Raw genomic sequence first — 121,896 nt, forward strand, 5'->3', positions numbered from 1 at the left:
TTAAAGAGGTAGTTCAGACTAGTGACTTTATACCAGACTTCTGTAGTTGTTGGAGATTAACCCACGTTTTTAGGGTTGTTAAGTAGTTAAAACTGATCTACAGTTCGGCACTGTTCTGCTTGATTTCTGTCCACACGTCTCCGGAGCACAGCCTACTCTACAGACTACAGTGGCAGCGGTCGCCGATCGCCGGTGCTATCCCTAAATCCTCTGTTAAATATAGAGATTTCCCTGGTAGTTGTTGGAGATTAACCCACGTTTTTAGGATTGTTAAGTAATTTTAACTGATCTACAGTTCGCGTTGTTCAGCTTGATTTGTGTTGGACGTCTCTTCCTGTGACGGTTATCTGGCCAGTCAGTGGCCGGCAGTCTGACCAATCATCACATATTTACCTACTCAGCACTCAGCTTTTGGAACCTTGCCAGAGCAGGTATTAAAAAGAGTACCTGGTACCAGATACTATGCTAGTGGAAATGCTACTTAAACCGTGGCGAGGCGAGGCGAGTAGAGCTGGTGGAAATATGCCATAGGTATATCAGCAGCTCCTGTGTACCCACAACCTAAAACAACTGATTTTCTCCATGGAATTTGGTGTGAGAGTGTAAGCTCTGTCAGCAGAGGCTTTTTTATCTGGTAGAAATACCATTAAATATAAGATGTTGTACAAAAAGCATGGTTTTTGGTGTCCCCCGTTGTTTTCACTAAGCACGTCTGTCTCCAGCTCTATGTAAAATGTCTAATAATAAGTACATCATGCAGCCATGCTTAAAAAAAACCTGAATGATCCCTTTAAGTTGTGTTTGTCCTTGAACAGGAAATCAGTCACGACACAAAGAAACTGCGGTTTGGCCTTCCATCTGAAGCTCATGTCCTTGGACTTCCAGTCGGTACTGAAACTCTTCTCCCTTCTCTTTGCTCTTCCGTTTCTGTCTTATGATCTTGGATCGAGTACAATTTTAGTTTATTTATTTATTGACATGTTTTTATGTGAATGTAAATGACATTACTTCTATATTTCATTAGTTACATATGACTTTTTTGGAAACTTGAAAGTGTAAACTCTCCATCAAAGTCCATGGAGAAAATCCGAGATTTTAGCTCTCGGTGACACAGGAGCAGCTGGTCGACTACTGCCCCCTTTGGTTAGTTTGTGTCACTGAGATAAATCAGAATGAAGAATTTCAAACTCTGAACTCACAAAATAACACATTTGAATTCACTGATGGAGGCAGAAGTGGATCAACTACTTTCGCTTGCTGTGATTTAAAATCGCAGATTCAGGCTGTGCGTGGTTTTTACAAAGAAACACAAATTCATGAGTTCCCAGCCAGACAAGGCTGTGATAAAATGGGGAACATACGTTTAAAGTACTAAACTAGCGTAGACTTGGTTGACTGGGGGGTGCAAGTTCGACTCCACCCCTGGTGGATTGTACTCAATTCCACTGTAAGTCGCTTTGGATAAAAGCGTCTGCTAAATGACATGTAATGTAATGTTGACTGAACTCCTTTTATGCCATGTTTTCAGTGAGAGAGAGCGCCTCCTTGTGTCAGTTGTCAACTTTGACAATGTGTCCAGATCTCATACAACCACACAAATAAACTCAAAACTGACCAATCCCTTTCCTATTGTCCACAGGTCAGCATGTGTACCTATCAGCAAAGGTAAATGGCAGCCTGGTGGTCAGAGCCTATACTCCAGTCTCCAGTGATGAGGACCAAGGATATGTTGACCTTGTGGTGAAGGTAAATAAAGTGGGTTAAATAAAGTGGACCAACTGGATGTTGTTTTACTTCCTGTCAAAAACAACTAATGGCAGTTTTGAGGATTTTAAATAAAATAATGTTATATTCTGTTGTAGTAAATAATAGTAGCACTCTGCACATATATAGATTAAATCAGGTTTCTGATATAGATCACGTGGCAAGATGGCTACCCAACTCATACTGGATGTGCAAAGTCCGGCTACATCCTGTCCAAACTATTTATGGTGGTTTCAGGGATTTAGCATGGACCAAATTGGGTTTCTGGTGCGGATCGGGTAGTGACAGCCTTCAGAGACTCTTGAAAGGCCCTTAACTACAATTTTCTTCTCAGGTTTACTTCAAGAACTGTCATCCCTCCTTTCCAGAGGGAGGGAAAATGTCTCAGTACCTGAACAACATGACAATCGGAGACACTATTGATTTCAGAGGACCTAATGGACTGCTGGTGTATAATGGAAAAGGTCTGTGATGTGTGTTGTTCTTCTTCAAATCAGTTGTATACAGTGCATTGGCAGTCCTTATAGTCGCCAGCAGATGTTGCTGTGGCACTGTCATTCTGAGCTTCTTTGGTTGCTCTTATTACAGTAGGTTGACACTTCCCTCTCTCTTCTGCTCAGGTCAGTTTTCCATCAGACCAGACAAAAAGTCAGAGGCCAAACTTCGGAAGTTCAAGCACGTTGGAATGATCGCAGGAGGAACAGGTTTATATACATTTCTTTGCTTTATTTGCCACTGTTAGACAGCCTTTTCTGACTGGAAGGTTTTTATAGTTGTGTTTTCCTTGTGTTGTTCTTGTGTAGCACTACCTCATACAACCATCATTTTTAGGATAATTTGATGATATTTTGTGTACATTCCCACATAAAAGGGCTCCATTTAAACTCTCCTCTCCTTCTGCTAGTTTGATATGAATCACCCTCTGAGACCAACTTCATTCTTCTTTCATCACAGGTATCACTCCTATGCTGCAGTTCATTCGTAGGATCACAGCCGACCCCACAGACAACACCAGCTGCTCCCTCATATTTGCCAACCAGGTCAGATCAGTGCAGTATATTGATTTGGGAAATCTTAGTGTTACTGAACATAAATGAAAAATGCCCTTGATAATCTCTCTTTCACTCTCTATTGCTCAGACTGAGAAGGATATCCTCCTGAGGGAGGAACTGGAGGAGGTGAAGAAGAATCATCCTGACAAAGTCAAGGTCTGGTTCACACTGGACAAACCTCCACAAGGTAAGGTTTTCTTCATTTGTGGACAGGACAACAAGGCGTCTGATTGACTTCATAACTGTCTATGTACCGCCAATTCCTGTTTTTAAATAACCCATCTATCCATCCATCCATCCATCAATTCACCCATCCTCAAACCGCTTATTCAAGATTGGTCGTGGGGAAGCAGCTCTAACAGGGGGCACCAGACTTCTCTTTTCCTGGCCACATTGTTCAACTCTGACTGTGGGATCCCGAGGCACTCCCAGGCCAGTGAGGGGATATAATCTCTCCACCTAGTCCTTGGTCTGCCCCAAGGTCATCTCCCAGATTCCTTCTGGCATCCTTACCAGGATCCCGAAGCCGCCACTACTTTGCATGGAAAGTAGCCAGTTACAGTGGCTCTACTCTGAGTCCCTCACAGATGGCTGAGCTTCTCACCTGCTTGTACCCACGATCTTGTTGTTTCAGCCATGACCTGATCACTGATGGCCATAGGTGAGGGTAGAAATGAAGATTGACCAGTAGAATAAGAGTGTTGCCTTTTGGCTCAGCTCTCTTTTCGTCACTACGTTGCGGAGTTTGGGTCATGGGGGTAACAGCTCTAGCAGGGGGCACCAGACTTCCCTTTTCCTGGCCACATCGTCCAACTCTGACTGTGGGGACCCCAGGCACTCCCAGGCCAGTGAGGAGATATAATCTCTCCTCCTAGTCCTTGGTCTGCCCCAAGATCTTCTCCCAGATGGATGTGCCAGAAGCATCCTTACCAAGAGCCTGAACCACTGCAACTGACTCCTTTCCACGCAAAGGAGCGGCGGCTCTACTTTGAGTCCCTCGGTCCTGACCTTATGTTGACCATGCTTGACCATAGGTCAGGGTAGAAATGAAGATCGAGCGGTAAATTGAGAGCTTTGCCTTTTGGCTCAGCTCCCTTTTTTCGTCACAAAGGTGCCGCAGAGCGAACGCAATACTGCACTGGTACTTTATTTCAGTAATGTTTCTGACTGGAAACAAACTTGTAAATAGCTTTCTCTACTTTTGAGCACACAGGGACACAGGAGTGGCTGGTGTACTGCTGCTAAACTTTTTACTTTGAGACATGTAGGCCACATTACCACTCATAATGTGGGATCTCTTGAAAATATTTCCATGTTACCATACAGGATATATACAAATATGTATATAAATATGCAGAACATGTGGGTATTAGTGCCAGGCTGCAGGAAGCTGAATGAAGCTTAAGGCCCCGTCATCTGGTTTCAAACAAGAAGAAAATCCTCACAGGCTGAGAAGGGAGATACTGTAGCTCCAGCTGGGTGTTTAAGGAAAAGAAGCAAAACACTCGTGCCTATTTGCATAATCCTGGAAGTGAGCAGAAATGAACCTTGTTACATCATTTTCTTCCTTTGAAGGCCTTGATCAGAATATGTATTCTGTCTCACTGCATCTTCACTACTTCCATTCATTTCAATCTTTTCATTTGAAGAAATGTCTGGATGCCACAGCTACTGAACATTTCTAGTGCAGTGTTCAGTCTTATTCTATGTTTTAATTGTGTATGAAAAAGAAAATTCCACTACTCATTTTATATGTCACCTCAATAGTTGTGCTTACTTTAGCTGCAGTCTGTTCTGGGCTTTTGCGTTGCATTAACAAAACAGGAGTCAGTTCATGTCCAACTTTATGCTAGCTTACCTCAACTGTGGTAGTTTGGCTAACTTTAGCCAAGTCTTCTGACTTTTGTGTTTTATTAGCAAAGTAGTGATTAGTTCACAGTCCATCTATGTGCTAGCTTATGTCTCTAGCAAGAGTTTGGCTAACTTTGGCTCCAGTCGTAACAAAGCAGGGGTTGGTATGTCTATTCTCATGCTAGTGTGGTAGTTTGACAAAGTGAGGCTGAAATCTTTTTATTTATTTATTTGATTTTGACGTTTATGTTTCATTAATAGAGCAGTGGTTGGTTCACGTCATCATGCTTGCTTACCACATAGATAGACGATAGTTTGGCTAACTTTAGGCACAGTTGTGACCTAATTTAAATGAGCCAAACACCCGTTTCTTTTAGCTGCCTGATGAATTGTACATTTTTACTGCAGAATCCTTTTTGAGGGAAAATGAATGAGCTTCCCTCTTCTGCATTTGCTCCTTGTGGTATTTATTAAAAGTTAATGGTAAGAGATAAAAAATGTTAACGGTGTTACTGAGAGGCCAGTGTATGGACCAATAAGAGACAGGTTAGCAATATGCAAGATATAGTGTGAACGCAGAAAAAAGTAAGAGTCTCTTCATAAATTTGAGTGAATGAATACATTTGGGGATATGTTTCATTTGTAGAATTAAACATCGCAGAAACCTATGTCCAAACCTCCACTCACTGTTATACTCTGGATTTTCAGTCATTTTTTTAGTCATTTTTTCATCAAAGTGTTGAAAATAATTTGCTTTTCTGATTCCACCATTTGTCTTTTTTTGACAGGCTGGAGCTACAGCTCAGGGTTTGTCAACTACGACATGATCAAGGACCACCTCCCTGCTCCATCTGCAGATGTCCTCATTGTCTTGTGTGGTCCTCCACCAATGATACAGTATGCCTGTCTCCCAAATCTGGAGAAACTGGGACACAAAACAGAAAACATCTTTTCTTACTGATGACCTACAGGGCAGCTTTAGTCACTGTTTGGTCACAAATCACTTCTATGAACACAGCTGATTTTATACAAAGTGGTGCGTGTGTACCATTTATACCTGTTGCTGGTTATTGCTGTGTTTGTCTTCTAAGATTTTTACTGTCAAACTGAGATTTTAGGCCTTAATAAAATGCTTTTTATGAAAGAGTAAAGATGTAAAAACAACAGTATAGATTGTTGCTGATTTTTCCTTCAATAATAATAATGATAATGATAATGATAATGATAATAATAGTAATTATCTCTTACTTTATCTTGATCATTTCACTATATCATATATATATGCATATATACCCATATATATGTATATATATACATACATATATATATAACTATATATACTACCGGAAATACCAAAATAATTTAATGTTTTGTTAATTAGTCAATTTTTAGATTTAATATATATGACAACAACAAATATGTGTTAATGTGGAACAATGTTACCTTAAAAAATCCAAAACACTTTTTTAAAACATTGTTCAAAACAAGTTCAATGTGGCAAAATATTGTGTGTGCGAGTGTGTTTTGCTGCGTTCACGGTCCGCAATCGATATTTCCGACCTCCAGTGAAAGCGTCACCAAACAAGTGGGCGTGTCCTCCCTTCACACCAACATGTCGTCGTAGGACTTTCCCATCCAAACTTTACGGTAAAGATTGAACGTTAACGACGGTTGTTTTTAGTGGAGGAATGAAACATGGTGTTCCGGAGCAGCGCGGACTCCCTCAGACCCGGGAAGAGCCGTGTGCTCCGCGCGCTCGTGCTTTTACTCGCGTGTACGAGCTTAATAAACTTGGCGTTATGTGAACGTGAAAGAATCGCCCCGGAGAGATGTCTCATCTGGGGTCCAGGTCTGAACCCGGACACGGTGGTACCGGTCCGCTTCTTCACCATCCAGGCGGTCGGCTCCCAGGGAAAAAACCTCACCTCGTCGCCGGGTAATTAAAACACTCGTGTTTGTGTAACATTTGAGATGGATAACTGTGCTACCCATTAGTGTGTTTGTATAAGTTTATAATAGCTTCAAAACCCAAACAAGTTCGGTTTCGTAGCGTATTTTAGGTAAGGGTCTTGCTTTGTTGAAGCCACCATTTTGTTTCTACGGTAGCCTGGACTGTCAAAGCAGTTAGCCCAAGTTTTTGTGTCTTAAAATGTTCTAAATACTTTTTAAGTAAATCAAACATGGGCTCCAATCAAGTTGAAGTGTTATTTGTTGTTGTTTTCACTTTGGAACTTTATCATGCAAATAACTATATTTCTTAACCTCTGTGGACATTTAAAACAGTTTAGAAACAGTTCCAAAAGGCAAAAAAGTACAGTCATGCGACTCTTGTCGTCTCCTGCATCTATGGTAATATCTCAGAAACTAAGTATGGTAAGGTGATGAAATCAATCAGGTGTATTGGAGCAGGGAAACATCTAAAATGTGCAGGACAGGGGTCCCCAAGGACCAGCAGGATTGGAGAATGCTGTTCTAAAATGCTCTGAAATAATGTTCCTTTCACTTTATTTGTGTTTTTCTTGTGTATTCTTATATATACTATTTTCAGGGGAAGGAACCATACATGGTACCTTCATGGACCTTGATTTTTTTACATCAGTATAACACAATTTGAAGAAAAAAAAACCCTCCAACAATCCAATCCTCCACATTTTTAATTAAAAAGTAAATAAAAAGTATTTGAATGTGCTCTGTAGATGGTTAAGTACAACATATAACATGTAATTATGGGCTGCAACTCATGCTTCTTTTCATAATCAATTTATATGGCGAATCAATTACTTTCTCAATCAACTGAGTCAAAATTTTGATCACTGTTTTCCCCAAAACCTCGAAATGATGAAGTTCTCAAATGTCTTGTTTTTGTCCACAAACTTTCCATACATTTAAGAAGCCGAAAAATCACAGTACTTGTTTTAATTCTTCAGAAATAGCAGACAATTAACTAAGCAATTGATCAATTGAGAATTGTTTCAGCCCAAAAAATTAAAAAAAGAAAGTCAAACTTTTTGTCCTGTAAAGACCACTATAGTTCCTCAACGCTCTTGATAAAATTAAACTATATGTTGCAATGTGCAGTCTCATTGTTGGATGTTTCGAAACATCACCTGTTTCTAAATGTGTTGGGATGGAGGAGGACTACAGACCTGGCAACCCAGTTGATGTAATGTAGACTTTATCAGATTTTGCGATTTAAAATTTTTAAATCTCGATTAATTGTTCAGCCCTAACGTGAACGTCACAATCAGAAAAAAGTTTAATTATCAACAAGTAGTCCCGGTTATTTGTTTTGCTGTGAACATTGTCACTGAAACACTTGATTTAATGTGGTGTTCAGGCCAAGAAACTTTCAAAGTGAAGATCAGCTCCCTGGACAAGAAGGAGCACATCCGCATCCACGTCCCTCCGCCTCTGGACCGAGGAGACGGTTCCTTCCTGATGAGGTACCGCCTCTACGGCACGGCGCTCAAGGGTCTGAAGGTCGAGGTCCTCCACCAGGATGCTGCTGTGGCCGGGTCCCCTTACATCTTGCCAGGTTTGTGTCATGGCACACTTTAAAGCTCACAGCTCAGGTTTATTTTCAGTACGACTACACGTCCTTAAATGAGCTCTCGACAGCAGCCATTTTGACATGTTTTGGCAGGAGGTCAAAATCCTGTATTTGATTATTTAAAACCTGTCATTTTCCTACAACAAAATGGCTGCTGTGCAAAGTGACTGTTGGGACATGGTTGTAATGCAAAACAACAGACACACACACACACACACACACACACACACACACTGTCGACTGAATGACCAAATATATGCAAAGTGAGCGTTGGTCCTTCAGCAGAGCCTCTGTGAGCCTGTTGGGATTGTTTTTACACAAGATAAAGGGATATTACATGTTTTTTTTAAAAATGTGGCTACTTTTTAGGTTTTCCACAGGTCCTTTAAGTCCTTAAAAAGTTGAATTGAATTTAAATGTTTTTCCAAGACCCTTGAAAGTTTTTGAAAATCACCCTTAATAGACTTGGGTCATTGAAAGTGCTTGGAATTCCAGCACGACTTGGCTCGGCTCGACTCTTCTCAGTTTGGCATCGTTTTAGCTGTGTCGGCACATTCTGTTCTTGAATTTGAAGGAATTGGACCTGGAAAGTCATTAAAAAGTCCTTGATTTTGGTGTCAACCAAGTTATGGGAACCCTGTATTTACCCAATAAAATACCCAGTGCAAGTATCTTTATATAACAATATTTTCCACTGTATTGCTCCGGCACCAAAGTCTGAAGTGAGTCTTGTAATTTTGTTCCCCCACGAACACAGGAAGTGTTGGTCTACCACTACCTTGTTTCATATTTATGCTTGTGTCACAGTGGTGAATCTGAACATAGAACGTCAAACACCACCACAGTCAGAAAAACAACATATTTGAACTTATTGACTGAGGCAGCAGTGGATCATTAACTCCTCTGAGCTGTGATGTAAAATTGCTCATTTAATCTGTGGTGTTACAAACTCACCCAAACTGAAGATAAAGTGGCAAACCTATCCCTAAAATGCAAAGTTTTTTGTGAATATGCACAATATGCCCCTTGTGGCACTTCAAAATAAAAAACTATGACTGTGTGTTGACAAACTACACAGCATTTTCAAGTGGTAATGTGTCAAATTAAGACAGAAACTGAAATATTCTGCTGTTTTGGAGCCCCCTGGTGGCCAATGACACTGTTTCCACGGAAACTAAGAAGTTCACTGAGAGCTCTGCCGCCCACGGCGTATCTGAACATCCAGTCTTAAGTGATTTTATTAGCTAATTTGTAGTTTTAAGTTGCTAAAATCTGTTTTTCAAGCATGTTCGCACACAGGGGGCGCTCACGGTTAGGTAGCACTGACTCTACATACAACCACTCTTTAAAAATCCCTGAACAATCCCTTAAATATTGCCTCTCTCTTTAAAATGTGACTCAGGTCCAGTCTACCATGAGTACTGCGACTGTCCGGAACCCGACGCCTCCCTGTGGCAGAGTGTCATGCAGTGTCCCGCTGAGGAGCCTCAGATCCTGGCCGACTTCAAAGCCTTTCCCAGTGTGGACCTGCAGCGTCTCAGACAGGAAGTGCCCCTCAGATTCTCAAACAGAGGAGGACTCGTCCACTACGCCATCATCGACAACCGGCTGTATCGACGCACCCTGGGGAAGTACACCGACTTCAAGATGTTCTCCGATGAAATGTTGCACTCGCTAATGAGAAAGGTAAGCTTGTGTGTGTGTGTGTGTGTGTGTGTGTGCACTCGTTTATTTGAATTTCTGCACATGAAATGACGCGACGGCGAATCTCTGTTTCCTTCCTGTCTTGAAGGTGAAGGTGCCCGATGTGGAGTTCTTCATCAACGTCGGGGACTGGCCGTTAGAGACGAGCAGGACGGACCCTTTTCCAGTCTTGTCGTGGTGTGGCTCCACAGACACTCGGGACATCGTCCTCCCCACCTACGAGGTCACACACTCCACCCTGGAGACCATGAGAGGCGTCACCAATGACCTGCTGTCTGTCCAGGGAAACGCAGGTACCCCCCACACACACACACACACACACAGTCTTAATGTCACCGGATTTTAGGTTTGTCTAAATCCAGAATGTTGACAGTTCTGGTAAATTAATTAATTAATTAATTAATTAATTAATTAATCAATTAATTATTAACTGCAGAAAAGACACATTTTAGCCATTGAAGTTGCACCAAATCCCATTGAGAAAAACACAGCTCACAGGATTAGTCTGCCATCATCAGTGTGTTCTTTTGTGACTTCGGGGTTTGAAATGCTCCATTCAGATTTACCTCAGTGACCCAAACCTACCACACGAGGCAGCAGTAGACCAGCAGCTCTTGTGTACACATGAGCTTAAAAACACTGATTTTCTCTATGGACGTTGGTTTATTAAACCTCAGTTTCCAGTGGGAGATTTTGAGGTTGTCTGAGTACGAGATAAAGCGGCAGATATGTTCTTAAGTTTTTCGTAGACTTGAGCAGGTGTATGTTTCATTTTGTTTTTCCGTGGCAAAAATCCAAGATGCTTTTGTGTCTCAGTCTGGTTCAGATAACACTGAGAATGTGTCAAAGAAAACTGAACTATCCCTTTAATGAAGAACTTGAAGCTCTGTATATGTATGTGAAGCCAAAGCTTTTTCTTTAAACTATTTATACAGCTTTTTAACTGGGTTCACTACAGTACAAACCCAACCACACCTGTATTTGCAGTCTTCATGTGGGTTTTAACTTTATTAGGATCAAACTAAACAACCACCCTCACCTGAGGCATCTTGTGTCCTCATGGTTGAAAGTTAAAAAAACAACAACCTCAAAACAAGTTTAGCACTTTTTTTAGGTCTACCTTCCCTTCCTCTGAGGTCTCTGTCCCCGTCGCCACATTCACCGGTAATAGTCCGATCACCTTCCTTCAGGGCCTCCGTGGGCGAACAAAACAGCGCGGGCGTTTTTCCGTGGCCGGGACAGTCGTGAGGAGCGTCTCCAGCTCGTCTCTATGTCCAAGAAACACCCCGAGCTGCTGGACGCAGGCATCACGGGCTGGTTCTTTTTCAGAGACAGGGAGAAAGACGTTGGCAAAGCGCCGCTCATTGGATTCTTCGACTTCTTTAAGGTGAGGAGACATCTCCGTGGAGACCGTCTTTCAACGTCCGTGGCTAAAAACAAAACGTCTCGTGATAAACACTTTTTGTTTCTCATTTTAGTACAAGTACCAGGTGAACGTGGACGGAACTGTGGCGGCGTACCGCTTTCCGTACCTGATGCTCGGGAACAGTCTGGTCCTGAAGCAGGACTCGCAGTACTACGAATATTTCTACAGCCAATTAAAAGCGGGGACTCACTACGTCCCCGTGAAGAGGAACCTGTCGGATCTTTTGGAGAAAGTCCAGTGGGCCAAGGAGAACGACGCCGAGGCACGGGAGATGGCTCGCGTGGGTCAGGCGGCGGCCAGAGAGCTGCTGCAGCCCAGCAGACTGTACTGCTACTACTACAGTGTACTGCACATGTACTCGGAGAGACAGAGCGGTCAGCCGCTACAGCACGCAGACATGGAGCTGGTGCCGCAGCCGGACGACCACGCCGCCGCCTGCACGTGTGGACGTCAAAGTCTCAAAGATGAACTATGAACTGTCGTGAGTCCAGTTTATTACCAGTCATTTTCCCTCTCTGAATCATATCCGCGGTACAAGAAAATGTGCACAATTACAGTGAAACATTCCGATTTAGAATTTTTGCTTTTATTTTGGAAAGCAAAGGAATACGTAGGACAGCGTTTAAAGAAGAAATGAGAAAAAATATATAGTTTTGTACCTGTTTTTGTAAAGCTTTTGTTTGTCATGTGTAGAGATCATAACTGTTTTATATTTGTACTCCAAACCATCCTTAAATAAACCTCTCTTTAAATCATTATAATAACTATATTTACATTACACTGAGCTGTTTTATGACATGGCTGCCAGTGAGGACATCAGGAAAACAACTATTTTAGCTTCTGGATAAAAAGCTCAACTCATACAATCTGGGCCAGATGCAGTTTATGGCATCTTAAGAACATGTTTATTGCTTCACCTCACTGCTAAGGATCTTTCTGTGACGGGAAAAGTAAGTTTCTCTCTCTCTCACGCCAAAGTCCATAGAGAAAATCAACATTTTTAACTCGCAGTGCAGCTGCTGGTCCGCTGCTGCCTCATGTGGCAAGATTGTGTCTTTTAGGAATGTCTGACTGAAGTATTTTAAATACTGAAATCAAGAAGAAGACATTTGATCTTAGTGATGGCCACAGTGGATCAACAACTCCCATGTGCTGTGATGTAAAATCGCTGATTTTCTCTATGGACTTTGGTGTGGGAAGTAAACTATCAGAGAAGAAGCTGAAATTATTAAATGGGGGATGGGCATTTCTAGAAAAAAAAAATATTTGGGGGTTCACAGCATGTTGAGCCAACATGAGGAGTAAAAGTGTTTTTTTAAAATACAATCAGCAAAGAAAATGAGTAACTGACCTACACTGACTAAATTTTCCTGCATTATTTGCTTCTTAATGACGGAGAAATCATGGAAACTGAAGAAAACTTCCACATTTTCTCACATTTTGTGGAGCAAACAACTCATCGATGATGAAAGTCCTCACGGGCAGCCGTGTATTCAGAGTGTGTGCCTGTCTTACTGCTGCAGACCTCCGTCAGCACTGACATGTCCGTTGTACAATCCCACAAAAACCCTCAACATCCACTTTGTTGCAAACATTTGTTTAACTTAATGACTCTTGACAAATGTTGACTTTTACTTCTAAAAACGGTAAACAAACATTTCAGAGACAATAAGTAATACCTTTTATTGCCTGTTATTAATATATATATTTTAACTACATATTTGTGTGAAATGAAATGACAAGTTTGTCCCTTCTTAAACTTTTCTTTTCCCTTTGCTATTGCACATAAAACTACCTGCACTATGAAGTCAGTCCTTACAGATACCACAGCCTTCATTTGAAGAAAATCCCCAGAAAAACACCCTCTTATTATGCTTAAAAAATGCTTAAAACTATCAGTGGAATATTTAAGGCCTTCTCCAAGTTTAAAACACCGTACGCAAAATGTTTAAGCTTCAGATTTCTGTTTAACCTGTTTAACATCAGTGAAACAGGTTATGAAGAAGAACGCGGTTCTGTGTTTTCTACACGGCAACAAAATGGGTAAAAATATATAAATAACTATATAAATGAGTGGTGTGGAAACTGATAGTTCACATAAGGCCCTGATGTTAGTGTTTATACGTGACTTATTTGTTTTTACTCTGTTTGCAACTATGCTAATAATTCCAACAGGTATATTCAGCTAGCAGCTCATCACTAGGTAATGAGCAAACACGTGTTATACGATTAACAGACAGACTTTGTTTACATTAATAGATAGAATTGTGACCTCGGAATACAAGGCTTTGGTCTCGTTTCATGGTTTTGTCCCTTTTGATTCAGCTGAATTTAATCATGAGGGTGAGAGGATCCTCCTCTTTCTTGGTGACGATAGACTGCATCATTCCTGGAGGTGTGTGGAGATACCGTGAACCTTTGAAGAAATTCTCAATAAATGGTCTGTCAATCTTGACACACTTCCCGATTGCTGCCTCAAAATTGTTGCTGAGGACACCGTAGATGTTTCCCTTATCATTTTTCTTGCCGAAGAACAAGAAGAGGGCGTAGCAGTCCTTGCCGACGGAGGTGCAGAAGTCCACTAACTTCTCGTGCATGTTCTTGTTGCTGGACTCCTTCTGGGCCATCTGGAGGGACTCGCTTAAGATCTCTGGGGGGACACCATTTTCCTCTGAATCCTCTTTATCCGGCAGGTGTAGGACCTGCACAGCGATCTGGATCCGAGGGTTCTTGGTGGGCTTCTCCAGCAAGGCCCAGACCCAGTCAGCCCCGAGTAGGATGCGCTGCTGGGGAGTCATGGCTGTGCAGTTGAAGGTGTCCGTCATGTTGAGGCAAACACTCTGGGATATGTAGGTCATCAGGAAGACCTGGAGCAAGAGAACAGACATCAGACAAGAGGTTGACGCAGCCATGCTGTTAAAAAAATAGTTCAGGTAGTTTAGATTAGTTATTCCCAAATACTCGCTTGGACATTTCTGAATATTTTCTTACCCTACCGGTTCCTCATCCAAACAAGTTGGCACAGCACTCACTGGTGCCCTGAGTAAGTCATCTACCAACAGTGATCAGCCATCTGACAAGGCGGTCTTTAATCTAGCCTGAGGACAGATTGTGTTCCTGCAGCTCAGGCACATGTGACAAATGTGTCCTCAAACCACTTCTGAATGGGGTTTCTGTGATCTCATGTTTAGGACACTATCACCTCAGTGAGACAAGCTTAATTTATATAGTCAGCAGTAGCCTAACTAATGCCAGACTGCATCTTAATCTCATTTGAGATTGAGTAGGGTGCAGTCATCTCCCGCTTCCTAAAGTTGTGACCAACAGACATGGATCAAAATGCCTCCATAGGAAACTGAATAGACCTACAAGCAGCCAGGACTAATGATCCGGATTATGTACGCAGAGCAACGGAACTATGTGGAGCAGCTGGTCTTTGGTGGCCGCCATGTTGGACGTATACAAAAGCTACCAGACGTTGCTTCTCTGTCATCGCATCAAGCCTTCCTCATACAACACCCCACCACCACCACCATTACTTTTATCATCAGGGTATCACTACCTGAGTGAGCACCTCAGGGCTCGGGCGGAACTTGTCCTCCGGGTCTTTGAAGAGCATGTACTCCTGGACTCTGGACGAGGCAGCAGAGATGCAGTCATTGAACAGAGGTATGAAATCATTGGGCTTGGCAACGGGAAATCTCCTCAGCGTGGCGAAGATGCTCTGTGGTCGTGGCGGGGCGGGTGAGTTTTCGTCGGAGGCTGTTCTCTTGTAGGAGTTCTTGAACGTGGGAAAGGCGTTTGAGTTCTGAAAGGGGTTCGGCAAGGGTTTGCCGACGTTCTGGCCCATGGTGGACTGACGGTGGAGAGCAGGAGATCAGAGGGTTGTTTCCCTGATACACTACAAACAGAATTTGCACAATGAGACGTTATCAGAAGTGAACATATGGTTGGTAAAACAAGAGATTACTGTTGGCTGCGTAGAAAACAGTGTTGTCCCACCATATGGTACCAATGTTTCTTTTATTTACCAGCAAATAAATGATTATTTGTCAGTGCTGCACATCAAAACTTCAATCCACTGATGCATACATACAGAAATATGGGGCAGTTTTAGTGCAATGACAATAATAACATTTGTAACTAAGCTCAGAAATTGAGCACATCTACTCACCAGGATGGGTCTGGAAGTTTCTGCAGTCCCAAGTCCTCTACCTGCCCGCTGCTCCTGACCCCTGCCCTGCTGAGATACACACAGTAGCAGCTCAGTCTTCGGTGTCCTGATGTGTGCAGAACCTTCAGCCCAATGAAGAAGGATCTGTTTTCTCTCCCAGGTGTCAAAGGGAGGAGGGGGACTGTGTTAGTGCGGGGTGTGGTGTTTGGAACCTGTGAAATTTTATTTAAGTCAACAGAAGACTCATCTTACCTGTTAACCGTCAGCAAGCAGTTCGAGGACCAGGGTTGGCCCTGAAGGGTTTGGTGGGTAAACAAAGTGCTTAACTCGTGGCTTTGTCCCATTTCAGAAAGAAACGAAAATGTGGGAATGTAGGTTAGTAAAGAAGGATTTAGGTTTTTGGTGCGGTGTTGTCGCACAACAGCAAAGTTTCACTTTACATTGGTGGTGGAGGAAGGCAGCTAGCTCGAATACTGCAGTCTGCAGCCGACTGATACAGGTTTTCCTACGGTCGCTTTTTTTTAGCCCCAATTTTAAAATCGTAGCGATTTTAACAAAACAATTTGAGCAATGGGAATCCACAAGCAACGGATTCTATTTAACTAGCTTGAATATCTTATTTGTTGAAGGTTTTCTTCTTCTTATCAAGTTTTTGAGGGCTTACCCATGCCCCAAAACTCAGGAATTTTTGTGACCTCATCAATCCTGGTGTAAATTTACATTTGAAAGTTTCTCCACGAAAAAACGTAGAGGATTGTAAGTGGGAGGGGCTAACGAAAATGAAAAAAAACGCTTTTATTAGGTGATTAAAAAAAAATGTTCACGTACATGAACGAAAATTGGTACACGCGTTAATCATGTCACGACGGTCCAACAAGTAAATGAGGACTTTGCCGTAACGCCTACAGGAAAGCCGCCATCTTGGGTTGAACAGTCATTTTTTGGCTTTTTTAAAAAATTAATTTAGTTTTACACGATTTTATGATCAGATAGTTGAAGGGAGTTAGTGTTTCGGGAATAATGTTCACTGTGGCTGTTTTCATACTCACTGAACAGCTACCACACGAGGCAGCAGTGGACCTGCAGCTTCTGTGTCAATGGTGATTCAAAAACCTACTTTTCCAATCAATGAGGTGAAGTAAAGCAACAATCATGTGTTTCTCTTGTCCCTGTCAGCAACCGTGTTCTCAATTAGAGCCAGCATATCTGTTTTATGCTGGTTCTTGATGCAAGAGGCCAGAAGGGGGCACCGTGAGCCCACTTCAAGACACCTTAACTATTACTGTCGTGAAAAATATTTCACGGACAGCAGTTTTAATCTCACCGAGTTCATAGGTTAGAGATTGTAGATGTAGAACTTTGCCTGGAACAACAGAGCAAGGAGAACCACGGCTGCCTGACAACAGCACGTCATTTAAGCCACGGGAAGCCGGTTTCACACCAGCAGTCACAGCATCACTTTCTAATTTCCATCACAGATCTTTTGCTAATGCCCTAATGATGTTTTTCCCCTCAGAGTTTCTTCATCTGAGCAACTAAAGCTTCTGTGACGACTGACGACGAGTGTTTAGCTTTGTGGGCGACTCTGCGGCAGGAGTCATTAACCAGCAGCGTGTGTGTGTCTGTGTGTGTGTGTGTGTGTCTGTGTGTGTGTGTGTGTGTGTGTGTGATGGTGCTTACTGTGAGGTTGTTGATGCTTTCAGAAACAGCTTCTATTTGCAACACGGTGCCCTCTGTGAGTGCCATCTGCAACACACACACAAACACACACACACAAACATCTCGCAAACACATTACAAATTACAATTAGAGACACACTTACAGTGATAGTTGAGGTTTTTCCGAGTGTGTTTGTGTGAGAAGCTCGTTCTTGTTAAAAGCATGGCTGGCACCAGGCTCTCGTGATCAAGTCTACACCAGATTAAAGTCTATAATATCTTAATAATGTAGTTTATTAGTATATTTAGTAGTAATATATCATATATATAGTCTTCTCTGAGTGGAAACTGCAGTTTGTCTACTGCTGCCCTGTGTGGTCACTTTGTGTCATTTTGGTAAATCCAAACAAAGGATTTCAAACCCCCAAAGTCACAAAATAAGATTTGAATTTAGTGATGGAGGCAGCAGTGGATCAACAGCAGTGTGCTGTGATGTTAAAATCGCTGATTTTCTCTATGGGGTTTGGAGTGGTAGTTTACAAAGTGACACAAACGTCATTCTCCACTTGGAAAAGCTTGTCCAACAGTGAGATTAAGAAAGTTCGCTTAATATATTGCAGATTTTATTAGTTTAGTCAGTGTTTATAAACCAAAAGAGAGAGAATTTCCTTATTATTATAGCTGATTCTGAAGTACCGCTTAATAGCTTAATTAACGCGTCTGTAGAGGCTGCCATGGCCATCGACTATAGTACTTTGATATTTTCTAAATTAATATATTTTTTATGCCTGACTTTTTTTATTTATTTTTTTTGCCTGCTTTTTTCCCTTGTGTTGTTTTTTTTTTGGCCCTAATACTCCTTCGTACATTTTATCCATCATTTTTCTCGGAGAAATACTTTCATCTACTCTGTATTCTTATAAAATTAAATACACAAAACCAAAGAAACTCTTACATAGCACCACTTCCTTTCAACCTGCCTTTCAAAATAAGAGCCACAGACTTCGGCTTTTTAATACTTTTGCTTAAAACTGTAATGTAATTGTAAAATAAAAAAAGTTTTTATGTAATCTTTCGTATTTGCAAACTCTTTAATTTATGCGATATACTCACACGACAGCTCTAGTGAGAGTGAGCACTTTGCACCATCTAGTGGACTGAATTGACAGTTGATTTTTTTTTTCTTTTTTATGTTAATACACAAAAGGTTTAATGTTAATGTGTAAAACATCAGTAAAACAAGAATCAGTGATTTATTTAATAAACCAGGAAGTTAAGTCATTGAGATTGAAATCTCTTTTCGATCTCGAACTATTGATCAAAACAAAAAACTTTTACTTTTACAAACACTTTTACTTTGAAAAGGGCGTGGAATATCATCCTGGATTATATTTTAAATTTAAATTTAGTTCATTCTATCATTATTATCATTATTATTATTATTATTGTTATTATCATTATTATCATTATTATTATTATTATTGTTATTATCATTATTATTATTACTTTTTTCACTTTGACAAGTGCCCCGCCCCCGTCCTGACCAGCACTGGCTCCCCCAGGTCATTTTGAGTTTGAGGCCCCTGTGTTTGGCTCAAGAAGAAGCAGTAATTCTTAAAATTAAAATGACGCATAACAAATACTAACAGTACGTGTCTCGCATGCATTTTGTCTTCGTAAACAAGACAACTTCTACATTGCTGTTCGTTTAAGGCGGCAAACATGGGTTTTTAAAGGCACTTTTGCCTGATGAAGACTACACCGACAAATCGGGTTGTTGTGGCGGCGAGGCGAGAACAGCTGATGTGAATCTGTAACTCTGAAAAACCTGAACTATCCCTTTAACAGTGGAACAATGAGACGCTTTAGTGCAAAGAGATGAATAAACGTGAACGTGTGAGGGTTGTACCTGCAGCTTAGCGGTTACCGTGGTGATGGTCAGTAGCCATGTGATGATGATGATGATGAAGCAGTGGTTAGTGGTTGATTCAGTATAAAAACACAGAGTTAACACACGTATATTTCTGTTTATTAAACGATTTCGTCATTATTTACACGAGCACATGTATGCTGTCGTTGAACGGAGCAGGATTTTCTTTTGCTATAAAAATACTATTACAGACAAATGTGAAAATATCAGTACAAAATAATAATAATCACCACCTCAGGTTTTAAACAACACACATGCTGTTCCATGATTAAATCTGCAGTAACATATAAATATATTAAATTATACCCTCCGTTATGCAAATATTGCACATGTACATTTTTCAGCCATGTGACACACCTGTGTTAACGCAGCGGTCTCAAACTCAGATCAATTTTGTATCATAAATAATTTTATATTGTCAGCTATTTATTGTTCCATATCAAAACGAACACTTTTATTTTGAAATTATGTCAAATATCAGCATAAATTATTATTATTATTATTTTCCACTTTTTTCTTCACTCGACCGGTCCCTTACTGACCAAATTAGATACTCAGTGGTCCCTAGGTCATTGGAGTGACCCCCCCCCCCTCCCCCCCACCCGGGTTTAAAGAGAGAGTTCAGGTTTTTTTTTTCAAGTCTGGTTGTATGAGGTAATTGTTTGCTTTGTGTGCTGAAAAGGAACGTCAGGAATGATTTTAGCCACTAACAAGAGGCTCACCTTACAAAAGCCGAGTCAGGTTAAGTGTACACAATCTTAATATAATATTTGCTGCTTTTTTACAGTCTTTTCCTGACAAGATATTAAAGTTTGTTAACAGATCGTCTCCCTGAACCAAAGTCCATAGAGAAAATCAGAGTTTTTTACACCAAGGCAATCAGTCGTTCTCAGGTCACTGCTGCCCCTAACACAGAGTTTAAATGCATTATTTTACGACTTCAGCCTTTGAAATCCCTAGTTCAGATTTACCTTAGCGACAAAAATGTACCGAGCGAGGCAACAGTTGACCAGCAGCTCCTATGTTCCTGCAAGCTTAAATCGCTGATTTTCTCTATGGACTTTGGTGTGAGGGACCAAGCTGATTACAAACTGCCAGAAAATGCATTATTTCAGATGTTAAAAACTCCGCTGTCACAGGGAGCGTGCAGAGTCTCGTCAGCTGTATTTAAGAATCCTCACACAACCACATTTAAAAAAGAAAAAAACAAACATCCCAAACTGTCACTTTAATACTGTACAACAATGGTCTGCATGTGTGGGTTACAGAGTCCAGAGAGAGGCGTCCTCTCCTGATGAGTTCCATCATGGCACAGGTTTGAGGCTGAGGTCGGGGGTTAGTGAGACATCTGAGTGGGAATGAAGTCATCAGAAAACTTAAAAAAAGGGTTTAGGGGGTCAGTGACCGCTCACGTCCAGCAGCTGAGACTGTGAAGCCGTCACAGGATAAGGCACAGGGCTCAGAGTGAGGGGGTGGGGTTTAGAGGGGGAGGGGCGTGGCATGGGCTGAGGTATTACGGGCCGCAAGCGCAAAGGAAGCAGAGTAGTAGCCGTTTGACTGAAAGTGTGACAACACTGTCGTCCATGTTGGCGTCACAGGTGTCGTCGTCATGGAGACGGGTCTGCCCTGCCATCGCCGAGGCCCACCTGCTCCCCGCACGGGTCGGGCTCTCTGTCCAGGATGGGGCTGAGGCCCCTGAGGGCGGCGTAGGGACGCATCTCGGCCCCGTTCACCGCAGCCTGCCCTGCCTCGATGGGACAGACGTAATCCGTGGACTCGTCCTGACGTCTTCTCCTGAGGTGAGTCGCCAAGTTGGAGAAGCCCAACTTCTTTGGCTGCAGGGGAATGAGAACACGAGGAAAAGCAGGTTTTAATTCTCACCGCATTAAATGTACGACCGCCTAATCTGCAATATCATTGAACCTTCATCTCGTTCTTAGACGACCTTTCCCTAAAGGAAACTTAAGTTTGTGTAAACCACTCACTCCCCCTGCACCAAACTCCACAGAGAAAATCACCAAAGTTTCCATCACAGCACACAGAGTTGTGAATCCACCGCTGCCTCTATTAGACCGTTCAGATGTGTTATTTTGTGACTTCTGTGTTTGAAATTCTTCCATCGGACTAACCCCAGGCTAACTCCACGGCACAAACTTGCCACACGAGGCAGCAGTGGACCAGCAGCTACTGTGTTTATATGAAGCTAAAAGCGCTGAATTTGTCGATGGGCTTTGGTGTGGGAGAGCAGAACAATAAAAAAGTATGTTTAACAGTGAGATAAAGCAGCAAACACAGACTTTCTTCACACAATACAGAACACAGCAGACCCGGGTTTAGTCTGGGTTTAACAAGACTGAAGGGCTCTGAGATTAAGCTGAACCACGAGGTAATACTGTGGATTAACATGCTAACTGTGTGTTTACCCTCTGTAATCTCTTCTATCCGCCGCTCGTCCACGCCCGTGTTTTTGTTTTTCTTACCTTGACTTTAGCCGTGATGCTGAGCGGGGCGTAGCCCGCCGCCTCGGTGTACTCCCTCTTCTCCTGCTGGGCCTGTGCTCCCACCAGACTGTCAAAGTTGGTGGTCAGGTGGCGTCTCAGCAGGGTCTTCTGAGGAGGGATGTTCAGCAGCATGGCCAGCGAGTCCGAGTTAAAGCGAGGCTCCAGGATCTACCAGAGCAGGAATGAGATGATTTCAAGTGGGGTTGTAGCAGGTTCTTATACAAAGTAGAGCTGTTTGAATGATTATCTTCTTTATATTTAAAAGTACAACAGCACCACTCACAAATCTACGTTATCTTCATCGACACAAACTTACATTTCAGTCAGGATAAAGCAGCAAATGCCTTCTGCCCACTCTGTCAGTGCCTCACACAATTATCACGTTAAGGGCAGAAAACGTCACCTTCCCAAAAAATGGCTGTAAAAATATTATATTTTTTGTTTTGTTTATCTTTTATTAATCTTTTAAAACTACTTCAGCCTGAATAAATATATAATATTTTTGACAGTAGTTTTTGTGAAGGGGACATTTTTTTGCCACTGGGAAAAAATGTGTGAGTTTAAAAACATAAAAATGAAAGTTTTCTCAAAGGACTTTGGTGCAGTGGAATAAGTGGCAACACAAACATCAGTTTCCAGTTAAAATATCACAGACTTAATCGTGTGAGCTAAAAAAAATTTACATTTTTTTTTTTGCGACCACCTCTGGATCTTTCTCTGTGCAGTATACTGTGTTATGATCACATCATAGTTTCATGTACTCACGATCAGGCCTCCGTGCACGCCGCTGCCCCTCAGGTTTGGTGCGTACTCTGCCAGGTCCACAGACCTCAGCCACTCCATGACCCGGTGGTTGGACCACTGGACCACTTCACTGGGAGAAAACTGGCCCTGAGACCAAAAAAAAAACCCAGGACACGTTTAACAGATCCTTACCTTTAGAACACACACAGAAGTGGATCAGCGACAGGATAAACTAGAATTAGAGTCCTGAGGTTATTTGTGGATTTGCGTTTGACAACCATGTCTGTCCTGACTTTTATACTTTCTGTGGGAAACTTTTCCACTCTACAGTTCCAGCACAAAATTAGCTCCAACATTTTGACTAATTTTAAAATAGAGTGGCGTAAAAATGTATTTGTGCACTATTTGATTTACTGAAACATGAAATTGGGTGGATTGAGAGATGAGGCGACATTGTTTTTTCCGTATGCCACATCATGCTCTGACCAAAACCACCTGCACTCACATGCTTTTTGATATTTCTCTAAGTACCACAAGAGGGAGCTTGCGTACCACTGGTGGCACATGTACCACACTTTGAGAACTACATTTTCCAGCCAATTTAAAATCCCGAAAAAAACTGATTTAGCCACTTCATGTTACCTCAGTGCCGGGCCGGCGTTTGAGGCAGTACGGGTTGAACTTGTTGACGTGGAGGACGTGAATGGCACATTTGATGCTGAGGTGGTGGAGCTGACTCGTCACTTTGAGGAATAATAAGTCGATCTGGAACAAGAGGAAGAACAAGGGACAGAAGCAGAGTCAGACATATGTCCATGGACTTGTCGTGTTTTGGTAGTTCGGGGTACATAAACATATGGGCAGCGTGTAACATATTATAGCTGTGCTCCCTCTGCTCAGGACAAGTCAAGAAAAGCAGGTACAATCTTAACTGCGTGCGGGGAAACGAGGAACTAAAGTAACTAAAGGTTTGCTCCGTAAAATCAACATCAGCTGATGTGAACTCCATTTTTAGAATATTATCTGCTGCTTTATTTCCCCTTTATTTACACAGCATTTTCTGCCTGGACACTGAGGTTTGTGTTGACTCTCCTCCACACCAAATCCCATAGACCATATCATCAATTTCACATCTCGGCGCAAACGGAGTTGTTGATCCACCGCTGCCTCCGTCACAGAGTTCTAATGTGTTATTTTGTGACGTCAGTGTTTAAAATCATTTTGTTCCAAGTGACATCAGTGACAAAAACCGGCCACACGGGGCAGCAGAAGACACTAAATCACCTTTTCTCCATGGACTTTGGTGCGGGAGAGTGAGCATTTACAAACTGGGGCAAACTTCACTTTCCAGTCAAAAAAAAACACCGTCTAATGTCAAGAAAATGTGGGGAACATATTCCTGAGAGGTGAGATGTTTGAGTGGCTAAAATATGACGTTTACAGGACGTTTATGACCCTCGTGGTTAAGTGTTTTGTGAAACTCACCACAGTGAGGTACTGCAGCATCTGTCCGTCCACTCTTCCTTCGTTGAACTGGTCTTTGTACTGAGGCAGACCAATGTCGTCGAGCCAACCTGGTGCATAAACACAGACATTTAAAGGTTACACATCAGCGCGGTTTATGTTTGACTGTTAAAGATATTTTTGGACTCACGAGTGACCCAGATGTAATCGAGCTCTGCCGACTTCACGGGCTGTTTGCTGCTAAACGTCTTTGTGGCTAACTGCAGCTTCTTCCTGTGGAGCGGGTTCTTCATCAACAGCTCCTGTGGAAACAGGAAAACCCTTTTTTTTTTAGAAAGCTAATTGTGAAATCAAAATGACTGCAGTGAGACACGGGAACGTCAGGTTGGACGGTGTTGATGGCGAAACTAAAGTGGACGAGCGTTGCGAAACCACGGGCAGACAGGTGGAACTGACGAGCATGCGACAGGACGGAGGAAAGATTAATCTGTCAGGTAAATGAGTCGGACACATGCTTCATATCGAGCAGAGACAGATTAAACGTGTGGGTGTGTCTGTACCTTCTCTAGGTCGTGAGAACTCGCCGACAGTAGAGTCTGACCGCTGGTGACCCAGTGGCGAGCAGAGATGGAGTACTGGCCCAAACCGACGTCTTCCAGCCAGTCACACACCTGCTCCGTGCTCCACTTGGAAAACGGCATCTTCAGCTCTCTGACGTGGTGAGATGAAGACATTTCTTTTTTTTAATGGAATGTCTCTTTGTGCTGAGAATTGGTATCAGACTGTTCATCTACAATAATTACCATTAAAATACATTTGAAGGAGAATTTCATTATAATTATTATTAGGCCTTGAGATGGTTCAATGAGAGGCAGAAACATTTATTTAAATAAATTGTTATTTTTTGCAGTGTCAGATTTAAAATATATATATATATATATATATATATATATATATATATATATGTATAATTGTTCCTAGTGGCAGAAAATGTCACTTTCCCAAAAACTGCTGTAAAAAATACTATATATTATATATTTTATCATTATATATTTATTCAGGGAGTTGAAGTAGTTTTAAAAGATTAATAAAAGATGAATAAAACAAAAGATATAATATTTTTACAGCAGTTTTTGAGAAGGTGACATTTTCTGCCCTTAGGGACAAATTTGTCAAGATATTAAAAGGATCTCTTAAAGATTAAAGTGATAGTTGTGTGAGGCACTGACAGTGGGCAGAAGACTTTTCTGCTGCTTTATCTTGTCATTAGACAGCCTTTTCCAGCTGGAATTGTGAGTTTGTGTCACCACACCAAAGTCCATAGAGAAAATAAAAGCGATGATTTTTTTTCGAAATCTGTGCTTGAAATTCTTCATTTAGATTAACCTCAGTGACACAAACTGACCACATGAGGCAGTGGTAGACCAGCAGCTCGTGAGACCCTGCTAAAAATGCAGATTTTCTCTATGGAGTTTGGTGCAGGAGAACTTTAGTTTTTAGCCGATAAATACTGTATAACAGATGTATAACAGATGTATAACAGATGTGTAACAAAGGTAAATCAGCAGTCATATCTGCAGGTGTAGATTTTATGAGATAAGTCCTCACTTGCAGCCATGTTTTTAGCATTTTCAACCCTTGACAAATCACTTTAAATGAGATTCCTCGACAAACACATATAAATTTGTGAACCTCATGTTTCCTGAACGGGCCAGTCGAGGTCCAGCTGTGGCTCTGAAACCTCCCCTCTTAAACTCTCCCAGCTCTGAGTCGTGGACCTGGACGGGACTGCCCGACTGGCTGCGACGTATCCTGCAGACGACACAAACGCTGTAATCTCAAAGTCACAGAGCATGTGGACACGTGTACCTGTGTCTCCAGTTACGTACTTCCCCCAGAGTTTCCTAATGCCCCTGTGGCTCTTCCTGTTCTCGGGTGAGACGGGCGACTGTTGTCCCGAGTCCACTCCAGAGGACAGAGGGGACTGGTCCGAGAGGATGTACTCATCCAGCTTCTCTGGATGCCCTGAAGAGATAAACACAGCATGAGAGTTAATCATTTTATTAAATATCCGAGATCTAATAAGGACTATTAAATCAAATTTTTAACCACGCCTAATAAAAGCTTAAGTCTTTATTACCTTAGGAATATGTTTGTCAATTTTATCTTAATGTAAACTCAAGTTTGTAGATCCTGCACATTTTCTCTATAGACTTTGGTGTGGTGACACAAACTCACATTTCCAGCTGGAAAAGGCTGTCTAATGGCAGGATAAAGCCCACTCTGTCAGTGCCTCACACAACTATCACTTTAACCTTTAAGAGATCCTTTTAATATCCTGACAAATTTGTCCCCAAGGGCAGAAAATGTCACCTTCCCAAAAACGGCTGTAAAAATATTATATATTTTGTTTTATTTATCTTTTATTAATCTTTTAAAACTACTTCAGCCTGAATAAATATATAATATTTTTTACAGCAGTTTTTGGTAAGGTGACATTTTGTGACAAATGTGAGTTTAAAAAAATATTACACTGCAAAAAATAACAATGCATTAAAGTAAATGTTTCTGCCAATCGTTGACCCATCTCAGGGCCTAAAAATAAAAAATTCTGGCCTTAAAAGGGTTAAAATCCCCAAACAAATGATCAATATTTGATATATATATATAACCGCTAACAGCCCTACACACCAGCTCCGAGCACGTTATACCCACCAACATCACAGAGGTCATGTTTCCCAGGAGATCCTGAGGCAGTGTGAGGTTTAGCAAAGCGACAGCAGAGTAAGTGGACAGAAATCAGAAACCAGGATTAGGATTAGTCACACCCTCTGTGTCCACATACAGTATGTGTTTATGTTTACATGTTAAAAGAAACACAGAACAAACCCCAGCAGCAAATGCAAATGTCCGCGCCTCAGGCTGATGCCTGGAAAAACTGTGTGTGACTCCACGCCACTAGGTGGCAGTATGCCGCCTTTCAGCTTGTCAGACTTCTTACATGTTTACATCTTTTTTAAGTCTGTTTTTAGTCAGACTAACATGTTTACATGTATTTAAAGTCCGGTTTTAGTCGGACTAACATGTATACATGTATTTTAAGTCTGTTTTTAGTCGGACTAACATGTATACATGTATTTTAAGTCTGTTTTTAGTCGGACTAACATGTATACATGTATTTTAAGTCTGTTTTTAGTCGGACTAACATGTATACATGTATTTTAAGTCTGTTTTTAGTCGGACTAACATGTATACATGTATTTTAAGTCTGGTGTTAGTTGGACTAACATGTTTACATGTATTTTAAGTCTGGTGTTAGTTGGACTAACATGTTTACATGTATTTTAAGTCTGTTTTTAGTCGGACTAACATGTTTACATGTATTTTAAGTCTTAAGTATTTTTAAGGGTTAGATTATTTTTGTAACATGCTGTAAACATACTAATTTCTATCTGAGGCTAAAGAAAGTTTACTGTGTGCTGTGGAATTTAAGTTATATTTGTTGATATGTAATATTTGTTTGTTTACTTATTGTTTTTGACGTGCTGCTGTCAGAGACGGGCTAAGCTGGATGAGGCAGCAAAAAATGGAGGATGTCAGGTTATGTCGCTGTTTGTTTACTTTGTAATCCAACTGAAAGTGCTCACACATCCTGAAGCTTTCACCCTCTCACACCTCTCTGTGCTTAGACGGCTGCTTTAAGCCGAGGCGCTGCGTCGTGAGTTTGTGCGCCTGTTAACGGTTTTAATGTGAGAGAGCTGAGCATTATCGTCAACAGCTCTGGGAGTTATGAGGCAGGAAGTCCTGATAATCCTGACGGAGATCCTCCGTGAAAACCGTCGCTCACCGTGACGATGGATTAAGTTTTTAACTTGTGTTTGTCTGTGTGACTGTGAGTGTTCAGTACCTAAAGCTGGAGCACTGGCACTCCTGCAGCGGACTGTCACCAGAGAGAGCAGCAACAGCAGTGAGGAGAGGAAACAAGGAGGCAGAGAGGAGGAGGCGGCAAGGAGACAGAGAGCAAAACAAGAGGGCAGCAACAGCAGTGAGGAGAGGAAACAAGGAGGCAGAGAGGAGGAGGCAGCAAGGAGACAGAGAGCAAAACAAGAGGGCAGCAACAGCAGTGAGGAGAGGACACAAGGAGGCAGAGAGGAGGAGGCGGCAAGGAGACAGAGAGCAAAACAAGAGGGCAGCAACAGCAGTGAGGAGAGGAGACAAGGAGACGGGGAAGAAACAAGGCAAAAGAGATGATAAGATGAGGAAACAGAGAGGAGGAAAAAGGGATACAATGAGGAGGCGGCAAGGAGATGGAGATGAAGAGACAGAGGAGGAGGCCAGGAAACAGAGAGGAGGAGGTAAGGAGACGGGAGGAGGCCAGGAAACAGAGAGGAGGAGGTAAGGAGACGGGAGAAGATGAGGATACAAAGAGAAGGAGGCAAGGAGACAGAGAGGAGAAGACGAGGAGACAGAGAGAAGGAGGCAAGGATACGATGAGGAAACACAGAGTAGGAGATGGAGAGAAGGAGGCAAGCATACAATGAGGAAGAGGCGAGGAAATGGAGAGGAGGAGACAATGAGACAGAGAGGAGGTGAGGAAAGGAAACAGAGGAAAGAGAGGAGGGGAGGAAACAGAAAGAAAAAAGCAGTTGGATCAAAGTTAGTCGACAGAGTTAAAGTTTACACTCTGTGAGTTTGTGTTATTATTCACTTCTGTTCTTCCACATGATACAATCCTGTCAATCCAGTCAGATTAAGGATTATGGAGCATCAGAAACTCACTCAGTCTGTGCTCGTGAACAGGAGACAAATATTCCGAGTCTCCGTTCAGCTGCAGCTTCCTCTCCTCACTCTTTTTACTCAGTTTCCCAGGAAGAGTCTGGTATTTGTTCAACTCCAGGTGACAATTCTGCAACAAACAAAAACTTTATTCAAAACAATCACATTAACAAATCATGCTGCAAGATTTAAAGGAGCAGTGTGTAACATTTAGCAGGGGTTAATGGCAGAAACTACTAATAAGTATGTTTGTGTAAATGTGTAAATGTCTTTTTAGTGTGAGGCTGTGTGTGCGTGTGCATGTGTGTGTGTGTGTGTGTGTGTGTGTAAAGCAGTGGGTTAGCTGGAGGTCAGCTGATGTGAGGTCATGCAGCAGTTCAGTACCTCTGGCTCTACATCTGATTCACTGTCAGCAGCCTGGATCTCTACAGTCTGTAGCACACACACACACACACACACAGAGCAGAAAGAAACACACACACACACACACACACACACACACACACACAGAGCAGAAAGAAACACACACACACACACACACACAGAGCAGAAAGACACACATACAAACGCACACAGTTAGCAGGTTAGCGAGCACAAAAGCAGATTAAAAGAACAATAATTGTTATTTTAGAAAGAAAGGTATTAGTGCAGATTATTAAACAGATTAATAAGCAGTCAAATGTCAACAATCAACAGTCAAATTTAATTTGTTTAGTTTTTACAGTCAAGTACGAGACGTGCAGTGTTTTAATAACCCTAAAACAGAAGAACAAACCTTTTTTAAAGATCCACTCTGTAACTCCTCAAGACTGCTGGACAGTAACCTGCGCTGATGCCTGAGGACAAAAAACACACTCATTAAACATGAAAAGACATCACAATGTCTCACACACACACGAGTGACACCGTGGACTCACCACGACCCGTTAAAGAAGCTCATATCTGTCATGGACGCCAGAGACACGTCCATGGAGTTTTGGCTGCTGCAACAAAACCAGATACAAATTGTAATTTTCAAACAATTCAAATGCAATTCAAAGATTAATTTGCAAACAACAAGCCTTCCTTTGAAAAAGGTAAATAAAATAAATATAATTATGAATTAAAGCTAATATTTTAGTGGTATAAAAAAATTATGGTGTATTATACAATGCAAAATAAATGTAAAGTTAAATCTAGTTGTAGTAAATTTTAGTGAGACAAAACAAAGTGAAATTAAAATGATAAAAGACAAAATAAATACCAAGATATATATAAAAAAATGTAATCTAGACTAGACTAGACTCTATACTAGAATAGTGAAAGATTAAGTCTTCAAAACTAAATGACATAGAAAAGTGATGTTTACTGCTTTATAAACACAAATACAAGAAAAGTTAATAAATACATACAAACTTCAAGTTTAACAGAGAAAATAATGAAATAAAATAAAATACTTCATTAAAAAAATGTAAATAAATGATACAATTATAAACCACAACATAAAAGCCAGACTTAAAAAATCCCAAAACATTTGAAACAAAATTAAAAAAATTCTGAGATTAGAGACATAATTATGACTTTAATCTAATTTTTGAAATTGTGAGAATTGTCAGAATTGTGAGGGAAAAAAATCTGAGATTAGAGTCAGAATTCTGAGAAGAAATATTCTAAGATTAAAGTCAGAGAGAAAACTAATTCTGATTAAAGTAAATATTTCTGAGATTGGAAAAAAATCATTCTGAGATTTTACAAAGTTAGAATTCTGAGAAAAATAAAAATTCATGCTGTTTATTTGCTTTAAAAAAAAAATTATATATATTTTGTTTCCAAATGTTTTTTTTTTTTTTTTTTTTTTTTTTTTACATGTGGCCCTAATCCTAATCCTGTTCTGCACAGACTAAATGACTAAAGACTGATGCGTGTGTGTGTGTGTGTGTTACCTTATGTCTACATCCCTCTGATAAGGAGAAGAAGACAACAAGAGTGGAGGTCCTCGAGAAAACTTCTACACAGAGACAAAACAAAAACAACTGTCTGTGTCTACTTGTATTTTGACTTAACTTGCAACTTTAAAGGACTTTTTCAGGGTTAAGACCTGGTTTTAGGGTTAAGGGGCTAGTGAGTGAGTGAGTGAGTGTGTGTGTGTGTGTGTGTGTGTGTGTGTCTCTGACCTCTGAGCGTGGCAGAATATCAGAATGTGCTTTGTGTGCGATGGCTCTGAGTTTCAAACTGCTGCTCAGCTCCTCCTCACTGCTTCCTGCAAGATAACATTTTTTTAAAAATAATTGGGATTATGAGATTTCATACTTGACTTCACTGCGAAAAAAACCCTTTGCCACCTTAAAACTACCTTCATTTAAAACAACAACAATTGTAATAAGCGATTTATTAATTTGTTTGCGTGTTTTTTAAAATAATTTTGTGGTTTTTCAGCTTCTTAAAGGTGAATATTTTCTGGTGTCTTTGCTCCGTATAACAAAATGTAATTAAGACTGAATCATTTTGGGTTTATAGACTAAAGAAGACATTTGAAAAACATCATTATTTCAAAATTTGGGAACCAATAATCAATATAATTTTTAACATTTTGTGAAACAAACAACTTATCGACCGATTAATCGTTAGTTGCAGCCCTAAAAATAACTTATAATACCTTGAATTATTACTTAAAGTGTGTTTTTAAAAAATAAAATAAAAACAAGTTCTTTGACTTTATTTTGAGGACGTTGTGATGTTTTATGGACCAAACAACAAATCAATCAATCGAGACAATAACTGACAGATTCATTTATAATTATTTACCTTAATTCTATCATTTCCTGGCAGACTGTGTACATACCCTGTGTGAGAGCCATGACCTCCCTCAGCTGCCTGTACTGACCGAGCAGGATGGTCAACTCCTCGATACGACGGTCCTGTCAGTCGGCAAATAAATCAATCAATAAATAACAATTAAAAAGTATGTAAATGAAGAAACAAACCAGCTCTGACCCTGGACAGGCTAACTTCCTGTCTGTTGGCTAAAAGTTAGCAAAAGAAGACACCACTGACATCAGCTTTAGCTTTTTTCCACACACGTTTCCTGTAATTTAATTAATTAAATGTGAATTACAAAATTTGTATTACAGCGAATGAGTGTGGGAAAACTAAATCAGCGATGTAAACTTCCTGTGTGTTGCTGGCATTAGCTAAAGGTTAGCCAAAATGTGACACCTCTGATAGCGCCTTTTGTTTGTTTTTCCCTGTAATTTAAATATTTTAATGTCAATGAATTACACATTTTTGAGAGTTTGGGAAAACAAAATCTTTTGGCTACAATTTTAGCTAACTTCCTGTCTGTATTTGGTCACTCACTACTGCTGGCTATCGCTGAGTCATGCTAACACACAGTCTGTTAGCATTCCTGCCCTCGCAGACACACAGATGAAGCTGATTATTAGCACAGGAAAAATAAGGGAGATACCAGAGAAAGATTTCTATCTATTTAAAAAAATATTAAGTCTTTTGTTAAGTGTTTTTTCTGTTTGTGCGGAAAATAGATCGTCAAACTACCTGCTAGTCTGCGAGAGTTTTGAGATTTTTTAGGCAGGTTATTAAGACATTTTTGTTTCACCAACATTGTGTCTCTAAATATCTCAAAATCTATTCGTGTTTTTCGTGTTTTGGTGAAGTGTAAGGGTTTTTTGTCCTGAAATATAATTTACAAAATTATTTAACAAACTTTTACAAATTTACAACATCAAAAATCAGCAATTTCACCAAAGAACAATGAGAAACACTAGTAAAACAAAGGCCATTAACATCATTCCCATTGCTGTAATGTGGCGTTTTCTTTATAGCTCACTAAACAATTCAGAAGAAAATCTGGATCTGTGCTAAACACATTCCCACTGATGGAAAACCTGGGATTAAACTGTTTTTTTTTTTGTTTTTTTTAACCAGCAGGGGCAGTGTACGGGCTGTAAGTTTTTACATTTATGTACATATTTCCATTTTTGTGTGCTTAAAATCTAATTTACCTTTTCATCATTTGACGCCAGCAGAGACTCCATCCCCGCTTTGAGCCTCTGGTATTCCTGGTCTAACGGATGAGAAGGAGAACAGCAGAGCCGTGTTAAAGCGTTAAAACTCTAAAACTGTTACTAACTGCGTGTCGTCTGATCAGAGACCGACGTTAGACGCTGGAAACGGACACGACAGCTTTCACGACATGAGACGAACAAGCAAAACACAGAGTGACGGCGTGACGACAGCGCGACACAAACACTGCAGCTGCTCAATGATGGAACAGGTTCTGAACATGGATTATAAATAAAGCAAGGATTGAAATGTCCAGTGTGTAACATTAAAGCACAGAGGAGTCCTGTTTGTCACAGTTTCACCATTAGGTGGCACTAAATCTTACACACTGGACCTTTAAAAGTCTAAATTGTATTGGCAACAACTACAGAAGCGTATGGCATTCATCTAGAGAGGGTTTTTTTTCAGGGTCTGTTTTTACAAGATTCTATTTTTCAGTTGCTTTCAGCCAACCGGAGCCTTGATACATCTTATTACTTATTTACAGTCTCTATGGCAACAACACACAGCGTTACAACACAAAAACGACAAAAACCTTTCAAAAATATCCTTTCAAATAGATCAAAACCTTATTTTTTCACAGATACATTTTTGTCGTAATTTTTCCTTAGAAGATTCCAAATTTCATTCATTTTTGACTAGAATTCCTCTTAAAATGATGTGACTCTGGTTTATCACGCCTGGTTCACACTGAGCCGACAGAAAATGTCATGTGATTTTGGTTTACTCGGAGACACTGCTCAGCTGATAAAATAGTTATTCATGTTTTTCATGCATTCACATTCAGCCTCGACACTAACACTTCATTGAGAGGTGTCAGTGTTATGTTATCATGCTGGTAAAACGTCAATATCACGATCAACAGATGACAGAATGCAGCAGGAGCGCACATACGACGCGTCAGGTGTGAACCAGGACCTAATGTGAAAGGATCTGGATCTGATTTCAAAGCAAACACACGACATGACCACAAGGTTACATTTAAAGAGGCCACAGACGCACTCACAAACAGCACAGCAGGCCTTACATTTGTTAATCAGCTGCTTGATATACACCTCCTCTACAGCAGAGGGCAGCAGAGAGGAGAGAGAGAGGGACACGCGTTGGTTAGTTGTTGTTGTGCAGGTTGTGCGTTGTTGTAGAGGTCGTACTTACCTCTCTCTGCGTTGTCGTTGGCTGAGCCGTCTCTGACCAACAGCTGTGTCTGCAAACACTCGATCTCGGCGTCTTTGGAGGCGAGGAGCTGCTGCAGACCTGAGATTTCCGTCTGTGGACGAAAACCAGAGTCGTGTCAGTGAACGGTGTCGCTCTCTCATGTGAGTTCAGATCACGACAAAAAGAAAGAAAGGGACACGAGGAAAAATCTACTTTACAAAAGCATCACTTAATAAAACCAGCACCACTTTACTACTACAATATCTACAGATTATGTTGAATTGTTGCTTAATCTCAGCGTTAAACGTCCTCGTCCTCCCACACCAGAGTCCACTGAGAAAATGAGTCATTTTACATAACAGCGTTGAGAGTTGTTGGCAGGCTGTGGATCCACTGCTGCCTCCATCAGTGACTTCAAATGTGTTGTTCTGTGTTTGAAACGGTTTGTTTGGATTTACCTCAGTGACACAAAGTGACCACACGAGGCAGCAGTGAAGCCAAACACTGATTTTCTCTGTGGAGTTTGGTGCAGGTTTCAGGTAGCCCGTTATTTTTGTCTTTCCTATCTTTGAATGTAGTTTACTGCGTGTGCAAGTGTGTGAGATTTCAGTTTAAGTTCAACATTACGGTGGCCTGGAAGTGCAAACCATTATTATAAAACATGAAACACTTTTTCCAAATCCCAAAAACAAATGAACAACATTGTTAACAAATTTACAAATGCAAAAACCTTTTCTAGAATTGTCTATATAATCTTATATATAGCACCACTTCCTTTCTACCTGGCTTTCAAAATAAGAGCCACTGACTTTATCTTTTTACTCAAACTTTTGCCATAACGTTCACTGTATTAGTTAATTCTACAAAACAAAAATAAATATTTTAATGTCAGTCTTGTTTGTTTGTTAAATATAATTTGTTTCATTGTCAAAAAAAAAAAGACTTGACCGCTCACTTTATCAATTCTGGGTCATTTGCAGGATTTGGTAAATGCTATGTGCTTCCAGGCCACCGTACAAAATGGATCAGACTGATTTCCTCCCGAGTCTTTTCCTTTTTTTCAAATGTGTTATTTAAAACAAAAGTTTAACGATCACAAGACTGACAAAAAAGCAGGATCGAGAGGAAGGAGGAGGAGCTACAGGTGCAAAACAAGCAGAGAGGAAGAGGAGGAGAGGAGTGGTGGTAGAGATGAAGGAGTGATGCAGAGGAGTCAGGATTAATCAGAGCAGGAGGAAGAGGAAGAGGAGAGGGAGGAAGAGGAGGAGGCACCTGTGCGCCGCGCCAGCGCTCCTCCCACTGCTGCTTCTCCAGCTGCGTGTGCTCCACAGTCAGCTTCAGGCTGGACCGCTGAGTCATGAGCGACTGGTAACACACATGGAGAGAGTAAGAGATAGAGAGCTGGAGACAGAGAGAGACAGAGAGACAGGGGGAGAGACAGAGAGAGGGTGATGACAGGGTGAGGTTTTAGCGATGTGGAGAGAGAGAGAGAGAAGAGAGGGAGTCGCAGAGAGAAAGAGAGAGGGGTTAACAGATGAGAGGAGGAGGCAGTGTGAGCTCAGAGGAAAAAAAAAAGCAAAGGCACTTTGACCTTTGACCTCCTTCAAAATCAACTGGCACTAATACAAAAGCAGAGAGATGATGATTAGGTGATAAAAAGACATAAATCTCTACAGTCACAGCGGAGTTTGATAAGCAGTCATTTATTTAGTTGTTGTTCCAGGTGTGTTTGTCACACGTAAAACAAAAAAGGTTTGTTTAGTCTTATAAAGTCTTGTTTAAATGTATTCTTCTGTGATTAGTGCATTATTCACACTGTGTTTGCTAAGAGCTTCTCTTCATCTCTCAACTGTCTGGTATTTCATATTTTGTAAATGTGTTTTCAAAAATGTAAATTTGTTTAAAATGTGTTAATTTGTTTGGGATTTTTTTTTTAGTTTTTAAATGTTTGTAAAATTCAAAAATGTAAATTTGTGTCAAATTTTGTAAATTATTTTTGGGATTTTTTCAAAAAGTATTTTATTTTTTTTGTAAATTTGTATTCAAAAAAGTATTTAAAAAAAAAATGTGTTAATTTGTATCTGGATTTTTTAAAAATTTTCTGTAAAACAAATTTATATATACAATGATTTCTTGTGTTGTATCGTCTTCTTTCCTCTGTGATCCTTTCTCGCTCTCTGACTGTAACCCTTACTCTGACAGTATTTTGCCTGGACTGAACACAAATGGCAAAATAAAGACTCTTGAAAATAAGTTGCCGTTCCAGTTCACACGAGCTGGTTTTAACAGATGTAAAATGTGTTACCTTGGTTGCTCTCAGTTTCCTCTCATATCGGCTCTTCTCTCCTTCCAGCTCGTCCACTTTGCTCTTCAGCTGCTTCACTTCCTGCGACAAATCCTGCGGGGAAAAAGAAAACAAACCACAAACACAAAACCTTTTAATTGCATTTCATTTGTTTCCACATGTTGCACGACATGAGGACAGGGGTCATTCAAACATCAGTCTCCAGTCCAGTGGTTAATGTGTGGGGAACACGATCCTCCTGAAACAAGACACCACAGCGTGCAGTTATCAGCGACCAGGGAGGGAAGGGAAAAACCATCCAGGCAGCACAGGTGACCACTGACCACAGGTAACGCTAAACAATCCCAAAACATGACATGAACCCGTCCACCTGGTCAGTGCAGGAGGAAACGCACAGGTGGAATAAACTCTGTTAGTAGAGGGAGGAGGAGCCACCACCATGCAGACCAAACTACGACATCAAATCACACACAAAAAAGACACTGACCTGATCAAAAACCCACGTTAGACAATATTTTTACAAACACTTCACAAACATGAGGAGTTAGCAAAGAGGTAGATACTGCATATATGTATACGTACAGTATATTTATGTATATTAAGTGAAGTTGTATATCTTTTAAATGTGGTTAAAGAGGAAAAGATAAGAAATTATTGGACTAAACTATGACGTTTTTGACCGATTTTGGACGACATACTATACTATGACGTTTTTGACCGATTTTGGACGACATACTATACTATGACGTTTTGGACCGATTTTGGACGACATACTATACTATGACGTTTTTGACCGATTTTGTACGACATACTATGACGTTTTTGACCGATTTTGGACGACATACTATACTATGACGTTTTTGACCGATTTTGGACGACATACTATACTATGACGTTTTTGACCGATTTTGGACGACATACTATACTATGACGTTTTGGACCGATTTTGTACGGCATACTATACTATGACGTTTTTGACCGATTTTGGACGACATACTATACTATGACGTTTTTGACCGATTTTGGACGACATACTATACTATGACGTTTTGGACCGATTTTGGACGACATACTATACTATGACGTTTTTGACCGATTTTGGACGACATACTATACTATGACGTTTTTGACCGATTTTTGACGACATACTATACTATGACGTTTTGGACCGATTTTGGACGACATACTATACTATGACGTTTTGGACCGATTTTGGACGACATACTATACTATGACGTTTTGGACCGATTTTGGACGACATACTATACTATGACGTTTTTGACGGATTTTTGACGACATACTATACTATGACGTTTTTGACGGATTTTTGACGACATACTATACTATGACGTTTTTGACCGATTTTGGACGACATACTATACTATGACGTTTTTGACCGATTTTTGACGACATACTATACTATGACGTTTTTGACCGATTTTGGACGACATACTATACTATGACGTTTTGGACCGATTTTGGACGACATACTATACTATGACGTTTTTGACCGATTTTGTACGACATACTATGACGTTTTTGACCGATTTTGGACGACATACTATACTATGACGTTTTTGACCGATTTTGGACGACATACTATACTATGACGTTTTTGACCGATTTTGGACGACATACTATACTATGACGTTTTGGACCGATTTTGTACGGCATACTATACTATGACGTTTTTGACCGATTTTGGACGACATACTATACTATGACGTTTTTGACCGATTTTGGACGACATACTATACTATGACGTTTTGGACCGATTTTGGACGACATACTATACTATGACGTTTTTGACCGATTTTGGACGACATACTATACTATGACGTTTTTGACCGATTTTTGACGACATACTATACTATGACGTTTTGGACCGATTTTGGACGACATACTATACTATGACGTTTTGGACCGATTTTGGACGACATACTATACTATGACGTTTTGGACCGATTTTGGACGACATACTATACTATGACGTTTTTGACGGATTTTTGACGACATACTATACTATGACGTTTTTGACGGATTTTTGACGACATACTATACTATGACGTTTTTGACCGATTTTGGACGACATACTATACTATGACGTTTTTGACCGATTTTTGACGACATACTATACTATGACGTTTTTGACCGATTTTGGACGACATACTATACTATGACGTTTTGGACCGATTTTGGACGGCATACTATACTATGCGTTTTGAACGATTTTGGACGGCATACTATACTATGACGTTTTTGAACGATTTTGGACGACATACTATACTATGACGTTTTTGACCGATTTTGGACGACATACTATACTATGACGTTTTTGACCGATTTTGGACGACATACTATACTATGACGTTTTGGACCGATTTTGGACGACATACTATACTATGACGTTTTTGACCGATTTTGTACGACATACTATGACGTTTTTGACCGACTCTGGACGACATACTATACTATGACGTTTTTGACCGATTTTTGACGACATACTATACTATGACGTTTTTGACCGATTTTGGACGACATACTATACTATGACGTTTTTGACCGATTTTTGACGACATACTATACTATGACGTTTTTGACCGATTTTGGACGGCATACTTTACTATGACGTTTTGGACCGATTTTGGACGACATACTATACTATGACGTTTTGGACCGATTTTGGACGACATACTATACTATGACGTTTTGGACCGATTTTGGACGACATACTATACTATGACGTTTTTGACCGATTTTGGACGGCATACTATACTATGACGTTTTTGACCGATTTTGGACGGCATACTATACTATGACGTTTTTGACCGATTTTGGACAACATACTATACTATGACGTTTTTGATCGATTTTGGACGACATACTATACTATGACTTTTTTGATAAATTTTGGACGACATACTATACTATGACGTTTTTGACGGATTTTGGACGACATACTATACTATGACGTTTTGGACCGATTTTGGACGACATACTATACTATGACGTTTTGGACCGATTTTGTACGGCATACTATACTATGACGTTTTTGACCGATTTTGGACGACATACTATACTATGACGTTTTTGACAGATTTTGGACGACATACTATAGTATGACGTTTTGGACCGATTTTGGACGACATACTATACTATGACGTTTTGGACCGATTTTGGACGACATACTATACTATGACGTTTTTGACCGATTTTGGACGACATACTATACTATGACGTTTTTGACCGATTTTTGACGACATACTATACTATGACGTTTTGGACCGATTTTGGACGACATACTATACTATGACGTTTTGGACCGATTTTGGACGACATACTATACTATGACGTTTTGGACCAATTTTGGACGACATACTATACTATGACGTTTTTGACCGATTTTGTACGACATACTATGACGTTTTTGACCGATTTTGGACGACATACTATACTATGACGTTTTTGACCGATTTTTGACGACATACTATACTATGACGTTTTTGACCGATTTTGGACGACATACTATACTATGATGTTTTGGACCGATTTTGGACGGCATACTATACTATGCGTTTTGAACGATTTTGGACGACATACTATACTATGACGTTTTTGACCGATTTTGGACGACATACTATACTATGACGTTTTGGACCGATTTTGGACGACATACTATACTATGACGTTTTTGACCGATTTTGTACGACATACTATGACGTTTTTGACCGATTTTGGACGACATACTATACTATGACGTTTTTGACCGATTTTGGACGACATACTATACTATGACGTTTTTGACCGATTTTGGACGACATACTATACTATGACGTTTTGGACCGATTTTGTACGGCATACTATACTATGACGTTTTTGACCGATTTTGGACGACATACTATACTATGACGTTTTTGACCGATTTTGGACGACATACTATACTATGACGTTTTGGACCGATTTTGGACGACATACTATACTATGACGTTTTTGACCGATTTTGGACGACATACTATACTATGACGTTTTTGACCGATTTTTGACGACATACTATACTATGACGTTTTGGACCGATTTTGGACGACATACTATACTATGACGTTTTGGACCGATTTTGGACGACATACTATACTATGACGTTTTGGACCGATTTTGGACGACATACTATACTATGACGTTTTTGACGGATTTTTGACGACATACTATACTATGACGTTTTTGACGGATTTTTGACGACATACTATACTATGACGTTTTTGACCGATTTTGGACGACATACTATACTATGACGTTTTTGACCGATTTTTGACGACATACTATACTATGACGTTTTTGACCGATTTTGGACGACATACTATACTATGACGTTTTGGACCGATTTTGGACGGCATACTATACTATGCGTTTTGAACGATTTTGGACGGCATACTATACTATGACGTTTTTGAACGATTTTGGACGACATACTATACTATGACGTTTTTGACCGATTTTGGACGACATACTATACTATGACGTTTTTGACCGATTTTGGACGACATACTATACTATGACGTTTTGGACCGATTTTGGACGACATACTATACTATGACGTTTTTGACCGATTTTGTACGACATACTATGACGTTTTTGACCGACTCTGGACGACATACTATACTATGACGTTTTTGACCGATTTTTGACGACATACTATACTATGACGTTTTTGACCGATTTTGGACGACATACTATACTATGACGTTTTTGACCGATTTTTGACGACATACTATACTATGACGTTTTTGACCGATTTTGGACGACATACTATACTATGATGTTTTTGATCGATTTTGGACGACATACTATACTATGACTTTTTTGATAAATTTTGGACGACATACTATACTATGACATTTTTGACGGATTTTGGACGACATACTATACTATGACGTTTTTGACCGATTTTGGACGACATACTATACTATGACGTTTTTGACCGATTTTGGACGACATACTATACTATGACGTTTTTGACCGATTTTGGACGACATACTATACTATGACGTTTTTGACCGATTTTGGACGACATACTATAGTATGACGTTTTTGACCGATTTTGGACGGCATACTTTACTATGACGTTTTGGACCGATTTTGGACGACATACTATACTATGACGTTTTGGACCGATTTTGGACGACATACTATACTATGACGTTTTGGACCGATTTTGGACGACATACTATACTATGACGTTTTTGACCGATTTTGGACGGCATACTATACTATGACGTTTTTGACCGATTTTGGACGGCATACTATACTATGACGTTTTTGACCGATTTTGGACAACATACTATACTATGACGTTTTTGATCGATTTTGGACGACATACTATACTATGACTTTTTTGATAAATTTTGGACGACATACTATACTATGACGTTTTTGACGGATTTTGGACGACATACTATACTATGACGTTTTGGACCGATTTTGGACGACATACTATACTATGACGTTTTGGACCGATTTTGTACGGCATACTATACTATGACGTTTTTGACCGATTTTGGACGACATACTATACTATGACGTTTTTGACAGATTTTGGACGACATACTATAGTATGACGTTTTGGACCGATTTTGGACGACATACTATACTATGACGTTTTGGACCGATTTTGGACGACATACTATACTATGACGTTTTTGACCGATTTTGGACGACATACTATACTATGACGTTTTTGACCGATTTTTGACGACATACTATACTATGACGTTTTGGACCGATTTTGGACGACATACTATACTATGACGTTTTGGACCGATTTTGGACGACATACTATACTATGACGTTTTGGACCAATTTTGGACGACATACTATACTATGACGTTTTTGACCGATTTTGTACGACATACTATGACGTTTTTGACCGATTTTGGACGACATACTATACTATGACGTTTTTGACCGATTTTTGACGACATACTATACTATGACGTTTTTGACCGATTTTGGACGACATACTATACTATGATGTTTTGGACCGATTTTGGACGGCATACTATACTATGCGTTTTGAACGATTTTGGACGACATACTATACTATGACGTTTTTGAACGATTTTGGACGACATACTATACTATGACGTTTTTGACCGATTTTGGACGACATACTATACTATGACGTTTTTGAACGATTTTGGACGACATACTATACTATGACGTTTTTGACCAATTTTGGACGACATACTATACTATGACGTTTTTGACCGATTTTGGACGACATACTATACTATGACGTTTTGGACCGATTTTGGACGACATACTATACTATGACGTTTTTGACCGATTTTGTACGACATACTATACTATGACGTTTTTGACCGATTTTGGACGACATACTATACTATGACGTTTTTGACCGATTTTTGACGACATACTATACTATGACGTTTTGGACCGATTTTGGCCGGCATACTATACTATGACGTTTTGGACCGATTTTGGACGACATACTATACTATGACGTTTTGGACCGATTTTGGACGGCATACTATACTATGACGTTTTTGACCGATTTTGGACGACATACTATACTATGACTTTTTTGATAAATTTTGGACGACATACTATACTATGACGTTTTTGACGGATTTTGGACGACATACTATACTATGGCGTTTTTGACCGATTTTTGACGACATACTATACTATGACGTTTTTGACCGATTTTGGACGACATACTATACTATGACGTTTTTGACCGATTTTTGACGACATACTATACTATGACGTTTTTGACCGATTTTGGACGACATACTATACTATGATGTTTTTGATCGATTTTGGACGACATACTATACTATGACTTTTTTGATAAATTTTGGACGACATACTATACTATGACATTTTTGACGGATTTTGGACGACATACTATACTATGACGTTTTTGACCGATTTTGGACGACATACTATACTATGACGTTTTTGACCGATTTTGGACGACATACTATACTATGACGTTTTTGACCGATTTTGGACGACATACTATACTATGACGTTTTTGACCGATTTTGGACGACATACTATAGTATGACGTTTTTGACCGATTTTGGACGGCATACTTTACTATGACGTTTTGGACCGATTTTGGACGACATACTATACTATGACGTTTTGGACCGATTTTGGACGACATACTATACTATGACGTTTTGGACCGATTTTGGACGACATACTATACTATGACGTTTTTGACCGATTTTGGACGGCATACTATACTATGACGTTTTTGACCGATTTTGGACGGCATACTATACTATGACGTTTTTGACCGATTTTTGACGACATACTATACTATGACGTTTTTGACCGATTTTGGACGACATACTATACTATGATGTTTTGGACCGATTTTGGACGGCATACTATACTATGCGTTTTGAACGATTTTGGACGACATACTATACTATGACGTTTTTGAACGATTTTGGACGACATACTATACTATGACGTTTTTGACCGATTTTGGACGACATACTATACTATGACGTTTTTGAACGATTTTGGACGACATACTATACTATGACGTTTTTGACCAATTTTGGACGACATACTATACTATGACGTTTTTGACCGATTTTGGACGACATACTATACTATGACGTTTTGGACCGATTTTGGACGACATACTATACTATGACGTTTTTGACCGATTTTGTACGACATACTATACTATGACGTTTTTGACCGATTTTGGACGACATACTATACTATGACGTTTTTGACCGATTTTTGACGACATACTATACTATGACGTTTTGGACCGATTTTGGCCGGCATACTATACTATGACGTTTTGGACCGATTTTGGACGACATACTATACTATGACGTTTTGGACCGATTTTGGACGGCATACTATACTATGACGTTTTTGACCGATTTTGGACGACATACTATACTATGACTTTTTTGATAAATTTTGGACGACATACTATACTATGACGTTTTTGACGGATTTTGGACGACATACTATACTATGACGTTTTTGATCTATTTTGGACGACATACTATACTATGACGTTTTGGACCGATTTTGGATGGCATACTATACTATGACGTTTTTGACCGATTTTGGACGGCATACTATACTATGACGTTTTTGACCGATTTTGGACGGCATACTATACTATGACGTTTTTGATCGATTTTGGACGACATACTATACTATGACTTTTTTGATAAATTTTGGACGACATACTATACTATGACGTTTTTGACGGAATTTGGACGACATACTATACTATGACGTTTTTGATCGATTTTGGACGACATACTATACTATGACGTTTTGGACCGATTTTGGATGGCATACTATACTATGACGTTTTTGACGGATTTTGGACGACATACTATACTATGACGTTTTTGACCGATTTTGGACGACATACTATACTATGACGTTTTGGACCGATTTTGGACGGCATACTATACTATGACGTTTTTGACCGATTTTGGACGACATACTATACTATGACGTTTTTGACCGATTTTGTACGACATACTATACTATGACGTTTTTGACCGATTTTGGACGACATACTATACTATGACGTTTTTGACCGATTTTTGACGACATACTATACTATGACGTTTTTGACGGATTTTGGACGACATACTATACTATGACGTTTTTGACCGATTTTGGACGACATACTATACTATGACGTTTTGGACCGATTTTGGACGGCATACTATACTATGACGTTTTTGACCGATTTTGGACGACATACTATACTATGACGTTTTTGACCGATTTTGTACGACATACTATACTATGACGTTTTTGACCGATTTTTGACGACATACTATACTATGACGTTTTTGACCGATTTTGGACGACATACTATACTATGATGTTTTTGACCGATTTTTGACGACATACTATACTATGACGTTTTTGACCGATTTTGGACGACATACTATACTATGACGTTTTTGACCAATTTTGGACGACATAGAATACTATGACGTTTTGGACCGATTTTGGAAGACATACTATACTATGACGTTTTTGATCGATTTTGGACGACATAGAATACTATGACGTTTTTGACCGATTTTGGACGACATACTATACTATGACGTTTTTGACCGATTTTGTACGACATACTATACTATGACGTTTTTGACCGATTTTTGACGACATACTATACTATGACGTTTTTGACCGATTTTGGACGACATACTATACTATGATGTTTTTGACCGATTTTTGACGACATACTATACTATGACGTTTTTGACCGATTTTGGACGACATACTATACTATGACGTTTTTGACCAATTTTGGACGACATAGAATACTATGACGTTTTGGACCGATTTTGGAAGACATACTATACTATGACGTTTTTGATCGATTTTGGACGACATACTATACTATGACGTTTTTGACCGATTTTTGACGACATACTATACTATGACGTTTTTGACCGATTTTGGACGACATACTATACTATGACTTTTTTGATAAATTTTGGACGACATACTATACTATGACGTTTTTGATCGACATACTATACTATGACGTTTTGGACCGATTTTGGACGACATACTATACTATGACGTTTTGGACCGATTTTGGACGACATACTATACTATGACGTTTTGGACCGATTTTGGACGACATACTATACTATGACGTTTTTGACCGATTTTGGACGACATACTATACTATGACGTTTTTGACCGATTTTGGACGACATACTATACTATGACGTTTTTGATCGATTTTGGACGACATACTAACCTATGACTTTTTTGTCAAATTTTGGACGACATACTTCTTGGTCACATTTCAAACATCTACAGGAACTACACCCCAGGTGGGATGTGAACCCACAAACCTTGGTTTACAAGACCAGTGCCTTAGCCATACAGCCACTTGGCCGATTGATGCCAGGCTGTCGACATTCTGACCTATAACTTTTACGTTGCTTCTTCGATGACATTAACCTATGACTTTGAATGTCAATCGTGGACGACACACGATAGGATGATGATGTGACAACAACTAGAACATCAAGATTGGTGTAGTGGTTATCACTCATGCCTTTGATTCAGAAGATCCGGGTTCAAGACCTGGTTTGAACAAGGAAACTCTGCAATCCTCCATCCCAGGACTTTTATTCTGGACAACATACTATGACGTTTTGGACGACATACTATACGATGACGACATACTATACTATGACTTTTTGACTGTTTTTGGACGACATACTATACTATGATTTTTTTGATCAATTTTGGACGACATACTATACTATGACGTTTTTGACGGATTTTGGACGACATACTATACTATGATGTTTTTGATCGATTTTGGACGACATACTATACTATGACGTTTTGGACCGATTTTGGACGGCATACTATACTATGACGTTTTGGACCGATTTTGGACGACATACTATACTATGACGTTTTAGATCGATTTTGGACGACATACTATACTATGACTTTTTTGATAAATTTTGGACGACATACTATACTATGACGTTTTTGACCGATTTTGGACAACATACTATACTATGACGTTTTGGACCGATTTTGGACGGCATACTATACTATGACTTTTTTGATAAATTTTGGACAGCATACTATACTATGACGTTTTTGACCGATTTTGGACGACATACTATACTATGACGTTTTTGATCGATTTTGGACGACATACTATACTATGACTTTTTTGATAAATTTTGGACGACATACTATACTATGACGTTTTTGACCGATTTTGGACGACATACTATACTATGACGTTTTGGACCGATTTTGGACGGCATACTATACTATGACTTTTTTGATAAATCTTGGACAGCATACTATACTATGACGTTTTTGACCGATTTTGGACGACATACTATACTATGACGTTGTTGACGGTTTTTGGACGACATACTATACTATGACATTTTTGATCAATTTTGGACGACATACTATACTATGACGTTTTTGAGTGTTTTTGGACGACATACTATACTATGACGTTTTTGATCAATTTTTGAAGACATACTATACTATGACGTTTTTGACCGATTTTGGACGACATACTATACTATGATGTTTTGGACCGATTTTGGACGACATACTATACTATGACGTTTTGGACCGATTTTGGACGACATACTATACTATGACATTTTTGATCAATTTCGGACGACATACTATACTATGACGTTTTTGAGTGTTTTTGGACGACATACTATACTATGACGTTTTTGATCAATTTTTGAAGACATACTATACTATGACGTTTTGACCGATTTTGGACGACATACTATACTATGACGTTTTTGACCGATTTTGGACTACATACTATACTATGACGTTTTTGACCGATTTTGGACGACATACTATACTATGACGTTTTTGAGTGTTTTTGGACGGCATACTATACTATGACGTTTTGGACCGATTTTGGACGGCATACTATACTATGACGTTTTTGACCAATTTTGGACGACATACTATACTATGACGTTTTGGACCGATTTTGGAAGACATACTATACTATGACGTTTTTGATCGATTTTGGACGACATACTATACTATGACGTTTTTGACCGATTTTTGACGACATACTATACTATGACGTTTTTGACCGATTTTGGACGACATACTATACTATGACGTTTTTGATCGATTTTGGACGACATACTATACTATGACTTTTTTGATAAATTTTGGACGACATACTATACTATGACGTTTTTGATCGATTTTGGACGACATACTATACTATGACGTTTTGGACCGATTTTGGACGACATACTATACTATGACGTTTTGGACCGATTTTGGACGACATACTATACTATGACGTTTTTGACCGATTTTGGACGACATACTATACTATGACGTTTTTGACCGATTTTGGACGACATACTATACTATGACGTTTTTGACCGATTTTGGACGACATACTATACTATGACGTTTTTGATCGATTTTGGACGACATACTAACCTATGACTTTTTTGTCAAATTTTGGACGACATACTTCTTGGTCACATTTCAAACATCTACAGGAACTACACCCCAGGTGGGATGTGAACCCACAAACCTTGGTTTACAAGACCAGTGCCTTAGCCATACAGCCACTTGGCCAATTGATGCCAGGCTGTCGACATTCTGACCTATAACTTTTACGTTGCTTCTTCGATGACATTAACCTATGACTTTGAATGTCAATCGTGGACGACACACGATAGGATGATGATGTGACAACAACTAGAACATCAAGATTGGTGTAGTGGTTATCACTCATGCCTTTGATTCAGAAGATCCGGGTTCAAGACCTGGTTTGAACAAGGAAACTCTGCAATCCTCCGTCCCAGGACTTTTATTCTGGACAACATACTATGACGTTTTGGACGACATACTATACTATGACGTTTTGGACCGATTTTGGACGGCATACTATACTATGACGTTTTTGACCGATTTTGGACGACATACTATACTATGACGTTTTTGATCGATTTTGGACGACATACTATACTATGACTTTTTTGATAAATTTTGGACGACATACTATACTATGACGTTTTTGACCGATTTTGGACGACATACTATACTATGACGTTTTGGACCGATTTTGGACGGCATACTATACTATGACTTTTTTGATAAATTTTGGACAGCATACTATACTATGACGTTTTTGACCGATTTTGGACGACATACTATACTATGACGTTTTTGATCGATTTTGGACGACATACTATACTATGACGTTTTGGACCGATTTTGGACGGCATACTATACTATGACTTTTTTGATAAATTTTGGACAGCATACTATACTATGACGTTTTTGACCGATTTTGGACGACATACTATACTATGACGTTGTTGACGGTTTTTGGACGACATACTATACTATGACATTTTTGATCAATTTTGGACGACATACTATACTATGACGTTTTTGAGTGTTTTTGGACGACATACTATACTATGACGTTTTTGATCAATTTTTGAAGACATACTATACTATGACGTTTTTGACCGATTTTGGACGACATACTATACTATGAAGTTTTTGACCGATTTTGGACGACATACTATACTATGACGTTTTTGACCGATTTTGGACGACATACTATACTATGACGTTTTGGACCGATTTTGGACGGCATACTATACTATGACGTTTTTGACCGATTTTGGACGACATACTATACTATGACGTTTTTGATCGATTTTGGACGACATACTATACTATGACTTTTTTGATAAATTTTGGACGAAATACTATACTATGACGTTTTTGACCGATTTTGGACGACATACTATACTATGACGTTTTGGACCAATTTTGGACGGCATACTATACTATGACTTTTTTGATAAATTTTGGACAGCATACTATACTATGACGTTTTTGACCGATTTTGGACGACATACTATACTATGACGTTGTTGACGGTTTTTGGACGACATACTATACTATGACATTTTTGATCAATTTTGGACGACATACTATACTATGACGTTTTTGATCGATTTTGGACGACATACTATACTATGACTTTTTTGATAAATTTTGGACGACATACTATACTATGACGTTTTTGACCGATTTTGGACCACATACTATACTATGACGTTTTGGACCGATTTTGGACGGCATACTATACTATGACTTTTTTGATAAATTTTGGACAGCATACTATACTATGACGTTTTTGACCGATTTTGGACGACATACTATACTATGACGTTTTTGATCGATTTTGGACGACATACTATACTATGACTTTTTTGATAAATTTTGGACGACATACTATACTATGACGTTTTTGACCGATTTTGGACGACATACTATACTATGACGTTTTGGACCGATTTTGGACGGCATACTATACTATGACTTTTTTGATAAATTTTGGACAGCATACTATACTATGACGTTTTTGACCGATTTTGGACGACATACTATACTATGACGTTGTTGACAGTTTTTGGACGACATACTATACTATGACATTTTTGATCAATTTTGGACGACATACTATACTATGACGTTTTTGAGTGTTTTTGGACGACATACTATACTATGACGTTTTTGATCAATTTTTGAAGACATACTATACTATGACGTTTTTGACCGATTTTGGACGACATACTATACTATGAAGTTTTTGACCGATTTTGGACGACAAACTATACTATGACGTTTTTGACCGATTTTGGACGACATACTATACTATGACGTTTTGGACCGATTTTGGACGGCATACTATACTATGACGTTTTTGACCGATTTTGGACGACATACTATACTATGACGTTTTTGATCTATTTTGGACGACATACTATACTATGACTTTTTTGATAAATTTTGGACGAAATACTATACTATGACGTTTTTGACCGATTTTGGACGACATACTATACTATGACGTTTTGGACCAATTTTGGACGGCATACTATACTATGACTTTTTTGATAAATTTTGGACAGCATACTATACTATGACGTTTTTGACCGATTTTGGACGACATACTATACTATGACGTTGTTGACGGTTTTTGGACGACATACTATACTATGACATTTTTGATCAATTTTGGACGACATACTATACTATGACGTTTTTGAGTGTTTTTGGACGACATACTATACTATGACGTTTTTGATCAATTTTTGAAGACATACTATACTATGACGTTTTTGATCAATTTTTGAAGACATACTATACTATGACGTTTTTGACCGATTTTGGACGACATACTATACTATGGCGTTTTTGACCGATTTTGGACGACATACTATACTATGACGTTTTTGTCAAATTTTGGACGACATACTAACCTATGTCGTTTTTGACCGATTTTTGACGACATACTATACTATGACTTTTTTGATAAATTTTGGACGAAATACTATACTATGACGTTTTTGACCGATTTTGGACGACATACTATACTATGACGTTTTGGACCAATTTTGGACGGCATACTATACTATGACTTTTTTGATAAATTTTGGACAGCATACTATACTATGACGTTTTTGACCGATTTTGGACGACATACTATACTATGACGTTGTTGACGGTTTTTGGACGACATACTATACTATGACATTTTTGATCAATTTTGGACGACATACTATACTATGACGTTTTTGAGTGTTTTTGGACGACATACTATACTATGACGTTTTTGATCAATTTTTGAAGACATACTATACTATGACGTTTTTGATCAATTTTTGAAGACATACTATACTATGACGTTTTTGACCGATTTTGGACGACATACTATACTATGGCGTTTTTGACCGATTTTGGACGACATACTATACTATGACGTTTTTGTCAAATTTTGGACGACATACTAACCTATGTCGTTTTTGACCGATTTTTGACGACATACTATACTATGACGTTTTTGATAAATTTTGGACGACATACTATACTATGACGTTTTTGACCGACATACTATACTATGACGTTTTTGATTAATTTTGGACTGCATACTTTACTATTACATTTTTGATCAATTTTGGACGACATACTATACTATGACGTTTTTGACCGATTTTGGACGACATACTATACTATGATGTTTTTGACCGTTTTTGGACGACATACTATACTATGACATTTTTGATAAATTTTGGACGACATACTATACTATGACGTTTTTGAGTGTTTTTGGACGACATACTATACTATGACGTTTTTGATCAATTTTTGAAGACATACTATACTATGACGTTTTTGACCGATTTTGGACGACATACTATACTATGATGTTTTGGACCGATTTTGGACGACATACTATACTATGACGTTTTGGACCGATTTTGGACGACATACTATACTATGACATTTTTGATCAATTTCGGACGACATACTATACTATGACGTTTTTGAGTGTTTTTGGACGACATACTATACTATGACGTTTTTGATCAATTTTTGAAGACATACTATACTATGACGTTTTGACCGATTTTGGACGACATACTATACTATGACGTTTTTGACCGATTTTGGACTACATACTATACTATGACGTTTTGACCGATTTTGGACGACATACTATACTATGACGTTTTGAGTGTTTTTGGACGGCATACTATACTATGACGTTTTGGACCGATTTTGGACGGCATACTATACTATGACGTTTTTGACCAATTTTGGACGACATACTATACTATGACGTTTTGGACCGATTTTGGAAGACATACTATACTATGACGTTTTTGATCGATTTTGGACGACATACTATACTATGACGTTTTTGACCGATTTTTGACGACATACTATACTATGACGTTTTTGACCGATTTTGGACGACATACTATACTATGACGTTTTTGATCGATTTTGGACGACATACTATACTATGACTTTTTTGATAAATTTTGGACGACATACTATACTATGACGTTTTTGATCGATTTTGGACGACATACTATACTATGACGTTTTGGACCGATTTTGGACGACATACTATACTATGACGTTTTGGACCGATTTTGAGACATACTATACTATGACGTTTTTGACCGATTTTGGACGACATACTATACTATGACGTTTTTGATCGATTTTGGACGACATACTATACTATGACGTTTTTGACCGATTTTGGACGACATACTATACTATGACGTTTTTGATCGATTTTGGACGACATACTAACCTATGACTTTTTTGTCAAATTTTGGACGACATACTTCTTGGTCACATTTCAAACATCTACAGGAACTATACCCCAGGTGGGATGTGAACCCACAAACCTTGGTTTACAAGACCAGTGCCTTAGCCATACAGCCACTTGGCCAATTGATGCCAGGCTGTCGACATTCTGACCTATAACTTTTACGTTGCTTCTTCGATGACATTAACCTATGACTTTGAATGTCAATCGTGGACGACACACGATAAGATGATGATGTGACAACTACTAGAACATCAAGATTGGTGTAGTGGTTATCACTCATGCCTTTGATTCAGAAGATCCGGGTTCAAGACCTGGTTTGAACAAGGAAACTCTGCAATCCTCCGTCCCAGGACTTTTATTCTGGACAACATACTATGACGTTTTGGACGACATACTATACGATGACGACATACTATACTATGACTTTTTGACTGTTTTTGGACGACATACTATACTATGATTTTTTTGATCAATTTTGGACGACATACTATACTATGACGTTTTTGACGGATTTTGGACGACATACTATACTATGACGTTTTGGACCGATTTTGGACGGCATACTATACTATGACGTTTTTGACCGATTTTGGACGACATACTATACTATGACGTTTTTGATCGATTTTGGACGACATACTATACTATGACTTTTTTGATAAATTTTGGACGACATACTATACTATGACGTTTTTGACCGATTTTGGACGACATACTATACTATGACGTTTTGGACCGATTTTGGACGGCATACTATACTATGACTTTTTTGATAAATTTTGGACAGCATACTATACTATGACGTTTTTGACCGATTTTGGACGACATACTATACTATGACGTTGTTGACGGTTTTTGGACGACATACTATACTATGACATTTTTAATCAATTTTGGACAACATACTATACTATGACGTTTTTGAGTGTTTTTGGACGACATACTATACTATGACGTTTTTGATCAATTTTTGAAGACATACTATACTATGACGTTTTTGACCGATTTTGGACGACATACTATACTATGAAGTTTTTGACCGATTTTGGACGGCATACTATACTATGACGTTTTTGACCGATTTTGGACGACATACTATACTATGACGTTTTTGACCGATTTTGGACAACATACTATACTATGACGTTTTGGACCGATTTTGGAAGGCATACTATACTATGACGTTTTGGACCGATTTTGGACGGCATACTATACTATGACGTTTTTGACCGATTTTGGACGACATACTATACTATGACGTTTTTGAGTGTTTTTGGACGACATACTATACTATGACGTTTTTGATCAATTTTTGAAGACATACTATACTATGACGTTTTTGACCGATTTTGGACGACATACTATACTATGAAGTTTTTGACCGATTTTGGACGGCATACTATACTATGACGTTTTGACCGATTTTGGACGACATACTATACTATGACGTTTTGGACCGATTTTGGACGGCATACTATACTATGACGTTTTTGACCGATTTTGGACGACATACTATACTATGACGTTTTTGATCGATTTTGGACGACATACTATACTATGACGTTTTTGACGGATTTTGGACGACATACTATACTATGACGTTTTTGATCGATTTTGGACGACATACTATACTATGACTTTTTTGATAAATTTTGGACGACATACTATACTATGACGTTTTGGACCGATTTTGGACGGCATACTATACTATGACTTTTTTGATAAATTTTGGACAGCATACTATACTATGACGTTTTTGACCGATTTTGGACGACATACTATACTATGACGTTGTTGACGGTTTTTGGACGACATACTATACTATGACATTTTTGATCAATTTTGGACAACATACTATACTATGACGTTTTTGAGTGTTTTTGGACGACATACTATACTATGACGTTTTTGATCAATTTTTGAAGACATACTATACTATGACGTTTTTGACCGATTTTGGACGACATACTATACTATGAAGTTTTTGACCGATTTTGGACGGCATACTATACTATGAGGTTTTGACCGATTTTGGACGGCATACTATACTATGACGTTTTTGACCGATTTTGGACGGCATACTATACTATGACGTTTTTGACCGATTTTGGACGACATACTATACTATGACGTTTTTGACCGATTTTGGACGACATACTATACTATGACGTTTTGGACCGATTTTGGACGGCATACTATACTATGACGTTTTTGACCGATTTTGGACGACATACTATACTATGACGTTTTTGATCGATTTTGGACGACATACTATACTATGACGTTTTTGACGGATTTTGGACGACATACTATACTATGAAGTTCTTGACCGATTTTGGACGACATACTATACTATGACATTTTTGATCAATTTTTGAAGACATACTATACTATGACGTTTTGGACCGATTTTGGACGACATACTATACTATGACGTTTTTGACCGATTTTGGACGACATACTATACTGTGACGTTTTTGACCGATTTTGGACGACATACTATACTATGACGTTTTGGACCGATTTTGGACGACATACTATACTATGACATTTTTGATCAATTTTTGAAGACATACTATACTATGACGTTTTTGATAAATTTTTGAAGACATACTATACTATGACGTTTTTGACCGATTTTGGACGACATACTATACTATGACGTTTTTGATCGATTTTGGACGACATACTATACTATGACTTTTTTGATAAATTTTGGACGACATACTATACGATGACGTTTTTGACGGATTTTGGACGACATACTATACTATGACATTTTTGATCAATTTTTGAAGACATACTATACTATGACGTTGTTGACGGTTTTTGGACGACATACTATACTATGACATTTTTGATAAATTTTTGAAGACATACTATACTATGACGTTTTTGACCGATTTTGGACGACATACTATACTATGACGTTTTGGACCGATTTTGGACGACATACTATACTATGACGTTTTTGATCGATTTTGGACGACATACTATACTATGACGTTTTTGACGGATTTTGGACGACATACTATACTATGACGTTTTTGACCGATTTTGGACGACATACTATACTATGACGTTTTTGACCGATTTTTGACGACATACCATACTATGACGTTTTTGACCGATTTTGTACGGCATACTATACTATGACGTTTTTGACCGATTTTGGACGACATACTATACTATGACGTTTTGGACCGATTTTGGACGGCATACTATACTATGACGTTTTTGAACGATTTTGGACGACATACTATACTATGACGTTTTTGAACGATTTTGGACGACATACTATACTATGACGTTTTTGACCGATTTTGGACGACATACTATACTATGACGTTTTTGACCGATTTTGGACGACATACTATACTATGACGTTTTTGACCGATTTTGGACGACATACTATACTATGACTTTTTTGATAAATTTTGGACGGCATACTATACTATGACGTTTTTGACCGATTTTGGACGACATACTATACTATGACGTTTTTGACCGATTTTGGACGACATACTATACTATGACGTTTTTGAACGATTTTGACGACATACTATACTATGACGTTTTTGACCGATTTTGGACGACATACTATACTATGACGTTTTGGACGGCATACTATACTATGACGTTTTTGACCGATTTTGGACGACATACTATACTATGACGTTTTTGATCAATTTTGGACGACATACTATACTATGACTTTTTTGACCGATTTTGGACGACATACTATACTATGACGTTTTGGACCGATTTTGGACGACATACTATACTATGACGTTTTGGACCGATTTTGGACGACATACTATACTATGACGTTTTTGACCGATTTTGGACGGCATACTATACTATGACGTTTTGGACCGATTTTGGACGACATACTATACTATGACGTTTTTGACCGATTTTGGACGACATACTATACTATGACGTTTTGGACCGATTTTGGACGGCATACTATACTATGACGTTTTTGAACGATTTTGGACGACATACTATACTATGACGTTTTTGAACGATTTTGGACGACATACTATACTATGACGTTTTTGAACGATTTTGGACGACATACTATACTATGACGTTTTTGACCGATTTTGGACGACATACTATACTATGACGTTTTTGATCGATTTTGGACGACATACTATACTATGACTTTTTTGATAAATTTTGGACGACATACTATACTATGACGTTTTTGACGGATTTTGGACGACATACTATACTATGACGTTTTTGACCGATTTTGGACGACATACTATACTATGACGTTTTTGACCGATTTTTGATCAATTTTGGACGACATACTATACTATGACTTTTTTGACCGATTTTGGACGGCATACTATACTATGACTTTTTTGACCGATTTTGGACGACATACTATACTATGACGTTTTTGACCGATTTTGGACGACATACTATACTATGACGTTTTGGACCGATTTTGGAAGACATACTATACTATGACGTTTTTGATCGATTTTGGACGACATACTATACTATGACGTTTTTGACAGATTTTGGACGACATACTATACTATGACGTTTTTGATCGATTTTGGACGACATACTATACTATGACGTTTTGGACCGATTTTGGACGACATACTATACTATGACGTTTTGGACCGATTTTGGACGACATACTATACTATGACGTTTTTGACCGATTTTGGACGACATACTATACTATGACGTTTTGGACCGATTTTGGAAGACATACTATACTATGACGTTTTTGATCGATTTTGGACGACATACTATACTATGACGTTTTTGACCGATTTTTGACGACATACTATACTATGACGTTTTTGACCGATTTTGGACGACATACTATACTATGACGTTTTTGATAAATTTTGGACGACATACTATACTATGACATTTTTGATCGACATACTATACTATGACGTTTTTGAGTGTTTTTGGACGACATACTATACTATGACGTTTTTGATCAATTTTTGAAGACATACTATACTATGACGTTTTTGACCGATTTTGGACGACATACTATACTATGACGTTTTTGATCGATTTTGGACGACATACTATACTATGACGTTTTTGACCGATTTTGGACGACATACTATACTATGACGTTTTTGATCGATTTTGGACGACATACTAACCTATGACTTTTTTGTCAAATTTTGGACGACATACTTCTTGGTCACATTTCAAACATCTACAGGAACTATACCCCAGGTGGGATGTGAACCCACAAACCTTGGTTTACAAGACCAGTGCCTTAGCCATACAGCCACTTGGCCAATTGATGCCAGGCTGTCGACATTCTGACCTATAACTTTTACGTTGCTTCTTCGATGACATTAACCTATGACTTTGAATGTCAATCGTGGACGACACACGATAAGATGATGATGTGACAACTACTAGAACATCAAGATTGGTGTAGTGGTTATCACTCATGCCTTTGATTCAGAAGATCCGGGTTCAAGACCTGGTTTGAACAAGGAAACTCTGCAATCCTCCGTCCCAGGACTTTTATTCTGGACAACATACTATGACGTTTTGGACGACATACTATACGATGACGACATACTATACTATGACTTTTTGACTGTTTTTGGACGACATACTATACTATGATTTTTTTGATCAATTTTGGACGACATACTATACTATGACGCTTTTGACGGATTTTGGACGACATACTATACTATGACGTTTTGGACCGATTTTGGACGGCATACTATACTATGACGTTTTTGACCGATTTTGGACGACATACTATACTATGACGTTTTTGATCGATTTTGGACGACATACTATACTATGACTTTTTTGATAAATTTTGGACGACATACTATACTATGACGTTTTTGACCGATTTTGGACGACATACTATACTATGACGTTTTGGACCGATTTTGGACGGCATACTATACTATGACTTTTTTGATAAATTTTGGACAGCATACTATACTATGACGTTTTTGACCGATTTTGGACGACATACTATACTATGACGTTGTTGACGGTTTTTGGACGACATACTATACTATGACATTTTTAATCAATTTTGGACAACATACTATACTATGACGTTTTTGAGTGTTTTTGGACGACATACTATACTATGACGTTTTTGATCAATTTTTGAAGACATACTATACTATGACGTTTTTGACCGATTTTGGACGACATACTATACTATGAAGTTTTTGACCGATTTTGGACGGCATACTATACTATGACGTTTTTGACCGATTTTGGACGACATACTATACTATGACGTTTTTGACCGATTTTGGACAACATACTATACTATGACGTTTTGGACCGATTTTGGAAGGCATACTATACTATGACGTTTTGGACCGATTTTGGACGGCATACTATACTATGACGTTTTTGACCGATTTTGGACGACATACTATACTATGACGTTTTTGAGTGTTTTTGGACGACATACTATACTATGACGTTTTTGATCAATTTTTGAAGACATACTATACTATGACGTTTTTGACCGATTTTGGACGACATACTATACTATGAAGTTTTTGACCGATTTTGGACGGCATACTATACTATGACGTTTTGACCGATTTTGGACGACATACTATACTATGACGTTTTGGACCGATTTTGGACGGCATACTATACTATGACGTTTTTGACCGATTTTGGACGACATACTATACTATGACGTTTTTGATCGATTTTGGACGACATACTATACTATGACGTTTTTGACGGATTTTGGACGACATACTATACTATGACGTTTTTGATCGATTTTGGACGACATACTATACTATGACTTTTTTGATAAATTTTGGACGACATACTATACTATGACGTTTTGGACCGATTTTGGACGGCATACTATACTATGACTTTTTTGATAAATTTTGGACAGCATACTATACTATGACGTTTTTGACCGATTTTGGACGACATACTATACTATGACGTTGTTGACGGTTTTTGGACGACATACTATACTATGACATTTTTGATCAATTTTGGACAACATACTATACTATGACGTTTTTGAGTGTTTTTGGACGACATACTATACTATGACGTTTTTGATCAATTTTTGAAGACATACTATACTATGACGTTTTTGACCGATTTTGGACGACATACTATACTATGAAGTTTTTGACCGATTTTGGACGGCATACTATACTATGACGTTTTTGACCGATTTTGGACGGCATACTATACTATGACGTTTTTGACCGATTTTGGACGGCATACTATACTATGACGTTTTTGACCGATTTTGGACGACATACTATACTATGACGTTTTTGACCGATTTTGGACGACATACTATACTATGACGTTTTGGACCGATTTTGGACGGCATACTATACTATGACGTTTTTGACCGATTTTGGACGACATACTATACTATGACGTTTTTGATCGATTTTGGACGACATACTATACTATGACGTTTTTGACGGATTTTGGACGACATACTATACTATGAAGTTTTTGACCGATTTTGGACGGCATACTATACTATGACGTTTTTGACCGATTTTGGACGACATACTATACTATGACGTTTTGGACCGATTTTGGACGGCATACTATACTATGACGTTTTTGACCGATTTTGGACGACATACTATACTATGACGTTTTTGATCGATTTTGGACGACATACTATACTATGACGTTTTTGACGGATTTTGGACGACATACTATACTATGACGTTTTTGATCGATTTTGGACGACATACTATACTATGACTTTTTTGATAAATTTTGGACGACATACTATACTATGACGTTTTTGACAGATTTTGGACGACATACTATACTATGACGTTTTGGACCGATTTTGGACGGCATACTATACTATGACTTTTTTGATAAATTTTGGACAGCATACTATACTATGACGTTTTTGACCGATTTTGGACGACATACTATACTATGACGTTTTTGAGTGTTTTTGGACGACATACTATACTATGACGTTTTTGATCAATTTTTGAAGACATACTATACTATGACGTTTTTGACCGATTTTGGACGACATACTATACTATGACGTTTTTGACCGATTTTGGACGACATACTATACTATGACGTTTTGGACCGATTTTGGACGGCATACTATACTATGACTTTTTTGACCGATTTTGGACGACATACTATACTATGAAGTTTTTGACCGATTTTGGACGGCATACTATACTATGACGTTTTTGACCGATTTTGGACGACATACTATACTATGACGTTTTGGACCGATTTTGGACGGCATACTATACTATGACGTTTTTGACCGATTTTGGACGACATACTATACTATGACGTTTTTGATCGATTTTGGACGACATACTATACTATGACGTTTTTGACGGATTTTGGACGACATACTATACTATGACGTTTTTGATCGATTTTGGACGACATACTATACTATGACTTTTTTGATAAATTTTGGACGACATACTATACTATGACGTTTTTGACCGATTTTGGACGACATACTATACTATGACGTTTTTGACCGATTTTGGACGACATACTATACTATGACGTTTTTGATCGATTTTGGACGACATACTAACCTATGACTTTTTTGTCAAATTTTGGACGACATACTTCTTGGTCACATTTCAAACATCTACAGGAACTATACCCCAGGTGGGATGTGAACCCACAAACCTTGGTTTACAAGACCAGTGCCTTAGCCATACAGCCACTTGGCCAATTGATGCCAGGCTGTCGACATTCTGACCTATAACTTTTACGTTGCTTCTTCGATGACATTAACCTATGACTTTGAATGTCAATCGTGGACGACACACGATAAGATGATGATGTGACAACTACTAGAACATCAAGATTGGTGTAGTGGTTATCACTCATGCCTTTGATTCAGAAGATCCGGGTTCAAGACCTGGTTTGAACAAGGAAACTCTGCAATCCTCCGTCCCAGGACTTTTATTCTGGACAACATACTATGACGTTTTGGACGACATACTATACGATGACGACATACTATACTATGACTTTTTGACTGTTTTTGGACGACATACTATACTATGATTTTTTTGATCAATTTTGGACGACATACTATACTATGACGTTTTTGACGGATTTTGGACGACATACTATACTATGACGTTTTGGACCGATTTTGGACGGCATACTATACTATGACGTTTTTGACCGATTTTGGACGACATACTATACTATGACGTTTTGGACCGATTTTGGACGGCATACTATACTATGACTTTTTTGATAAATTTTGGACAGCATACTATACTATGACATTTTTGATCAATTTTGGACAACATACTATACTATGACGTTTTTGAGTGTTTTTGGACGACATACTATACTATGACGTTTTTGATCAATTTTTGAAGACATACTATACTATGACGTTTTTGACCGATTTTGGACGACATACTATACTATGAAGTTTTTGACCGATTTTGGACGGCATACTATACTATGACGTTTTTGACCGATTTTGGACGGCATACTATACTATGACGTTTTTGACCGATTTTGGACGACATACTATACTATGACGTTTTGGACCGATTTTGGACGGCATACTATACTATGACGTTTTTGACCGATTTTGGACGACATACTATACTATGACGTTTTTGACCGATTTTGGACGACATACTATACTATGACGTTTTTGATCGATTTTGGACGACATACTATACTATGACTTTTTTGACCGATTTTGGACGACATACTATACTATGACGTTTTTGACCGATTTTGGACGACATACTATACTATGACGTTTTTGACCGATTTTGGACGGCATACTATACTATGACGTTTTTGACCGATTTTGGACGGCATACTATACTATGACGTTTTTGATCGATTTTGGACGACATACTATACTATGACTTTTTTGACCGATTTTGGACGACATACTATACTATGACGTTGTTGACGGTTTTTGGACGACATACTATACTATGACATTTTTGATCAATTTTGGACAACATACTATACTATGACGTTTTTGAGTGTTTTTGGACGACATACTATACTATGACGTTTTTGATAAATTTTTGAAGACATACTATACTATGACGTTTTTGACCGATTTTGGACGACATACTATACTATGAAGTTTTTGACCGATTTTGGACGGCATACTATACTATGACGTTTTTGACCGATTTTGGACGACATACTATACTATGACGTTTTTGACCGATTTTGGACGACATACTATACTATGACGTTTTGGACCGATTTTGGACGGCATACTATACTATGACGTTTTTGACCGATTTTGGACGGCATACTATACTATGACGTTTTGGACCGATTTTGGACGGCATACTATACTATGACGTTTTTGACCGATTTTGGACGACATACTATACTATGACGTTTTTGATCGATTTTGGACGACATACTATACTATGACTTTTTTGACCGATTTTGGACGACATACTATACTATGACGTTTTTGACCGATTTTGGACGACATACTATACTATGACGTTTTTGACCGATTTTGGACGGCATACTATACTATGACGTTTTTGACCGATTTTGGACGGCATACTATACTATGACGTTTTTGATCGATTTTGGACGACATACTATACTATGACTTTTTTGACCGATTTTGGACGACATACTATACTATGACGTTGTTGACGGTTTTTGGACGACATACTATACTATGACATTTTTGATCAATTTTGGACAACATACTATACTATGACGTTTTTGAGTGTTTTTGGACGACATACTATACTATGACGTTTTTGATCAATTTTTGAAGACATACTATACTATGACGTTTTTGACCGATTTTGGACGACATACTATACTATGAAGTTTTTGACCGATTTTGGACGGCATACTATACTATGACGTTTTTGACCGATTTTGGACGACATACTATACTATGACGTTTTTGACCGATTTTGGACGACATACTATACTATGACGTTTTGGACCGATTTTGGACGGCATACTATACTATGACGTTTTTGACCGATTTTGGACGACATACTATACTATGACGTTTTTGATCGATTTTGGACGACATACTATACTATGACGTTTTTGACGGATTTTGGACGACATACTATACTATGACGTTTTTGACCGATTTTGGACGACATACTATACTATGACGTTTTTGACCGATTTTTGACGACATACTATACTATGACGTTTTTGACCGATTTTGGACGGCATACTATACTATGACGTTTTGGACCGATTTTGGACGGCATACTATACTATGACGTTTTTGACCGATTTTGGACGACATACTATACTATGACGTTTTTGATCGATTTTGGACGACATACTATACTATGACGTTTTTGACCGATTTTGGACGACATACTATACTATGACGTTTTTGATCGATTTTGGACGACATACTATACTATGACTTTTTTGACCGATTTTGGACGACATACTATACTATGACGTTTTTGACCGATTTTGGACGACATACTATACTATGACGTTTTTGACCGATTTTGGACGGCATACTATACTATGACGTTTTTGACCGATTTTGGACGGCATACTATACTATGACGTTTTTGATCGATTTTGGACGACATACTATACTATGACTTTTTTGACCGATTTTGGACGACATACTATACTATGACGTTGTTGACGGTTTTTGGACGACATACTATACTATGACATTTTTGATCAATTTTGGACAACATACTATACTATGACGTTTTTGAGTGTTTTTGGACGACATACTATACTATGACGTTTTTGATCAATTTTTGAAGACATACTATACTATGACGTTTTTGACCGATTTTTGACGACATACTATACTATGAAGTTTTTGATCGATTTTGGACGACATACTATACTATGACGTTTTTGACCGATTTTGGACGACATACTATACTATGACGTTTTTGATCGATTTTGGACGACATACTATACTATGACTTTTTTGACCGATTTTGGACGACATACTATACTATGACGTTTTTGACCGATTTTGGACGACATACTATACTATGACGTTTTTGACCGATTTTGGACGGCATACTATACTATGACGTTTTTGACCGATTTTGGACGGCATACTATACTATGACGTTTTTGATCGATTTTGGACGACATACTATACTATGACTTTTTTGACCGATTTTGGACGACATACTATACTATGACGTTGTTGACGGTTTTTGGACGACATACTATACTATGACATTTTTGATCAATTTTGGACAACATACTATACTATGACGTTTTTGAGTGTTTTTGGACGACATACTATACTATGACGTTTTTGATCAATTTTTGAAGACATACTATACTATGACGTTTTTGACCGATTTTGGACGGCATACTATACTATGACGTTTTGGACCGATTTTGGACGGCATACTATACTATGACGTTTTTGATCGATTTTGGACGACATACTATACTATGACTTTTTTGACCGATTTTGGACGACATACTATACTATGACGTTGTTGACGGTTTTTGGACGACATACTATACTATGACATTTTTGATCAATTTTTGAAGACATACTATACTATGACGTTTTTGATCGATTTTGGACGACATACTATACTATGACTTTTTTGATAAATTTTGGACGACATACTATACTATGACGTTTTTGACCGATTTTGGACGACATACTATACTATGACGTTTTGGACCGATTTTGGACGGCATACTATACTATGACTCTTTTGATAAATTTTGGACAGCATACTATACTATGACGTTTTTGACCGATTTTGGACGACATACTATACTATGACGTTGTTGACGGTTTTTGGACGACATACTATACTATGACATTTTTGATCAATTTTGGACAACATACTATACTATGACGTTTTTGAGTGTTTTTGGACGACATACTATACTATGACGTTTTTGATCAATTTTTGAAGACATACTATACTATGACGTTTTTGACCGATTTTGGACGACATACTATACTATGAAGTTTTTGACCGATTTTGGACGGCATACTATACTATGACGTTTTTGACCGATTTTGGACGGCATACTATACTATGACGTTTTTGACCGATTTTGGACGACATACTATACTATGACGTTTTTGACCGATTTTGGACGACATACTATACTATGACGTTTTGGACCGATTTTGGACGGCATACTATACTATGACGTTTTTGACGGATTTTGGACGACATACTATACTATGACGTTTTTGATCGATTTTGGACGACATACTATACTATGACGTTTTTGACGGATTTTGGACGACATACTATACTATGACGTTTTTGACCGATTTTGGACGACATACTATACTATGACGTTTTTGACCGATTTTTGACGACATACTATACTATGACATTTTTGATCAATTTTGGACAACATACTATACTATGACGTTTTTGAGTGTTTTTGGACGACATACTATACTATGACGTTTTTGATCAATTTTTGAAGACATACTATACTATGACGTTTTTGACCGATTTTGGACGACATACTATACTATGAAGTTTTTGACCGATTTTGGACGGCATACTATACTATGACGTTTTGGATCGATTTTGGACGGCATACTATACTATGACGTTTTTGACCGATTTTGGACGACATACTATACTATGACGTTTTGGACCGATTTTGGAAGACATACTATACTATGACGTTTTTGATCGATTTTGGACGACATACTATACTATGACGTTTTTGACCGATTTTTGACGACATACTATACTATGACTTTTTTGACCGATTTTGGACGACATACTATACTATGACGTTTTTGATCGATTTTGGACGACATACTATACTATGACTTTTTTGATAAATTTTGGACGACATACTATACTATGACGTTTTTGGACGACATACTATACTATGACGTTTTGGACCGATTTTGGACGACATACTATACTATGACGTTTTGGACCGATTTTGGACGACATACTATACTATGACGTTTTTGATCAATTTTGGACGACATACTATACTATGACGTTTTTGAGTGTTTTTGGACGACATACTATACTATGACGTTTTTGATCAATTTTTGAAGACATACTATACTATGACGTTTTTGACCGATTTTGGACGACATACTATACTATGACGTTTTTGAGTGTTTTTGGACGACATACTATACTATGACGTTTTTGATCAATTTTTGAAGACATACTATACTATGACGTTTTTGACCGATTTTGGACGACATACTATACTATGACGTTTTTGACCGATTTTGGACGACATACTATACTATGACGTTTTTGACCGATTTTGGACGACATACTATACTATGACGTTTTTGATCGATTTTGGACTACATACTAACCTATGACTTTTTTGTCAAATTTTGGACGACATACTTCTTGGTCACATTTCAAACATCTACAGGAACTACACCCCAGGTGGGATGTGAACCCACAAACCTTGGTTTACAAGACCAGTGCCTTAGCCATACAGCCACTTGGCCAATTGATGCCAGGCTGTCGACATTCTGACCTATAACTTTTACGTTGCTTCTTCGATGACATTAACCTATGACTTTGAATGTCAATCGTGGACGACACACGATAGGATGATGATGTGACAACAACTAGAACATCAAGATTGGTGTAGTGGTTATCACTCATGCCTTTGATTCAGAAGATCCGGGTTCAAGACCTGGTTTGAACAAGGAAACTCTGCAATCCTCCGTCCCAGGACTTTTATTCTGGACAACATACTATGACGTTTTGGACGACATACTATACGATGACGACATACTATACTATGACTTTTTGACTGTTTTTGGACGACATACTATACTATGATTTTTTTGATCAATTTTGGACGACATACTATACTATGACGTTTTTGACGGATTTTGGACGACATACTATACTATGACGTTTTTGATCGATTTTGGACGACATACTATACTATGACGTTTTGGACCGATTTTGGACGGCATACTATACTATGACGTTTTTGACCGATTTTGGACGACATACTATACTATGACGTTTTTGATCGATTTTGGACGACATACTATACTATGACTTTTTTGATAAATTTTGGACGACATACTATACTATGACGTTTTTGAGTGTTTTTGGACGACATACTATACTATGACGTTTTTGATCAATTTTTGAAGACATACTATACTATGACGTTTTTGACCGATTTTGGACGACATACTATACTATGAAGTTTTTGACCGATTTTGGACGGCATACTATACTATGACGTTTTTGACCGATTTTGGACGACATACTATACTATGACGTTTTTGACCGATTTCGGACGACATACTTTACTATGACTTTTTTGATAAATTTTGGACGACATTCTATACTATGACTTATTTGATCAATTTTTGATGGCATACTATACTATGACGTTTTTGATCAATTTTGGACGACATACTATACTATGACTTTTTTGATCAATTTTAGTCGACATACTATACTATGACTTATTTGATAAATTTTGGACGACATACTATACTATGACGTTTTTGACCGATTTTGGACGACATACTATACTATGACGTTTTGGACCGATTTTGGACGACATACTATACTATGACGTTTTGGACCGATTTTGGACGACATACTATACTATGACGTTTTGGACCGATTTTGGACGACATACTATACTATGACTTTTTGACACATTTTGGACGACATACTATACTATGACGTTTTTGACCGTTTTTGGAAGACATACTTTACTATGACTTTTTTGACTGATTTTGGACGACATACTATACTATGACGTTTTGACCGTTTTTGGAAGACATACTTTACTATGACTTTTTTGACTGATTTTGGACGACATACTATACTATGACTTTTTTGACTGATTTTGGACAACATACTAAACTATGACTTTTTTGACTGATTTTGGACGACATACTATACTATGACTTTTTTGTCACATTTTGGACGACGTACTATACTATGACTTTTTTCTCACATTTTGGACGACATACTATACTACGACTTTTTTGAGCGATTTTGGACGACATACTATACTATGACTTTTTTGTCACATTTTGGACGACATACTATACTACGGCTTTTTTGAGCGATTTTGGACGACATACTATACTATGACTTTTATGTCAAAGATTGGACGACACACGAAACTATGACTTTTTTACTGATTATGCACTACATAGTACTTGAACCCTGTTTGTTCATTTATTTGATCTTAACATAAGCTTTAGTTCAGCTTAAAGTGAAGTTAGCACATTTTATGAACATGCTAGCTTGTTTTTTAACGAGTTTAAATTCACTTAAATCGTCTGTCAACCATTTTTTACAACTGACGGATTTTGGACGACATACTATACTATGACGTTTTTGATCGATTTTGGACGACATACTATACTATGACGTTTTGGACCGATTTTGGACGGCATACTATACTATGACGTTTTTGACCGATTTTGGACGACATACTATACTATGACGTTTTTGATCGATTTTGGACGACATACTATACTATGACTTTTTTGATAAATTTTGGACGACATACTATACTATGACGTTTTTGAGTGTTTTTGGACGACATACTATACTATGACGTTTTTGATCAATTTTTGAAGACATACTATACTATGACGTTTTTGACCGATTTTGGACGACATACTATACTATGAAGTTTTTGACCGATTTTGGACGGCATACTATACTATGACGTTTTTGACCGATTTTGGACGACATACTATACTATGACGTTTTTGACCGATTTCGGACGACATACTTTACTATGACTTTTTTGATAAATTTTGGACGACATTCTATACTATGACTTATTTGATCAATTTTTGATGGCATACTATACTATGACGTTTTTGATCAATTTTGGACGACATACTATACTATGACTTTTTTGATCAATTTTAGACGACATACTATACTATGACTTATTTGATAAATTTTGGACGACATACTATACTATGACGTTTTTGACCGATTTTGGACGACATACTATACTATGACGTTTTGGACCGATTTTGGACGACATACTATACTATGACGTTTTGGACCGATTTTGGACGACATACTATACTATGACGTTTTGGACCGATTTTGGACGACATACTATACTATGACTTTTTGACACATTTTGGACGACATACTATACTATGACGTTTTTGACCGTTTTTGGAAGACATACTTTACTATGACTTTTTTGACTGATTTTGGACGACATACTATACTATGACGTTTTGACCGTTTTTGGAAGACATACTTTACTATGACTTTTTTGACTGATTTTGGACGACATACTATACTATGACTTTTTTGACTGATTTTGGACAACATACTAAACTATGACTTTTTTGACTGATTTTGGACGACATACTATACTATGACTTTTTTGTCACATTTTGGACGACGTACTATACTATGACTTTTTTCTCACATTTTGGACGACATACTATACTACGACTTTTTTGAGCGATTTTGGACGACATACTATACTATGACTTTTTTGTCACATTTTGGACGACATACTATACTACGGCTTTTTTGAGCGATTTTGGACGACATACTATACTATGACTTTTATGTCAAAGATTGGACGACACACGAAACTATGACTTTTTTACTGATTATGCACTACATAGTACTTGAACCCTGTTTGTTCATTTATTTGATCTTAACATAAGCTTTAGTTCAGCTTAAAGTGAAGTTAGCACATTTTATGAACATGCTAGCTTGTTTTTTAACGAGTTTAAATTCACTTAAATCGTCTGTCAACCATTTTTTACAGTGTACCTAAAGAAAAATGTTTTTTAAACTTTATTTCACTGTTAAAACATTCTTTTCCACCAGAAAACTGAAGTTCGTAGCACGCTCACTCTCTCCTCCCTGCACCAAACTCCATCGAGAAAATCAGCGTTTTTAGCTATTATTTTCCCCTTCGATGTACGAGTACCTCACAAACCCCAATTTAAAAAATAATCCCACACTATAGGTGTAGGTTTTTGACAAATCTTCAACTTTATAAACCCCCAATAACCCCCATTTGTTTGGAAGTATTTGGAAAAAACAAAAAAATAACATCAATAATGTCTCTTTCTGCAAGAACCAGAGCAAAGGACGACTCCAGCATCCAACAGTGAACACACACACACACACACACACACACACACACACACACAGAGGAACAAATCACAGAGAGGATGTTAGTCTGATTCTGTGTGTGTGTGTGTGTGGACTGGTTAAAATGGGAGAAATGACGGGAAAGGAAGGAAGAAGGGGAAGATGAGTTCATCCCCCGAGTCTCCCTACATGTACAGTCTGTCCTCCGTTCTGCATCCAGGCGCCAGAGCCGGACGACCCCGGCTGAGGGGCGGGGCCGTGGGCCCGGCTGCCGCTTGGCTCCGCCCACTGGGCCTCCTGCTCCTCCAGCGCTCGCTTCTCCTGGATTCGAGTGCTGATCTCTGCCTGAAACCTGCACATCTGCTCCTGGAGCTCACTGATGAGATTTACCACACACTGGGAAGGGATGCAACGATGGAGGAGGAGGAGGAGGAGGTGAAGAGGAGAGGAGGAGGAGGAAAGTCAGATATTAACTCACTTCATAGTTTTAATATGGAGTATTTGGGGGGAAAGCCTGCTTTCATGTCCTGATGACGGTTTGCTGAGAAACAACTTAAAAAAAACCTGAATTTAAACAAATGTATAAGAAGATGTTGAAGGACAGAAAAAGGTGGAGGATGGAAGGATCCCAAACAAAAAACATTTGAACCCTTCTTTGGGTCATTTTTTAGTAAGTAATTGAATATTTGGGCAAAAAGTTTTCTTTTTTTAAATCTTTTTTAAAACGTTACACACTGAACATCAGCCAAAGTCAGTGGCTCTTATTTTGAAGGTCAGGTTGAAAGGAAGTGGGGCACTATGTAAGATTGTGTATTTTATTTTGTAAGAATAACGACTAAAACAAATGATAACATAAAAACGTACATTTTATTTAAAAAAATAATGACTAAAACAAAGGAAAACATTATCTGATTTGAAATCAATGAAAACGTATATTGTTATGTCAGTTGTCACACTTCGCACACGTGCCGAACAGAATCGGGCAGTGACATCCCCCTGTCGATCACACCAAAGCCCCGCCCCCCCTAAAGCACACCCTGTCTTTATTTGAATCTAAATCTTACAAAACAGGGACTGAGGTCATAGTCTTGTCAGGAAATGGACTTTTATGATGTCAAATATCCCAGAGAGTCGCCCCCTGATGGCAAATCAAGAGAATACAGAATTCAGGCACTTCTGCGCTGGCATCTGCAGGAAATTCCCCTCACACGCAGGTTCCCGGAGGAACCAAGGATCAAAGGAACGAACGTCCAACCATGTGACGATGAGAGGAGAGCGCCTTTTTTCCCCCTGAGCCACAGCTGCGCCCAAATCAAAGAGATCACCAGACTCTGTGTGTGTGTGTGTGGGGGGGGGGGGGGGTCACGCTCCTGTGACTCCCTGAGGTGAAAGTGTTTGGCCTGCAGGAATGTTCAAAATGGATGCTCACCATTCCTCCTGCCAGAGCCTCGCAGCAGCTGTTACTAACCAACCACACACACACACACACACACACAGACGGGTGTCACTCTCCATCACAGCGTGACCAAAAGCCAAACACCGCTTTCAAACACTTGGATACGTTTGATTTGTTAAGCGCGCGCTTGCTTGTTTATGTCGTGACTGCAGTGAGCGAAACATTAACGTGTTTTACTGTTAATGTTAAAACTCCTGTGTTTAAACATTGTTTAACATCTGTGTTTATGTGACGCAGATATGCATTCAGGTGCTGGAGCCTGGTTCACACTCACTCGTGAGGGGAGGTGCATTTGTATCCTGAGTTTGTAAACTGCTCATTCTCCCCCGGCACCAAACTCCATAGAGAAAATAAACGTTTTAAGGTTACGGGGACACAGGAGCTGCCTCGTGTGGTCAGTTTGTGTCACTGAGGTCAATTTGAACTAAGTTCTTCAAACGGCGAAGTCGCAAAAATAACACGTTTGAATTTGCTGACGGAGGCAGCAGCCTGAGCCACTCCACAACTCCTGTGTGCTGTGATTCTTAAAATCGTCGATTTTCTCTCTGGACTTTGGTGCGGGAGAGCGAGTGGTCTGAAACAAGGCTGACGACTTGTTCTACTCTCTCGTTTCAATATCGTGGAAGAACTGTGATGACTTGAGTGTCGTGTTTCACTTGGTCACGCTGGAAAAGATGAACAGGCAACACAGAGAAGCTCTTGTCTTGTTTCTAAACGTGCTGAGAAGAGATGACACTGATAAAATACAAATAAAAAACTGTCTACGGTTAAGTCATTTGACCAGGATCATTCTCACTGTGGGACAAAGTGGACACCGTGCTTTACTGTGAGTTTAGTCAGTGTTTTCAACACAGGAGAATAAACAGTGTGTCCTGCATGTTCACTTCAGGGTGTGTTTGCATCCAGAGTGAATTCTATCACTCTTTATCTTTCAATCTTCACCGTCTCTCATCTCAGTCATCTCTTCATTTTCTCTCCATCCTCTCTCTCTCTCTCTATTTGTCTGCTTCCTCTGATGATTATCTCACTCCGTCCACGAGCATCTGTAGGACATGAGAGTCTCTGTCTGTCCAAACCGCTGGATCATGTTCATACAGATATTCCTCTGAGGCTTCTGAGAGTCAGACGAATAAACAAAGCATTATCCCTTAACTTAACCATAACCAGTTAATGACTCAACTTAACCAGCTCCGCCTCAGCTGGTTCCGCCTCATTAAGACCAGGTTTTTGGTCTCCATAAGGACTACTGGTCCTGACAGGGTCAGTGTTTACGACAGAAAAAGATCTTAGGGTAGAACCTCAGGACTTCCTGTGGGAACGACGAGATTCACCGGCACGGGAAGCCTCCTTGAAATCCTTGAAATCCTTTAAAGTTTGTGAATTTGGACAAAAAAAGGGCCTTGAATTTATTTTTCCAAATTCACAAACTTTAAAGGATTTCAAGGACCCATCGGGGGACTTTCATGGGCTTGGACATTTCTTTCAAATTTCATAAACATTCAAGGATTTTAAGGATCCATGGGCAGCCTCCTTAAAATTCTTGAAAGTTTGTGAATTTGGGAAAAAACAGGCCTTGAATTTATTTTTCCAAATTCACAAACTTTCAAGGATTTCAACGACCCTTGGGAGAAAAACTTTCACAGGCTTGGACATTTCTTTGAAATTTCAAAAACTTTCAAGGATTTTAAGGACCCATGGAAAACCTCCTTAAAATCCTTGAAAGTTTGTGAATTTGGGAAAAAAATCTAAATAAATCCAGACAGCCTGATTATCATGATGCTCATTAGAGGGTTAAAACAGAACTCTTCACATCTACAGAGCTCCCCCTACAGTTTCGGACGACATATTTTTATGACACAACCGCAAACATCGTCTACCTCTTTATCCTTTTGACTCTGATGTTGTGTTTTTCCCTGTTACAGACAGTAGGGGGCAGTGGAGACAGCCCCCCCCCCCCCGACAACACATCTGACCCTGAAATCCTGCTTTAATGATGTCGCTGCAGTCCCTACCTCAGCTTTGTTCTGCTTGGCGTCCGCAGAGTCCTGTGGTCGCGCGTCGTCGCCGTCCGTCTCCTCCATGCCGACCTCTGTGAGCTTCAGTTTGAGGTAGGACACCTCGTCCATCAGGTCCAGCTTCTGAGTCTCCAGAGAAGTTCTGCTGACCAGCTCCTGGAACAAAAGCATAAACACAACAATTTCAAGGCTTTACAACCCAACACACACAGACACACACACACATAGACATACATACATATGTATCAGTGATGGGAGCTGTGAGAGTCCAGCATGTTTAGTCCACCGAGGACAATGTTCTTCCCACACTGACTGAGCAGCTCCGTCCAGGGGCCCAGACCCCAAAAAGCTAAATATACACACACACACACACACACACAGAGGCGAGCTAAGGACTCTATTAATATATGTCTGTGCTTCTTTGGTATGGCGGCAGAGAGAGAGAGAGAGAGAGAAAAAGAAAAGAGTGCCTAAAAGAGAATCCACAGCACAGACACTCCACATTTTACCGTTAAGTCACACAGAAAAAAACCAAAAAACTGTTGCTTTCATTTCCTCATCCTCATGAATCTCACTTCCTCTTCCCTCAAAACCAAACGACTCTGGTTTTAAAACTCAAACTAACAAACAAACCGACTCTTTTTCTGTACGTGACCCTGAGTGAACCTGCTCAACACAGGAGGCTAACATCGCTGTCCACTGCCCTGCGGTGCAGTTCTTTTAAACCCTGAGTGTGATTACAATTTCTTATACTTGAATTTAAGAAAAATCCACTCAGATTAATGTTGGTGTGAAATGCTAAATGTCCCTTTTGTCAAAGGACTCTCTAAGTTTGAGATAAAGCTGCAAACATAATTGTGACGACACTTGAAAAACAAACCGGTCGACAAGAAAAGAAGTGAATTCATCCTTTGAAGTGGGTGTGACATGACGACGTGTCGTAAAATTAATCGTGCTTGTTGTTGAGTTTGGCAGACGAGTGTTAGCGCTGCAGAGTGGATAATCTGTCATATAATCTGTCACATAATCTGTCACATGTTGCTCTTCATAATTCAGGGGAAAGCAAATGTCGGGGCAGCTGAGGCGCGAGCGCAGATATCTGATGAATTAGCTCTAAAGACGATGGCTTATCCTGCTGTAAGTGACACTGGCCTTTCAGACAGACAGTCAGTCAGCTGTCTGTCTGTCTGTCTGTAGAGTTAAAGCTGCCCGTCTGTTGACATCATGTGATCTTTCAGAGTGGAGGGTATAAATCCTTAATGTGCTAATCCACACATCCTTAAAGCTCGGGTCAGGAGTTTGTGGAATAGAGCGCTTGATGTTTCTCTATAATAATAATAATAATTATACTCATTAACAGCAAAAAGCACAAACTCAGTCAGAGTGCAGACACTCACTCACTCACTCACTCACTCACTCACTCACTCACTCACTCGAGTCAAAAATGTTAAAAAGCTTTAAAATACACTCAAGCACACGTGTTTATTTCTAGCCTTCATCAGAATGTTGGAGAATCTTTCACTTAGTTTTTTCCTCTTTTTTTGCCATTTTATGAGTTTTTCATTTTATTTTGTCCTGTTATTACATTCAAACTATGGAAGTAGATTCTTTAAGAAGCAAATAAAATATCAATCATTCAAAAATATTTATTTTATTGTTTGTTCTTCATCACAGCGTGAGAGTTGTGTGGTCTCTGTCTGTCTTTTATTGCATTTTTATATTTCTCAGTGTTTTATCTGATCTTATGGTTGCCTTTTATATTTATATGTTTTAACTTTCTTTATTTGACTGTTTTGTATCTGTTGTGCAGCACTTTGGTAAATGTATTGTTTTACAAATAAAGTGGATTGGATTTTCAAACAATAAAATAAAATATTTTAGAATTTTTTTTTGCTTCTTAAAAAGAGTTGTTTGAAAATATTGACACAAATCTAATTCCATAATTAATCTGTCAAGTAACTCTGGCCGATGACCAGGGACGATTTTCAATATTATATTGAAATAATACAATTATTATAAATATAAAACTATAAATCTGACTGAGGGCCACGATTGGCCCACGGGCCAGACTTTGCACATACTGTACATTCACACTCACGACTTCTCAACTGGAATGAGGTGAACTCGGGAGTGACGAGCCAACAACAACACTTTTAATGGAAAACAGACGCATGGTACGAATGACGTTTTCCAAGCCACAGCTAAAGACAGAGAGCCATTATTTCAGCGTCTGAGGTCTTTTTTATGTCTCACAGTGTTGTTGACAGTGACGAGGACAAAGACGAGTGTGTGGAGCAGCAGAAACAGGAGGTGCATTCTCTCTCTCGGACACAGAGTTCTTGTCGTGCTCGCTCCTCATGGGTTCGTGGAGTAAAAAACCACCGGCTGACTTTCAAACTGTGAGACCCAAGTATTCAAATGAACTTTTTTTGTTAAATAATAAACATTCATTGAAATCGTGGAGTCTGATAAGGAGAACTTGTGATGACAGCCGACCCCCAGTATCCTGGCGTGTCCAAAATCCGACCGCAGCGTCGGTTTTATAATGTATTATTTATGACCAGGGACAGACTGGGACAGAAAATCGGCCCCGGCCTTAAGGAGTTGCTCTTTGAGTCTCGGGTTCACAACCCAGCTGTGACAGATAGATTCATGCGTTCATCTCCTGTTATGATATATCTGACTCCTGGATCTCACAGATATCATCCACAACTATTACATATTACTAGAGATCCCCCAGGTGACACTAATCCCGTGAGAAGAGGGCTTTAGACGACCATTGTGACGCTTTGTAAACCTGTCACCAAAGTCCATAGAGAGGTCTGAACCTGGACCATTGGCCTTCAGGAATCTGCACCTTATGAAATCTGGCCCTCGTTAAAAAAAGTTTTGGACACCTCTGGCCTATTGGAAGGATAACTGAACCCTTCCTGAGAGGACTGCACAAAGCTGAACAGGTTCATCCTCAACATCCATGTGCTCCCACTGCACCTCCTACGTTCTTTGTCTCAAACATTCAAACCTCATTCACTATTGCCTGACGTTTGCCACGTGTCCTTTGAACATCCTGCATTGTAAGAAGCTATTGCTAATTTATTTCTTCTCCTCTAGAACCACGGCATCCATAAATTACAACATTTCTTGAAAACCATAATTCAGGTAAAAATAAACTGAATGTTAAGAACGTTAATGTTGTTTTTTACGTTTGTGGCTCCGGTCAGAATCTAAAACTCTCACATGTTCATGTTTGTTAGATCTTGAGGACTTTGGTGAGTAACAGTCCTCAGGGTGTGTCTCATTAAAGAGCATGAGGACAATGTGATGCAGAACGGGGACTTACAGGACCATTAGTCCACACCTACAGGCCCAAAACTCTCATCACGAAGGAGCTTTAACAGAGCAATGCAATCGCTCTTCAAAGCCGGTCTTTATTGTGTGTTTGTTCTTGTATCTGTTGCCTCTATATTACCTCGTCATAAACACTGACCAGAAGTCCTCATGGAGACCAAAAACCTGGTCCTAATGAGATACAAGCTTATTTTTGAGGAACTGGTTAAGTTTAAGATTTGAATAGTGCTTCAGTTAACCCTTCTGGTACCATCATGTGACTCCGATGGACCTTTTGTCCTATGTCAGCTGAGATTGGCACAGCACGCCATTGACCTAATCCCCAAATCTCAATGCTTTTGGACTGGCCGGGTCATGAACCCAGTTCTTCTTGCTACAAAGGCAAGAGTGCTAACCACTACACCAACCGCGTGACCCATCTGACGTCTGTTAATCCCTCACACTGCAGGATCATTTGGCCAGATAATCTGTTCAAATCAGCCTAAAATCAGAGGACACCCATGAGTGTTGGAAGGACCAGATCTGAACCCGAAATCTGGCCAATGATCGTCGAGTGAGGGGCGGGGCTTTAGGCATTAACTGGTTATGGTTAAGGGTAGGAATAAGGTCTGGTTTAGACTGTCCAAATGAGTGTGTGTGTGTGTGTGTGTCACCTGTTGCAGCATCTCCTCGGTGGAGGCCAGTTTCTGACGATGTTCCTCCAGAGAACTTTCCAGGTCTCTGATCTTCTCTCCCTGCGCCTCCACCTGGTCGGTCAGAACGCTCACCTGGTGGACGACACAGTCGCACTACGTTAGTAAGAATACTATTAATATTTACATTGCTAGCAACTTTAAGGTTGGTTGATTGGATGGTTAGTACATTTGATTGGTTAGTTGGTTGGTTGATTGTGAGAGGGTTTGTTAGTTGATTTGACTGGTCAATAAATTGGTTGGTTGGTTAGTAGATATGGTTGGTTGATTTTGGGGGTGCGGTTGATTGATTTGACTGGTTAATGAATTAGTTGGTTGGTTGATTCGTAGACTTGATTGGTTAGTTGATTTTGAGAGGGTTGGTTGATTGATTTGACTGGTCAGTAAATTGGTTGGTTGTTTCGTAGATTTGATTGGTTGGACAAAAAACCCAACATATTTTCTAAAGCCTGAAGACGTGACCTATAAACACACCCTCAGGACGTCCATATAAGGAGTTGTGTTTAATTCCCGCAGCAATTTACCAAAGGTGCACCTGTGGCACTGGTCTGTGCCACGTGAGCACTGAGGGTTAACAACAACTCATCCCTCACAAGTACATAAAATACCTTAAAATACACGCGTAAACACGGATGATGGGAATTCACCACAATCACAGAAAGAGAAATGGACGCGATGCATATCACATGATGATGATGGACACATGGTGGTCACCCCTAAAGCAGGTGTATGTCACTGAGTGTCCGGTGTGGTCAGTAAGAGGTCGGTGAAGTGAAAAAAAAACATCGAAATAACAATATTTACGATGACATTTCACAGCATTTCAAAATAAAAGTTAATATTTATATATAATATACTTTTTAACTCTTTGTAGTATCGTATTGTCATTTTTTTTATATATATTGTACTTCCACACATGTGGAAATGCATGTTTATTATGATTAATCATTTTTATCTATACCGTCTTTTACTGCCAAGACAATGTGGATTTCCTAATAAAGGACTTATCTTCACTTAAATCTTGATTAAAATGTCGGCCACACACATCTGTGTGAAATCAATGTTACACAAACAAGCAAACAAAGCGAAAAGTTACACTGATCACAGTATAGTTATATGTTATATGTATAGTTTTATGGTTATATGTATACATATATATATATATATATATATATGTATACACTGTATATCTATGTGTATATACATTTATATATGATTTAAATGTTGAAAAGATCCAACCAGACTCTTACCTGTTCTGAGTCTCGCTGCTGAGCAACACACACACACACACACAGAGGTAAGAGTAGTGTGTGTAACTAAACACAGAGTGTGTGTGTGTGTACATGACACACACACACACACACGATATTCACGCACACACAGGAGAACACAGGTGAAAAGAAAGTCAAGCAACAGCCAAACTAACAGCAGCCCAATGAGATCGTCTGTCAGGGAGAATAAGCCCCGGTCATCCTGGATATCGACCAATCACAGCTGACGACACGGGAGGAATGTGTAACGAGCAGGTGTGTGTGTGTGCGTGTGTGTGTGTGTGTGTGTGTGTGTGTGTGTGTGTGTGTGTGTGTGTGTGTGTGACAGACAGAGAGAGAGACACTTTAGGAACACGAGTCTTCCGGGGGTGTTACACTTTAACTTAAAGGGACAGCTCATGTTTGTGTGTGTGTATTGTGACATAGTCAGAACCAGCATGAGACATGAGGCGTGATTGAAAACATGAAAACATGAAAACATGAAAACATGGCTGTCAGCAAGGACACGAGGACAAATACCAGATTCTAGCCACGCAACAATAAACTCAACCTCCTGAATTCTACGCCGCTTTCCGTCTGTGACATGTTGTGGTCGTGTTTCGTCAGTTCGTCTCACTGTGAGACAACATGTTCATGAGTGGAAACTGAAGGTTTTATGAACAGCGTGCTCACACGCTCCAAAGTCCGCAGAGAAAATCAGCGTTTTTAGCTCACGGGGGAAAACGGGAGACAAATCTGGAAGATCCGAACTCACACAGATGACAAACTGGAACGTACTGACGGAGGCGGCGGTGGATCGACAACATCCACGACTGCTGTGTGTCTGTAATGTTAAATCGTTGGTTTTCTCTATGGACTTTGGTTCAGGAGAGCGAGTGATTAAAAAAACAGCAACATTTTGCTGCAAACATAATCTTAAAATATCCTCGACCTTATTCGGTGTAGATTTTATCTGGTGATCACTTTGTTCAGTGTAACATTAAAAACCAGACACTGAATTGAGAACATAAAACAAGCAAAGACGAGTCCGATGTGTAAAATGTGGCAGGAGTCGCAGGAATGTGGAGCTCAGTCATTAACGGGAGAAAAGAGACGTATCATCTCCTGCTTCACCACAGAAGCTGCGACGATGACGATGATGGTGATGATGATGATGATGATGATGATGATGATGATACACACCGTTACAGTCCTCAGTAAACACACGCTCCGAGGCTTTGGAGGTGTCTGGGCACGTTGTTGTTATGAGACAACACCGAGGTTCTGCTGCGATTGCAGACGAGATACAGAGGCTGTTTTTCACTCCAGACTAATCTGAGGGATCTTGGTTCTCACAGCAGGGATTTAAAGAATCACGTCAAAATAAAAACAACTGCATTTTTATTGGTATTACAACGGTTTGATTGAGATTTGTTTAGCAGAAAATGTTAAAAAAGGACTTCACCAGGTTGTGGAAAACGTGGATGCTGTTGCCGCTTCATTTTACGTCCCATAAAGTATTACTATTAAGTATTAAATTATTAGTACTAGTCGAGAGAGTACCTTAACCTGTTTACTCAACCGGAGACCGTCCAGACTTGAAGGAACGCGATGGGTCGGACAAGTTAACGTAAGGCACAACAACAACAACAACAACAACAACAACAACAACCTCTGGCAGATACTAGGCTTTTTTGCCAGACTTTGTTTGTCCTTCAACTTGCTGACGAGTAATTTAGTCTCGTTTGTCAGGAATATTTTTCGCACTCATGGTGACACACATGCACCTACCTACTTAACCTACATAGCTACCCACCTAACCACCTACCTAACCTACAATAACCTAACCTAAAAAGATTTCCTACCTTACCGACCTACCTTACCTACCTACAAGACAATTGAAATAGGGAAAGAGGGACGTGGACAAGTGCTGGACAACTTGGTCAATGACTTAAAAGTGTCTGATGGCGATTACAGGATGGATTTTGACCTCAAACATTATCATCTACAGCTGTAGTGTATTAAATTAAACAGAGTAAGTAAACACCAGGTTAGAGAAAAAGAATAACATTTAAAGTATTAGTTCTGTGAAGGTTTCTTTCATTACTAAGCGAAATGTGGTGTGGAAATCTGAAATATCTGTAAAACTGAAGGTGACATGAAATCTAAATGTGAATCAAATCTGGCCGTTGTGAATCGGAATCAAATCCATTCAAGAGATCAGCAGCAATTCCCAGCCCTGTGTCCAACCCTTACCCTTAACCTTAACCTTAACCTTAACCTGACCCCAACATAAACCCAAACCTGAGACCAAGTGTTGACCTTCAAAAAGCCCTTAGGAGTTGTGAGGAGCAGCCAAAATGTCATGTGTACACACACACACACACACACACACACACACACACACACACACACCTGTAGCACCAGAGACTCCTTGTCTCCCTCTAGGCGAAGCAGTCGCTCCTGGTAGGTTTCATTGTTGGCTGGAGAACTGAGGTTCACCTGGACACAAAGACATGAGGACAATGAAGCGTGGACATGACCACAGTGTGTGTGTGTGTGTGTGTGTGTGTCCTCACGTAGAGGACAGTTGCTACGGGAATATGGAAAATCAGGTAAGACCGTCCATCGTCCACGATATGTATATATATATATATACGTATATATATATACATATATGTATATATATATATATATATATATATATATATATATACATATATGTATATATATATATGTATATATATATATATGTATATATATATATATATATATATATATATATATATATATATAGTATATATACACGACACTCTCTGACCAATCAGAGGCCGACAGTCTGTCGACGTCACATGTTAGTATCGCCTCAGCTCACTTGGAACCAGGCGTCTCAAAACTAGAGTTCAGGATGAGGGTGAGACAACTTTTAAGAAGTTATTTTAAAAGAGAATCGCAGCGATTCTTCTGTTTGTGTCGGTTAAATTGAAGTCGAGCTTTGTTTAGCTCCCGCTGCTCTGACGGGAGAATGTGGCGACGCTGTGGAAAAAGACCCTGGGCACATGCTTCAGGAGCGCGTGGACGATGATTCGCCGCCAGTGTTAATTTCTATTTCTGTGTAAATGGGAGTCAGATGAGTCAGATGGTTCTGATTAAGTGGGAGTGTCATGTGCTGGTGAAAATGAATGAGCAGCAGCAGCAGCAGCAGCAGCAGCAGCAGCAGCAGCAGCAGCAGCAGCAGCAGCAGCAGCAGAAGCAGCAGCAGCAGAAGCAGCAGCAGCAGCAGCAGCAGCAGCAGCAGCAGCAGCAGCAGCAGCAGCAGCAGCAGCAGCAGCAGCAGCAGCAGCAGCAGCAGCAGCAGCAGCAGCAGCAGCAGCTCTGTCAGCATCGACACAACAACAGGATTATCGTAAATACACTGCGACAGTCCGTGTTGTCGTCACTGCTGCTGTGTGTTCACCAGCAGTTTGTCATGTTTTGCCTTGGTAAAGTAAGACACGTTAATATAATATATCATATTGAGTTATAATAGTAAGAATGACTTGTAACTGGAGGGTTGCCGGTTCAAGTCCCCACCAGGTCAAAAAGGGCCTGGGTACCCCTGAGCAAGGTACTCAACCCCCATTACTCCCCGGGCACAACTCAGTGTGGCTGCCCACTGCTCCTAATTCTAGGATGGGTCAAATGCAGAGAAATAACAATTTCCCTAAGGGGATTAAAGTATAAGATTTAGTAGTAACGATTGCTATATTATTGTATGTAATACACTCCACTTTAAATGAAGGCTGCTTTGGTGTTTTAGTCACAGTTGCCTCATTATTGTACAGTGTACATGATTCCATATTCAAACAAGCACTTTTACTTTGAAAATTCTGTGAAATATCATACAAAATATACTTATAATTCAAAGTTTTACTTACAATTTCAAATTTTACTTATATTTCCAAATTTGATTTATAATTTTAAATTTGAATTATAGTTTCAAAATCTACTTATAATTCCTAATCATCATGCATGACAACATGAAGGACACCACCTACTTTTAATGATTCACAGACAAACACAGCCATACATTCATCTGTGATTTATATTTACAACAACAACTCTCTTTGTTACTCGTTACTACCAAATACAACCAGAAGACGAGTTGGTATTATGGTCTGTCTTATAGAGCTTTTCTAGTCTTGATAAGCTGCTTTACACTACAGTTTTCACCCTTTCACATGGGGTTAAGTGTCTTTGCTCAAGGACACATTTAGACTAGCAGAGCCGGGAATTGAACCCACAAACTTCCAGTCACTCACGCAATCACGCAATCACTCAATCACCCACTCATTCAAGGACACACATGGACAAGCAGACCCACAACCGCCCAGTTGAAAGACAACTCACTCTACCACTAAGCCACCATGGCTCCTCACTTTTTTAATACCATCTTAGGGCAGGGGGGTGTTTATGTGTTACGCCCCCTAGTGGAGCGGAGGTGCACAAACTTAACTGAATGAATCAACAGCCTGTAAGTGTGTGTGTGTGTGTGTGTGTGTGTGTGTGTGTGTGTGTGCGTATGTGTGTGTGTTATGGGGACTTGTCTTCCTTGTTGGGACAAAAATCAAGTCCCCATAACGTAAATGACTACATTTTAAAGTAAAGCTATGTTTTAAGGTTAGGTTGAGATTAGGGTTAGGATTAGGATTAGGCCAGGAGTAATTGTGGTTAAATTTCCCGCTCGATCTCACACACACACACACACACACAGATCTTTGTCAACATCGGTCAGCTGAGGCATACAGCTTTTTAATCTGATAACACACACACACAGACACACACACCACAGGTCGAGGATCAGCCTGACAGTAACAGAGACAGAGACACGAGACAGTAGTCTGAGTCCTGTTGAGCAGAAACACTGGAGTTCCAGCAGGCACCAAGATTAAGATTAAGATTAAGAGTAAAATGAAAGAAGACGTGAGAGTCTCACCTTTCTGAGCCAGGAGAAGTGTTTGTAGAAGTCGATGGGAGTCTCCATAATCCCAACCCATCTCTGCCTGATTCAGCCCCTACTTCATCTCCCTGTGTGTGTGTGTGTGTGTGTGTGTGTGTGTGTTTGTAGGAGGGTGTTTTACGATCCCGCTCCTTCAGAATGGGGGACAACTCCCACCTCCCACTCTCCCTCCTCCTCCCTCCTCCTCCCTCAATACTTCACTCTCTCCTTCTTTGCTTCAGCTCCTCACTTTCTCTCATCTTTATGTCCCCTCACCCTTCTCTCGCTCTCTCGCTCTCTCTCTCGCTCCTTCTTTTCTTCCTCTATTTATTTCTGCCTCGCTTCTCTTCTCTTCTCTCCTCTCTCTCCCCTCTCGTCCTCTCTCTCAAGTCCGTCTGACGGCCAAATGGCCGAGCCCTGAGAGGAAGGGGGGGGGGGGGGGCGGTCATCTGTTAGTGTCTGAGACGCAGCCCTGTTACACACACACACACACACACACACACACACACACACACTCGTCCTCCCTTTGAATGAAGTTACACTCTGACTGAAGAAGTGAGAGACTCTCTCTGTCTCACCATGACTTCAGAGGACACTACATTCATTTCCTGGAGACTACTGGCCTAATCCTAATCCTAATCCTAACCTTAACCCTGACCCTGACCTCGGACTAATCTTCAAACATGTCTTCAGTGACATAACGAGGACTTGATTGAGAAGTTGTGTGGACCAGGCAAAATGTCCTCACAAGGTCAAAAAAAGGTCCTCACAAAGACAGGTTTGTTTGACAATTGATACACACACACACGCACAAACCCTCCTAACCCTAAAACCAGGTTTTAACCCCCCCCCCCCCCCAAATAAAACCTTTAAAAAAGTGAGAACCATCTTAAATGTCCTCACGCCGATTTTCGGTCCTCTTAAAGCCACAAAAACAATGACACATACAGATGTACTGAACTGTGTGTGTGTCCATGACATCATCTTCATTTGTGCGTGTGCGTGTGCGTGTGTGTGCGTGCGTGTGTGTGTGTGTGTTACCACTCTAACAACAGACGTTTTAACTCTTCACGAGTTAAATCCTCAGAAACACGAGCTGCAGTCACAGCGCGTCTCAACTTCCTGGAGACAATAATGCACTCGTGATGCTTCCTGTGTTTACATGTGTGTGTTTACATGAGTGTGTGTGTGTGTGTGTGTGTGTGTGTGTGTGTGTGTGTGTGTGTGTGTGTGTGTGTGCGTGTGTGTGTGTGCGTGGGTATTGTTGTGGGGACCGCTACATATGTTTACACACTGACATCTTGCCGACTTGTCTTCTTTAATCCTGTCCTCATAACATAAATGATTACACTTTTTTAAGGCGAAAAATAAATGTGAGTTAATGTAATGTCCTCTGAAGTCATGGAAACCAGACTGTGTGTGTGTGTGTGCGCGTGTGTGTGTGTGTGTGTGTGTGTGTGTGTGTGTGTGTGAGTGAGATATCCCCTGGAGAGCAGCCTGCAGGGGGCAGAATAATTGTCGAGCACAAGTGTCTTTAATGCTGCACAGGGAGGAGCAGGAAGGGGGCGCCGGTGAACACAGGGCAAGGAGATGAGGAGACGAGGAGACGAGGAGAGGACCTGACAAACTCCCGTCTTCTTCTGCCAGACTTTTCTTTCCCCCACAGAAGAAAGAAAAAGTCCCTTTCTAAACTGTATGATGATTAAGTTTAAAGGGACGGTTCAGGGTTTTCTGCTGTGTGGTCGTATACACAGCTGCTAAAAATCTACACCAGCTTAAAATACACAACATTTTAGAATTATACTACACAATATAATTCCAAAATCTACTTGTAGTTCAAAAATCAACTTCATTCCAAAATCTACATATAGTTCCAAATCCCAGTGATTGGTCAGAGATTGTCGTCACTGAAGAGTCATGAGTGCGACGTCTGACACAAGAATCAAAGTGAACAAAGCTGAACTGTAGATTAAAGTTAAAAAGACTTAAAAATCCTGACAACATGCGTTAATCTGCAACATCTAACAAAGCCGACTCAGTTTCACCCAAAACAACTGCTTCACACGTCACTAGTTTCACGCAGCCGTTACTATGACGACTCCACCCACGTTGAGGATGTACTATAGTCATGGAAAACCATAACAAACTGAGCAGAGCCGAGCCGTCCCAGGAACTGTACTGAGTTAAACCTTATTTAGTGCAAACGCTCTAAGTGTTCAGCAGGAAACTCCAAAACATCAACATTAGCACTCATCTGACACACACACACACACACACACACACGCACACACACACACACACACGCGCACACACACAAGAGTTTAAATCAAACGAGACGTAATGTTTTCAACTGGTTCAAGACACTTCTCAAAGAAAGACAGAAGAAAAGGCACAGGGAGGGAGGGAGGGAGGAGTCCGTGTGTGCAACATGTGAGACATCTGCTGTTGAAACAAAGCAACTGAACTCAAGCCAGGATCCAGTTCCTCCCCTTTTCAACCTCAACTGTCTCAGTTGCCTGAGCGTAAAACTCCACACTGGTGTGTGTGTGGACAGAAAACAGCGCCCTCTGCAGGACAAACCACTCTCATGCAACAGAACAAAGCAGCAGCAGCAGCAGCAGCAGCAGCAGCAGCAGCAGCAGCAGCAGCAGCAGCAGCAGCAGCAGCAGCAGCAGCAGCGGCGGTGAATTCAGCAGCAGAAAAACACAGCAACTCTCTATAATAAAAAAGACACTTTCAGACTTTACCTGAGCAGGTGACAGAGTGTAAGACTGCAGCTGTGAGTCATGTCAGGTCTCACAGTCACAGAGTGGAGTAAAGTGAGGATGAGGAGACGGCGTAAAAAGGAGGGAGGAAACTCAGGAAGTTGATAAGAGTGGAGTTGTAACAGCGTCCCCGGGGAAGCTAATTGGCACGCGGCCCAAACCCTCTCTACACTGTAGCCTCCATCCCAGTTACACACACAGCTGCTTTGTCAAAAGACTCAAATAATAAAGAAAACACGCTCCTTCACCATAGTCCATCAGGAAGTTTGAAAGTCTTATTTAGTAACACTTTAGTAACATTTGAAATCATTTGTTTCCATTTACCATAGTGGCCTAAACTGACCACACGAGGCAGCAGTGGACCAGCAGCTCCTGTATCCCAATGAGCCAAAATGATATTATAGACGATATTATCGTGATATTTAAGTCACGATACATTATTATCGCGATATTTAAGTCACGATATTTAAGTCACGATATTTAAGTCAGATAACAGTATCACAATATTTAAGTCACGATACATTATTATCGCGATATTTAAGTCACGATATTTAAGTCAGATAACAGTATCACAATATTTAAGTCACGATATGCCGGCATATGAGTGTATCCAGACGATATGCCGGCATAATATTGCCATATTTTTAATATGGCAATATTAAAAAAAGGGTTACTTATTAAAAAAAGCACTCCATTATGGTGATATGGAGATACTGATGGACGAGGTTCTGCACAGCAGAGAGAACAGAACATGGACGCTGACACTCACGTTTCCGCTCTGCAGCCAGTCCATCAGAGCCCGAGCCGTGTCGGCGTGTAACTGAGCTCTCAGGCCGTCTCGCTCCTCCTGGTTGGGCTGGAGCTCCAGAGCCAGTTTGAGCTCCTCAGCTAAGTGGACGACGTGCAGCGGGCCGACACTGACGGGAGAACCCAGGTCGTACACGCTGTTGCAGAACTCCCCCGCCGCTGCTTTAGACCCTGGAGGAACACAGTGATCATTGACACCAGTCATTCAAATCTGAAAAATGTGACCGCGACGCAACATAAAACCAAGCCCTGACTGAGTCTAGTGAGACTCGTGCGTCTAAATTGTCCATGTGTCACCTGGACCATTTCCCTGGCAACTGTACGACACACACACACACACACACACACACACACACACACACACACACACACACACACACACACACACACATCTGGATACACTCTGACACACTTCACATTTATACTTTCATTCTCTTCTTGCTCTCACTCTCTTCTTTGTCAACCGTATATTGTATTTTGCCGGTGAAGCAAATTTGGAAACATGAATATACTGAATGTCCAGCAGGGGGCGCCTCTGCTGTCTCAGCTCTTTTATCGTAGAATATGAGGTGGATTCTGTGAATCATGTTCACATCGGGAGGAAAATAATGACGAACTATCCAGTTCTAGCATGACTCGGCTCCACCCTCTGGTATCAGTCACCTCAACGTGGGCGGAGCCATCACAGCGGAAAAGTGCCATAAATGATTAAGTCAGGTACATTTTAGTGTGACTGACAGTTGGACACAAAGCACCACACAAGTATTATTCAACGATATTAATGAACTACTTTGAAAATCGAGTAATTGGTTTGAGTGTTTGTAGGTAGGTGGTTAGGTAAGGTTAGGTAGGTTAAGAAGGTGGGTAGGTAGGTAGGTAGGTAGGTAGGTAGGTTAAGGGTTGTGGGTAGGTAGGTAGGTAAGTTGGTTAAGGAGGTGGGTAGGTAGGTAGGTAGGTTGATAAGTTAGGTAGGTTAGGTCAGTTGGTTCGGTAGGTAAGGTAATGTTAGGCAGTTATGGTAAGGTAGGTATAAACTTACAAGTTCCTATTACACACAATTTACAGACTACTTAATCCCATCGCCAAATATTTCCACACTGTTTTATACAAAGTTCTGAATGTTGTCAGTAAAACCTTTAAAAAGGACCATTTCCATCATTAAACTGCTGTTCTTCTTCTTCTTCTTATATGTTTCCCTCTGAAAAACATGACAAAGTGTTTTTTTTACTGTTCTCTCCGTGTTTTAGCTTCTTAAATGTGAATATTTTCTGGTTTCTCTGCTCTAAATGTTTTAGATTTGCAGGTTTGACTTTTTGCAGACAACAAACCAAAGCTAACAAGCTGACATATTTGAGCTGTGTATAGAAACCTTAATGAATGAGGGCAGAGGTCAAAGGGCAGAACATTAAAGAGCCTCCACTGTCGCTCCCACCAGACCCCAAATGTTTGAGCGTGGAACGCAGCAGAACGAGCGGCGGACGGATCTAAATTCCGTTGATAAGTGCCTCTGATTTTCATGTCAGTGATTGGCTGATGTTATCGGGATTTTTAATGCATTTCTATTTGTGGTCGCTGAGAGCCGGAACAGATGACAGGGTTTATGTGACACGACAGCGCAGAGGACTTCACGCTCACGCTCACGCTCATGTTCTGAACTACATCACAACACAATGTACAGCTCATGTATTTCCATCTTCCTGCCCTATGTGAGACAGACAGGTGGCTGCGACTGGTGTGAAAATATAGAGACAGACACCGTTAGTGCAGGAGGAACCATCTGAGTTAATGGACTCTATATACAAGTGTATCTTGGTTTCACTCACTCTGTATACAAAGGTTTTTTGGGTTGTGTGGCTGGGTAGGTAGGTTAGAGTAGGTAAGCAAAGGTAATGTAGGTAGTTAGAGCAGGTAGGTAGGTAGGTAGGTAGGGTAAGGTAAGGTAAGATAAGGTAAGGTAAGGTAAGGTAAAGTAAGGTAAGGTAAGGTAAGGTAGGTAGGTTAGAGTAGGTAAGCAAAGGTAATGTAGGTAGTTAGAGCAGGTAGGGTAAGGTAGGTAGGGTAAGGTAAGGTAAGGTAAGGTAAAGTAAGGTAAGGTAGGTAGGTAGGTAGGTTAGAGTAGGTAAGCAAAGGTAATGTAGGTAGTTAGAGCAGGTAGGTAGGTAGGTAGGGTAAGGTAAGGTAAGGTAAGGTAAGGTAGGTAGGTAGGTTAGAGTAGGTAAGCAAAGGTAATGTAGGTAGTGAGAGCAGGTAGGGTAAGGTAGGTAGGGTAAGGTAAGGTAAGGTAAGGTAAGGTAAAGTAAGGTAAGGTAGGTAGGTAGGTAGGTTAGAGTAGGTAAGCAAAGGTAATGTAGGTAGTTAGAGCAGGTAGGTAGGTAGGTAGGTAGGGTAAGGTAAGGTAAGGTAAGGTAAGGTAAGGTAGGTAGGTAGGTTAGAGTAGGTAAGCAAAGGTAATGTAGGTAGTTAGAGCAGGTAGGTAGGTAGGTAGGTAGGTAGGGTAAGGTAAGGTAAGGTAAGGTAAGGTAAGGTAAGGTAAGGTAAGGTAAGGTAAGGTAGGTAGGTTAGGTAGGTAGGGTCGCGGTGGCTGCTGGTGCCAATCCCTGCCGACATAGGGCAAAATGCGAGGTCACAATATTTGATGGTGGAATAGTTCCCGTCCCAAATAAAGACAAACAACCATTCACTCTCACATTCACGCCTACAGTCAATTCAGAGTGTCCATTTAACCTCCATGTCCATGTTTGTGGACACGTGGTGACGTCTCTCCTACCTGCAATGATGTCGTCCATCTGCTCCAGCGCCGCCTCCAGCATGTGACTGGCCTCTGTTTCCATGGTGATGGCGGGAAGCATCGGGCCTCGGGGGGTTTTGCGGCGTGCTGAAGAACGAGAAAACGACAATAAGTCTTTGTGAATTCAAAATCTACATTCATTTTTACCAAGTGTGACCTGACCTTGACCTTTTAACCCTTCTAATGATTCCGTTACACCGAAAACAACTTCCTAACGAGTCACTAGTTTGTTGTCACGTATTAGAACCAAAGGCTTTTAATACACAAGCCATGGTTTTCTGACATTTTATAAAAAAACAGCCCTAACTCAGATAAATTTTTCTTGAGCAAAAAATTGAAATTCTGTTAAAAATTTAAATGCATTTCATTGGAAACCCGGCGATAGAGTCTGCTGCTCCCATGATTGTGTGTGTGTGATTATAAATGACTCTATATTAGTCTTAGTGAGACAAAGAGTGACAGGAACCATTCAGACCAGTGACAGAGAGACTGTGTTCAACAGCCGTGTAGACCTTCACAGAACAATGTCTGTGTCTGTGTGTGTGTGTGTGCGATCATTAAGCAAACAGCAGGTTTTTCGTGCCTCTGTTACAACATAACATGCGACATAAGCCTGTTTGTGCAAGTGTCCTTGTCCTGCACCAAAGTCCATAGAGAAAACCAGCGTTTTCTGGTCTGCTGCTGCCTCGTGTGGCAGGTTTGTGTCACTGAGGGATTTTAAAGCCCCGAAGTCGCAAGACGACACATTTGAACGTAGTGACGGAGGATGAACGACAATCACAGATGTTCTCTATGGTCTGGGGAGAGTGTTCGATTTATTAAAAGTGACAGAAACGTCATTAAATGACACACGAAAGCAAGATATTAGAGTATTAAACATGTTTTTAATGACTTATTTCACAGTTAAGTATCATGTTGTATTTTTGGATTATCTGTTGAATTGCCCCATTTTCTAGAGATTGTGTCAGTCTCTGGCCTGTGTGTGTGTGTGTGTGTGTGTGTGTGTGTGTGTGTGTGTGTGTGTGTGTTGTCTTCTGGCACAATCACTGACCAGTAGACCAAAAACATGGTCCTAATGAGGCAGAACCTCATTTCCTCTCATTCGGAACTGGTTAAATTTAGGGCTCAGATTTGAATTGTGTTTAAGTTAAGGTAAGGGATTAACTGATTATAGGGGGTTCAAATGAGTGGAAGTCAAAGTAGCTTCCTGAGAAGATGAGCAGGACAAACCTGTGTGTGTTTGAGGGTGAGACAGTGAGAGAAAGACAGAGGAAGAATGAAGTGTGCGGGTGTGTCTGTGTTTGTGTGTGTGTGTGTGCGTCTTCCTGTAATCCAGGATTATTCCTCTGGAGCAGAAACGTCTCACAGTGAAACAGTTTCTTTCCCCTTGAACCGCGTTAATGATAATTTAGTGTTAGGCACAGTGTCACACACACACACACACACACACACACACACACACACACACACGATGTGTTAAAGCACACATGGTTAACACACTGTTGTAATCTGATTTAAAGAAACCGACGGGGAGCTGCGAGCCGGCCACGCTGATCCGTCAATACTCCCACGATAGAGGAAAGGGTTAATGGTTAAATGGCATTGATTTGGCCTCCTCCAGGTTTCTCTGGCTGTTGCACAAACAGACGCACCAGAAAAACAAGTTTGTCCAACGTGACAATGTGTGACCTGTTTCCTGCAGCAGTTACACACGCCCACCTCACTGTTGACTGATCCTGAGTCAAGACAGAGACGGAAATAATAACATTAGAATCACAACTAGAAACATTTTGATCGTGCCTGCTTCTTGCTGCCGGGTGGATTGAACCTTTAAAACTTGAAGTATTTCGACAAAGTGCTATTTTCCTTCCAAACACCTGTTTCTAGCTGTCCAAAACTGGTGAAAAACTGAGAAAGCAACGTGTTTTAAAGTTGTCATATTTCAAGAACGGTCAATGATAGGGATTAAATGTTTGGTTTGTGAGTGTCAGGAGGCTTTCAGGAACTCCCACCTTTAAATTCATGAAAAACAGGTGTGAACTGACAGAGAAATCACAGTTTTAAAATCACCCTCGTTTATTTTTTTAAAAACTGCAAAGCTGAGTTTGAACATGGGAGGTTTGAGCAGAACTCTCTGTGCTTTTAGGTGATTTTCAGAAAAAACGCAAATCATATGACAATGAAAACAACACCCAGGGTTAGACGACAACCACAGCAACGTTTTTATGTCCGTGTCAGTTGGGATTGTGGGCAAGAGAAGAGTTTGTTTAGAGATTTTTGTGATTATTTTCTTCAGGACCTCAGCTAGAGTGAGACACTCTGGCCACGCAATACACACTCATTATAAAATCTGAAAACGTCCAAAAGAAGCACAAAACTTAAATTGTGATTGTTTAAAAACTGTACTACGTATCAAAACTTTGACTTGGGTGAGAAAAGTCCCAAGTCTTGTGACCCGTTTAAAGTTTCAACCACGTCTCTACGTTAAAGTATGACGACACTGTGAGGCTCCAGATTGGGCTGGATTGTGAGCATTTTTTCGACCGTTTCCCATTCATTTGTTTTTTGTTTGGGTTTTTTGCGATTTTTGTCGCCATGGTTTATCGAAATGCTTAGAAAAGTCATAGCACACGATTCTCGACCAAACCGCACGTTTTGATATAAACGTTTTTATAAGACGTTTTGATTTTTTTCTCAAAACTGTGGGAGGAGCTACTAGGGAGTTCTCAGTGGTGTGCGTTGCAGAGCAGGCACTCTAATTATTCCTTTATTCAACTACACTTAAGTTAAGGAGAAATTGGATTTTTAAAACTAAGAACGTCTGAAAATTTGAGTTTTAGTGACATGACAGCATTTATCGTGATTGTGGGAACAAAAACTGTAATATGTAGTAATTGGTAGATTAAGCGTGTCAGTCTCTATAGATCATACTTTGTTCATATTTACCTCAGTTACACAAACATACCACACGAGGCAGCAGTAGACCAGCAGCTTCTGACTTTTACACAAAAAGTCGAGCATCGCAATTTTTCCCAGATTACAAGGATTTTTAAAAACGTGTTTCCGGCCGCCTCGCTGTTAAACCTGCTATTTGGGCCTGTCGTCATGTGACGACAGGTCAGCCACGCCCCCCTGTTTTTACAAAGCAGCAGTGCTGACAGCACTGCAGATCAGCACTGTCCTACACACACACACACACACACACACACACACACACACACACACACACACACACACACCCTACACAAACACCTATTTAAGTGGGATAATCCACTCACTGTAGAGCTTTAAATCCACAGCTCTGCAGTCCGAGGCACATTTGACTTTTTCTTGAATGATTAAGAAAAAAACCAGCAGCTTTCATCACCACTCAGACTAGAGCTGCTATGAGCTGCACGATTTTTGCTCTATTTGTTAATAATTTCATGCGCAGTGAAGGTTCTAGTCGGTTCTAAAGAGTTTTTTAAAACACACGTCTGTTGCTTCTGAACGTGTCGGTTGGTAAGAAATAAACATCCGCTGTCGCCTGTGAGCAAACGGTCACATCATATCAACACATCTCTTGCACCTGTGTGAACACGACACACAGCAGGAGTGTTTTATACACCATACCCAGAATGATTGTAATTTATACCCAAAACTGGACCTAATGAAATATATATATATATATTACATAACCTAATAAAAGGCTATCCTAAGAATATTTATACCTGCTGAAGATTTCTTAACTGCTTAATCTTGCTGTTACAGACGCATTTTAGACTAGGAAGTGAAATTTGTGAACTGCTCACTCTCCCGCACCAAACCCCATTGAGAAAATCTGCGATTTTCACATCACAGCACAGATGACTTGTTGATCCACTGCTGCCTCCATCACTATGTTCAAATGTGCTATTTTGTGATTGGAAACTTTCTTTCAGGTTTACCACAGTGGCACAAACTGACCACACGGGGCAGTAGTGCCCCAGCAGCTCCTGTTTTCCCTGCAAGCTAAAAAAAATTGATTTACTCTGGACTTAAAAGTGATTTTTTTTTTTCTATTGAGGTGTTTTTATATGCAAATGTTATTAGGATAGCCCTTTATTAGGCTTTATTATTATATTTACTTAATTTGATCACATTATTTTTAATATAGGTGAATGAAAACTTATACTTTCTGACCAAAATAAATGTGATGTTCTTGTCATAAAAATTAGAAAATAGACTTATATATAAACATTTTTATATCCACATTTGCAGTTTTTTTTGCTTTAAAAAATATAAATTTTCAGTTGAAGAGCTTCTAAGCACAAGATGCAGGACCCAGCAGTGCAGGTGGGGGGCACTCACATGTCCCAGCACAGTCAACACGGACTATGTGTCGGTTTCTTCAGAAAACCACGCCTCAAAAAAACAAACAAAAACCCCCAGAAACTGTTGCTTTAACGGCCACAGCCTGCAGGGAGAGAGACAGGTTTCCCCGTCGTCACAGCGTTCGTACACCAACACCTGGCTGCCGTCCAGTACGACTACATTCTTGTAGAGTCAGTCGCTGAGCAGCTCCTCTGTGCTAATCATCATCATCATCATCATCATCATAATAATAATTATTATTATAAACTTTGCATGGAGGTCAGGCGAAAATGCGATATTGGCATAGTTCCCGAAACCCGTGCATTGCTCAAGGGCTCTACAGCCCCTCCCCCCCAGGTGAAAACAGAGGCAAAATTGAGCTCCACTGAATTTCCTGAAACTTGGTGGGAAGATGTTATAGACCAAGACGAACAAAAAAGTAAACTGTAACCACGGCCTCAACTTAACAGGAAGTCGGCCATTTGGAATTTTGGCATCCATTTTGGCCTTTTGCACCTCAGTCCTCATCTCGCAGACTGCAGGATCCAGATCCTAAGGTGGCCAACGGGCGGCAAAAATGAGACGGAGAAACGAGCTGCACATTTACAGACGAAAAAAACAAAAACCTGCACAGAGACCAGCCATTTGGAACTATGGCGTCCATTTTGGCGATTTTGCACCCTACGTAAATGAGCGAACTCGTCCGAGCGCGTTTGTTGTACTGACACAAAAAAGAAATCCAAGGTGAAAAGTCTTTGAAAGGTTTTGCAGATTCAAAACAACACTCTGCGGGGGTTTTTTGTGAATTTCGACCATTTGTCACGAAACAGGAAGCCCTCAGACTTCAGCATGCGTTGACTTGTGTGGGGGACACTTGCGAGGGTCCTATCCTGACTGCGTGCAGTCCTGGTTACAGTTCAGATTAACAGATTAAAAACAGAAGAAGAATGACTCACTTTTAAGATGACACAATGACATGTTTTGTGCTGTAATGATCACCCTAAGAACACCGAAAACTATCCCTTCAAAGGTTACATCTGACAAAAATCCAAAACAGTATTTAAGGATTTAGTTTCTCTCTCTTGCAGATGTAAACAATGACTCACTCGCTGACTGTGACACAACAACAACAACCACAGAGATTAACCATCAATATGACATAATACACTCATATACGACACTGAAGAAATCTGTGTACATTTAGGAGAATAAACGTTAAAGCCGGTGTTTTCATGTTTTCAAAAGGTCACGACACAGAAGTAATCAGTAGCTCAGAGTTGGGGGTCGTGGTCACAGCGCGTTAAATATTAAGCGTCGTCATTGTTTTTTGGACGATGGGAAAATACGATAGTGTTCCCACATCATCAGTGTGTGTGTGTGTGTGTGCGTGTGTGTGTGTGTGTGTGTGTGTGTGCGTGCGTGGAGCCGCACGGCTTAAATATTAACGCAGGAAAAACACAAAAACAGCTACTGGTGCGTTTGTTCACTCAGCCTGTTTGGATCAGTGTCAACTGCCAGAGGCCAGACCTGAGCCCAGAGGCTCTACTGTGTCTGTGTGTGTGTGTGTGTGTCTTAGCTTTGTCTTAGCAGGATCTTTTGTGTTACATACACCGACCTTGTCAGGACCTGTCATCCTCACAGGGACCAAAGACGAGATTCGGTTAGGTAAGAGGTTTTTGTGTGTGTGTGTGTGTGTGTGTGTGTGTAAAGCCAAGCCAACAAGAAACCCCAGATTCTTCACCAGTTGACATCAATGTGACAGGATCTCTCTCTCTCTCTCTCTCTCAAAAACATGAAGAAGATTTTCATTTTATAACCAATCAGAACAAATTTGCAGCGACGTTTGTCGGGGGTGATAAGCTCCGCCTCTGCGGACGCTGGTGCTCACTGTGCCCGACACAGAGCAGCGTTACCTCGGCCTGTCCTGATGACATCATCACGTCTCTGTCATTAGATGCTCGGTGTGATCCATAGATTTGTTGTTGACGTGTTATTTTGTTTTTAATGGAAACGTTTTGACCTGACAGTTTGAAAGTTTGTATATTATTAATGTTTTATTTATTTTAACTTTGAATGTTAGATTTATATTAAAGTTGCACGGTCATTGCATCTGTATTTAAATATAATATGTACATATATGTAACATACATATATATACTACTCTACACTGCTGTAATATATCTGTTTTCCACATGGTTCTGTATATTTTAATACAAATAAATTAATAAATGAAGTTAAATATTTAAAATGTGAAAATAATAACAATATATATGCATTTATTAAAAGTATTTTGTACAAACGGTAGAAAGCCAAATTAATCACGTTTTTTGAGGCCTTTCCCACGCCCCAAAAGATTTCTATGATCGGATCAGAACTGGTGAACATTTACGTCTGAAAGTGGTTCAGGGGAATGTACGTCGAAAATTGGATGTTGACCCTGAACAGCACAATTATCGTACATGCATGAAAAATGATACACATGCGTAGAAGGTCGGGGTGAAGAAAATTACTGTCCGCCATCTTAGGTTGAACAGCAAATTTTTGGCAAATTTGGCGATTTTGCACCAATGGTATTTGAACGAGCTTGTCCTAGTTTTATTTATTTTCATTTATCTTTTCTTTTAAACACAAGTTCCCCTTTTAAAGTACTTCACACTACCACTTCACCACCACTTTTTAAACGCATTTGTTTCAGACGTCATAGCAAGACGTTACAGCTGTGCAGATTTTACATTCCGCCTCATTCTCAAGTCATGAAGTAGCCTCAGGCAGAGACAAGCAGCAGTGAAGACCAAGACCAGCGTCAGCACAGTGACTGTGAGCCGGGGTTATCAAAACAACACGTCGGCGCCTCTTAATAAACACACACACGCATATTAAAGTCAAACACAACCTCATGTGACGGCCGAGAGCGAGCAAAAAACCCAGCGACAGGAGCTGCGGTGAGCATTTAGACAGAGAGTGGACTCATTCTGCCATGTGTTGATGATGATGAGGCGACACAGCAAAGCATCATGGGAGGAACAGCCACATCAGCGAATCAAGGCAGCTCAGATCGTTGGCCTCCACATTATTATTCAGAGCTGCAACTGACAATTATTTTTAAATTCAGTTCTTGTTTGGTCAAAAACTGTGAAATCATGATGTTCACAAATGAATTTTTTTTCCAGTTTTAATGTGATTTCTTTGTCAAATGAAGCAATGGAAGTATTCACATGTAGGAAGCCTAAAAATCTAAATACTTGGCACTTTTTGCATTATTCGTGCATGATAAAGTGTGTGAAACAATTGGAATTAAATGGGATCTTTCTCCAAGGCCTGAATCCAAACTTTTCCCTTAACAATCTTTTTCTTTGTCGTTTTTTTAAGATGGTCTCTTCCGTAGATTCCACACAAAACGATGCAGTACATACGCAAGGCCTGAATGTGGCGCTGTAACACTGCAACAACCAAAAACTAGGGAAGAAGAAGACGCTGAAACTTTGTTTTTGTTAAATAACGCATAATTCGGACAAGTGTTAGTTACATTTTATACAATATCACAGAAACGGAGACAGAATGAAGAAAGCCAGGGCGACTAAGGGAAGAAAATAAAAGACTAAACGATCTCCAAATACAAGACGAATAAAAAAAAGACGACGACGGCGACCCAAAGTAGCATTTTGGTTGTAAACACGAAAACACAATGGTGACGTTTTATGATTTTCTCACTCTTCAAAGATAGCGTTGCAGTTTCTCCCAAAACAAGCAAGGGAGTGCAAAGATCAAAGAACAAGTGAGGGAGGGTAAAGATCAAATCAGGGAGCGCAAAGATCAAAGAACAAGTGAGGGAGTGCAAAGAACAAATCATTGAGCCTAAAGAACAAATCAGGGAGTGCAAAGATCAAAGGACAAGTGAGGGAGGGTAAAGATCAAATCAGGGAGCGCAAAGAACAAGAGAGGGAGTGCAGCGAAAAAGCGAGGGAGCGCAAAGAACAAATCAGGGAGCCTAAAGAACAAATCAGGGAGCGCAAAGATCAAAGAACAAGTGAGGGAGGGTAAAGATTAAATTAGGGAGCGCAAAGAACAAGAGAGGGAGTGCAGAGAAAAAGCGAGGGAGCGCAAAGAACAAATCAGGGAGCCTAAAGAACAAATCAGGGAGCGCAAAGATCAAAGAACAAGTGAGGGAGGGCAAAGATCAAATCAGGGAGCGCAAAGATCAAAGAACAAGTGAGGGAGGGCAAAGATCAAATCAGGGAGCGCAAAGATCAAAGAACAAGTGAGGGAGGGCAAATATCAAATCAGGGAGTGCAAAGATCAAAGAACAAGTGAGGGAGGGCAAAGATCAAATCAGGGAGCACAAAGATCAAGAGAGGGAGTGCAGAGAAAAAGCGAGGGAGCGCAAAGAACAAATCAGGGAGCCTAAAGAACAAATCAGGGAGCGCAAAGATCAAAGAACAAGTGAGGGAGGGCAAAGATTAAATCAGGGAGCGCAAAGAACAAGAGAGGAAGTGCAGAGAAAAAGCGAGGGAGCGCAAAGAACAAATCAGGGAGCCTAAAGAACAAATCAAGGAGCGCAAAGATCAAAGAACAAGTGAGGGAGCGCAAAGAACAAATCAGGGAGCACCAAGTTTATTTTCAAACAATAAAATATAATATTTTTGATTGATTAAATCTATATCTTATTTGCTTCTTAAAAAGTGTTGTTTGAAAATATTGACATAAATCTAATCTACTAATCTACTCCTGATGTAAATATGGAACGCACCATCCGTAGGACGGCGGGGGGGGGGGGCCATGTTGTGTGTGTGTAGACCGGGACACAACAACAGTGAGGTGCAGAAACTTCCGGAAAACTAGCACCGTGACTACAGGAAGACTAAGGTTACGCAGAGTAGGAGGAGCCTGTCAGTCACAAACGAGACGAGCGACAGATCGCGTTACACAGGCTACAGTTACAGCCACAAAGGCAGCATGTGTGTGTGTGTGTGTGTGTGTGTCAGTTACACTCTCTCTGTAACACACACATAATTGAATGCTGAATCGACGGAGATCTCAAGCTCAAGCAAGTTAAATTTGTCACGTCGACTGTTAACCAAAACCAACCAAAAGAAAAAAAAAGAAGCAGTCACATGTTTCCTGTGTGATCAACAAAACGCCACCTGTGCGAGGAGTTAAAGAGGCAGTTTGAGTTTTTTACTGACAAATAACGTAGCGTTGTTTTTTTACGCTCCTGCACCAAAGTCCAGAGAGAAAATCATGGATTTTACCTGTGAGTTCCCCGTGAGAAAAACATTGAGACACATTCTTATTATTATTATTATTATATCTTTTTAATACACACTGTACAACTGTAATATACCAGGAGCTCAGGCTGCACAATCAGTGCACTTGTAAAAATTGGATTACACAGTTGTGTGAACTTCAGCACTTTATCTCACGTTACAATCCTAATTCTGTTCAACTCTCCGTGTTCTTGTCTCCTCTCTCCTGAATTCAGAGCTGGAAAAAAGTATTTGTGAGTCTTTATTTTAAAAGAAAATAGATATTGCAGAACATAGATCTGTCATTTCCCTCAAATCACTCAAACTAAAAGGACTTTATTTCTCTGGTTCTTCTCGTCTACTGTAAAATCTCATCCCCTGACATGATCTGCACCTTTCATCTCTCCTCCTCCTCCTCCTCCTCCTCTACCTCCTCGTGTGAACTCCCTCCATCGCTCCTCACCATCAGTGATCAGTGGGGAAACACAACAGTGGTTGTGATCAGCTGCTTTTTACAAAAGTGTCTTTGATCACAGGGATGAGGGGGAAGCTCTCTGTATTATTGTATGTCATGTTATACTGTATTGTATTAAATTACATTGTATTGTTTTATTATATGACACATGTTAAACAGTACATATACTAAATATTAATAGTATAAATACTACATTTCATTTATAAAAAACCATCACCCTTTGGCATTTTTCCCTCTTACTCTTCTTTCCCATTGATATGTACAAGTACTGCATATGTACACACACACGTTTTATCACTTTTTGTATAATCTCTACTCTACTACTAATGTCCTCACTTGACCTGCAATGACTTTATTGCTCAGTACAGTAAAGACGAGGAGGGCTAATAATCTTATTTCTTCTGTGTTCTCTGTGTGCTAATGCCACACAAGTGCCAACCAAAGCTCTTCACTAATCAATTCACCATCATCATCATCATCATCAGTGGCAGCAATGCCTTCCTTTCAACTCCATCCTCCTTTTTTGTTAATGAGATTTGCAACAGAAAAGCCTGTGAGTGTGTGAGGCAGGAAGCTCCTTCAGCAACATTACTATTCACAGAGCTCACGTTATAATGTGTGTGTACACATATTACTGTTAACCTTTTTGTTAACTGTTACGTTACTAAATTAATCAATTCACCAATTCAAACAAACATTTTTAAATGTGAATAGAACATTTAAGACTCATTTTGGTTTGTGGATAAGACAAGACACATGAAAACATCGTCATCATTTCCACAATCAGACGTTTTCTGGACTCGTGCTCGATTCATACGAGAAAATAACCGACCAGGTAAACCGATGCGATTTTCTTGTCTCAACAAAGGTTGATGAAGGAATAGGTTGCAGACAAATTTAAAAGTCAATTTTGAGATTAAAGTCCGAATTTTGAGATTAAAGTCAGAATTCTGAGATTAAAGTCAGGAAGTCGGAATTCTGAGGAAAAAGTCGGAATGGTGAGATTAAAGTCACCTAGAGCAGCAGGTTTATCATACATGCATGAAAATCGGCACACATGCATAGAGGTGTGGAGGTAGGTACTTTATATCGCATTTTTAGCAGTGATATAAAGTAGTGATAATTGTGCAGAAGTCACAAAATAGAGAATTTTTCTTTTGTTTTTGTTCATAAAAACGAACCAAATTTCACAAATTAAATCCAATTTTAAACAAATAAAATAAAAGTTGTCTATAGGCTGTGCTGAAAAACAGGATATAAGACACTCTATTACACATTCTTATAGCCTCTGTATAAACTGTACGTTTAAACGCAGCCCAAATGCTCTGTGTTCTGTGGTTTAATATGACGTTTTTGAAGTTGAATCTAAGGGTTAAGCGTGTGATAAAAATGCGATTCATTATTATTAAGATAAATAAAGGTATAGATATTTGGCCCCTGTTGTGATATCATATCGTTGTTGTCAGACATGACAAAGTGGTATGGAGCCGCTCCTGCAGCAGCAGATGTTGGAGCAGTGGGAAGCTGAACATCAGCTTTGATATGATGCCATTAGCATCTCACCCCCCAGCCCCCCCCCCCCCGCCCCACACACACACACACACACACACGCCGTCAGAAGCTGATGGTTTGCAATTACACAGCGTGTGTCAGTGCGACTGAGCATCATTCCATGGCTGCGAGCTGACAACAACACATGACTGAGCGTGTAGAGAAGAACCGCGGTCACCATGGAAAACAAGCTCCAAGTACAAAGGACACATTTACACATGGTCATGTGAAAAACCTTGCAATTCTGACATTAAAGTCAGAATTCTGAGATTATAGTCAGGAAGTCATAATTCAGAGATTAAAGTCAGGAAGTCTTAATTCTGAGATTGAAATCAGGCAGTCATAATTCTGAGAAAAAAGTCATAATTCTGAGATTAAAGTCAGGAAATCATAATTCCGAGGGGAAAAAAAGTCATAATTCAGAGATTAAAGTCGGGAAATCATAATTCTGAGATTAAAGTCAAGAAAACGGAATTCTGAGATTAAAGTCAGACTTCTGAGAAAAAAAGTCAGGAAGTCATAATTCTAAGATTAAAGTCAGGAAGCGAATTCTGAGATTAAAGTCAGAATGTCATAATTCTGAGATTAAAGTCAGAAAGTCATAATTCTCAGATTAAAGTAAGGAAATTGGAATTCTGAGATTAAAGTCAGGAAGTCGGAATTCTGATATTAAAGTCAATAAATCTGCATTCTGAGAAAGTAAAAATTCTGAGGGAAAAAATCTGCATTCTGATCGGAATTCTGAGTTGGAATTCTGAGATTATATTCAAAATTCTGATTTGAGAATTTTGAGAGGAATGGTCAGAATTCTGACTTTAATCCCAAAGTTTTTGATTATATTTGGCCCTAATCCACTTCCGTAAAAGCAAGCAAGAATAATCTAGAAAATATTCCAGAGATGAATCGATCAATGAAATAAAGAAACAAAGAACATAATATTAAAACATGAGCAGGTCATTGAACTCACCATGAAGCGCTCGTCTGACGTTTGATGCGTTTACGTGCAAAGTTTAAAGTGTGTGTGTGTGTGTGTGTAATTAGCTCGTTGTCATGTTGTAGCTCACTCACTCACCTCAGCGTGAACTCCTCCGCTGTTTATCGATAATAATCCACAGTTTGGGTCAAACACACACACACACACACACTCACGAGACACGCACACACAAACACACACGAACACACACACACATACATACATACATTCACTCACACCCACGCGTGTACAATAACACACTCATAGAACCGGGTGAGTGAGTGAGTGGGAGCCGAACTGTCCGCTCGTCCCGGTTCGTCCCCGCTCGGCTCAGACTGAGCTGAGGAGCAGCTACACCTGCCATGTGATCGGCGTGCTGCGTTCATGGCGCCTCGGAAACATGAGCTTTTCGTATGTATCGATTACTTAAAACAAAAAAAAGGAGGACCATCTTACTAAATGCTCAGTCAGCAGGACAGTAAACCACCACATAATTCTGACATGATCAGTTATGCAAATGTCACAGTAAATGATTGATGAATTTAACATCGATGCAGATGGAATATCGCCAAACCTCCGTCAGCTTTAAGATTTCCGACGGTCAGTGATGGTGACACAAAAAAGTCTGATATTTTCATTTTATTTGATCATTTAAATTATAACTAAATAAAAAAAATGGTATAATTATTAGTGTAATAATAATAATAATAATAATAGTATCATCATTTATCATGCTTAAGTTATATAAATATTACCACTAGTAGTATTGTATATTTTTAATATAATTTTGTATACATTTAAATTGTATTATTAGTATTATTGTCGTTGTTATATATGTAGCTATTTATTATATTTCGTATTTGTGTAAAAAATATATTTAAAGAAATGTGTATTTATATGACGCACAAAACGACATACCAGTGTGGGATCAATAAAGTCTAATCTATTCTAATCTAATTTTATCTAATCCAATGATCATTATTAATGGCAGTAGTAGAAGAATTATTGTATTATTATTCATATTAAAAAAAACAACTAAAAAAAACAGCACTTAAAGCAGCAGAGACAGTCTGTAAAAGCCTGTGCTGTTTTAATGTGTTTCAACACTGACACCTAGTGGCACAGAAATCTGCAACAGAACAGCTTGAAAAATTGAAATATTTTTGTGACTTAATTAAGTGAATTAAAATAAATTCACCTCACTGATCCCAGACCCTGAATGCTCTCTTTGTTTTTGTTTTTTAAACTATAGTTTAATTCAATAATTTGGATCAGGAGACTCTCGGACGCTGGAGCGCAAGCTTCTCCAAAACTGAGTTCAGCTGCTGCTTCAAAACAAATGTGACGAGGGATGATGGGATTAGCTTCATGAACAAGGCAACAAGGAAAAACACACACACACAGACACACACACAGAACTGTCCACGTCAGAACCATCTTTCTTCACCGCCATTTTCTTTTGTTTTTAAATTTTCAGAATTCTAAGATTAAATTCATTATACTGAGAACAAAGTCATAATTCTGAGATTAAAATCAGGAAGTCGGAATTCTGAGATAAAAATCAGGAAGTTGGAATTCTGAGATTAAAGTCAGGAAGTTGGAATTCTGAGATTAAAGTCAGGAAGTTGGAATTCTGAGAATAAAGTCAGGAAGTCAGAACTTTGACATTAAAGGAAGTCTCTATGAACATTGGATGTATATAAATATATATGTTCATGCATGTGTTAAATCTAAAGAAACAGTAAATAATTAAACTAAAACCTATAAATGATATAAATCAAGTGCAATTGCGATATCTGCTCTGGAAAATTCGCAATTATGTCTTATGTCACTTTTTGATACACTATTATTATTATTATTATAACATAACAATAAAGAAGATTTGACTGCTGTTGTAGAGTTTTTTTCTCATGGTTAAAATACAAAAATCATTATAATGACAATAAAAGGATTGTATGATTTCATCAAATGTTTTATATAAAATGTATATACAAACAGTAACAGATATAACGACTTTAAATACATGAAGAAGACGATTTCTCTCTGTAGTGAAATGAAATGTTAAAAAATATATATATTCATATATATATAAAGAGGATTCTATAGAAAGATGCTAAGAGTTGTTAAACCAGATAAAACAGACACGTCAGCAGATATGAGTTCACTTCAGCCTGCTAACGTGAATCTGCCTCCACCAGAGGATTTCAATCACCCATTAAGGGTGATTTTCAAAAACTTTCAAGGATTTCAAGAACCCATGTCATTTTCAAAAACATTCAAGGATTTCAAGGACCCATGTCTATTTAGGCTGATTTTCAAAAACGTTAAAGAATTTCAAAGACCCATGTCTATTATGGGTGGTTTTCAATAACATTCAAGGATTTCAAGGACCCATGTCATTTTCAAAAATGTTCAAGGATTTGAAGGACCAATGTCATTTTCAAAAACTTACAAGGGCCTTGATTTTTTTTCAAATTCACAAACTTTTAATGGTTTCAAGGACCCAGGTCTATTAAGGGTGATTTTAAAAAACTTTCAAGGATTTCAAAGACCCATGTATATTAAGGGTGCTTTTCAAAAGACCTTTTTGTTTTGCAAATTCACAAACCTTCAATGATTTCAAGGACCTGTGGGAACCCTTGAAACACCCTCTGCCGCGTGTCCCCTGGTCGATGGATTTAGTTACACTTTGTATTTCCATCCGTGGAAAATGTCGCTACACTGTCTCTGTCTGTGGAAACTACTGTGGATTTGTCGTTGTTATTGACTTGATACGTTTGCGCCCGTGGTTCTCGCTTCTGAGAGTTCCGAACTCTGACGTAAATGGAACACAGCACCTGACCATTTGGACAGGATGTTGACATTTTATCACCGGGTGTGTAAGTGACCCTTAAGTCTGTGTGTTCAGTACTGCAGAATAGTCAGCAGGTTGTAAGTGAGCGTGTCTCTGATGACCTCGGCGGTGCAGTACGTGTCGGCGTTGTACGGCTCCATGTCGGGCTGCCGCAGGTAATTTTCCGAGGGCGCCATGTCGACGTTCCACTCGGGCAGGAAGCCGTCCCCCCGTAGCTCACAGATGTTGTGCAGGACGCAGCACGCCGCGACCACTCGGGGCACCATGGAGATGTTGACGTCGCTCTTCTTCAGCAGACACCTCCATCGACCTCTCAGGCGGGTGAAGGCGGTGTCCACCGCAGAGCGGGCCGAGAACAAGGTGAAGGAGAAGCGGCGCTGCTCGGGGGAGAGCTGCTGCTCTTTGCTGTAGCCCTTCATCAGCCACGGCTTCAGAGGGAACGATGCGTCGCCGATCAGGTGAACGGGGATCTCCACGCCGTCGGACAGGATCGACCGCTGTCAAAGACGCACGTCAGGTTTTACAACAGGAACCTTTAATCTGTCTGCATACAGTTTGTTAACCTCTTGTTCTCCCACACCAGAGTCCAAAGAGAAAATCTGCGTTTTTAGCTCACAGGGTACACAGGAGCTGCTGCTCTACTGTTGCCCCGTGTGGTCAGTTTGTGTCATTGCGGTGAATCTGAACAAAAGTTTACCAACATTTAAGTCACAAAATAACAGTGGGACTCACTGATGGTGGCAGCTGTGGATTAACAACTGCTGTGTGCTGTGATTTAAAATTGACGGTTTTCTCTATGGACTTTGGTGTGGGAGACAAGAAATGTTTGTTTATAAGCACAATTATAACATATTATTTTAAAATATTCAGAACCATCACTTCAAATGACCACAAGTCAAAAACTAACATGTAACAGAAAAGCTCAGTGGCTCAGGTGTCACCTGCACACTGACCTCTCGAGGGAACAGGTAACCGTCAGGCCGGTCCTCTGCCTTCAGGTACAGGTCAGAACTGGACAGTACCGTGGCACTGCTGCTGCTCCCAGGCCAGCCGGCGTACACGTCTGTGAAGCTGAGGGGACAGAGACACACTGTCGGTGAGAGAGGGCAACGATACTTTAGACCCAGGTTAGTCTACTGGTAATCTACTAGCTGTTTTAAGAAAACCAGATAAAACAGACACATCAGCAGCTATGAGTTCACTCGTGGATCTCCCTCCACCAGATGATTTCAATCATGTCTATTAAGGGTGATTTTCAAAAACTTTCAAGGATTTCAAGGACCCATGTCATTTTCAAAAACTTTCAAGGATTTTAAGGACCCATGTCATTTTCAAAAATGTTCAAGGATTTCAAGGACCCATTTCATTTTCAAAAACTTTCAAGGATTTCAAGGACCCATTTCATTTTCAAAAACTTTCAAGGACCCATGTCATTTTCAAAAACTTTCAAAGATATCAATCACCCATGTCTATTAAGGGTGATTTTCAAAAACTTTTTCAAAAACTTTCAAGGACCCATTTCATTTTCAAAAACTTTCAAGGATTTTAAGGACCCATGTCATTTTCAAAAACTTTCAAGGATTTCAAGGACCCATGTCATTTTCAAAAACTTTCAAGGATTTCAAGGACCTTGTCATTTTCAAAAACTTTCAAGGATTTCAAGGACCTTGAATTTTTTTCAAATGCAAAAAAATTCAGTAATTTCAAAATAAAAATATTTATTTTATTTTTTTCAAATTTACACTTTTTTAATGATTTCAATGACCCATATAATGGTCATTTTCAAAACCTTTCAAGGGCCCTGATTTGTTTTTCAAATTCACAAACCTTGAATTTCCTTTACATATCTTCCCATCTGTACTTTTACATCACTAAGAGCTGGGGAAAAACTCTTATATTTCCCCTTGTTTACCCCGTAACTACCGACCAGGAAGGTGCACATCTGGCTGTCAAATTCAGCGTTGTTGTTCAACCTTGGTATCTGACATGTCAGGGCCCCCAGTCACTCCACCCTGTAGCTACGCCCCTGTGGACTCACCACGCGTTGTGGTCCACCACCGCCTGCAGGATGACGGAGTGCCAGCCGCTCCGGTTGATGTAGTGGTCCGGGTTTTCCCTCGGAGCAGCGATGGGGACGTGAATGCCGCCGATGACCCCGGCACACTGCGGGTAGCAGCGGTCCTTGAAGGCCTGGATGGTGTCGTCCAGCCGCTGGCCGCTCGGGAGCGACACGAAGCGGTGGAAGAGCCGCTCCACGATGGTCGTGGCGACCTGGCGCACGATGTTACACACCGTGGCGATGCCCACGCCGAACATGTCGGCGATGGAGCGGTACTCCCCGGAGCGGGCCAGCCACCACAGGGTGATGGCCAGCCGGCGGCGCGGCTCGATGGGGACACGGTAGTTCGTCTTGCGGCGTTTAATCGCGCGGCCGATCAGTTCGAGCAGGTAGTCGAAGGTCGAGCGGGACACGCGAAACTGCGCCTTAAACTCCTCGTCGTCGAAGGCTTCGGCCGTGGCCCACAGGTTCTGCCCGCGGCTGCGGTCCCGGACCCAGATCGGTCTGCTGGTGCTGGACAGGAGGCTGAGCGCCGCCGCCAGGGAGGACAGCAGGAAGGCTCTCCTCCTCCGCAGGTACTGCCGCCGCCGCCGCTCCCTCTCCAGCATCTCCCGCTGCCTCCGCCGCCGCAGGACGGTCACCTGCAGCCGGAAGAATTCACACACCTGGAGCCCGAGCTCCGGAGGAGACCCAAGGGTCAGAACCGGAGCGAGAAGTGCCGCCGCCGTCTCCTCCGGGCCCAGGTCGTCCTCCTCCGGGCTCCGCTCCATTTTCGCTTGTAAACACAAGTAGACCGCAGACACAGGGCAAGACTGCTCAACACTGATTGGGTCACAGAAGAGAGCGCGTCTGGAACGTGATGACGTTCACTTTTAAACGTGATGACGTTCACTTTTAAACGTGATGACGTTGACTTTTATTAAAACTTTATTTACACACACGTATCCCATGGACAGTCATTGACGACAGACCTTTAAACCGGTGTGCGACAGTAATAGAGAAGAATATAATCGTCGTGTTGACACTTATGAACACAGAAATGTTCTTTGTATGCAACTTGTGAATAATTAAAGTCACTTAAACGTAAACTAATAAATATTATAGCCAAACTGCTAAAATATATAAATGCCGAGATGCATAATCATCAAAATGTAACGTGTGTGAGTAATTTAATTAGTTTTTGCAAACTTCAAACATCATTGCAACCTGTAGGTGACATTGCTGTCACTTTTGAACTATTTAGCAATCAGCAAAATACTTTCAACTGCAGAAAATCTGATAAATCAACCCCAGAGACATCTACTGCCACTGCCAGAGATGATGATCTTTATATTACATGTCATTTACCAGCCAGGGGTGAAGTTGAACTCGCAACCATGATGTTTTTTGCACACAGGGTACCGGTCTTAACCACTGAGCCACTCCACACTCCAGGAAAACTTGCTCTCCAACCACACTGGGTTTCTGTGGTCCAGGTGGTGGTGGACAGATCTGCTGAGTCCGTCATTAAGGAGATGTTACCTCCAGGAAGAAATGTGAATCAAACACAGCCAGCACGACATCAGGACGTATTTTGATGAAAGTAAAAAAAAAAGCACGAAAACCCTTGATTCTGCACAGAAAGTTGTATAACTTTTAAATCCATGGAATGAATGATATATATTATATATATATATATATTATTTTTATTTGTATGCACAGCAGACATTAACTAGAAAAGTCTGTGGCAAATTTTTTCCTGTCTTACTCTTGTCCATTAGAGGGCGCCACTACACCAAATAATCTGCTGCTTTGTGTGTGGACAAGTTCCTCTATTATTTTATGAAATGGTTGCAAACATGTCTGAGCAGGAAGCTCCGTGTTAAAAAAGAAGTCATTTTATAAAGTCCTGAGAAAGTGGGTTCAATTTTTAACTCTAACCAAAATGAGAAACCCAAGAAATTCAGAGTAAGAACATCGAGAAAAGACGCTCAGTCCATCAGAAGATGACTTGTATCTCTGTAAGTTACAAGTTCTAATCTGACTCTTTTCGAACTTTAGACCAAAAACAGAACTTAAACACACACAGAAACTGTTTTTATTTGGCTTGACCGACTATAATAAATGGACCTTTGACTCGCTGAAAAATGTCTTTGTGGCCCTTTAAGGTTTGTATGTGTGACCCCTGCACCACAGTGTTGACTTTGTTTCAGAATCTCGTACAACCACATGTCAAAAACACAAACTATTCCCATTTGAACATATTTTCTTTGCTCATTAGACGACTCATGTCTTTGCTGACAGTCAAAAAAATTTTTCCAGCTAGCACTTTTGAGGCTTTTGCAAGCCTCTTCAATGCTAGCTTATTCCTCCCATTATCGCAGGCGTCGATGATGAAGTTGATGATGAAGTCCTTGTTGAAGTTGAAATGACACAATCGAACGGACGCACGCAACGCAACGCAGAGTTTTAGTTTGGTTTAGAGTTTTTGGAAGTTGTTTGGTTTGGTTTAGAGTTTTTGGAAGTTGTTTGGTTTGGTTGTTTTTGAAAGACCCAGACAGACACACACATATGTGTAGACACATACCTTCAGTGGGATTTGAACCCACGATGCCTTGAGCAGTGATGAGAAGTCCTTGTCCACTGGACCACCTTCAGCGCTGGTGATGCTCCCGACAGGGACAGAGGATCACATGAAATAAGTTTGTCCTCGTAATTCACAATTACTTTTTTGAAAAACTCTGACCAAGAAGAGAGACCAAGAAATCCAGAGTGGAAGCATCAAGACAAGTATCTCAGTCCACCAGAAGATGACTTGTAGACCAAAAACAGAACTTAAAACTACCAAGAAAGAGTTCTTCTGCAGCTCAGCACCAATAGCTTCTCCTGTAACAGTAAGGCTTGTATGCGTGAGGTTGTGAGTTCAAATCCTTTGATGAAGTGAAGTTTTTTTTAGTTTAAGATTTATTGTAAACATTCAAAAGCTCTAAGAAAACATGAAGAGCTGTAGGAGCAGGTAGCTCAGTGGACAATAATACTGCTGCGAATGTCTGAGGTCATGGGTTCAATTCTTATAAAGAACAAGACAATTTAAAGTTCAACATCTGCAATGAAGAGGAAAAGACCTCCAGTCACCAGGAGTTGGTGGTGCAGTCTACAACCATAGATTCTGGAGCCTCAAGGTTGTAGGTTCAAATCCACACACTTTTCAAACTTCAGAACTTAAAAACAGCAAGAAAGACATTTTACACAGTTAAATAAAAATAGCTTCACCTGTAAGAGTCAGACTTGTACGTCTGAGATTGGGAGTTCTAATCCTACGATGAAGTCAAGTTCTTTTAGTTCAAGATTTAATGTAAACAGTCAAATATTGTAAGTAAACCTGAAGAGCTGTAGTAGCTGCTAGCTCAGTGGGCAAGAACACTGCTGACAAGTTCTCAAGTTGTCGGTTCAATTCTTATAAAGAACAAGACAATTTCTTAGACCAAACAACAGCAAAGACTCAAAAGTAAGTACATTTATTTTTATTTTGGATTTTAACAAAACAATGATGCATGCTTGAATTACACATGGCTAAATATTGGAAGTGTGTTTATCATTTGCGTTGGTCTTAAATTCTATTGTTATTTGAGATGATTAAATGAAGTACGGTCCAAACCAAGTCGTCCTATTTCCTGTTTTCCAGTCCTGTTGAAAGCGATAACAACATCCTGGAAATAAAAATGCTAAATTTTTATGTCAAAACAATGACATCATATTATAGTGAGTATATGTAAAATAGTTATGTGAAATAAAACATTAGTAAAATAGAGCTATAGTCGTTCATCTTCTTTACATATATTTATTAACGCTCATATTTTCTTACAATATTTCATTTTTACTTCTATTTCTAGCTTGTTGTGATTTTTGGCTGCTGTAACACTGCAAATAATGTGGAAAGAATAAAGGAATATTTTATAGAGTCTTGTTTTATTTTACTTTGACAATAGTTATTAGTAGTTTATGATTTCACTTTCATTGGACTTCATACATGAGTCACATTGTGGATTTTATATCTCTTCAAATCCCATATTCTCCCATATTCACCCGCCCACTCTCTCAGGTCAGCTGATCAGCTGCTCGTGTGTAAAACAAAGCGGGAGCTCAGAGAGGATCGTGCCTTCGCTGTCGCAGCTCCAAAATTTGGAATGATCTGCCTCTGCACAAGAGAGGCCTCGTCTTTGTCTGTTTTTAAATCCCTCCTTAAAACTCACCTTTTCTCTTTGGCCTTTGACACTTCACGAGACGTTGATTTTTTATTTATTAAAATTTGAATTTGATCTTATTGTTTTTTTTTATTGTATGGCTGCTATTTCTTAAAGTGTTTTTATGATTTTTAATTCATTTTAAGCCGTTTACTTGTTATGTCTTTTATTTATTCTGTACAGCACTTTGGTCCACTGTGGTTTGTTTAAAGTGCTTAACAAATAAAGTTGGATTGGATTCAAAGACCGAGGAATATTATATTTTTTGTTGCAAAAAGTGAACATTTGACCCCTGAATGAATTAAAACTACACAGTAAACTGTGTGAGTAGAATTGACGTAAAGGAGAGAATATCAGTGCACGGCTGACTTTGACCGCAGTCGTTTAAATGTTATTGATTATTATTGGAGGAAGTTATGGGCCATCCAGCAGTTGCACATCTTTAAGACAGTCTAAAACAGCAACCAGGCTTCTCGGGTCGTTGGGTCTCAGCGGGAGGTATATCTGTGTGTCGTCAGCATAGCAGTGGAAAGAGACATTATGGCGCTATAATAGAACCCTGTGGTACACCGTAGACTATTTGGGTTGTAGAGGACGAGTGGTTGCCTATGGTGACCGCACAGGTTCTGTTAAAAAGGTAAGAGCAAAACCAACCAAGTGCTGTGTCCCTGATACCAACCCAGGATTTAAGACGGTCAATTAAAAAGTTGTGATCTATAGTATTAAAAGCGGCGCTTAAGTCTAAAAGTATTCAAATAACGCTCTCTCCTCTGTCTGTGGTTAAAAGCAGGTGGTTGGTTACTTTGAGGAGGGCAGTTTCAGTACTATGTGCAGGTGCAGGACGACAGGACCGAGTGAAACAACACCATCAGCGCTTGTGTTTGTTTGTCCTTCAGATGACGTTTGTCTCAGATCTGCTGAAGCTGCGTCACAGAGCTGGAGTCAGGATGAAGATCCTCTTCATGAAGTTCATTATCACTCCCACCTGTTGAGAGAAGAGTCAGAGTCACAGCAGTGAGTCAGTGAAGCAGCAGAGACTTCAGTCCAGTTCAGAGCTGCTTCATGTTCATGTGTTACATTTATCATCATCTTTGGAAGAAGCACAAAGACACGGGCGACGTTGACCATCGTGGACACGGTGGACGGCCAAGGACACTTGGTGTGGCAGATGAAAGACACGTCCCGCTTACTTCCCTTTTTAAATCAAAACATGTCCAGCAGTGTCATCAGCTCACAACTGGCAGAAGAAATCTGTGAGGACACGTCTGACCACTAGTGGTCTTCATGGAAGAACTGTGTCCAAAAAGCCAAACCACAGACGTGGAAACGAGGCTGATGGTCTCAACCACGTGTGAAAACATAACTGTGGTGCAGGAAAATGTCAGCAGGTCTCTGGACTGATATCTTGCTGTGTTTCCATCATGGTCCGGTTCAGTTTGGAATGGTAAAGTCCTGGGTCAGGCTTGTGTTTCCACTGAGAACAGTACCTTTTGTTGGTAGGCGGGGTGTGGGCTGTGCCAATCCGCTGAATGTCGTGGGTGGAGCCCCTCTAGCTCCGCCCTGACCGTACCATTTTACGCTAGTACTCTAAAGGAAGGGGGTCAAAGAATGGAACGGTTGGGCCTGGTTATTTTGTCTCTATTCCTAATGAAAACACAAAAAACCTGCACTGTACCAAACACAGCTTTTATCTGTAGCAGCCACACAGTGGAGCAGGTGGCTAGCACTGTTGCCTCGCAGCAAGAAGGTTGGCGGTCCACATCCCGGTTCAGGTCTTTCTGTGTGGAGTTAACATGTTCTCCTCCCACAGTCCAAAAACACGCAGAGGTTCATTGTTGACTCTAAATGGAGCGTAGGTTTGAATGTGACAGTGAATAGCTGTGTCCTCCACATCAACAGCAAATTACAAACCATAGTTGTAGTAGTTTAAAAACAGGCGCCCCCTAGAGGTCGTAGAAATAACAGCAACCTTCACTTTGATCGAATGCTTTTTTTATGTGTCATTGTCTGTAACTTCTTTGTCTGTGATCACATGATCACCAGCAGCTTGTGGCTCGTCTGATTGGCCGACTGTTGTCTCTCTGTGTCTTTGTGTCCAATCATGAAGCCTGTCACTATTCTGCTCTCACAGCTTCACTGAGGAAACACTGGATCTTTGCTCTGACTGTGATTAGAACAACACTGACTCTAACACTCTACTCACCTCACAGTCTCCAGTCTGTAGTCTGGACTCTGCCTAAGATCACACAGAGGCTTCACTGCTGAATCATGCAGACCGTTCTTACTCAAGTCCAGGTCTCTCAGGTGGGAGGAGTTAGACTTCAGAGCTGAGACCAGAGAAGAACAGCTGATCTCTGACAATCTGCAGCCACTCAACCTGAATAAAGAATAAAACATGAGACTTTAGTGTGTGTGTGTGTGTGCGTCAAATGACTTTAATGTTCATGAAAGGAAAGTTTAAAAAACAACAGCAGCTTCAGTCACTGAACTCACTTCAGAGTCTCCAGTCTACAATGTGGACTCTCCAGTCCAGAACACAGCAGCTTCACTCCTGAATCCTGCAGATCCAGGTTGTTACTCAGGTCCAGGTCTCTCAGGTGGGAGGAGTTGGACTTCAGAACTGAGACCAGAGAAGAACAGCTGATCTCTGACAAACTGCAGCCACTCAACCTGAATAAAGAATAAAAGATGAGAAGTTGCTGCTTGAAACCAGTCAGTGTTTGATCATGTGTTCAGAGCTCAAACTCAAACACGTTGGTCCGACCCGGCCCAGAGACACAGACCCGATCAGCACCGACTTCACAGCTGATTAAGCAGTTATTAACCAGCTAACGTCACTCGACTACTCTGTGTCTTAATGTAACGTCAGCAGACTTCTCTGGATCTGAACATGGACTGGTTCTGATCAGGTCTTTGGGTTCACTTTGACCCGTGTTGGAGTCTAATCAGGTTTAGGTGAAAGCAAAAAGAATCACAGTCACATGAAGAGAAAGTTAACAATGAAACATTTACAGTAAATAAGTGTTTTCATTCAGTTCAAAGCAAGAATCACAAGCCGCTGATAAATCTGCACTTTGAACTTTCATCATTTAAAACATGTGCAGAAAAACAACACAACTGACTCTCAACGTGACAAGAATGATAAACCAAACCATGAATCATCATTGACTGATGATGTCATTGATCATGTCTGAACTTACACAGCCTTCCTGCAGTTCCTCACAGCTGGAACCAGTCTCTGTTTTCCCTGGTCTGATGTGTTGTACTTGTTCAGATCCAACTCATCCAGAACCTCCTCAGACATCTGCAGCATGTAGGCCAGAGCTGAGCATTGGATCTCAGAGAGTTCCTGTTCTCTGTTCTTTGACTTCATGAACTCTTGGATCTCCTGATGCACTGATTGGTCGTTCATCTCTGTCAGACAGTGGAAGATGTTGATGCTTCTGTCAGGTGAGATGTTCTCTGTGTTCATCTTCTTCAGGTTCTCGATGACTCTCTGGATGATTTCTGGACTGTTCTGAGTCTGACCCAGAAGACCTCCAAAGAGTCTCTGGTTGGACTCCAGACAGAGTCCATGAAGGAAGCGGACAAACAGGTCCATGTGACCATTTTCACTTTGAAGTGATTTCTTCATGGCTTCTTTCAGGAGGTTGTCAAGTGAGAGGTTTCTGCTCAACCTGTTTGAGTCCCTGTCTTTGTCTGCTTGTCTGAAGAAGTCCTGCAGTACCTCTGTCTTCCTGTTGGTGAAACAGTGGAACATGTAGACTGCAGCCAGAAACTCCTGAAAACTCAGATGAACAAAGCAGTAGACTGATTTATGGAAGATCACGCTCTCTCTTCTGAAGATTGCTGTACAAACTCCAGAGTACACCAAGGCCTCTGTCACATTAAGACCACACCGCTCCAGGTCTTCTTGGTAGAACATGATGTCTCCTTTCTGCAGATGTTCAAAGGCCAGCCTCCCCAGCTTCAGAAGAAAGTCCCTGTCGGCCTCCATCAGCTCCCGTGGACTCGTCTCATGTCCTTTATCATATTTGTTCTTCTTCCTCTTGGTCTGAACCAGCAGGAAGTGTGAGTACAGGTCTGTCAGGGTCTTGGGCAGCTCTCCTCTCTGCTCTGTGGTCAACATGTGCTCCAGAACTGTAGCAGTGATCCAGCAGAAGACTGGGATTCGACACATGATGTGGAGGCTCCTGGACGTCTTGATGTGTGAGTTGATTCTGCTGGACAGATCTTCAGTTCTGGATCTCTTCCTGAAGTACTCGTCCTTCTGGTCGTCAGTGAAGCCTCGTACTTCTGTTACCCTGGCAACACATGTAGGAGGGATCTGATTGGCCGCTGCAGGTCGAGAAGTTACCCAGACGAGAGCCGAGGGAAGCAGATTCCCCTGAATGAGGTTGGTCAGCAGCACGTTGACTGATGACCTGTGTGTGACGTCAGAAACCAGTGTCCTGCTGCTGAAGTCCAGTGAGAGTCTGCTTTCATCCAGGCCGTCAAAGATGAACAAAGGTTTACAGACAGCGAGCTCCTCTGCTCTGACCTTCTCTAATGTTGGATAGAAAACATGGAGCAGCGTGAGAAGACTGTGCTGCTGGTCTCTGATCAGGTTCAGCTCCCTGAATGAAAGCAGAATCAGCAGATTCACATCCTGGTTTTCCAAACCCTTGGCCCAGTCCAGAGTGAACTTCTGCACCGAGAAGGTTTTTCCAACACCAGAGACGCCGTTGGTCAGGACGACTCTGATGCTCCCCTGCTGGTCAGGTAAGGCTTTAAAGATGTCGCAGCACTTGATGGGAGTGTCCTGGACCATCTTCTTCTTGGAGGTCGTCTCCAGCTGCATCACCTCATGTTGAGTATTGACCTCTTCACTCTGTCCCTCTGTGATGTAGAGCTCAGTGAAGATCCTGTTCAGGAGGGTTCTACTTCCTCTTCCTTCAGTTCCTTCAGTCACATGTTCAAATCTGCTCCTCAGACTGATCTTATGTTCATCTAGAACCTTCTGCAGACCAACATCTGCTGAAAGACAAGAGACAAAGAATGTGAGCAGCTGAGGATTATTTTCATCAGTGTCATGTTTTTCTGTGACGTTGTTGTTTTATGTTGTTTGTTGTCAAATGAAAAACTACATTTTCACTGTAATGACTTGATTAACTTTATTCTGAAAGACTGAATCATTCTAGAAGAACTGTGATGATTGTGAAGGAAAGAGTATCATCTGCATACAAGAGAACAATCATGAGAGAAAAGCCGCAAAATGAGGGTAAACCCTTCATTTCTTTAACCTGCAGGGGGCAGCAGAGAGTTTAACTCCTTCATCGAGTTAACATTAGTAACATTTTGAACTTTTAAACAGTTTTCTCCTGTTTTTTCCATTTTGTAAAGTCTGCTAGTGCTGATGGGAGCTGCTCTCCTTATGAGTCTTACTCTGTACACTGATGGTCTGTGGTCCATGTCCTGTCCTGGGTCTTTTCCCACACTGGGGACAGCAGGAGTCTCCTGGTGGACCAGACTGGTCCCAGTATGAGGAGATGCAGCGTCTGCAGAACAGATGACCACAGCTGGTGGAGACTGGATCCTTCAGGACGTCCTGACACAGAGGACAGCGGGACGTCTGCTCGTCCACAGAAACAGCAAACGCATCTCTGTGAAGACATTTCTTTATTACTAACATGTCAGGGACAGGTGGATGCGTGTCTGTGAAGACATTTCTTTATTACTGACATGTCAGGGACAGGTGGACATGCCTCTGCGAAGACATTTCTTTATTACTAACATGTCAGGGACAGGTGGACGCGTGTCTGTGAAGACATTTCTCTATTACTGACATGTCAGGGACAGGTGGACTTGTGTCTGTGAAGACATTTCTTTATTACTAACATGTCAGGGACAGGTGGACGCGTGTCTGTGAAGACATTTCTCTATTACTGACATGTCAGGGACAGGTGGACTTGTCTGACGGCGCTGTGTCAGGATTTCAACAGGTAAGTTTACGTGTTGTATGTTTGTTTACTGAAGTTAACGTTACTGCAGCGTAACATGTGCTTGAACTGGGATCCATGTAACGCTAACTTAAGATATGAGTGTGTAGTTTTATGTCATGGCTATATAGCTGACTACATGAAAAGCTAACTGAATATAGACAGTAACTGTTGAACAGCTCACTGTTATGTTTATCTTGTCCTCACAGTGACCTCTGACCCTGATGTGAGGAGGAGTCAGGAGGCCAGTCAGTGTGAATCTGTTCACACGGACAGAAAAAGAAAATGAGTCGAGAAGAACAAGACGAGTGCCACAGTCACAACTTTATTGTTAAAGGTTTCTTACCCTTTTCTAGGGTGGAGGTGAGTAAACTGTTGCTATTGTTAACCAGTTAAACCTAGATTATCTCAGATTATCTCAGCCTAGATTATGAGTTTTTAAGTAATAATAATACAACCATGTTATTGTTATGTTTTGTGTTCTAATGTCGACACTGATTTTACCTCTGTAAGTTTCTGTCAGATCCTTAATGAAAATGACTTGTCACTTGTTTGTAATTGTTCTTTTTGCACTGAAAATAAATTGTAGATCATTTTTTTATGTAAAAAAACTGCATTGAGTGTAAAAATAAAAACTAATGATGGATTGTTTCCATAATGTGTTATTTTCTTTTTTAGAAATGATATAAAACTGGTATCAAAGAAAGTATCGACCAGGAACCGGTATCGAAACAATTTGATTGATACCCAGCCCTACTCTCTGACTCGTCAATGGTTTGACTCATTGATCAGTTTGATCAGATTCTGAATCAGGTCAGAGTGTTTTGTCCCTCACACACATTCATTTCACATGTGTGTGTGTGTGTTTTCTGTCTTTGTGAGGACACTCAGGTTTGGTTATGAACCTTCACTTTTATGAATCTGACAAACTGTCTCTTACCTTGTCTCTGAGGCTCCAGGTTCATGACTGAAGACTAGAGGTTCGCTCATAGACCAGTCACTCTTCACAGACAGACCTCTGGGTCCTGGAGACTCTGCTCTCCGTCTCTGGTTCTGACCTCTGCAAACACAAACATCACATCCATCACTGATGATGGTCTTTGTTTAGACACTTGGATCAGAAAGCAGCCTCAGTGTCAGTGTGACCTCCAGAGTCTGGAGTGAAGGCAAAGATCTTGACAGAGTCAAACCACTGAATGACTTCTTTTCTCTAGATTTGATGATCCACATGTGACACCCTCACTGACAGATTTACAGCTCGTGGTCGCTGATCTTTGTGTATAAATGGATCTTCTACAGGTACAGTCAGCATTTAGACATGATGGTAGTCTACAGGACCTGATGGTCTATCAAAGAATTGCTCTTCTGAACTGAGTGATGCTTTCTGATTGAAAAACTGATAGAGAATCATATTGTTCCAGAGCTATGGAAGCGTTCTATTATCATTCCTGTGCTGAAGCTCATGTCCGGCTGAAAACTAAGATTTTAGGCCAATAACACCAACAAGTACGGTCATAAAGTGTTTCAATGTGATCAAGCCTGGTGTTTCTGAACATTTAGACAAAGATAAGTACAATGGAAGTCATGTGACCTCGTTTAAAAACCCACAGCTGACGACAAATGACTTTAAATCTCTATTTGATTTAGACAAACCTCCTCCTTGTTGGCAGAAGTCTAACGTCTGCATGCAGAGGACACATGTCTTCTCAGTGTCTCTCAGTTAGAAAATATGGCCAAAGGTCAATCAAGGTCATGTGACCTCCACGCAGAAAGACCCAGGTCGTGAACCCGGTCTTCTTGCTGCAAAGGCAACAGTGCTAACCACTACCAAAGCAACACATCGAGGGTCAAGTACTGATAATGATTCACTGTCTCCACAGCTGGACCACTGACGGCTGTGGACACATTAGCAGGTGGATCATCAAGGTGCTGCGAGCGCTCGTCTTCTCTTCACTCTGTACACTAAAGGGTGTAGAAGCAGTAACTTTGTAAAATGATATTTAAAGCACATGCTGATGACTGCCCCTCCCTCTGTGACAGAGAGACTGACTTGTTACGAAGCATCATCTCATGCTAAATACGAATAAAAACTAAGGAGATGATTTTCAATCCACATCATCTCCTCAATCTTAATCTGTTTGATGTCATTGTAGAACTAGTCACAGTAATCGTTATTATTACTAATGATTATCAATTAATTTCACAGATTCTAATTTAATTCACTATAAGATGAGCCCAATCTTTTGTTTGTATTTGTTCATATTATTATTTTCAGTCAGTCAGTCATCATCTACTGCTTTATCCTCCACCAGAGGGTCGCGGGGGGTGCTGTGCCAATCTCAGCTACATCGGGCGATAGGCGGGGTACACCCTGGACAGTTCGCCAGTCCATCGCAGGGCCACACACAGATAAAGACAAACAACCATTCACTCTCACACTCACTCCTATGGTCAATTTGGAGTGTCCAATTTACCTATCCCCACATTGCATGTTTTTGGACTGTGGGAGGAAGCCGGAGTACCCGGAGAGAACCCACGCACACACAGGGAGAACATGCAAACTCCATGCAGAACGGCCCTTGTTCCAACCGGGGCTCGAACCTGGGTCTTCTTGCTGCAAGGCGAGAGTGCTAACCACTACACCACCGTGTGTCCCATTATTATTTTCATATTTATTTTATTTTTGGCATTTGTGTTTATCACACAAACAAGTGTGTTGTTGTCTCTTACTTTGTCTCTGAGGCTCCAGGTTCATGACTGAAGACTGGAGGTTCGCTCGTAGACCAGTCACTCTTCACAGACAGTGATTTATATATTCATATATTTACAGAGTTCATTTGAGCAAAATAACTTGTTTTATACTGTAAATTGTAAACCTAATATATAAAAAAGCACCTTTTCCCTTTGTTGTTGTCATTAGTTTGTGCAAATGAGCTCCTCACTGACTTATCACTGGTCCACTGAAAGCATCATATTGAAAGAACTTTAAAGAGTTACCTCTCAGTTGGATTGAAAATCTCGTCCATGTTTCCTGGACAACGTCTGATGTGGATCTGTGTTCAGTGCAGTGACCAATCACACGAGAGAAAACTGTAATACAACAGCAGTTTTCTGTTAGAGAAGGTGTTTTATCAAA

General features: G+C 40.0%; 6 protein-coding genes across 24 annotated transcripts in view; 2 read left to right on the forward strand and 4 right to left on the reverse strand.

Annotated features, from left to right (window-relative positions):
• LOC131469528 (NADH-cytochrome b5 reductase 2) overlaps nt 1-5,833 on the forward strand; it is a 6,701-nt gene extending 868 nt beyond the window's left edge. The window contains exons 3-9 of the mRNA XM_058644551.1: nt 816-888; nt 1,640-1,746; nt 2,099-2,228; nt 2,385-2,468; nt 2,719-2,804; nt 2,904-3,003; nt 5,456-5,833. Of these exons, the coding sequence (XP_058500534.1) occupies nt 816-888; nt 1,640-1,746; nt 2,099-2,228; nt 2,385-2,468; nt 2,719-2,804; nt 2,904-3,003; nt 5,456-5,628 (753 nt within the window). The 3' untranslated portion in view covers nt 5,629-5,833. The remainder of the gene's footprint in view (nt 1-815; nt 889-1,639; nt 1,747-2,098; nt 2,229-2,384; nt 2,469-2,718; nt 2,805-2,903; nt 3,004-5,455) is intronic.
• A 435-nt stretch (nt 5,834-6,268) lies between these two features.
• Nucleotides 6,269-12,102, forward strand: poglut3 (protein O-glucosyltransferase 3). The gene is made up of 6 exons (XM_058644543.1): nt 6,269-6,603; nt 8,005-8,202; nt 9,620-9,903; nt 10,010-10,214; nt 11,112-11,308; nt 11,400-12,102. Exons 1-6 carry the CDS (start codon nt 6,363-6,365, stop codon nt 11,820-11,822), a joined length of 1,548 nt encoding a protein of 515 aa, XP_058500526.1. The 5' UTR covers nt 6,269-6,362; the 3' UTR covers nt 11,823-12,102.
• A 1,162-nt stretch (nt 12,103-13,264) lies between these two features.
• On the reverse strand, nt 13,265-16,230 carry rep15 (RAB15 effector protein). Its single transcript, XM_058644560.1, has 3 exons — nt 15,522-16,230; nt 14,910-15,248; nt 13,265-14,214 (listed from the first exon to the last, which is right to left on the reverse strand). Exons 2-3 carry the CDS (start codon nt 15,195-15,197, stop codon nt 13,669-13,671), a joined length of 834 nt encoding a protein of 277 aa, XP_058500543.1. The 5' UTR covers nt 15,198-15,248; nt 15,522-16,230; the 3' UTR covers nt 13,265-13,668.
• Nucleotides 16,231-19,186: 2,956 nt separating this feature from the next.
• Nucleotides 19,187-103,986, reverse strand: ppfibp2b (PPFIA binding protein 2b). Of its 19 annotated transcripts, none has more exons than XM_058644525.1 (31): nt 103,746-103,986; nt 91,052-91,159; nt 88,247-88,455; nt 82,150-82,236; nt 79,735-79,752; nt 78,446-78,559; nt 74,442-74,600; nt 71,163-71,369; nt 36,117-36,209; nt 35,084-35,176; nt 33,812-33,923; nt 33,684-33,716; nt 32,596-32,657; nt 31,416-31,491; nt 30,748-30,833; nt 30,517-30,581; nt 29,512-29,577; nt 29,370-29,430; nt 28,979-29,026; nt 28,598-28,724; nt 27,726-27,758; nt 26,534-26,566; nt 25,708-25,843; nt 25,511-25,630; nt 24,379-24,529; nt 24,009-24,120; nt 23,840-23,928; nt 22,997-23,119; nt 22,376-22,501; nt 21,590-21,778; nt 19,187-20,944 (listed from the first exon to the last, which is right to left on the reverse strand). In XM_058644525.1, exons 2-31 carry the CDS (start codon nt 91,131-91,133, stop codon nt 20,717-20,719), a joined length of 3,138 nt encoding a protein of 1,045 aa, XP_058500508.1. In that variant the 5' UTR covers nt 91,134-91,159; nt 103,746-103,986; the 3' UTR covers nt 19,187-20,716. The 19 variants fall into 19 exon arrangements, with proteins under 19 accessions (XP_058500508.1, XP_058500505.1, XP_058500503.1 ...); XM_058644522.1 differs by having other exon boundaries at nt 29,512-29,574; nt 35,084-35,212; XM_058644520.1 differs by having other exon boundaries at nt 35,084-35,212.
• Nucleotides 103,987-105,628: 1,642 nt separating this feature from the next.
• On the reverse strand, nt 105,629-109,463 carry LOC131469526 (uncharacterized). The gene is made up of 3 exons (XM_058644545.1): nt 108,539-109,463; nt 107,454-107,571; nt 105,629-106,997 (listed from the first exon to the last, which is right to left on the reverse strand). The coding sequence occupies exons 1-3, from the start codon at nt 109,327-109,329 to the stop codon at nt 106,551-106,553; spliced, it is 1,356 nt and encodes a 451-aa protein (XP_058500528.1). The 5' UTR covers nt 109,330-109,463; the 3' UTR covers nt 105,629-106,550.
• Nucleotides 109,464-114,981: 5,518 nt separating this feature from the next.
• Nucleotides 114,982-121,561, reverse strand: LOC131470026 (NLR family CARD domain-containing protein 3-like; the record flags this gene model as incomplete). The annotated part of the gene is made up of 6 exons (XM_058645515.1): nt 114,982-115,159; nt 115,276-115,452; nt 115,983-117,795; nt 118,207-118,424; nt 119,701-119,820; nt 121,491-121,561. Coding segments are annotated over 6 exons (2,577 nt in total), but the record flags the coding sequence as incomplete, so codon positions are not given.
• Between the last annotated feature and the right edge of the window lie 335 nt (nt 121,562-121,896).

Source organism: Solea solea, chromosome 12 (genome assembly GCF_958295425.1).
Source record: "Solea solea chromosome 12, fSolSol10.1, whole genome shotgun sequence".
NCBI classification, from domain to species: Eukaryota; Metazoa; Chordata; class Actinopteri; order Pleuronectiformes; family Soleidae; genus Solea; species Solea solea.

What these genes read in the sequence shown, in the direction of transcription:
- poglut3 (XM_058644543.1), top strand. Translation starts at nt 6,363, where the DNA reads ATGGTGTTCCGGAGCAGCGCGGACTCCCTCAGACCCGGGAAGAGCCGT. An exon ending in GTCCCCTTACATCTTGCCAG is followed by an intron (nt 8,203 to 9,619) that starts GTTTGTGTCATG and finishes AATGTGACTCAG; the next exon opens with GTCCAGTCTACCATGAGTAC. An exon ending in GATTCTTCGACTTCTTTAAG is followed by an intron (nt 11,309 to 11,399) that starts GTGAGGAGACAT and finishes TTCTCATTTTAG; the next exon opens with TACAAGTACCAGGTGAACGT.
- rep15 (XM_058644560.1), bottom strand. Translation starts at nt 15,197, where the DNA reads ATGGGCCAGAACGTCGGCAAACCCTTGCCGAACCCCTTTCAGAACTCA. An exon ending in GCCCTGAGGTGCTCACTCAG is followed by an intron (nt 14,215 to 14,909) that starts GTAGTGATACCC and finishes CTCTTGCTCCAG; the next exon opens with GTCTTCCTGATGACCTACAT.
- ppfibp2b (XM_058644520.1), bottom strand. Translation starts at nt 91,133, where the DNA reads ATGCTTCCCGCCATCACCATGGAAACAGAGGCCAGTCACATGCTGGAG. An exon ending in ACTGGCTGCAGAGCGGAAAC is followed by an intron (nt 82,237 to 88,246) that starts GTGAGTGTCAGC and finishes CTTTGTGTCCAG; the next exon opens with GTGAACCTCAGTTCTCCAGC. An exon ending in TGTTCACGAGCACAGACTGA is followed by an intron (nt 27,759 to 28,597) that starts GTGAGTTTCTGA and finishes CTCTGGTGACAG; the next exon opens with TCCGCTGCAGGAGTGCCAGT.
- LOC131469526 (XM_058644545.1), bottom strand. Translation starts at nt 109,329, where the DNA reads ATGGAGCGGAGCCCGGAGGAGGACGACCTGGGCCCGGAGGAGACGGCG. An exon ending in GTGGTGGACCACAACGCGTG is followed by an intron (nt 107,572 to 108,538) that starts GTGAGTCCACAG and finishes CTGTCCCCTCAG; the next exon opens with CTTCACAGACGTGTACGCCG. An exon ending in GTTACCTGTTCCCTCGAGAG is followed by an intron (nt 106,998 to 107,453) that starts GTCAGTGTGCAG and finishes CGTCTTTGACAG; the next exon opens with CGGTCGATCCTGTCCGACGG.